This window comes from Physella acuta, unplaced genomic scaffold (genome assembly GCF_028476545.2).
Source record: "Physella acuta isolate Inbredline_101_S28 unplaced genomic scaffold, ASM2847654v3 ptg000969l, whole genome shotgun sequence".
In the NCBI taxonomy this organism is placed as follows: domain Eukaryota; kingdom Metazoa; phylum Mollusca; class Gastropoda; family Physidae; genus Physella; species Physella acuta.
Window position 1 is genome coordinate 580193 of NW_026732486.1, and position 144179 is coordinate 724371.

The 144179-nt window shown below is 39.8% G+C and overlaps 20 protein-coding genes across 24 annotated transcripts in view; 15 read left to right on the plus strand and 5 right to left on the minus strand.

Moving 5' to 3' along the window:
* The first annotated feature begins 5600 nt into the window (after nt 1-5600).
* Nucleotides 5601-9884, plus strand: LOC131954028 (uncharacterized). The gene is made up of 2 exons (XM_059317510.1): nt 5601-6179; nt 9801-9884. Exons 1-2 carry the CDS (start codon nt 5601-5603, stop codon nt 9882-9884), a joined length of 663 nt encoding a protein of 220 aa, XP_059173493.1.
* Nucleotides 9885-11275: 1391 nt separating this feature from the next.
* Nucleotides 11276-12439, plus strand: LOC131954029 (uncharacterized). The gene is made up of 2 exons (XM_059317511.1): nt 11276-11837; nt 12381-12439. Exons 1-2 carry the CDS (start codon nt 11276-11278, stop codon nt 12437-12439), a joined length of 621 nt encoding a protein of 206 aa, XP_059173494.1.
* Nucleotides 12440-22379: 9940 nt separating this feature from the next.
* On the plus strand, nt 22380-23426 carry LOC131954030 (type-1 angiotensin II receptor A-like). The gene has a single exon (XM_059317512.1). It carries the CDS (start codon nt 22380-22382, stop codon nt 23424-23426), a length of 1047 nt encoding a protein of 348 aa, XP_059173495.1.
* Nucleotides 23427-25806: 2380 nt separating this feature from the next.
* Nucleotides 25807-27313, plus strand: LOC131954031 (uncharacterized). The gene is made up of 2 exons (XM_059317513.1): nt 25807-26446; nt 27291-27313. Exons 1-2 carry the CDS (start codon nt 25807-25809, stop codon nt 27311-27313), a joined length of 663 nt encoding a protein of 220 aa, XP_059173496.1.
* A 3593-nt stretch (nt 27314-30906) lies between these two features.
* LOC131954032 (thyrotropin-releasing hormone receptor-like) lies at nt 30907-31947 on the plus strand. The gene has a single exon (XM_059317514.1). The coding sequence runs from the start codon at nt 30907-30909 to the stop codon at nt 31945-31947; it is 1041 nt and encodes a 346-aa protein (XP_059173497.1).
* Nucleotides 31948-35661: 3714 nt separating this feature from the next.
* On the plus strand, nt 35662-36622 carry LOC131954033 (type-1 angiotensin II receptor-like). Its single transcript, XM_059317515.1, has 2 exons — nt 35662-36313; nt 36615-36622. Exons 1-2 carry the CDS (start codon nt 35662-35664, stop codon nt 36620-36622), a joined length of 660 nt encoding a protein of 219 aa, XP_059173498.1.
* A 6647-nt stretch (nt 36623-43269) lies between these two features.
* LOC131954035 (type-1 angiotensin II receptor-like) lies at nt 43270-44283 on the plus strand. The gene has a single exon (XM_059317516.1). The coding sequence runs from the start codon at nt 43270-43272 to the stop codon at nt 44281-44283; it is 1014 nt and encodes a 337-aa protein (XP_059173499.1).
* Nucleotides 44284-46907: 2624 nt separating this feature from the next.
* Nucleotides 46908-47903, plus strand: LOC131954036 (uncharacterized). The gene is made up of 2 exons (XM_059317517.1): nt 46908-47487; nt 47800-47903. Exons 1-2 carry the CDS (start codon nt 46908-46910, stop codon nt 47901-47903), a joined length of 684 nt encoding a protein of 227 aa, XP_059173500.1.
* A 1423-nt stretch (nt 47904-49326) lies between these two features.
* On the plus strand, nt 49327-50349 carry LOC131954037 (uncharacterized). Its single transcript, XM_059317518.1, has one exon. It carries the CDS (start codon nt 49327-49329, stop codon nt 50347-50349), a length of 1023 nt encoding a protein of 340 aa, XP_059173501.1.
* A 4431-nt stretch (nt 50350-54780) lies between these two features.
* Nucleotides 54781-56101, plus strand: LOC131954038 (type-1 angiotensin II receptor-like). Its single transcript, XM_059317520.1, has 2 exons — nt 54781-55396; nt 56082-56101. The coding sequence occupies exons 1-2, from the start codon at nt 54781-54783 to the stop codon at nt 56099-56101; spliced, it is 636 nt and encodes a 211-aa protein (XP_059173503.1).
* A 5461-nt stretch (nt 56102-61562) lies between these two features.
* On the plus strand, nt 61563-62624 carry LOC131954039 (FMRFamide receptor-like). Its single transcript, XM_059317521.1, has one exon. The coding sequence runs from the start codon at nt 61563-61565 to the stop codon at nt 62622-62624; it is 1062 nt and encodes a 353-aa protein (XP_059173504.1).
* Nucleotides 62625-65166: 2542 nt separating this feature from the next.
* On the plus strand, nt 65167-65712 carry LOC131954040 (uncharacterized). Its single transcript, XM_059317522.1, has one exon. The coding sequence runs from the start codon at nt 65167-65169 to the stop codon at nt 65710-65712; it is 546 nt and encodes a 181-aa protein (XP_059173505.1).
* Nucleotides 65713-72564: 6852 nt separating this feature from the next.
* Nucleotides 72565-73665, plus strand: LOC131954041 (lysophosphatidic acid receptor 6-like). The gene has a single exon (XM_059317523.1). It carries the CDS (start codon nt 72565-72567, stop codon nt 73663-73665), a length of 1101 nt encoding a protein of 366 aa, XP_059173506.1.
* Nucleotides 73666-76912: 3247 nt separating this feature from the next.
* LOC131954042 (FMRFamide receptor-like) lies at nt 76913-77947 on the minus strand. The gene has a single exon (XM_059317524.1). It carries the CDS (start codon nt 77945-77947, stop codon nt 76913-76915), a length of 1035 nt encoding a protein of 344 aa, XP_059173507.1.
* Nucleotides 77948-81721: 3774 nt separating this feature from the next.
* LOC131954043 (FMRFamide receptor-like) lies at nt 81722-82816 on the plus strand. Its single transcript, XM_059317525.1, has one exon. It carries the CDS (start codon nt 81722-81724, stop codon nt 82814-82816), a length of 1095 nt encoding a protein of 364 aa, XP_059173508.1.
* A 2129-nt stretch (nt 82817-84945) lies between these two features.
* On the minus strand, nt 84946-86016 carry LOC131954044 (tachykinin-like peptides receptor 86C). Its single transcript, XM_059317527.1, has one exon. It carries the CDS (start codon nt 86014-86016, stop codon nt 84946-84948), a length of 1071 nt encoding a protein of 356 aa, XP_059173510.1.
* A 5830-nt stretch (nt 86017-91846) lies between these two features.
* LOC131954045 (uncharacterized) lies at nt 91847-92935 on the minus strand. The gene has a single exon (XM_059317528.1). The coding sequence runs from the start codon at nt 92933-92935 to the stop codon at nt 91847-91849; it is 1089 nt and encodes a 362-aa protein (XP_059173511.1).
* A 4042-nt stretch (nt 92936-96977) lies between these two features.
* On the minus strand, nt 96978-97490 carry LOC131954046 (uncharacterized). The gene has a single exon (XM_059317529.1). The coding sequence runs from the start codon at nt 97488-97490 to the stop codon at nt 96978-96980; it is 513 nt and encodes a 170-aa protein (XP_059173512.1).
* Nucleotides 97491-122209: 24719 nt separating this feature from the next.
* Nucleotides 122210-141127, plus strand: LOC131954003 (leucine-rich repeat-containing protein 74B). 5 transcript variants are annotated; one of them, XM_059317474.1, is made up of 16 exons: nt 122210-122227; nt 123543-123949; nt 134645-134855; nt 135275-135447; nt 136037-136144; nt 136538-136628; nt 136875-136924; nt 137199-137366; nt 138435-138550; nt 139338-139416; nt 139527-139622; nt 139823-139904; nt 140008-140168; nt 140432-140443; nt 140559-140644; nt 140958-141127. In XM_059317474.1, exons 2-16 carry the CDS (start codon nt 123560-123562, stop codon nt 141037-141039), a joined length of 1905 nt encoding a protein of 634 aa, XP_059173457.1. In that variant the 5' UTR covers nt 122210-122227; nt 123543-123559; the 3' UTR covers nt 141040-141127. The 5 variants fall into 5 exon arrangements, with proteins under 5 accessions (XP_059173457.1, XP_059173456.1, XP_059173458.1 ...); XM_059317473.1 differs by lacking the exon at nt 122210-122227 and adding an exon at nt 122444-122477 and having other exon boundaries at nt 123546-123949; XM_059317475.1 differs by lacking the exon at nt 122210-122227 and adding an exon at nt 122459-122477.
* Nucleotides 141128-141589: 462 nt separating this feature from the next.
* LOC131954004 (cytochrome P450 1A1) overlaps nt 141590-144179 on the minus strand; it is a 6477-nt gene continuing 3887 nt past the window's right edge. The window contains exons 4-7 of the mRNA XM_059317478.1: nt 143197-143353; nt 142395-142818; nt 142035-142134; nt 141590-141902 (exon numbers count right to left, since the gene is read on the minus strand). Coding sequence (XP_059173461.1) covers nt 141671-141902; nt 142035-142134; nt 142395-142818; nt 143197-143353 — 913 coding nt within the window. The 3' untranslated portion in view covers nt 141590-141670. The remainder of the gene's footprint in view (nt 141903-142034; nt 142135-142394; nt 142819-143196; nt 143354-144179) is intronic.

The window sequence follows — 144179 nt, forward strand, 5'->3', positions numbered from 1 at the left end:
CTTTTTAGTTCAATCAGAAAACGTGGGTTTTTTAAAACTTTTTTAATGATTATTATTTTTTACTTTTTAGTCTTTGTTTGTTTGCATTAAAATCTTGCTATCGATTTTATCTTTTCACTTTTTTTTGGGTAAACGAAGACAACTCGTAAAAAGACAACTCGTAAAAAGACAACTCGTAAAAAGACAACTCCTAAAAAACACGTTGTGTTAACACATAGATTTGAACCCGTGTCGAGTGGGATAGCAATCGTGTGCCCAACCACTCGACCATATCGTCTCCCCCAAACTGGCCTACCTCCTGTAACTTTAAACTCGGTTCAAACTAAATTATCTGCCCCTAAGCCTGTGGCGATGTGGGATCGTTCGCTTCACTGCGCGCGAGGTACGCGTCGCTCGTTTTTTTTTCTAATGGCTCGCAGAGGAGAATTATATATATAGATTATATAGCGGTCTAAAATGCTCAATAAAATGTTTCCATTGATCAATTTAGTAATAATAACAATTGAATATTCAATGGTCATCCAAAAGAAAGCTTCCCTGAAAATTTCAGCGCGCTAGCTAACTGGGAAGTGCCAGAAATTTCGATCGCAAGATTTGATTGGAAAGACAAACAAACACAGAAAGACACAGGGAAAGCAAGTTAAAGAAAACGTGGGAAAATATTCAGATTTCAACACAATATTAATTTGTTAGTTGCGACCAAATATAAGGTCGTTATATACCATCTGGCTAATACCAGCTGAAGCCCTAAGCTACGGTCACCTGTTACCAAGTATTCTTTAAATCTAATAAATGTAGATGTAGCCTACACCCCGCAGTTAACTTTGTGTTTGCAAGTAATTTATAATTTTACCCAGGCTGTGTACTGGGGACATTGAGTTGACCAATAATTATCTGACCTGTTTATTTAGTTTACTAGCCGGCTGTACATCCTTGCTAAGACAAGTGGTCATCAGACTTGACTATTTGTATTGTTACCACTTGCTGTTACTAGCTATTACAATTTTGTTACGAGCTTATCCTGTATGTGACTCAGCTGACGTAGCAGTAGATAACTTCTAATGAACTTGTTTGACACTTAGCTGACGTAGCAGTAGATAACTTCTAATTAACTTGTTTGACATTTAGCTGACGTAGCAGTAGATAACTTCTAATGAACTTGTTTAACACTTAGCTGACGTAGCAGTAGATAACTTCTAATGAACTTGTTTGACACTTAGCTGACGTAGCAGTAGATAACTTCTAATGAACTTGTTTGACACTTAGCTGACGTAGCAGTAGATAACTTCTAATTAACTTGTTTGACACTTAGCTGACGTAGCAGTAGATAACTTCTAATGAACTTGTTTGACACTTAGCTGACGTAGCAGTAGATAACTTCTAATTAACTTGTTTGACACTTAGCTGACGTAGCAGTAGATAACTTCTAATTAACTTGTTTGACACTTAGCTGACGTAGCAGTAGATAACTTCTAATGAACTTGTTTGACACTTAGCTGACGTAGCAGTAGATAACTTCTAATTAACTTGTTTGACACTTAGCTGACGTAGCAGTAGATAACTTCTAATTAACTTGTTTGACACTTAGCTGACGTAGCAGTAGATAACTTCTAGTTAACTTGTTTGACACTTAGCTGACGTAGCAGTAGATAACTTCTAATTAACTTGTTTGACACTTAGCTGACGTAGCAGTAGATAACTTCTAATTAACTTGTTTGACACTTAGATGACGTAGCAGTAGATAACTTCTAATTAACTTGTTTGACACTTAGCTGACGTAGCAGTAGATAACTTCTAATTAACTTGTTTGACACTTAGCTGACGTAGCAGTAGATAACTTCTAATTAACTTGTTTGACACTTAGCTGACGTAGCAGTAGATAACTTCTAATTAACTTGTTTGACACTTAGCTGACGTAGCAGTAGATAACTTCTAATTAACTTGTTTGACACTTAGCTGACGTAGCAGTAGATAACTTCTAATTAACTTGTTTGACACTTAGCTGACGTAGCAGTAGATAACTTCTAATTAACTTGTTTGACACTTAGCTGACGTAGCAGTAGATAACTTCTAATTAACTTGTTTGACACTTAGCTGACGTAGCAGTAGATAACTTCTAATTAACTTGTTTGACACTTAGCTGACGTAGCAGTAGATAACTTCTAATTAACTTGTTTGACACTTAGCTGACGTAGCAGTAGATAACTTCTAATTAACTTGTTTGACGCTTAGCTGACGTAGCAGTAGATAACTTCTAATTAACTTGTTTGACACTTAGCTGACGTAGCAGTAGATAACTTCTAATTAACTTGTTTGACACTTAGCTGACGTAGCAGTAGATAACTTCTAATTAACTTGTTTGACGCTTAGCTGACGTAGCAGTAGATAACTTCTAATTAACTTGTTTGACACTTAGCTGACGTAGCAGTAGATAACTTCTAATTAACTTGTTTGACACTTAGCTGACGTAGCAGTAGATAACTTCTAATTAACTTGTTTAACACTTAGCTGACGTAGCAGTAGATAACTTCTAATTAACTTGTTTGACATTTAGCTGACGTAGCAGTAGATAACTTCTAATTAACTTGTTTGACATTTAGCTGACGTAGCAGTAGATAACTTCTAATTAACTTGTTTGACATTTAGCTGACGTAGCAGTAGATAACTTCTAATTAACTTGTTTAACACTTAGCTGACGTAGCAGTAGATAACTTCTAATGAACTTGTTTGACACTTAGCTGACGTAGCAGTAGATAACTTCTAATGAACTTGTTTGACACTTAGCTGACGTAGCAGTAGATAACTTCTAATGAACTTGTTTGACACTTAGCTGACGTAGCAGTAGATAACTTCTAATGAACTTGTTTGACACTTAGCTGACGTAGCAGTAGATAACTTCTAATGAACTTGTTTGACACTTAGCTGACGTAGCAGTAGATAACTTCTAATTAACTTGTTTGACATTTAGCTGACGTAGCAGTAGATAACTTCTAATTAACTTGTTTAACACTTAGCTGACGTAGCAGTAGATAACTTCTAATTAACTTGTTTGACACTTAGCTGACGTAGCAGTAGATAACTTCTAATTAACTTGTTTGACGCTTAGCTGACGTAGCAGTAGATAACTTCTAATTAACTTGTTTGACACTTAGCTGACGTAGCAGTAGATAACTTCTAATTAACTTGTTTGACACTTAGCTGACGTAGCAGTAGATAACTTCTAATTAACTTGTTTAACACTTAGCTGACGTAGCAGTAGATAACTTCTAATTAACTTGTTTGACATTTAGCTGACGTAGCAGTAGATAACTTCTAATTAACTTGTTTGACATTTAGCTGACGTAGCAGTAGATAACTTCTAATTAACTTGTTTAACACTTAGCTGACGTAGCAGTAGATAACTTCTAATTAACTTGTTTAACACTTAGCTGACGTAGCAGTAGATAACTTCTAATTAACTTGTTTGACATTTAGCTGACGTAGCAGTAGATAACTTCTAATTAACTTGTTTAACACTTAGCTGACGTAGCAGTAGATAACTTCTAATTAACTTGTTTGACACTTAGCTGACGTAGCAGTAGATAACTTCTAATTAACTTGTTTGACACTTAGCTGACGTAGCAGTAGATAACTTCTAATTAACTTGTTTGACACTTAGCTGACGTAGCAGTAGATAACTTCTAATTAACTTGTTTGACACTTAGCTGACGTAGCAGTAGATAACTTCTAATTAACTTGTTTGACACTTAGCTGACGTAGCAGTAGATAACTTCTAATTAACTTGTTTGGCACTTAGCTGACGTAGCAGTAGATAACTTCTAATTAACTTGTTTGACACTTAGCTGACGTAGCAGTAGATAACTTCTAATTAACTTGTTTGACACTTAGCTGACGTAGCAGTAGATAACTTCTAATTAACTTGTTTGACACTTAGCTGACGTAGCAGTAGATAACTTCTAATTAACTTGTTTGACACTTAGCTGACGTAGCAGTAGATAACTTCTAATTAACTTGTTTGACACTTAGCTGACGTAGCAGTAGATAACTTCTAATTAACTTGTTTGACGCTTAGCTGACGTAGCAGTAGATAACTTCTAATTAACTTGTTTGACACTTAGCTGACGTAGCAGTAGATAACTTCTAATTAACTTGTTTGACACTTAGCTGACGTAGCAGTAGATAACTTCTAATTAACTTGTTTAACACTTAGCTGACGTAGCAGTAGATAACTTCTAATTAACTTGTTTGACATTTAGCTGACGTAGCAGTAGATAACTTCTAATTAACTTGTTTGACATTTAGCTGACGTAGCAGTAGATAACTTCTAATTAACTTGTTTGACACTTAGCTGACGTAGCAGTAGATAACTTCTAATTAACTTGTTTAACACTTAGCTGACGTAGCAGTAGATAACTTCTAATTAACTTGTTTGACATTTAGCTGACGTAGCAGTAGATAACTTCTAATTAACTTGTTTAACTTACTTTAATTCCTGTAGGAAGTGGCGCTGATCCCCCTACCGGTGAATGCTATTATGGCTATGTTATTATATTCAACGTTATACAATTATGTATGCACCGTTGATAGAGTGGCGTTGTGTGAGGTTTGTGTGTGAGAGGTGTGTGGTGTGTGTGTGAAGTGTGTTTGTGTGAGAGAGAGAGAGGTTTGTGGTGTGTGAGAGAGAAAGATGACATTAACGACCATCGATCCCTTGGCTCCTGCAAATGTCCACACAATGTCCAGCGCCGAGGTCAACAACGTCCAGATTGATATGGTCACTTCTGGTTGTACCCACATGTCACATGACGTTTTGTATTCAGTGTATTGCTTGCTACATCACCTTCTGTCGTTTAAACGTTCACCATTCTGTAGTTGAGATGTTTCGATGCTGTAATAAAAAAAATTCTGGCAGTCAACATACGTCTCTCATATGTTTACACCTGTCTCATAATATGTTTACAGCTGTCTCACATGCTATGTTTACATCTGTCTCATAATATGTTTACAGCTGAAAGTTTTAACAACAACCATCTTTCTATCTCGCGTCACTATGCCAGTAGTGATCATTGATCAGAAAGGGGGTGGGTGGGGTTAATAGCTGATGACGTCACAAGTAATCATCATCACAAATAGTATACATTACATCGACACTATAAAATATATACTGAAACTTATATCCAAATTATACAGTTCGCAAGCGACTATTCTTAGTAATCATCTCAACTTAAATTAAGGTTATTTTAAATAATCAAAAGGTAACAAAGAATTTTGAAATGTCATTTTTAAAATTATACCATATAATTGTTGACTATTTCATTTAAACGTCGAGTGTTTAAAATTCTAAATTCCAAACTCAAGTATGGTACACAAATGATAGACGTTTTATAGATTTAATATCAAAGCTGCAGACTTTTTGCACAAAGCGTTAGGTGGCGGTCTCTTTGCTGTCTGTCGAGTTGACTATATGTCAACGTGTCTATCTTCCAATGTGTCTGTCTGTGAAGTTGACCGTCTGTCAACATGATTGACAGTTGGCCAGAGTACCAAGTACATCTGTAAACAGCTCCAGTTCGACTGGGCCGAGCTACGTCCCGATCAGGATGACGACAGACAGAGCTGCTGGGTTGATGGACGCTGACTCCTACCATCATGTAGCCGTCATCTGTTTTGTCGTCAACATCATCTTATGTCCCCTAGGCATCGTCTTCAACATCATCAACATCGTCGTTTTCTGTAAACTTGGCTTTAAAGAGAGCACCAACATTATCCTGGTCAGTCTGGCTGTGGTGGACACCTACACTCTGCTGACGTATCTAGGTATTTCCGTGACCTTGTATGTGGGCGTCACTTCAGAGCATCTGGATATCCTCGACGCCGTCACTCTCATTGTTCTAGGTTGGCCCAACGTTTTGGCAACCCGAATAGCGGGTTGTCTGACAACCTACCTGACCTTTGAAAGGTTTCTGTGTGTGGTCCTACCACTGAGGGTCAAGACAATCTTACATAAGAAAACGGCCTTGACATTTATCATAGCGCTGTGTATGCTCACGATCGCTTATTCGTTTCCAATTTATCTGGCCAACAGCATCGGTCTGAGGTTCAACCCCATGTCAAACCAAACCTCTGTTGGACTTATCGTGGCGGAGAACAGCGACGTCCTAGAGGGCGTGTCTATTAGTGTAAATGTTATCATCGAGATGACGTCATTTATCCTAGTTATTTGCTTAACTATTGGTCTACTTTCTGCTTATTTAAATGCGATAAAAAGGCGCCAAAATATTTCTGCTGTTGTTAAAACTAGCCAGTTTTCGAGCCGTGACCGGAATGTGGTTAAAATGGTTCTGTTAATTTCCATCGTTTTCATTGGCTGTTCTCTACCTACTGTTATTGTTGATGTCGCCGTTCTATTGGCCAAAGATTATAATGTCAAAGGTCGGGAAAGGTTTCTATTTTTAACAACAGCCGCCATATCTTTTATCTTCATTTGCCTGAACTCCACAGTGAGTTTGTTTATTTACTTTAACATGAGTACTAAATTTAGAAACATTTTCGCGAAAATATTTTCTCGTGTTAACGAACAATGTAGTACGAATGGTAAACAAACAGACAAAAACTTATACTGATGGCATTGGGTAACAACCAGCAAGGTGAACAGCCAGTTCGCGAACTGGCCGAGTCGTGTGGCCAATATCCGTTGAGACAGTGTATTTCTGACTTCGCTAACTGGCTGGGCCAATATACGATGACTATTTCAATGTAATGTTTAACTATCGTGATGTCTTGTCTGCCAAAATTGAAAAATTCTACTATTAAAAATATGATTCGTACAAACGAGAAAATGTATTGCTTAGTTCTATTACATATTCTAGCTTTCGTGTTATCTATTCTAAGTGGTGTTGTTTGTTTTGTTTTTGTTTTTTTTTTGTCTACAAAAATAAACGAAGAAAACAACGTTCTCGAGGGCGTGTCTATGTGTGTGTATGTTTGTTTCTGTGTGTGTTTGTATGTTTGTTTCTGTGTGTGTAACTGTGAAAGGGTTTACTTTAAGGTTGATTGCTTTTTCTTTATTTCGAAAAGAAATTTTGAGACACACGAAGTCTGTATGTAAAAGACAAACATTAATTTTCTATATCTTGAAATCTTGAAAATTATTTTATCTTGGCAAACAATACAATATCTAAGCTATCTATTTCAATCATTGTTATTTTCAAAAGTTCATTAATATCCTTTTTGCAATTAAAAATTGTAAAGTGTTAGCATAATCAACATTTATATTTTAGGTTTTTTAGCTGCTAAAACGAAAATGTACAGCAACAGTAAATAATAATGAAGGTGAATTCGTTGTAAAGCGTGGGTCAAGCCATCTTTTTAAAGTGTGGGTCAAGCCATCTTTTAAAGTGCGGGTCAAGCCATCTTTTAAAGTGTGGGTCAAGCCATCTTTTTAAAGTGTGGGTCAAGCCATCTTTTAAAGTGTGGGTCAAGCCATCTTTTAAAGTGTGGGTCATGCCATCTTTTAAAGTGTGGGTCAAGCCATCTTTTAAAGTGTGGGTCAAGCCATCTTTTAAAGTGTGGGTCAAGCCATCTTTTTAAAGTGTGGGTCAAGCCATCTTTTTAAAGTGTGGGTCATGCCATCTTTTAAAGAGTGGCGTTTATAAAATTAAAAAAAGTTTGGCCTGCACCACTTTTTACTTTCTCGTATAAGAAGTATAGAGAAAGCATTGTAATCGTGCAACAAAAAAAATCGAGATTTTTAACTAATCTCGACGTTTAACACATCCAAGAGTCGGAAAAACATAGTTTTGCAATTTTGTCCGTATGTATGTGTGTGCGTATGTGTGTGTGTATGTATCTGTGTCTGTGAACACGCTAACTTGAGTACCGCTACAGCTAGGTTGATGAAATTTCATATGTAAATATTTCACATTTGTAGATCGGTATCAACTTTTCAGCGATTTCCGGTAACCGGAAGTGGAACTTATTCTACTTTCATTTTTTTTAAAAAGCCTATAACTTGAGTACTATTTGAGATAAATAAATGACATTTCACATGTAAGTAAAAGATTTAATTCTCTGCCTTCTTTCAAATTTTTAGTAATTTCCGTTTACCGGAAGTAGAAATTTACGCTGTTTCTGATTTCTCAAAAAATGCATGTGAATTTATAAAGTACTAATAATATTCCTCACTATTATACACATTTTGTTTGGCATTCACTTGGTGCGCAATTCTTTTTTTTTCTACGAGATTCTTTTCCATTTTAAAAAAGTTTAAGTAATTAAAAATCATGTCTATACCCCGAGTTGCCATAGCCAGTTTTTTTTTATATAAGAATATTCAAGAAAGTTTAGGGGAGATGACTCCCAGTTTATTTTACAAGCTTTAATTTAACTTGCTTCCTATGTCTGTCGACAGTCTGTCTGTCTAGACCAAAACGCCTGAGCGAAATTTCGGGCCCTTCTAACTGATAGATTTCTTCAAAGTTGGCAAGTGGGTCAAGACTTGAAGACAATGCAATCTAACATTAAATTTGACTTAATTGGATGCCTAATTAATTTTTTTATGAATGAAGTAAAATTGTTTCCGAATTAGTAGGCTGTCTTATCCAACTATTCCGCGCTATCATACACGCGTTATCACGTTCATTAGTTTTATTCATGCAACTCTATTGTCAATTTAAAAAAAATTAAAGTACGGAATTTTTTCTTCATAAAAACGTTTTAATAACAAGTTTTTGTGTAATAATGCACTAAAAAGTAGAAGATAAATAATTTTCTTTAAATATTTATAATACAGTACGATTTAAATAACTATAAAGAAAAGCTTGTGTCTCTTCCTAAATATTGTAAAGGTATCCAATAGATTATAAAATGACCCAAGCTTTTCTTTATAGTTATTTAAATAGTTTATATTATTATACATTTACAGAAATGTATTTAGTTTTTACTTTTTAGTGCATTATTACATAAAAGCTTGTTTTAAAAACGTTTTTATGAATTTTTTTCGTAAAATGGTGGCAACATAAAAATTACAGGACAAAATCTCTCAGGACTAAATGTCTCAAGATAAATTATTATGTAAGGAAAAGTTAACCGACCACAAATGACACCAAAACAAATTATCTAGCTACCAAAGCTATCAAAAGTCAATATCTCTAAGACAAAATGTCTTACAACAAAATATCTGAGTGACAAAATGTCAAAATATCTCAAGACTACACCCACTACATCTACTCCCTTATGAAGGTTTGACTTTTCCCACGTGTTCTGGTCACGTGACTTGACTCATTGTTGGTCACTTCCCTTCTGGTCAGGTCATTCAGAGGACTAAAGAGTTATCTGACCTAGATGTAATGTTTTCAACTGTTCTTCATAACACCTACCTAGTCCTAACTACATAGCACTGGAAAATAATTGGACAGATTTCAAACTAAAAACATATTTCAAATGTTTATACTCATCATCGTTTTAACCCATATTGGAGTGTACGGGGCACCACAGTTGACCTTATGATTCTCCGCCACACATCTCGGTCCTCTGTCGCTTTGATTAGGGCAGCCCCGTCAAATCCTTGATGTCATACATCCAGTCTTGTCATTGTCTTCCCCTGGCAATATTTTTTTAGTAGTAATAGGCTGTTTGATCTTGTGACATGCCCATTCCAAATCAATATTCTTGTTTTGACTATGCTCAGTAGATACTCAAAGGGACCAGTCACATTTGGGACCCTTTTTAGACTTCTGCATTAGTTCTGTTATTTCTGTATGAGATTCATAGGAGTCTCCGTAGACATCTCTCATCTCCAGGGCCTGGATTCTTCTCTGGAGGTCTGCGTTGATGTTCCATGCCTCGCATCCATACAGGAGTACAAACACCCAGTGACTGCCTGAGTTTTAGTGCCAATAGAAGTGTTGTTATCGTGCCATATTTTTCTTTATTTACTGAGTGCTGTTGTTGTTTGGGCGCATCTTGATTGCATTTCTTTCTTCTTACCTTCATCGGATCGTATGGCGCCAAGATACTTGAGTGAATGAACTACCTCTTATCTTTGGTCATTTACACGTATGTCTGCCCCTATAGCGTTTGAGTTGTTGGTCATGAACATTGTCTTGTTGGCATTGTATTCCATGCCATATGTTGTTGATGGTCAGTCCAATCTCTTTACAAATTCTATCAACACATCCTCACTACTTGTTTGGCATCTTTGTCATTAGCGAATCGAGGGCTGGTAATAATTCGTCCGCCGTTGCTGACTGAGACGTCCGTCATGATCCTTTCTGGGGAGATATTGTAAAGGATGGGACAGAGCAAGCAGCTTTGCCTGACGCCTATGAGTGTTGTTGAAAACTATTACAATTATTTTAATATCAAATAAACCTTTCCCGTATCTGTTTAACGCACGAATGTCTAGGTATATGAAATTTAACGCAAAAATGTCTAGGTATATGAAGTTTAACGCACGAATGTCTAGGTATATGAAGCCGAGGCCACGACCCCAGTAGCTGGCGTCTAACATGACTCCTGTAGTGTGTACTTCGCTTGACCCGCCCCTGATGTACATAACGCTACAATCTCTGAGCACAATCTGTTGGCTCTTGTTAAAATATTGTACATCAAAACAATGGTTAACACATCCATCATCGGATACAACCAGCTGTTGTTGATTTTCTACAACGTTCTCTTGAACAACATCATCTCTCACAAAGCCGTACATAAAAACGTCTCTCATAAACACCACCATATACGTCTACATACATTATCTGCGACAGTTTTAATGACCAGGGCTATTGTGGTCGTCTGCTGGAGCTTCACTTGTTCACCCATACCCCATCATTTCATTATCGATCAGACCTGGAGTCGATTTGCTGGTGACGTCATAGAATTATTCAGATTCAGGTGAACAAAACTAACGATTGTTTTTCTCCACACAAAAAAAAATCGAATAATTGGTGTTGGTTTGCTGGTGTTAATTGAATTGAACTTTTTAAATAATTGATTAAAATGTAAAAAATGGAACTACGTGTTTAATTTATATATTTTTTTTTAATTCTAGAAAACTAATTGTTAGTTTATTTTTGCCTTTATACTATTTTAATTAAAGTAATTATCTAAAAAATAATGCTTTATAGACATGCGCTTATTATAAATATTTTTGATATCTCTCAAACCTCTCTTTAAAAGCTGGTAGATTTGAGGTGAATATATCAGACCTGTAGCTTACATCAGTGACAGAAGTAAGTAGCCCTCTGTGTAACAAATATATCAACTGCTACAATACAACATGATCCCCACCATAGACGAGGGTCTGATGGACGAGGACACTTACCGTCTGATTGTCCTCGTCTGTCTTGTCATCAGCGTCATCATCAGCCCTCTTGGCATCATCTTCAACATCATCAACATCGTCGTTTTCTGTAAACTTGGCTTTAAAGAGAGCACCAACATTATCCTGGTCAGTTTGGCTGTGACGGACATGTGCATGTTGCTGACCATTCTTGGCATGACCCTCAGCACAGACCTGGTTGTGACGTCAGATCGAGATATTCTCGACGCCATCACTCTCATTATTCTAGGTTGGCCCAACGTTTTAACAACCAAAATAGCGGGTTGTCTGACAACCTACCTGACCTTTGAAAGGTTTCTGTGTGTGGTCCTACCGCTGAGAGTCAAGACAATCTTACAGAAGAAAACGGCCTTGACATTTATCATAGCGCTGTGTCTATTCTCGATGGCCTACTCGGTTCCCATGTATCTGGCCAACAGCATCGGTCTGAGGTTCAACCCCATGTCAAACCAAACCTCTGTTGGACTTATCGTGGCGGAGAACAGCGACGTCCTGGAGGGTGTGTCTATTAGTGTAAATGTTATCATCGAGTTGACGTCATTCGGCCTTGTGATTGTCTTCACTATTGGCTTGACGTCTGCTTATTTAAACACAACAAAATGGCGCCGTCAGATATCTGGTGTTACTAAAAATAGTCCCTTTTCAAACCGTGACCGGAAGCTGATAAAAATGGTTCTATTAATATCAGTTGTTTTCATTGGTTGTTCGCTACCTACCGTGACAGCAGATGTCGCGATGCTATTGGTCAAAGATTACAGCATCAAAGGGCGGGAACGGGTTCTATTTATAGCAACATGCTCTATTTTTTATCGACTCATCTCTATGAATTCGTTTATCACCATTTTCATTTACTTCAACATGAGTTCTAAATTTAGAAGAGTTTTCTGTGAAATGTTTTCTTTCTTGAAGAAAACAACCACACCAGCTGCAAACGGCTAGACTTTATCTAACCGTCAAGTTTGTCAGCTGGAGGGGGGGGGGGTGACATTTTTCGTCCTATAGACCACGTCAGTCATCTTATGAAAGTTTCCCAACTTTGCAGGGTTCGAGCTCATGGTAAGCCGTTGTGCTAGCAACATTGTACCGGTGCTCATTGTGTAACCTCACTAGGTCTCTACTAGGTCGCCCTACAGTCACAGAGATTTTTTTATCTTTTAAACACTTGCTTGATGAAACAATCGCCAATCGTACAATCACAGTTAACTCAACATGTCGTGATGTGTTTAATGTGTCATGATGTTTTCAGTTTGTCATGATGCGTTCAACGTTTCATGTAATAATGCAACGTTTTTAAAACTGACAAATGTTCAAATTTTCATATCAACTTCTGATATAAATCTCTGAAATTTTATAGATAAAAGCACTGCTGCGTAATTTTAATCAATTACCATTTTTGTCTCTGTAAGAATAAGATGTAATGAACGAATGCATAGCTATGGTGTTGTTTCGTGGATTTTTTTCTTTTCATTTACAGTAACATTTGATCTGGAATGTGTTCAGTTATACGTAGATGTCTCTGTCAATAGACGATCTAACTAAATTAGCACACCCTTATCTTCATCCTACAGCTTTTAACTGTGTTGTCCCTATAGCATTTCCCTATATTATTTCAACATCCGAATTTTGGTTGCTGTCGAATCAGATTGGCTGAAGATCTCTCGCCTTGGTTCGCTTGGGTACGATTGAAATATCTCCAAAGACTCAACTTCAGTTTATGAAAATAAGCAGAAAATAAATTCAACCAATAACACCATCTCCATTTCTTACAGCCAAGACACCTGCGACAAGCATGACCTTTATCGGTTTTCTTGTAAACTTCGGTCATACATTCAGCTGTTCTCAAAATTGGCATCCCAGATGGTATACGTTGAAAACGGTCAAATGTCCATTATTTCAGTTGCAGAATGCCTACCGTTACGCCAAAAGAGGAATAAATCCGCTTTTTTTTTTTTTTACAAAACAAAAACGTGTCCTGTTCCGCCATCCCGTTTTTTGACAAAGTTTGTCCCGCTTTTTTAATAAAAAAAAACTGAATAAATAAATTAAATTGAAACAATGAGCTGGGAAAAGATTATCTCCCTTTGGCACACTTTTCCGTTTTCCTCGTTACTTACTATATTTACAAGTATCGTCTAATACTAGAGTTAGATCTACTAATATAGATAATGTGGACAATCTAGCTTCTGAACGTTCTTTTTAGTATTTGCAATTGAACTGTAGATTTAAAGTATGCCTAATATTAACATATGGGGAGTAAAATACAATAAAATCATAACTAACACTAGATCTAGATCTAGATAGTACTAGATACGACGTAACAGACTCAATAGATCTATTGTGTAAGTTGTAACTAACTACTAAGAGTTGGTAAAAAGTAACAAGGACTTATACTTGGTAGATCTAGGTCGTAAGTTATCCTAATATATAAAAGCCCATGTGCGCACTTCTCTCTCTCTCTCTCCCTCTCTCTCTCTCTCTCTCTCTCTCTGTCCGCAAAATATTTTACAAGGGTATCACATCAGAATCTTCAGCGATATATGGAGAACTTGATACGGACTTTTGTTGAAAATAATATGGTAGTTGTTTTAAATGTATAACCAACATTTTATATAAAAAAGAAAAATTAAAAATAAAGGCATATTCGAATGTAGAAAAACAGTTTTAATTATGCAACAGGAAAAGTGTTTATAGTTGTGAAAAAGAACCCACGAAACAATCATTACAATGACGTCACTAATGTTTATACACTAACTAATAACGTCATCTGCCGAGTTTAGAATAAAAAGAAATGAACTATTTCATTCAAATTTGATTTAGATCTAGATCTACGTACGCTATGAAATGTATACTATACAATTTTTCCGACCTAAACTTATAAAATGTATTTTATCTAGGCCTATTTGGAGTCAAGATCTAGAGATTCTAGATCTTGACTAGATCTATTCTCAATCTACGCAAAAACTAGACGTAGACGCTAGATTTAGACTCTATCTACTCCTGAATCTATTCCAAAAATATATTTCTATATTAAACTATTTCAGGCCTTAATTATTTTATAGAAATCTTTGTTTGTTTAGCTATGGAACTGGCTAATTTGGGATAAAAAAGTTAATTTGAAAGAATAGGCATATTCGCGTAAGTTAAGTTTTTAATACGTCTTTCATTCTCCATGTTTTATGAGGTGCCTAAATAGCTGAGATGATAGTGTACTTAATACCAAGCAGGTGGTGCGAGATCGAGACACACCAAGTCAAACTTATTTTTTTTTTTTTTGCATATGTGAATCTTCTGATTCAGTCTAAAGAAAGGAACTACTTCATTCAAATTTGATTTAGATCTAGATCTATAGATCTACTCATCAAGACGTACGCTATGAAATATATACAGTTTTATCGGTCAAACTAATACGAATTACTTAAAAACAACATAATGACCATCGAATAGCCAGATTTTTAACAGAATCATTCAAGTCACTTAATCAGTGTGTGCCTGTGTTATGTTAAATGTGTCGGATTTTTAGCTAATTAGTTATTTCTTTGCTTTGTCACTAATATCGTTCAGCGTGTAGTAAAGCATATTGCGTTTTGACCAATAACTATTTCATAAATTATTTTTCTCAAACAAGTACAACATTTTAAAATATATAGGCCTATAATTCACGTGAAAAGGGTACCGATGGCTAGTAGTTTATATTAGGCATACTGCCTAGCTTTGCTTAGGTTTTAAAATAAAGAAATTGAGAATTCTAATAATTAATTAATTGGTGATTGGCTATAATATGGAGTGCTTAGGGCCTAAGTTTAAAGAGTCTTGAGTAATTTCATGTCATGCAAACATGGGTGGAGTATTAGCAAACTGATTACCTGCAAGGTAAATTTATTATAATTTTTGTTTTATTCTATTTAGGAAGCCTTTTGTAGTTCAATTAACCTTGCGGGTAATGTTTCGCGATTAATTTTTCACAATTTCACTACAATTCATAACTTAATTGATAACGAAATATTTACTTAAACAATGCTATACTTTTTATTATTTGTTTTAGTTTAAAATATTATGAAAATTTTATTAAAATATTACTTTAATACTTCCACTGTTCAAAGACCAAATGACATAGTTTTTGTTTACGTTTTCACAAACAATTGTTTATATAAGAAATCACCACATCTGGACAAATCTAACGACCGTAAAAGGTTTTTATTTCCGACGGGAATAAAGTTTTTTGTTACCCTCAAGGGTCGGTCTACGTCCTCACAAAATATTAGGGGGATCGTTCTTCAATTTATATATATATATATATATATATATATATATATATATATATATATATATATATATATATATATAACTGATATAAGGAGAATTTCACTGGCTGTCATTTTTTAGCCCTCGTCGAGGGCTTTGAGTCTGACCAACAGTTTTCCATATGGCCTAGTCAACTATAGAGGTGCATACAAAAAATTAGCCAGATATACAGAGGTTAAGTGCCCTTAAATTTGTGTTGAAATTACCCGGTTTTTCACATAAAATACAAAATTATATAGGGAAATACGACTGGTCAGTTTTGACCGCTTTACGAAGTTTTTCCAGATATGCCGAGTTTTTTATGACACTCCTAGGCGTTCTTCTACCCCCTCACAAAATATCAAGGGGGGTCTTTCGACAGAGATTTTTTCGTTATATAGTTCAAATAAGGAGAATTTCATTCACGGTCACTTTTTAGCCCTCATCGAGGGCTTTGAGTCAAACCGACAGTTTTCCCAAACGGCCAAGCCATTTATCTATGTGCTTGCAAAAAATTAGCATGATGTACAGAGGGTAAGTACCCTTAAATCTGTGTTGAAATTACCCTCTGTTTTTCCAATAAAATACAAAGATTATATAGGGAAATACGACTGGTCAGTTTTGACCACTTTACGAAGTTTTCTCAGATATGCCGAGTTTTTTATGACACCCCTAGGCGTTCTCCTACCACCTCACAAAATATCAAGGGGGGTCGTTCGGCAAAAGTTTTTTTCCGTAATATAGCCCATATAAGGCGACAGTCAGTCGAGGTCAGTTTTGACCCCCTCTTCGTGGACTTTTCGGCCAGCCGGCACCGGCCTTCGTGTTCTGTCGCCTCAAGGCATGATCCTGCCAAATTTGAAGCGCCTGCGGTGCCGGGAAGTGCCCTATCGTGCACCCGACCACTTTGCTTTATATATATATATTACATACAAAGCCTTCAGCATTTGCTGTTCATATAGCCTATAACATAGCAAGACAGGAATAATCAAATCAATAATGTTATGTCAAAGCTATGGTTTTTTATTTGGGGGAGGGGGGGGGGTCTTAGGTTACTGGTTTACTTTTTATTTTTAAATGTAAGCTGACATTAAGCAGTATTTATAGGTAGCCTAGAGACTAGTTATATATAACTAGAAGCCTACTAATGTCATTGGCTAATTTTATTTTTTATTTTTGACTTAGTAAAGTAGCGTCCTCGCGTATGTTCCTCTATTTGGCTTCTAATTCCTCTTTTTAAGGGATCCGGACAAAAGGCCGAGATGGACAAAAGGCCGACAAGACAAAAGGCCGACTGCTGAAAGGCCGACATCCAAAAGACCGACAACTTTTATAAAACAACAAACTGCAATTACAGACATGTTTAAGTTTTATTGAAAACCAGTTACATAATGAAAAAGTAATATTACTTTCTTACATTTTGTCTTATGTCATGTGTCATCTTGCCCTACTGTGATGACGCAATGTTGCGTCGAAGCCAGGTAGATAGCAGAAATAGGCTTTAGCGTGTTAGTCAGAGGTAGACCAATGAAAATTCAGAGACTGACCGGTCACGTGGTATGGTCAGCTGACCACTGAGGCGTGGGTCAGTAGAGCGATAGGCCAGGAGTTGTTAGGTAGCGGCAGAGACGGCCGAGAATGTAGATAGTTAGGAGATCATGATTAGCTAGCGAGGTAGAAGGTGTTAGATTGAAGAATGTAGAGAACAGTTAGTGTTAGGATTGGTCATGGGAGTGCGTAGTTAGTAGTATAGTGAACAGTGCGTAGTAGTAGGTAGCATGTGGTATGAACAGTCAGTAGTAGAAGTAAATAGTACAGTGTAGATCAGTTAGGTAGAACTTGAACATATATATCATTTTAATAAAGAACAATTATAGTTGAACTTGAACTGTGTGTTATTGGATTCATTCGTTCCGCCTTCGTAAAACCCCCACCCTCACATCTGGTGGAGCGCGGGTCGAGGACAGGAAAGACAGTATATTGGTTACTCATGACGGAGTGTACTGGTGTACAGCTTTCTTAACTCAACACAACAGAGGGTTTCTTCAACCGGAACGAGTGTGGATTACCAACACAAGGGAAAAGTCAACATGTCCAAAAAGATAAGTACCTTCCAAAAAATTTTTAAACGTTTGGGTTTATACCCGTGCTGGATAGTTTGTGCCAGCGGTTTTTCTGCCTTACACATTCTATTGTTACGCACTGTTGCCTTAGTTATTTTGACTTCCTCAACACACACACATACACATACACAACCATGGAGGCAGAGTTTCAATGCTATAAACAGGGCATACCATTAGACAAAACAGGAGAAGAAGTTGAAACATTTGTAGAGAATAAGCTAGAAAACAAGATAGTCAAGATAGTAAGACATGTCAAGAACAAAAGCATAGTTAGCGATAGAATTAGTGAAACGGAAAGTACAACACATAGATAACACGCAACTGCCCTAGAACATCAACCCCATGACCAAGAATGTGACCCGGACCGTCCCCATACATGATTTTGAACAACGGACATAATACATAATAGTGAAGTCAAGTCGAGTAGTTTTGTGTTGATCTAAGTAGTCGAGAAAATCGGCGTGAAGTCGATACAGTTGAAGTCAGAAGTCAGTGTAGTCAATCTGAAGTCAATAGTGTTATTGAAGTCAGTGAAGTATAAGTCAGAACTGAAGTCAAAGAAGTTATTTGAAGTCAGTCAATGTTGTTAAAGTCGTAGTTGAGGTCATAGTGACTTAGTTGAAGTCATGTTGCAGTCATAGAAAAGTCTTTGAAGTTATATTAAAGTCGTTGAGGTCATAGTGAAGAAGTGAAATCGTCGAAGTTATAGTGAAGTCTTTGAAGTCAAAGTGAAGTATTTGAAGTCATATTGAAGTCGTTGAAGTCAAAGTGAATTATTTGAAGTCATATTGAAGTAGTTGAAGTCAAAATGAAGTCTTTGAAGTCATATTGAAGTAGTTGAAGTCAAGGAAAAGTCTTTGAAGTCAAAGTGAAGACGTTTAAGTCGTCGAAGTTCAAGTCAGTCAGTGAAGTCCTTAAAGTTGAATTGAAGTCGAAGTCAGTCAGAGGTCTATGAAGTCAGTCGATTTAGTTGTCGCAGTGAAGTTAGTCGTCAAGGTGAAATTAGTCGTCATAGTGAAGTCAGTCGAGTTACTGAAGTCAAAGTGAAATAAGCCAAGTTACTGAAGTCAGTCAATTTACTGAAGTCATGAGTGAAGTCAGTCATTAAGTCAAGCCAGCCAGTTTTTTTTTTGTCAGAAGTCAGATAGTGAGAGCTGCTCCACTATATGATTACGCATTCAAATGTTATTTGAAACGGCACGATTATTTGTATACACTTACATGTCTATTCTTTTTGTGAAGCTATTTCTAAGCTCTAGTAGTGTTTACGTCTATTGAGTTTATTAGGCTTTACAGATTGTTGTTAGATTAGAGTGTACTGATTTTTTATTTGGTTATGTTGTAATGTTTATTTTTTAATGTTTGTTGTACCGCCAGACAAATGTTCAGCACGTTTAATGGGATTGAGGTTTTTTTTTAATGGAAGGTACCTCTGTCTGAATACTTGTCTGCGCGGGCACTAAGATGGTCACGTAAAACCATTGCTCATGGTCTCGTAATACAATTTCAGACCCACCAGCGCTATTCAGAATGAGACGAGATGAAGCCGACACTTCAAAGAGTGCCGCCACCTGAAACCCTGATTACGTTGAATTACCTGGACAGCGAACAGCCCTGCCGAACGGAGAATTGCCCTGGTCAAGACAACGGACGCATCGCCACCGCTTCGCTCCCGCACTGGGGTTGAATAACAGACCGCCAGCTACGTACACCTACGTCGGCACATACAAAGGGTAGACGACCCATCGTCCAAGTTCCCAGCGTCGGAACGTTACGTCATTGTTCGCCACCGCATCGGACAGCTCCAGTTCATCGTATAACCACTCTACGTGGACGTCTCAACCAGCGTTGAGTTTGTTGCGTCATCACATTGACCAACGAAAGTTACGCCTACACCCGCCTCACGGGAATTTACATCAAAACTCGCCACAACCCACCCACCACAGAGGAACGCCAGCAATTACATAACACTTACACATACACTTACACTGCTCGCAGAGCCCGTTCAACCAGTTACACATTCTACTAAGATTAGCTCAAGGCCAGTACACGACAACCTAACCAGAACTGAGTTACACATGATTAGATTCAATCAAACCATAACATAGACATACATTATCAAGCAGAGACACCACAGACGTCAGGATACCTACACAAAAACTAGAACAATGACATTTTTTTTTTCAGGAACACAGACACAAGATTTTATGTTTTTGTAAACTGTGCTGTCCCATTTTGTATTTGATTTATATGATTGATGTTAGGGATAGAATAGAGTAGTAAGACAGATAGTTGTTGATGTATTAGATTAGTAGCAGACGCTGAAAAATATAATTTGTCAGCTACAGAAAGGGAGGGAGATATGTGATGACGCAATGTTGCGTCGAAGCCAGGTAGATAGCAGAAATAGGCTTTAGCGTGTTAGTCAGAGGTAGACCAATGAAAATTCAGAGACTGACCGGTCACGTGGTATGGTCAGCTGACCACTGAGGCGTGGGTCAGTAGAGCGATAGGCCAGGAGTTGTTAGGTAGCGGCAGAGACGGCCGAGAATGTAGATAGTTAGGAGATCATGATTAGCTAGCGAGGTAGAAGGTGTTAGATTGAAGAATGTAGAGAACAGTTAGTGTTAGGATTGGTCATGGGAGTGCGTAGTTAGTAGTATAGTGAACAGTGCGTAGTAGTAGGTAGCATGTGGTATGAACAGTCAGTAGTAGAAGTAAATAGTACAGTGTAGATCAGTTAGGTAGAACTTGAACATATATATCATTTTAATAAAGAACAATTATAGTTGAACTTGAACTGTGTGTTATTGGATTCATTCGTTCCCGCATTCGTAAAAATCCCCACCCTCACACCTACCTACCCCGACTCACCTTCAACGATTTAGACGGCATATTTTAGCGTTGTGGGTGGGTTGAATATGATCTTTTTGTGTTTGTACAATATGTAGGCAAAATTGTATTTTGTTTACTAATATTTAACAAGAAACAAAAAATTACTTACCAATTTTGGCACACTTGTATCACAATCACAACAGAATTAATCCAACAAATGTAGTATAAAATTTGTTTTATGCAAAAAAAAAAAAACGCAATGAACGAAACTTAAATATAATTCAAAGTTTGTCGGTATTTAACATGTAGTCCAGTCAAGGCACGCGATTGTTCTACTTCATTCGATTTCTTTGAATTCTTTGCGAAATATGATGGCAACACCACCTTTCTGGTTATCCTTTGTACACTCCCGTCATCTCCAGTCGCATGGACCCCATTGTTCACCTTATAGGGCTGGTAAGTAGGTCATCAACCAGTTCTACGGCTCAATAAAACCTGAGCCATAGAACTGGTTGCTGACCTACTTACCAGCACCAGGATAGCAACTAGAATTGTCTCTTGTCATTCCACTTTATTTCATGTGGGCGATGATGTCAGCGACTTTAGACTTTGTTCTTTGATGGTTGTCTCTCCACGTTGACATAGAGGGAGCTATGAAAACAGTAGTGACCGTATTTCGCAATATTAAGTTGTTGATCCTGAGTGTTTAAGACACTCCATTAATCTTCAGTCGCTTAGACCCGATGGTTCACCTTATAAGTATAGTAACTAGCATCGTCTCTTCTTTTGAACGTTTCGCCTTATTGTATGCCCTTTTTCAATGGTTGTCTAAATATGAGCTATGCAGTAACACATATTTTGCGATATTAGTATTTTTATGCTTGTCGGCTTTATGGTTTGTCGGCCTTATGGTCTGTCGGCCTTTCGGCTGTCGGCCTTATGTCCATGTCAGCCTTTTATCTTGTCGGCCTTTTGGATGCCGGCCTTTTGTCCTACACCCTCTTTTTAGGCATGACTGTTCCTACTTTTGTCTGACAGGGGTAGGCATGTCTGCAGTTGGTATACTCCTCAAATACTGGACGTGTCCAGTAGACACGCGGCTAGAACTTGTGGGCTTTAAACAAGGGTCACACCGTGCACAGGTGTAGCCATACTCAGCCCATCTCATCGTCTAAACATTCTAAACTATCCAGTCCCCCTCCCCCAACACACACACACACACACACACACACAGAGACTCCTAGTTCCCTGTAGAACGTTGACATTTTGCTACATTGACCAAGTTATAATAGGGGAGACCTATAATTATCGAAATGTAATTATCAAATTCTCGACTGAACACAATGAAATGCCTACCGGTGAAATGATAATTGCTCCACTTTCTGATTATTAATACATTCAAGCTAACCATCATCGTTAGAGTAGCGCTATTATAATTGCTCATTTACCACCTAATTATGAGATTCACAACAAACGAATTCTTACTTTTGTAACTAGGATAATGGTTAATTGTTATTAGATTGATTTATTAATATTCTACCCTGAAACTAACTAAATAATTAGTTCTTAAAATAGAAACAAAGTTTACTTATTTTACATCTAGGGAGTCATTCAGCGGTAAATTAGTGTTGTGTTTTTTGTTCGGTTTTTCTGATCCAAGTTCGATCTCTTGCGAGTCCAAACACAGAATAAAAGTCCCGCACCACACACCACACACCATCGATAAAAGCCAGGTAAGAGAAAGTGTTTACACCGACACACCACACCACACCATCGCCAGACAACAACCACAGGTAAAACAAATGGCTGGAACTGAGAACACCAGTAGCACGTCATCAGATCTTTGGCCAGAAGATCTGTACACCGCTTTGGTTAGCGCCTCGACGTATCAGATGATAGTTCTCGTCAATATAATTCTCTCTAGCATCGTCAGCCCGTTTGGTATCGTCTTTAACATCGTCAGTATCATCGTCTTCATCAAACTTGGCTTTAACGAGAGCACCAACATCTCCCTCGTCAGTCTCGCTGTGTCCGACATCGCCATTCTCCTGACGTTGGTTGGTCTAACGGTCAACAGCAACCCAATGGTTGAACAAGCAGCCGCGAGCCACGATACACTCAATGCAGTTGGCTACATTGCTCTGGGTTGGCCAAATGTTCTGGCAACCCGGATAACGGGTTGTCTGACAACCTTCTTGGCTTTTGAAAGGTTTGTGTGCGTGGCCTGGCCCCTGAAGGTGAAGACACTACTCACCAGGAAAACAGCCATCAAGTTTTCTGTCGGGTTGTACCTTCTGACAATGGCCTACGCCATCCCTGTGTTTGTAGGCAACAGCATCGGTCTGAGGTTCAACCCCATGTCAAACCAAACCTCTGTTGGACTTATCGTATCAGAGAAAAGCGACGTCCTGGAGGGCGTATCCCGAAGTATAAATATAATCATCGAGTTCACGTCCTTCACCCTTGTCACTGGGTTCACTTCCGCTCTGATATATTCCTTTAAAATCACGACAAAATGGCGAAGTCTGTTTTCTTCTGCTGCTAGAAACAACCAGCTATCACATCGTGACCGGAAGTTGGTCAAAATGGTTCTAATAATATCCATCGTTTTCATTGGTTGCTCTGTTCCTAACGTCACAGCCGATGTGGTCATACTGTTGGTCAAAGATTACAATATGGAAGGTCGTGAACGGAATCTATTTTTAGCTACCAGCGCCATGTTTTTCAATATGGTTGCCATCAACTCTAGCATGAACATTTTCATCTACCTGAAGATGAGCTCCAAGTTTAGACAGGCCTTCTTGGCCATGTTCTCTGGTAGAAAATCACCAACACAGAACACGCTGTGACCAGTACACGTCATCTTTGTTTACTGTCTTACTGTCTACAGCGATGTTTTAGAGTCACGTGACTTGTGTGGTGTAGTCATGTGCCACTTTACAAACAAACAGACGGCAGATAGATGGTCACAACTTTGTCCTGACTGGACTGTCCTTGCCATGTCTCCACCCTCACCCCGTCTTTATCACTAACTCTCTCTTAAGCTCATCTGTAGTTTGTCCGCCCCTCTACTGCACCAGCAATATATCAGTCTCGTCCAAACTCCATGTCAAACACAATAATTCAGCCACTTATACTTACGTTTTTTCTGTGCGACGCATCTCACAATGTGTGAGTATTAACTGTTTATACTAATTGTTAGTTAACCTCACAAGCTTTCTACTAGAGCGGAACTTTGGTCAATTATCCTCTATTTTAAGCCCCGTGTACAACTAACTGCAATACTTTCAATGACACGGACTAGACATTGGGTTAAAAGATCATAGAGTGGACATATTGCTTGGTGTGATGGCCTTACATTCACCATGTCCAGTGAGATTTTTTTTCCCTTTTTCCTTGAGAAATTTTTCCTTGAGATCTTTTTTCCCTGAGATATTTTGTCCCTGAGATCTTTTTTCCCTGAGATATTTTGTCCCTGAGATCTTTTTTCCCTGAGATATTTTGTCCCTGAGATGTTTTGTCCCTGATATCTTTGTCCCTGAGATGTTTTAAAATAAAACAACACAGGTACTACTCTACACTGGTGAAGCTAATTTAAAAAAAAACATATCAGGGAAAATCACGAAATTTAACTTATTTTAGTGTAAAAGTCTTGGTTTTGTGGGTGTGCAGTTGATGGTCGCTAGCCTAGATGTAGCCATACTTGTGGCTGGTCAGTAATAGAAATGTGGCCACATGTGTGGCTGGTCAGTAATTGAAAATGACCACCATCTACCACAGCCCGCGAGGGTATAAGTCAAATACAAGTTAAATATTTGTGAACACTGGTATCGATACAAAGTAATCGTGTTTTACGACCGAGGTTTATAAAGACACATTGCCTTAAGAAACGTTGACAAAGATTTGAGTCAACCAATAATTGTACTGTTCACCCTGTCATTTGGCAATTATGTGGCGACTGAGATGGTATTGTACAGATAATAGGTAGAACTTCTTGTGTCTATTCACACTACCATTAGAGCCAAGATTGATGACCAAAGACCTACTTAAGTCACGTGATAATCTTCGACTTATATCAATTTTTTTTAAAAGAGACAAAAATGAGGGTAATTAGATTTTAAAAAATGAGAGCCAGCAATTAGTTCTCCGCTTGACTGTATCAAATTAATTCCAATAATTATTTTAAATGTTTGGACCCATGGATAACTTTAATAAACATTTAAATTCAGCGTGAACATTATCAAAAACTAAAGCAATATTCATTGTAGTTTATTCTGGTTTGAAACATTTAAATTCAGCGTAAACATGATCAAAAACTAAAGCAATATTCATTGTAGTTTATTTTGGTTTGAAACATTTAAATTCAGTGTAAACATGATCAAAAACTAAATCAACATTTATTGTAGTTTATTCTGTTTTCAATCCGCCACAAGTTTCTGGAAAATGTCGGTCGATCCATCAGCTAGGAAAAAATGTATGTAGGCCAACATATCTGTGGCTAACTGTTCGTCATCATCACTACTCACTCGAACAGATGCAGTTTACTTGCTAGACTCCTCCGGTGGTGCTCTAGCCACTGGCCGTTGTGCCAATCTAGACAAAAAAAGTTTATCATTGCCGTCATTTTTAACGTCTTCCTCACTATCAAGAAACTGTAAAGCTATTTTAACTTTTTTGAGACTCCGCCATTTAACTCCAATTAGCTGTGAAGCAAGAAGAATTATTCACTGCGGTTCACACACAATTAAAAGTAGGATAGAAAAACATGAGCTATTATTTGACAGTGGAGCTATGCGAGAGAAGTCGTGGATCTTGCAAGTTTTATTTTTCCGTGATGAACACAATCTTACATCAGTTCTCAAGCAGAAATTTCTTATAATTAACGTCCTGTAATAACCAAATAATAATTGTATTTCTTAATTACCAGTCAATTTTTCTTATCTTACAGCGAGAATTGAATGCATCATCAACAACCGATTGACTGATAAAAAAACTAGCTCTAGTTCACGCAAGTTTTTATTATCAATAAACTAAATCAAACGGCACTCACAGATTGATATCAAGTCAAACGTTTAGAAAACCAAGACTTCTGAAATTTTATGAACTTTCTAAAGACACAGTTTAACAAATAAACCAACGCGTACCGAAGTAGACACCCATAGAGAGTGTAGACTGGTACAGTTGGACACTGAACTATTTGACCAAGCTGACCACACCTCTCATGCTGTCATGGCTGGTCCAGTTGTGTCATCATTTGACCAAACTGTCAGCAGTACAGAAATCAGCACGGATTCGAACCCTAGACCCTCACACACTGATGGGGGATTGATGACAGCAGACACGTACAGACAAATCGTTTCTTTCTGCCTGTTTGTCAATAGCGTCATCAGCCCTCTAGGCATCATCTTCAACATCATCAACATCGTCGTTTTCTGTAAACTTGGCTTTAAAGAGAGCACCAACATTATCCTGGTCAGTTTGGCTGTGACGGACATTTGTATTTTGATGACGTTACTGGGACTGACCGTCAACGCGAATCTGATGGCGATGGGCGGGGCCAACTTTGACTTTCTCGCTGCTGTCGCCTATTTAGTTCTGGGTTGGCCTAACGTTTTGACAACCCGAATATCAGGTTGTCTGACAACCTACCTGACCTTTGAAAGGTTTCTGTGTGTGGTCCTGCCACTGAGGGTAAAGACAATCTTACAGAAGAAAACGGCCTTGACATTTATCATAGCGCTGTGTGTGTTCACGATCGCGTACTCATTTCCCATTTTTATGACCTACAGCATCGGTCTGAGGTTCAACCCCATGTCAAACCAAACCTCTGTTGGACTTATCGTGGCGGAGAACAGTGACTTTGTCGAGGGTGTGTCTGTTAGTTTTAATTTAATCCTCGAAATTACGTCATTCATACTTGTCATAAGTTTCACTTCCGGTTTAATCTTCTCATATAAAATCACGGCAAAATGGCGAAACAAAGCCTCTGTCTCTGTCGAAAATAGCCAATTTTCAAAACGTGACAGGAAGTTGATGAAAATGGTTCTATTTATATCCATCGTTTTCATTAGCTGCTCCCTTCCTTTTGTTAGTGTGGATGTCGTCATGCTATTGGTCAAAGAATTCAACACTAAAGGGCGCGAGAGTTTTCTATTTATAGCAACATGCTCCATGTTTACTAATCTTACCTCCATTAATTCAACCGTCAACATTTTTATTTATATGAAAATTAGTTCTAAATTTAGAAACGCATTTAAGGAAAAGTTTCATTTTTACAAGCTTATATGTAACTTGCTTCCTATGTTGTGATGTCATCATAGATTTAAACGTGCGCGAAGAATTTTGAGCACTTTAAACAGATCGATTCGTTTCAAACTTGGCACGTGGACTAACATGATGACAATGCAATCTGACATAAAACTTTAGTTAATTGGATGCCTAATTAATTGTTTATGGATTAATTTTAATTTTCGAAATAATGTAGGGTTCTTACTTTTATTCCGCACTATTATACCCGCATTTTCATGTTTATTGGATGCGCAATAGTTGTTAGTGATGCACCTCTATTATATTTAAAAAAATTAAAGTGCTGAAAAAAAATCCAATTTTTTTTATTGTCACTCTTTATCTATCTATATGCTATTAAAACTCTAGTTTGTTTACATGTTTGTATATTTATTTTTTTGTTTTGTTTTTAGTTTGTTTTGTTACAGGAGAGAATCTGCACTACGTATAGAGCTGTGAAATACGTATTTAGGTTGAGGATTACTTTCTTTTTGACCAAACTGTTAATCACAAGTTTATTTAAAGACGTTAATTAATTTATTGTTATATTCATTGGTAGATATACCACTTTAATTATAAAAGTTCAGAACAATTACTTTACTTATAGTGACGTCACATGATTTATTTACTTTTTATAACAATAATGGCGGCTTCCATCGAAGCTTTTTTCGCCCATTAAAAAATTTAACGCATTATAAAGCTAATTTCCTGTCGGCTACAGCTTTAACGATATGTCCGTTTGCTATTTTTATTAGGTTCCAGCACTATTATTAATTTTCAACAGTTCTTCTGATTTGAGTATACAGTACATTTCTCTAGATCTACAGATCTGCTGTCGAAGGAAGGAAAAGTTATAGATCTAGAATCTAGGTCAAACCAAAGTTAATTAGTTAAAAATAAAAACAATTATAAAAACACGATACATTATTCAGTTTCTTTATTAAAATATTTAAGTCCTTAAATATTTGATATAAATCTTTGCTTTTTAGCTTCAACTAGACTACCGGTTATCTAGTTAGATAACTGTGGGTTTCGGGGGGTCATCCATAAAAGACATTACGTCTGCCAGCACTTTTCATCCCAAAAATAACCAGACCCCACATTCAAAAAGACGTTTTTTATATTTTAAAAACTCTACTAAACTCTACTTCACCTGCCCAGTGCCCCGCCAGTATTTAAAAAAAACGATTCCGGCCGAGCATGGCTCTGACCACACTATCACTTCATATGCTGAGAACATAGAAACAGGTGAACTCTACTTCACCTGCCCTGTGCCCCGCGAGGTCCTGATAGTCAACCTTATCATTCACATATAGGCCTTAAGAAAAAATAATTGAAAACATTGTTAATATTACTTACTATCTATCTAGATTCTAGATCTACGGAAAAACTAGAATTAAGAATAAGATAGAACTAGAGATCTAGATATTTAGCTCTATCTAGATCTAGAATCTATGTTTCTATACTAAACTATTTCAGACCTTAATTGTTTTATGTAAATCTTTGTTTAGCTACGGAATAGGCTAATTTGGGATAAAATATAATTTGAAATTATACTAGGACCTTTTCGCGTAAATAAAGTTTCTTACGCAGAATCAAAGTACAATGTAGACAAAGTACAATATAAACTATCTTTCTTGGCATGAAGAGCCTAGATAGCTAAGGTGGTGGTGTAATAGGTTATCATGCGGGTGGCACGGGTTCGAGACACATCATCTCAAAGTTTAAAAAAAATTTCAATTTTTTTTTAGATGTGAATAATAAATTTGCCTTTGGAACCTGGCGGAATACAGGGCAGGTGAAGTAGAGTTCACCTGTTTCTTTGTCCTCAGCATATAAAGGGATTGTGTGGTCAGAGCCATGCTCGGCCGAAATATTTTTTTAAACGATAAAAACATGTTGTCTAAGATTTGACGGGACACTGGGCAGGTGAAGTAGAGTTGGGTAGGTGTGTAGTTCACTTGTGCCGTCAGCATATAAAGGATAGTGTGGTCAGACCCATGCTCAGCCGAAATCTGTGTTTTAAAAGACAAAAACATGTCTGAGGCGTGACGTCTTTTTAAATGTGGGGTCTGGTTTTTTGTGATAGTAAGTAACAGTCGGGAGGGGAGGGAAAGGTTAAAAAATAATTTTAAAAAACATGACGTCATTTATGGATGTCCCTTGAAACACACGGTTATTCCAGAAAAACTGGGTAGTCTAGTAGTTATTAAAATATTAGTCTAATGTTGTATATTCAAGAAAATAATTTATTTCCTCCTTTTTAGTGCTTATTACATAAAAGCTTGTCATTAAAACGTTTTTATGCATTTTTTTGTAGGTATGTAAAATAAAACAGTTTTTTATCTATCTGTCTGTCTGTCTGTCTGTCTGTCTATCTGTCTATCTGTATATCTGTCTGTCTGTCTGTCTGTCTGTCTGTCTGTCTGTCTGTCTGTCTGTCTGTCGTCTGTCGTCTGTCTGTCTCTCTCACTATATATATATATATATATATATATATATATATATATATATATATATCAGGGTGGGGTAGTGGGTAGGTTTTCTTCACTGTTTTCTAGTGGGCACTGAAAGTTGAGTCCATACTGTGGTCTGCCTGCGGTGTCATAAGTTGATTTGAGCGTGTACTTGAATGTTACAGCCAGCAGGAGATGATCTCAAGCTGTCTACCCCTCGTTTTACTCTCATACTCACGAGACTTTAGTACCCCTCGTTTTACTCTCATACTCACAAGACTTTAGTACCCCTCGTTTTACTAAAATACTCACGAGACTTTAGTACCCCTCGTTTTACTCTCATACTCACGAGACTTTATTACCCCTCGTTTTACTCTCATACTCACGAGACTTTAGTACCCTCGTTTTCCTCTCATACTCACGAGACTTTAGTACCCCTCGTTTTACTCTCATACTCACAAGACTTTAGTACCCCTCGTTTTACTCCCATACACACGAGACTTTAGTACCCCTCGTTTTACTCTCATACTCACGAGACTTTAGTACCCCTCGTTTTACTCTCATACTCACAAGACTTTATCTTACTGTAACGTGATCAGTCTGAGTTTTAGTGTCCAATGATAGAAGATCCTGGAAGTCTGGCATTGTGTGCGAATATTGTCCCGCCAATGACAATATTTATTGAGAGCAAAGAGACATGCAAAAGGTTTAAAGTAGTGCCATGTCTTCCCATGATGAGCCCCTCTGTGTTGACCTCTCCTACCTCTGTAGTTAAGTCTCCAGTAACGGTCTAACATCTCTCTTGTGGGTGCGGTCGATAAGGACTGCAAGACTTTCAAGAATTTTTTGCTTTTCTCCTTTTACAGCATTGGTTGAATACAGGTCGTCTTCGCGAAGCTTGTATCGAATATGAATCAACCGCCAAATAAATATGTGTAAATATAACTAGAGTATGGGAGTGACATAAATGTTCGTGTTTTACTTTTAACATCAACATTTGGACAAAGCTTTGTGTAACCACATAATGAACAAGTGTATCTACTTTTTGAAATGATTGTCATGCTCCAATTACAGATGTCCCGGTAAAAATCAATTACCAGCGACTGTACGTTATTTGTTTTGATGACGACAAGACTTCGTTGTTTTTTTTCTCCCGCCCACAAATTAGAGCAACAATCAATAAATAACCATAGACCTCGTGATGTCACGTGATAGTCATTGACCTTTGACCGCTTATTTAAAAAGCACAAAGAAACAGAAGTAGGGTAGTCTTGATAAAAAAAATTAAAGCAGGCAATTAGTTCTTCGTTGACTGTGTCACATTAATTCCGTTTTTTTTTAATTTGATAAAGCCATAGATAATTTGGATAAAATTTTTAATTAAGCCAGAAAATTATAGAAAACTAGACTAACATCATTATCGTTTATGAAGTGTATTTAAATGACTAGAATATGTTGTTTTTTTTTACTTATCAAATCCTGCAACCTGTCATAAGCTTCTGAGAGATTTAAATACAACCGTCAGATAAACAGCTTTGTGTAAATGTCTGAGGCTAACCCGCCCCTCATCCACTCTACTGAGCCGAACATGACATCTAACACGACGACCACTGGTCAAGTGGGGGGACTGCTGGAAGCAGACGTCAATCAGGGTCTGATGGACGAGGGCACTTATCGTCTGATTGTCCTCGTCTGCTTCGTCATCACCGTCATCATCAGCCCTCTTGGCATCATCTTCAACATCATCAACATCGTCGTTTTCTGTAAACTTGGCTTTAAAGAGAGCACCAACATTATCCTGGTCAGTTTGGCTGTGACGGACATCTTCATCTTGCTGACCGTTATCGGCACGGCCTTCAGCTCTGACGTTATCTTCCCGTCGTTAGCTCAAAGTCTGGACATTCTTGACGCTGTTGCCTACATAGTTCTAGGCTGGCCCAACGTTGTAACAACCCGAGTAACGGGTTGTCTGACAACCTTCTTAGCTCTTGAAAGGTTTCTCTGTGTGGTACTGCCTCTGAGGGTAAAAGTAATTATGCAGAAAAACATTTCAGTTAGATTTACTATAGCGCTGTGTCTATTCTCGGTGGCCTACTCGGTTCCCATGTATCTGGCCAACAGCATCGGTCTGAGGTTCAACCCCATGTCAAACCAAACCTCTGTTGGACTTATTGTGGCGGAGAACAGCGACGTTCTGGAGGGCGTGTCTATTAGCGTCGACGTTTTCATCGAAATCACGTCATTTATTCTAGTCACAGCTTTCACTGTCGGTCTCATCTCCTCCTATTTTAGAACAACAAAATGGCGGTATCAGGCCACGGGCGCTGCTAAAGACGGTCAGATGACCAATCGTGACCGGAAGTTGGTCAAAATGGTTATTTTAGTATCCATTGTTTTCATTGGCTGTTCCTTGCCGACAGTTACTGCAGATGTTGCCATGGTGATGGTCAAAGATTTTAATGTCAAAGGTCGTGAGAGATATCTATTTTTAGCCGCGTGTGCCATATTTTATAACATCATTTCTCTGAACTCTGTCGTCAACATGTTTATCTACCTGAACATGAGTTCCAGGTTTAGGAAAACTTTTCTAGTAATCTTTTCTTTTCTAAACGAAACCCAAGAACATTGATGTCAACAAAACACTGAAAGATTGCAACAGGCAACTCTTAACTTAGTTTTATTCGTAGGTTGGGAGATATTGAGAACGTCTAATTTATACAAAAGTATTAGAACTGTTTTTTGAAGCCTCCCTTCACCCACTGGCCGAGTACATGAGAACAAGTAAGGCTATTTTCGTTGTGTTCAAGTGTGAGGGTAGTGCGGGTGGGGGTTAACGTTGGGCGGGGTCTAGTGAGTCCAGTTGGTTGTAGTTTGATCGGGTTAATAAACCTCTGTCGGTCATTAGGTTAGTCCTTAAGAGAAAAAAACGGATCTTACATGACTAAACTGACAAGCCATTGACTTTATGCGCTGTCTGTGGGCCATGGACTTTAGCCAGCATCCGGTGGGCCATGGACGTTGGTCAGCTGTCTGTGGTATCAGATTTGATTTTGTCACCAAAAATCTACCAGTCCACCAAACGAAATGATTGTGTATTGCTGGAAGCCACAGAATATTGCAAATAATTGAAGAATGTGTTTATTCGTGTGTAGTACATTCTATGATCAATTCATAAAGTGTACTTGTCTTCATGTTCTGATAAATGTCTTGAGTTAAATTATTTTCTCGTTATTTTTAATGAACTGCAACAATTGCGTTAATTGTGTGATGTAGGCTATGTCTGGGATTCTGCTTGTACCTGCAGCAGACAAGAGAGAGAGGTTAGAGCTGACATGTCATGTCGTGACATTCTAGTGACTTGACATTCAGTTAACATGGTATTCAGTGGACGTGACATTCTAGTAACTTGACATTCTAGTAACGTGACATTCTAGTAACGTGACATTCTAGTAACGTGACATTCTAGTAACGTGACATTCTAGTAACGTGACATTCTAGTAACGTGACATTCTAGTAACGTGACATTCTAGTAACGTGACATTCTAGTAACGTGACATTCTAGTAACGTGACATTCTAGTAACGTGACATTCTAGTAACGTGACATTCTAGTAACGTGACATTCTAGTAACGTGACATGTCGTGGACAGTCAGTGAATCTGACAGCTGCAAGGCTTGATATAATAAATCAGTACACTGAGATGTCTTCAAATACAAACTTACACTTTTCCCACAATGGATGTTGCACTGGACAACATTTTAACTGTTTTCTCATTTCTGCTGCAAAGAAAATTCTAAACATTGGAAACTCTTTAACCTTATTAAAGAAGAAGGAAGACGATAGCCACATGAACTATCCTAGACGTGAACACATCAACTATCCAAGACGTGAACACATCAACTATCCAAGACGTGAACACATCAACTATCCAAGACGTGAACACATCAACTATCCAAGACGTGAACACATCAGCTATCCTAGACTGGGAGCAGTCGAGACAATGAGGTTTTTGTGTTCCTGCGCTCATGTCTGAGACCTTTGTAGCGACTGCTTGTAATCAAAACATGAAGTTAACCGTGGATAATACCATCCGATTATGCAGATATATAACATGTAAGATATGTGTGGGAAACACTTCTACTAAAGACAACAGGTTTTCTGTCAGTGCGTTTAAAAGCTTCTTGTTATTTGTTTTTGATTCATGTAGCCTTAAAAACATATGAATAGAAATAGATGCTCTACAACCTCATCGGTAGCGTGTGATTTTATCAAAGTCCGAGTACATATATAGGATACTTCAATTATTTTCTAAACATTGATTAGACATCTAATTAATTGAAACTTTATATCACATTGTCATCTGGTGTGGTAAAAGTGGTCAAAATTTAGCTCGTAAATTTTGACCCTTAGATGAGATAAGTAATATAAAAAAGAGGAAAAAACACATTAAAAATCCAAAATAAAAACACAAGGAATCAAGTTTTAAAAAAGTTGAATTACACCACATTAATATTAAAGACATATAGACCTACCATGTTTTTTAAAAAAAACTAATGGAGTCGTCATCACCATACATTAAAAGAATTACAAAATCATCAACACAACGAAAATTATTCACTTATTTGCATGTTATTGTCTAGCGTCCACCTGACCTCTCCCAAGTCCAGACTGATGTAGCTGAATGTATTCACGCTACAGTCCTGCTCTAGTGGGGCTGTAAACACTGGACGTCCCAACCTCCTACAGCACATCAGCTTCTCGGCACTTCGCTTTGTGACACGACTGTACATTCCTATTTTATTCTCAGGCTATGTTATTTATCCTAGTGGAAACAACCGGACTGTACAACATCTGGTTTTACTTAACTGCCTTAACACAATGTCAGACACAAGAAGGTTCGCTGGCGTCGCAACCTGAAATTTGCAATTAACGCTATTTCTATTGCATTTAAGCTACGAACATTTTTTCTCCTGAGTTGTCAGTGTCCTTTAAATCAAAATGTGTACCTTGGTCAGTAAATGAACTGTCCACGATTGAAGACATTGCTGGCTCTTATTATATTTTGTCTGAGATTTTTTTCTGAGATATTTTGTACTTTATATTGAACTGAAATTTTTTTATTTTTTCAACCTCCAGAAAACAATTATCTCAAACTAATGAATGATATTATTTTTTTTAATTATTTCGCCTTTAGAGGTGTCAATGATTGAACTCGGAGTTGTCTCATTGTTTCAAGGTGTAGAGCATCGTACACGAATTCTGTAACTATTATCTGTAATTAAATTCATTATATTCAAATAATTACAACATGGATGCAATTATTTTAATTAGCTGATCCACCATTTTTGTGCTAGGGTAAGGCTCAGCCTGGAAACCAATACATTTTAATACGTTTTTTTTTCTTCATGGGTCGAACATTGTAATTAACACACCCTAGATAGTAGACTGCTAATTGGGCTAGTTGATTAAACAAGTATAAAATATCTAACAACACCCTATCTGGGATAATTAGATAACGATCGAGACTGGTCTCACACAAGCCGGGCTGGTATATTTTAGCAGCGCTGTATGGCGTGTCATCTTTCTCACTAACACGTGAGAAAATACTGCTCATTAATATAAAACAAAATCTGCGCCATCTCACATGTTCCTGAAGCTAGAAGAATAATTTACTTCGGTTCACACAGACAAAAGATATTTTGCAATAATGTTACAATGTTTGAGTTATGGAAGAGAAGTTCTGGATTCTGCAAGTTTTAGTTTCAATCATAAACACGATCTTGTGCCAGTGGTCAACATTTGTCTTGTAACACTTCTCATATTGCTCAGATTTAATCGGCGATAATAAGCAAATAGTTATTTAATTACCAGTTTCTAATAGCAAAAAAAAAAACTGAAGACATCACCAATAGCAGATTGATTGATAAAAAAAACTAGTTCTAGTTCACGCAAGTTTTTATTATCAATAAACTAAATCAAACGGCACTCACAGATTGATATCAAGTCAAACGTTTAGAAAACCAAGACTTCTGAAATAATATGAACTTTCTAAAGACAAAGTTTAACAAATAAACCAACGCGTACCGAAGTAGACACCCATAGAGAGTGTAGACTGGTACAGTTAGAGACTGACATAGAGAGTGTAGACTGGTACAGTTAGAGACTGACATAGAGAGTGTAGACTGGTACAGTTAGAGACTGACATAGAGAGTGTAGACTGGTACAGTTAGAGACTGACATAGAGAGTGTAGACTGGTACAGTTAGAGACAGACATAGAGAGTGTAGATTGGTACAGTTGGAGACTGAACTATTTAATCAAGTTCGCCACACCTCTCATGCTGTCATGGCTGGTCCAGTTATGTCATCATTTGACCAAACTGTCAGCAGTACGGAAATCAGCACGGATTCGAACCCAAGACCCTCACACGCTGATGTGGGATTGATGACAGCAGACACGTACAGACAAATCGTTTCTTTCTGCCTGTTTGTCAATAGCGTCATCAGCCCTCTAGGCATCATCTTCAACATCATCAACATCGTCGTCTTCTGTAAACTTGGCTTTAAAGAGAGCACCAACATTATCCTGGTCAGTTTGGCTGTGGCGGACATTTGTATTTTGATGACGTTACTGGGACTGACCGTCAACGCGAATCTGATGGCGATGGGCGGGGCCAACTTTGACATTCTCGCTGCTGTCGCCTACATAGTTCTGGGTTGGCCCAACGTTTTGACAACCCGAATATCAGGTTGTCTGACAACCTACCTAACCTTTGAAAGGTTTCTGTGTGTGGTCCTGCCACTGAGGGTCAAGACAATCTTACAGAAGAAAACAGCCTTGACATTTATCATAGCGCTGTGTCTATTCTCGGTGGCCTACTCGGTTCCCATGTATCTGGCCAACAGCATCGGTCTGAGGTTCAACCCCATGTCAAACCAAACCTCTGTTGGACTTATCGTGGCGGAGAACAGCGACGTCCTGGAGGGCGTGTCTAGAAGTATAAATATAACTGTTGAGTTGACGTCATTCATACTTGTCATAATTTTCACTTCAGGTTTAATTTATTCCTATAACATCACGGCAAGATGGCGGAACAAAGCTTCTAACATTGCCGAAAATGTATCAAAACGTGACAGAAAGCTGGTGAAAATGGTTCTGTGTATATCCATCGTTTTCATTGGTTGTTCCCTTCCTTTTGTTAGTGTGGATGTTGTCATGCTATTCGTCAAAGAATTCCACACCAATGGTCAAGAGAGTTATCTATTTATAGCAACATGCTCCATATTTTCCAATCTCAGCTCGGTGAACTCTGCCGTCAACATCTTCATCTATCTCAAAATGAGTTCTAAATTCAGAAACACGTTTAAAGAAACGTTTCATTTTTGTAAATATCGAGACGACCCCAGCGATGTGAAACACAATCACGTGACCTGTTTATTGTTTACCAAGAGCCAGTGAGGGGGAGGTGGTCGTAAGAAATAAATGAAACACGTTTTGAAGATTTGTGTGTGTCCCACTGTTTACGTAAATGTCCCCAGGTGCCCATCCACTAACACCATTTTATCAGTCAGTCTATGCCCCCTCTCGCCCATACACTGTAACCATTTTATTACTTTTGGCTGTTGGCTGTACGGTGCTGTCACGAAGTTGGCTGTGTTTTACCAACAGCAACTTACAGATCATTTCGTCCAACCTATTACTTTTGATCATTTCGTCCAACCTGTTTCTTTTGATCATTTCGTCCAACCTATTACTTTTGATCATTTCGTCCAACCTATTACTTTTGATCATTTCGTCCAACCTATTACTTTTGATCATTTCGTCCAACCTATTACTTTTGATCATTTCGTCCAACCTATTACTTTTGATCATTTCGTCCAACCTATTACTTTTGATCATTTCGTCCAACCTGTTTCTTTTGATCATTTCGTCCAACCTATTACTTTTGATCATTTCGTCCAACCTATTACTTTTGATCATTTCGTCCAACCTATTTCTTTTGATCATTTCGTCCAACCTATTACTTTTGATCATTTCGTCCAACCTATTACTTTTGATCATTTCGTCCAACCTATTTCTTTTGATCATTTCGTCCAACCTATTACTTTTGATCATTTCGTCCAACCTATTTCTTTTGATCATTTCGTCCAACCTATTACTTTTGATCATTTCGTCCAACCTGTTTCTTTTGATCATTTCGTCCAACCTATTTCTTTTGATCATTTCGTCCAACCTATTTCTTTTGATCATTTCGTCCAACCTATTTCTTTTGATCATTTCGTCCAACCTGTTTATTTTTATTATTTCTTTAGCCCGCTACCAATCTAAAAGATACTGGGAAGTTATGAAAGCTTAAAACAAATCACTCCCAATGACACTTAAATAATTAACTTAATTAAAACGGTGTATTTACATTGGGCTATAAGTAGACAGGTGCAAAATGCAGATACATGTCAATAGATCAACGAAGGAGATACAACAAGAAAGTTTAAATATCTGAAGTCTATTCTATAAACACTCAAGTAATTCAGTCTAAGTACAGTATTGAATTTATTAGAAACGTTTTTTGTGGGCAGGAATGAAGGTAAGGAGTGGCCCACCGTGAATCCTCGTGTGGATTAGAGTTTGAACAAAACATGAACAAACAAAATCCCCACACCTTAAGCAATACTAGATCTAGTTCTACAATAAGATAAAACTTGATAAAACAAAATCCCCACACCTTAAGCAATACTAGATATAGTTCTACAATAAGATAACACTTGATAAAACAAAATCCCCACACCTTAAGCAATATTAGATACTAGGCATGCTGCCCAGCTTCGCTAAGGCTTTCGAAAACATTGAGAATTTGAATGCTTAATTAATTCGCCGGTCAGTCCAGGTCAGTTTTGACCCCCTCATCGTAGACTTTTCGGCCAACCGGCCCCCGTGTCGCCCCAAGGCAAGATCCTGCCAAATTTGAAGCGCCTGCGGCGCCGGGAAGTTCCCTATCGGGCACCCGACAACTTAGCTTTATATATTATAGAGATTAGCAAATTGCATAGATAAACAAAGATTTCAATAAAGTAATTAAGGCCTGAAATACTTTAGTATAGAAATATATTATTTGAATAGATACTAGATCTAGGTAGGGTCTACATCTGTGTAAGTCTAGTTTTTCCGTAGATCTATATCATCTAGATCTAGATCTATTATCTCTAGATAGAATCCAAATAGATAAAATATTTTTTTTTAAGTTTAGGCCGAGAAAATCGTATTGTATACATTTCATAGCGTACATAGCTCTAAATCATATTTGAATGAAATAGTTCATTTCTTTTTATTCTAAACTCGGAAGATGACGTCATCAGTTTCGTGCTCTTTTTTTTAGTGTAAACAATAAGCGACGTCATTGTTAAATGCATTCTTGTCCCAAGTTTAAACACTTTTCCGGTTGCATAATTAAAATTGTTTTTTATACATTCGAATACGCTTTCATTTTTTATTTTTCTTCTTTAAATAAAATTGTGGTTATACATTTAAAACATCTAACATATTATTTTCAACAAAAGTCCGTATAAACTTCTTCATATATGGCTGCAGTTTCTGGTGTGATGTCCGGCGAAAATATTTTGCGGACAGAGAGAGAGAGAGAGAGAGAGAGAGAGAGAGAGAAGTGCGCACGGGAGCTGTTATATATTAGGATAGTTCTACAATTAAGATAACACTTGATAAAACAAAATCCCCACACCTTAAGCAATACTAGATCTAGTTCTACAATTAAGATAACACTTGATAAAACAAAATCCCCACACCTTAAGCAATACTAGATCTAGTTCTACAATTAAAATAAAACTTGATTAAACACAGTGCAACACATTTACTTGACCTACACGTCAATGTTTTGCAATAATAAGTTATTTATAACTGTTCTCAATCAACCCTCCACACTTTACAACTTTAAACAATGATCAGTCAGTCATAAGGTGACAGGATAGCATCCCGCCAACGTGAACATCACATCAACTCATAGGGAACATCACAACAAGCCGACGGGAACATCACAACAGGCCAACGGGAACATTAATCAGGGCAACGGGAACAGCGCATTTTGCCAATGGGAACAGTACATCATGTCAACGGGAACAGCGTATAAGTCCGACAAGAACAGACTGCCATGCCGGTAGAAACCAACATTCTTCGGACAACCTGTGCACCTTATCAAACGTGTCTACAACCTGTACACCTTATCAAACGTGTCTACAACCTGTACACCTTATCAAACGTGTCTACAACCTGTGCACCTTATCAAACGTGTCTACAACCTGTCATAAGAAATAAAATAAAAATGTGCCACTAATTCACACATTATGTGTACACACAATTGACCTTGGGAAACAAATTCTCAACAACACATGGTAAACTGACCAACTCCGCAGACCTGTGATTGTAAGTTATCAAATTAAAAACAACAAGCCGACCCGCGGCGTAGCATACGACGCTATTTAGTTGTTTTATTCCCACGTTTTCTTTAACTTGCTTTCGCGTCTTTCCAATCAAATCTTGCGATCGAAATTTCGGGCACTTCCCAGTTAGCTAGCGCGCTGAAATTTTCAGGGAAGCTTTGTTTCCGATGACAATAGAATATTCAATTGTTATTATTACTAAATTGATCCATGGAAACATTTTATTGATCATTTTAGACCGCTATATAATTGTATAAAAAACCTGGGGGGAAAGGGACATAACCCAGTAATTGTAATTTGATGAAAACAAGGTTCGGTACTCTCCCTCTTTTTGCTTACTGAGTAGTTGTCACGCGGTGTTTGTGTACAAACAACCAGAACGTAACAACTGGTGGCCAGTATGGGGGAGACGATATGGTCAAGTGGTTGGGCACACGATTGCTAACCCACTCGACACGGGTTCAAGGCACGTGTTTTTTACGAGTTGTCTTCGTTTACCCAAAAAAACAGTGAATGCGAAAAGATAAAATCGATAGCAAGATTTTAAAGCAAACAAACAGACAAAGACTAAAAAGTAGAAAATAATTATCATTAAAAAATGTTTTAAAAAACCCACGTTTTCTGATTGAACTAAAAAGTAGAAAATAAATGCTATACATCACAATAATGCAAGCGATCACTCTACTATTTTAGTTCAATCAGAAAACGTGGGTTTTTTTAAACTTTTTTAATGATAATTATTTTCTACTTTAATTCAAAATTTGAGAATTGGACACTACCAATGCTGAGACTAAAAATATTTTGCTTTAAAACACTATCAGTAGCTCGTGAAGGACGATTATCCTCACCCTCCCTTCCACCGCCCTTGATAAGCAGCCGTCCGTGACGACAGTTTACAGACGACAATGAAAAGATCAAGCAAAACTTGTAACTTCCCCTTAGTTCCTAATAGTTTAAAAACTAAATTATCTGCCTCTAATAGCCGTCACTAATTCGACTCGGCTCTACGATTGTAAACATTTGTCGTGAACCACAGCTCACCAGACAAGTGGGGGTGATAGCGATATGGTCTGTTGCGCATGCCTGGGGAGTGAGGGAGGGGGCGGGTCGGCGTGGGTACATGGTGGTGGTGTCCCGCATGGTTCCATGTAGAGAATTATATATAGATATAGATATAGATATAGATATAGATATAGATATAGATATAGATATAGATATAGATATAGATATAGATATAGATATAGATATAGATATAGATATAGATATAGATATAGATATAGATATAGATATAGATATAGATATAGATATAGATATAGATATAGATATAGATATAGATATAGATATAGATGCAACCACCCGCCATACAAGAAGTGGTTGCGAACTTTAAACGTTGACAAAACCAACAAACAAAACACATGCAAAATCACAAGACACTACTTCACACAGAAACTGAAAACTTCGCTCGACACACACACACAGACACTAAAGACATCCCTCAACACACAGAGACTGAAGACATCGCTCGACACAAGGACACAATAGACACTATTGGCCAAGATACCAGTCGTCACTTTTTATTTCGGGCTCTAGTACCTCTCGGTGGTCTACGGTCATGCCATGTATATAACCAACGTCATTCTTCCAACACATCCGTCTGTCAACTGGCACAGCTCTGTATCCAACACATCCGTCTGTCAACTGGCACAGCTCTGTATCCAACACGACCGTCTGTCAACTGGCACAGCACTGTATCCAATACATCCGTCTGTCAACTGGCACAGCACTGTATCCAATACATCCGTCTGTCAACTGGCACAGCACTGTATCCAACACATCCGTCTGTCAACTGGCACAGCTCTGTATTCAACACATCCGTCTGTCAACTGGCACAGCACTGTATCCAACACATCCGTCGGTCAACTGGCACAGCTCTGTATCCAACACGTCCGTCTGTCAACACCATGTTTATCATGCATGTTGGATGCAGCAGCTGTTTTCGTGTAGTTCGCCAGGTTCCAGATCCGTTGGCAGGAATGGACACCACCCTACATATGAGATCTAGAACTGGCCACAGTACAACTTCTAAACCAAACCACCTTGTTTCGGGTGGACCAACTAGAATAACTAAAGCAATACACATTCCCGTAGCCATGGTACTCTAGCTACTCTATCTGGGCGGCGTTACTTTATCAATCTGGTCTTTAAAAGATTGTGCACATTTATCAATGTCGAGAGTTAGATCTAATGTCCGAGTGTCCTTAAATCCACATCTTGATCTGCCCACCCTGAGGTTGACATAGGTCAGCTGTCCCTGTAGTTAACAATGGCCAATATCTCCAACAATAGATTTCTCAAGTCCAAATACACGTCCAAACGTTGGAGATAATGTTTATATTGATAATATAAAATAGGTTGACCTGTGAAGTGATTAAAACAAATACATAGGTCGCAATTTTTGTCTAATTATTAAATAATAAAATTACATTTGTCATTAAAATATAAAAATGAACTACCTCCTTTTTAATTTGAACATTTTTAAGTAAGAGTAAGTGAAGTATTTAGTCAAGAAATTACAAACTAATTAATCTCTATACGTCGTTATGGACTTTTCTAGCCACGATTACAGACCTAATACTATCCGACCAACAGACCTAACTAAAGGAACATACTGTATTGTGGCTCACACTTACAGTCAATGTACTGCCATCCTATTTAACTAGTCGGCTGTCACTAAAATAAAATCATCACTCAATCTTTTGTACAAGATCCAAATATATCTGCAAGATCCCAACATCTAAAGAACAAATCATGCAACTAGCTTATATAACCTTTTTACGTTGCAAACATCAAAATTTCTTGTCTGTGAACTAATAGATATTGATTTAAACTAAACTGTCGTTCAATGGCAAACGTTGCTGTAAGTTTCAAGGGGTCACTCAAATAATTTCTCTGACAATCACAAGACTGAGAGCACTTACTGTGATCAATCAATATCTTTGATGACACCGAGTGTTTAATTCTCTGATTCTGGTCGTGATGCCCCGCGTTTAGCAGCAGTCAGTGCACACAGATGGTGAGTAATTAGTGAGTACTTCTGGCACGTGCATGTCATTAGCCGTGTGGATTAGTTGGTGCACTTTACAAAACAAACATTTTTTAAATGTCTCTTTCATCTTTACTGGTACTTTAATTTTGGTTCTATTAAAATCATGACGGGATCATTCGGTAAGTTTATACAGTTATTAAAGACGAAGGAAAGATCTAGATGATCTAATTAAAATAACTGTCGGGTACATTAATGAAAAGATTTCTATAACAGCACTTCGCCGTCTAAAGTACGATCTTTGACTTTGTCGAGTTAGAGTTGTGTTTAAAATATAGTTCATGAAACAATCGAACAGTTTGGTGTATTGACTTTATGACCGTCAGAAGAACATAAGATGGACATCATGGGATATTAAGTGGACTTCAGCGGGACGTTCAACCAGCTCAAAGATCTACCGCCATGGCTGAGGCTAAAGACGAGGGTCTGATGGACGAGGGCACTTACCGTCTGATTGTCATCGTCTGTCTTGTCATCACCCTCATCATCAGCCCCCTAGGCATCATCTTCAACATCATCAACATCGTCGTTTTCTGTAAACTTGGCTTTAAAGAGAGCACCAACATTATCCTGGTCAGTTTGGCTGTGACGGACATTTGTATTTTGATGACGTTACTGGGACTGACCGTCAACGCGAATCTGATGGCGATGGGCGGGGCCAACTTTGACATTCTCGCTGCTGTCGCCTACATAGTTCTGGGTTGGCCCAACGTTTTGACAACCCGAATATCAGGTTGTCTGACAACCTACCTAACCTTTGAAAGGTTTCTGTGTGTGGTCCTACCGCTGAGGGTCAAGACAATCTTACAGAAGAAAACGGCCTTGACATTTATCATAGCGCTGTGTCTATTCTCGATGGCCTACTCGGTTCCCATGTATCTGGCCAACAGCATCGGTCTGAGGTTCAACCCCATGTCAAACCAAACCTCTGTTGGACTTATCGTGGCGGAGAACAGCGACGTCCTTGAGGAGTTTTCTATAAGTGTCAACACAATCATCGAGTTCACGTCCTTCACCCTTGTCACAGTGTTCACTCTCGGCTTGCTTTCCTCTTATGTCAGTTCAGCCAAATGGCGGAAAGAAATTTCAGGTGTTGCTAAAAATAGCCAGTTTACAAACCGTGACCGGAAGTTGTTAAAAATGGTTCTATTAATATCCATTGTTTTCATTGGCTGTTCCCTACCTACCGTTATCGGCGATGTCGTCATGCTATTGGTCAAAGACTTCAACATCAAAGGTCGTGAAAGGTTTCTATTTATAGCATCGTGTGCCATCTTTTACAACTTTCTTGCTCTCAACTCACTCGCCAGTTTCTTTATTTACCTGAACATGAGTTCTAAATTTAGAAAATGTTTTGTTGAAATGCTTTCTGTTTTGAAGGAAACAAAAACTCTAGATACCAACCAAAAACTTTGAGCTTCAAATTATGGTGTGGATGTCATTGATGTAGGTCATCTTGTTTCAGTCAAATCAAATCTTCCTGGGGTCAGAAACTTTTTCATTCAATAAACTGGGCATTGATCAGTGATTTAGCCTGTCTGGAAGCTGATATTAACTTCAAGGAAGACATTTCATAAAATCTTGAAAAAAGAAAGGCCTCTTTCAAGCGTACAATTTTGGGGTGACAGGAACATATAATTTCAGACAAAATTATCTCAGACAAAATACTTTGGTCTTGTATAGAACGGACTCTAGAACCAGGTGTTGTTGTCGCCGAGTGTCTCGCCAGGTTAGATGTGGATGTCACACAGGTACGCTGTAGCTATCTTCACACGCTCCTCCCTTGTTGAGTTGAATGTCTGGGACTGTAGCGGAGTTTACAATCACCATGCAGCCACCAGACACCCCTCACAGCAGCTGTTGCTCAAGAGAGATTCTAAAGTTTGTTTAACTTTTTACAAACGTCCAGTGAACACAGGTTTGTCAACATTGGTCACAAAAACCGTTACAAATATTCATCACGTGGTTGACGAATTGTTTGGGATGGTATTAGTTCCAAAGCTTCAATCACAGGTTATATTGTATGACATCAGCCAACGTAAAAAAACACAGCCCATTTATGAAAAATCTCGCCCCTAATTGCAGATCTAAGATTTTTTTTATTACAAGCTATGTTTTGTGTCACAGCGTCATTCAGTTAGTATTTGTTCAAATCTTGTAACTATTTAAGCCACAATATTAGGTAATATGTTTTCAAATCTTGTAACTTTATTTTGACCAGTTTTCTATGGAGCGATTTCTTTCAAACTTTGAAGATACATACTCTATCCGTTAACAATGCAAGAATATTTAATTTTCACAGGAAAATAAATCAATTGTTATAAAAGTCTTAACCGTCAATATTTTCTGATGTGAATCCGTTGATAAGTAAAGATGTGCCAGTAATCGAGCACAGGTGGTCGACGTTCACGTGACCACAACCACGCAGGTGTCAAACTAAGTACCTGGCACTGGTTGACGACTCGCAGGTTGTCGACTTGCAGGTTGTCGACTTGCAGGTTGTCCTCAGTTACTGCCCACTGGCCGATCTGACCAAAGAGATGTAGCTACCTCTTCAGCTGGTCAGTGTCTTAATTAGGTTAGGCCTTGCTTTGTTGTAAGCAGACTTTCTAAGTTTTGTCTGATCAGACCAAATCAGACTTTCTTGTGTAACGCTAAGACTAGAGCAAATCAAACTTTCTTATGTAACGCTAACACTAGAGCAAATCCAACTTTCTTATGTAACGCTAAGACTAGAGCAAATCAAACTTTCTTATGTAACGCTAAGACTAGAGCAAATCAAACTTTCTTATGTAACGCTAAGACTAGAGCAAATCCAACTTTCTTATGTAACGCTAAGACTAGAGCAAATCAAACTTTCTTATGTAACGCTAAGACTAGAGCAAATCAAACTTTCTTATGTAACGCTAAGACTAGAGCAAATCAAACTTTCTTATGTAACGCTAAGACTAGAGCAAATCAGACTTTCTTATGTAATGCTAAGACTAGAGCAAATCAAACTTTCTTATGTAACGCTAAGACTAGAGAAAATCCAACTTTCTTATGTAACGCTAAGACTAGAGCAAATCAAACTTTCTTGTGTAACGCTAAGACTAGAGCAAATCAAACTTTCTTATGTAATGCTAAGACTAGAGCAAATCAAACTTTCTTGTGTAACGCTAAGACTAGAGCAAATCAAACTTTCTTGTGTAACGCTAAGACTAGAGCAAATCAAACTTTCTTGTGTAACGCTAAGACTAGAGCAAATCAAACTTTCTTGTGTAACGCCAAGACTAGAGCAAATCAAACAGACCTATTTGCATGACGAAGCTCCGTCAAACTGTAAACAAAAGCTTCAAAGCATGCCAGAAGCAACAGCGTGTGATTTGTCCTTTCCATTATGTCATTTTTTCCACTCATTAATGAATCATCTTAACGCCTTTCCCACCGTCAACTTTGATCTAAAGTTTTGTCGAAAATAAAAACTCGTCAACTCCACGATAACACAACGTCAGATGTTGAGAAAAAAATTTACCCGCTCAAAGACTTGTCACAAATCAAAAAATTTACCCGCTCAAAGACTTGTCACAAATCAATGAGTTAATCAGCTGTAGCTAGAGTTAAATGGGGACAACTTCAAACAAAAGCTCGGTAAAAAAAATATTGCACCACTAAATCACCTGCAAATCTGTCTGGCTTTTACTCGATAGTAATTTATTTTCTTTCATTAAAATTCTATTTTGTCCAAGTCTATCATTTTGAATAGATTTTTTTTTAGTTAAGAGAAAACAAATTTGAAAGCTTGTGAAGATTTTTTGTGAAAGTTTTACCATTGTAAGCATCAGTTTAATCGAGATCACTGTAACGGTTTGAAAATTTTTGTCAGGTTTATGAACGTTCAAAAATTCAATGTCTGGATTCGCTCCTACAAACCTGCCCTCGGCAGGTCGGCCTGTAACAGTGCAAACCTCTGTGAGACTCGGACATGAATACCTTGTTTTATGGTGTGATTTGAATTCGGATACTTCAGCTGTATTTGGGTGAGAGGAAAATTTCAGACGATGACCACTGGTCAGGTGCATGGCGTGATGGACGAAGACACTTATCGTCTGATAGTCCTGGTCTATTTCGTCATCACCCTCATCATCAGCCCTCTAGGCATCATCTTAAACATCATCAACATCGTCGTTTTCTGTAAACTTGGCTTTAAAGAGAGCACCAACATTATCCTGGTCAGTCTGGCTGTGGTGGACACCTTCATCTTGCTGACGTTACTGGGGCTGTCCGTAACTTCAACCCTCACTACCTTGGGTGTGGTGACCTGTGACGTTATGGCCTCCGTGACCTACATAATTCTGGGTTGGCCAAACGTTACAACACTTCGAATATCGGGTTGTCTGACAACCTACCTGACCTTTGAAAGGTTTCTGTGTGTGGTCCTACCACTGAGGGTCAAGACAATCTTACAGAAGAAAACGGCCTTGACATTTATCATAGCGCTGTGTGTGTTCACGATCGCGTACTCATTTCCCATTTTTATGACCAACAGCATCGGTCTGAGGTTCAACCCCATGTCAAACCAAACCTCTGTTGGACTTATCGTGGCGGAGAACAGCGACGTTCTCGAGGGTGTGGCGAGAAGTATAAATATAACTGTTGAGTTGACGTCCTTCATACTTGTCATAATTTTTACTTCCGGTTTAATTTATTCCTATAACATCATGGCACGATGGCGGAACAAGGCCACTGCCATTGTCGGAAACAAACATTTTCACAAACGTGACAGAAAGTTGATGAAAATGGTTCTTTTTATATCCATCGCTTTCATTGGCTGTTGCCTTCCTTTTGTTATTTTGGATGTCGTCATGCTATTGGTCAGAGAATTCAATGCTACAGGTCAAGAAAAGTTTCTATTTATAGTAACATGCTCCATATTTTCTAATCTTATTTCAGTCAGCTCAACAGCTAACATTTTCGTTTATCTGAAGATGAGTTCTAAATTTAGAAACGCTTTCATGGAAATATTTCCTTTTGGTAATCACGGAATCTGTAATTAACACTAGACACTGTACGCTATGCTACGTACTGAAGATGTATATGTATACATATACTCAGGCATATAGACTATTCCAATAAGCTTTTAGTGCGTCTTTTTTATTAATATTACACATTGTTATGTGATGAAAAATGTATTTTCTCGATTTTAGTGAGCATATTAAAGTTTGTTTGGAAAGACGTTTTAAATGTAGATAGTTCTTATCTTTTAACAAACCTCAACTTTTTTACTCCTGCCTGAGTAGGAAGACCCAGTTACGAAATCTTGTATGCACGTTTGTTTGTTTGTGTGTCTGTATGGGTGTATTTTTGAGTAGCGTTTCGGTTAGACGGAAAAAAATACGATCATACACGTACTTATCTTACAGCGATTTCCGGTAACTAAAAGATGTAATTTACTCTTATTTCCAGTTTTCTAAAACCGATATCTTTAGTACCTTTCAGTTAGGTGGATGAAATTTTAAAAGAACATATTAGATCCTAAACATAGTTTCTTTCAATTATTTGCAGTTTTCCAGAGAGCGGAAATGATACTTTAATCTTTCTGGTTTCCTCAGAGTCGCTACAAATTATAGTTTTATATCTTATTCGAATAACAACATTTTCAAAGAACACTTCATCTCTATAATTTTTCAATAATTGTGTATTATACCTGTGTATTTGTTGAACATAGGTACTTGTCTAACTTGTGTAAACGACCATCAAGACTTGAGGACGTTTCTTACCATAGTCTATCATGGGACCTGCCTTTAACTTGTATATTGGTTGTCTATGTCTAATTAAATATTTCAAATTAATTATCTGAGAGAAACCTGAAATACTCATTGACCGCGGTAATTGACGTCTGTAAATACAACAGCTCGATATGCCCATTTTTTTTAATTAACTAAATCACTGTATTTAATTCAATGAGTATACAAAGTAATTAGATAATTTTTACAATTATCTAATTTCATTACATAGAAGATCAGTCGACAGTATTTTAATTAGGTCAATTATGAATAGATGCAGTAATTTGAGTGATTAACAATCCTAGTTGATATTGTCACGGCACAGCCCTGGGGGTGGGGTTGGGTTGGGGGTAACGATGTCTTGTCAAAATAAATGTGTTAATTAATCTCTCGGTGTTGCCTAGTGCATCGATACTTACGCAGTAAAGCGGTATCGATTCCACATTTCTGCATGAGCCCGTCTCAGAGAACTGGTGACGTCACAGCTGTTAAAGGCGAGTACAAGAGTCGTCTGCTCAATTCTAGCAGACGCCAGGGGGGGGCTGTTGATTCGATATCACAGGCCCGATCGTTTACTGCGATATCAAAGGTTAACATTTGAGAATTGGATTCGTTCTTAAATAGAAGATACTCGAATGGTTACCACATTATTTATCGACATTTATATTTTGTCGTGCTAGACGGACATTGTAAAATGGCGTCCAATCAATCGACGGATTTAGACGACGAGCCAGATGTCGAAGTCATGGGGTCCATGTCAGACGACACTTTCTTCCAGTTTATCTTCGTCAGCCTCGTTCTTGTCCCCTCTGTTGTTAGCTCCCTTGGAATTATCTTCAACATCATTAACATCGTCGTCTTTGTTAAAATGGGATTTTCCGAAACTATAAATATCTCTCTTCTCGGCCTGGCTGTAGCAGACGTGGGGGTTCTGCTGACGATGGTTGGGTTCAGCGTCATCTACAACCCCGTGCTGCTGACGTCAGTGGCCAACATGGACGTCATCAATGCCGTCAACTACGTGGCCCTGGGCTGGCCGCACGTCCTGTTTAGCCGGATCGTCGCCTGTCTGACCACCTACATCACGTTTGAAAGGTTCCTGTGTGTCGTCATGCCTCTCAAGGTCAAGGCTATCATCACGCCCACCAAAACCGTCGCTGTCGTCACGGGAATCTACAGCTTCATAATCCTAAGCTTAATCCCTGCCTTCGTCGCTAACCAAATAGGGCTGAGGTTTAACCCGCAGTTAAACCAGACGAGCATTGGGTTAATCACGGCGCCTAACGCGAACCTCCTGGAGGACGTGAGTTTAACCATCACGAACATTGTAGAAATCTCCTCCTTTGTTTTGATCGTCATTTTCACGGCTGGTCTTATCCAAACTTTTGCCCGGACCTCGGCATGGAGAAACAAATCGTCATCCGCGTCTAAAAGTAAATCTTCATCACGCGACAAAGTTTTAATCAAAATGGTTCTATTTATATCTCTGGTCTATATCGTCTGCTCCTTCCCGGATGTGGCTGGGACGGTGGCCATGTTGTTCGTCAAGGACTTCAGCGTCAAGGGGAGAGAACGAAATGTTTTCGTCTCGGCTTTTGCCGTTTTCTTCAACATCAGCTCCCTGCACTCGACGGCAAGTTTGTTTATCTACATCAAGATGAGTTCCAGGTTTCAGCAGAACTTTGCCGCGCTCTGTGGGAAGGTAAAACTGCGATGATCTAATGATCTACTTCGTCTCAAGCCAGACTGTTGGTCGCGTTAACATGACGTCATGATGGTCAGACGGTCATCTCCAGCGTATTAGGACAAGCTGGCACCGTGTTAAAGATCCACTTCAACATAGTCAACATCTGCGTCTTCAACATTTTCATCGTTTTACAAACACTGGACCGGCTGCTTCGTTTAGAGGACATACAATCATGTTTCTAATTGTTTTACCTTGAAGTTTTTATACGGAATACCAGATCACTGTCAAAAAAGTATTCAGGGATAGCAAAGATTTTCAAAGATGTATATTGTGGACAAACATAGAGTCCACACCTGTTGGACAGCCCTAGATCCTACACTTGGAGAATCTTTGGCTTGTTCACGTCAAACGTTACCTGGAGGGGGGGGGGTTAGTGTGTCGGCCCTCCAGAGACGGATACTCTCCACAAGAGCTTTCCAGACGTCTCTGTCCTGGGCTAGTCTCTCCATCTGTCCCCAGGTGTATCCAATCTTATTAGTGTCTTCTTCTGGGTCACGTCTCTGGGTCTTTCTTGGTCTGTCTCTCCTCCTCCTGCCCTGTAGATTCTAGATGAGGGCCTGTCTTGTTATGCTGGATACAGGCTTCCTGAGTGTGTGGCCAATCCATTTCCATTTTCTCTGATCTCTACTTCAACTGGCAGTTGATTTGTCCGTTGCTATAGAACATCATTTCTGATGGTTTTAGGCCAGCGAATTCGCAGGATCTTTCTGAAGTCAGAGTTTATAAATAATTATATTTTCTTCTTCTTTGTGACAGTTATTCTCCATGTCTCAGCTCCATAGAGTAAAATAGTTTTACTCGTGTGTTGAAGATCCGGATTTTTATCCCAGAGCCCCAAACATTTTTTGTTGGTTGAAACCTTCCCCTGCCCTGCCAGTCCTTATTTTTATGTCTGCTTCTGTCCACCCTGCTTATCAACAATACTTCCAAGATAGGTGAATCAATCCACTCCTTCTAGGACTTCTTCTCTCAATGTTATAGCATGGGCCTGACCCCACTTAAAAAAAACAAGACTTAACCAAGGCAGCCGTATTCTACATCTAGATCTAGTTCTATCTTATATAATTCTATATAAATCCTTGTTTGTTTAGTTATGGCATTGGCTAATTTGGGATAAAACTTAATTTGAAATAATACTAGGGCCTATTCGCCTAAATCAAGTTTCTTACGGAGACTCAAAGTAACATATAGAACTAAATATGTCACTGATATGAAGAGACTAGATAGCTAAGATGGTATTGTAATAGGTTACCATGCGGGTGGCACGGGTTCGAGACAATGTTAAATTTTTTTAAGATGTGAATGATAAAGTTGCCTATCGGAACTTGGCGGTACACAGGGCAGGTGAAGTAGAGTTCACCTGTTTCTGTGTTCTCGTCATAAGAAGGGATTGTGTGGTCAGAGCAATAATCGACCGAAATCTTTTTTTAAACGGTAAGAACTCTGAGGTGTGTCGTCTTTTTAAATGTGGGGTCTGGTTTTTTGTGACGATAAGTGACAGACATGATGTCATTTATGGATGACCCCCGAGACCCACAGTTATCCAAAGGATGACGGGTGGTCTAGTAAAGTACTTATTTTCCACTCAATTATGCACAAAATGTTTACTTTCATTTTCTACTCGATTTTATTCAACTTTACAGGAATGTACTTTGTATAGCCAGGCACGAGTCAGACACTGGCCCCAGCCCACCCCACTCAGGGAAAAATTATATGGGGCGCCTGACAAACTGGAAACCACAGTCCGGTTTGTTCACGAAGTTGGACTTGTTGTCTGAATCCTCCATCATATTCACAATTAAGAACGAAGAAGAAGATTCAACTTTAAAAAATGCATTAAAACGTTTTTAAAACAAGCATTTATGTAATAACTAGCCATTGGTAAGGGCGTACCCGTTACACGTGAATTATAGGTCTATATATTTTAATGTTATACTTGTTTGAGATAAATATTTTATAAAAAAGTTATTGGTCTAAACGCTATGTTCTTTACCACACGTTGAACGATATTAGTGACAAAGCAAAGAAATAACTAAATAGCTAAAAAAAAATCCGACACATTTAAAATAACATAGACTACGAATACCTATTATAACAATTACAACCAAATTATATACATTATTAGTCAACACAACACCATATTAAATGCACAAGCTGATTAAGAGACTTAAAACTAAGAAGCGAATTAATTAATGCTTAATTGAGTGGAAAATAAGTACTTTACTAGACCACCCGTCATCCTTTGGATAACTGTGGGTCTCGGGGGTCATCCATATTATTTCAGATTAAATTTTATCCCAAATTAGCATTATTTCTATTTAAATTTTATCCCAAATTAGCCAATTCCATAGCTAAACAAACACAGATTTATATATTATAATTAAGGCATAAAATAGTTTAATTTAGCAACTCATTATTGGCATAGATTCTAGATCTAGAGTCTAGATCTAGAATCTACGGCTTAAATCTAGTTTTTCCGTAGCTCTAGATCTAGATCTAGAATCTAAATAGATAAAGTAAATTGTAAAAGTTTAGGCCGAGAAAATTTTATACATTTCATAGCGTACGTCTTGATAAATAGATCTATTTCAAATTTGAATGAAATAGCTTATTTCTTTATATTCTAAAATTGGAAGATGACGCCATTAGTTTTGTGTTCTTTCCTTAGTTTAAACATGTGTCACGTGACGTCATTGTTTATTGCGTTCTTGTCACGACAATAAACGCTATAGTTAGAAATCTGTTTTTACATTCGAATATGCCTTTATTTTTATGTTCCTTCTTTAAACAAAATTTAGTTTATGCATTTATAACATCCACCATATTATTTTCAACAAGTCTGTACTTTTAAATTCTCCATTAATCACTGAACATACTGATGACGTTGCCAAAAAATAGTGCGGACAGACAAAGAGAAAGAGAGAGAGTAAAGTGCGCACATGGGCTTTTATATATTAGGATGCATGATTTTCTTTACTTAAGTAATAATATACTATTGTTTCAATAACTATAAAGAAAATTCTCGAAAATCTCGAGTTCGAATCCGGGCTTAAGTTCACCTGAGTCACTCAGCTCTGATGGATACCTAACTCACGTTAGAGCTAAAAGACGGCTGGGCATAGTGCTGACCATACCATTCCCTTCATCTGCCCCGTTTGTATAAAAATATACGATAAAGTTTAGGGGAAATCACTCCTGCTTTATTTTTAACGTTTTTCGTAAATCTGAATTAAAAAATACCTATGCTAATTTTCTGAAGAACGTACGCAACTTTCAGTACATTTCTAAAAAATTTAAGGATTCTATAGTACGTGACTACACTAGCAATCTTTGATAATTAACGAGCCATTTGTTTTTTAATATTTCTTCTGGGCGCCACGTTTTATCCGCAGGTTTTAGATTGTAGAAAATCGTATCGTTCTTACATGATCGCCAATATTTACCAAACATTTTTTCTAGCTCGTGAGTACAACCGCATGATTGGATGTAGTTGATTATCTCTCGTCTGACTGGCGAATCAGCTACAGCTATATTATGTTTGGTTAGCCAGGTATGGAGCTGTAACTGTGTTGACCTAGCCAGCGATATAGCTGTCGCCAATTTTTGCTAGCCAGCGATGTAGCCGTCGTTGTGTCAGGAAAGAGTGACAATGGTTAACGAAATCTAAGGTTCTAATTTAGCAGATTAATTTGTGTGACGTCGACATGTTTTTTTTTAAAGAAAAACCAATTAGGAGATAAAATCTTTTTTCTGTGATTCCAATTTGTATTTCAAATTCTTTTAAATTTGAAAATTAATACTTGTACTACTAATTATCTTAAAATCAATGTTGTTGTTTCAAAGAATGTAATTTGAGGTTAGGTTGTTTTGTTTTTTTGCAAACTAACCTACGTAATAGTCAAAGCACATAGACAGTGAGTAATTAGTGCGTCTTTGCGTTGTCATTCATTAATTTAGGTGATCAAAGAACGGCACATGAGAGGGGGGGGTAAATTTTAAAATGTGTCTTGAATCAGTGGCATTTATTTAGATCAAAATTAGTGTGTTGTTGTTATTAAGTAGCTTTGTAACTGCTCAGTAATTTTACATCAATAAGTTGTAGCACAGTGCTGAATGGTCTGGATATTCTGATTAAAGCTTCGAGTGAATGCATACGGGTAATTAACAAATGGTTCTGTAAAGACGTACTCAATGAAAGAAAAACGTTGTACATATAATAACATTTGGAAAATCTCATATGAACTAAACGTTTAAAAATAAACAACCAGATTATACAAACATTGTATTTTTATGCTATAATCGTGAATGAAATGAGATAAGCTTATTGAAACTAGATCTTAAACACAATTTTCATTTTAAAGAATCAGCCTCAACAGAAAATATAATAAAGACGAAGGTCTGATGGACGAGGGCACTTATCGTCTGATTGTCCTCGTCTGTCTTGTCATCACCGTCATCATCAGCCCTCTAGGCATCATCTTCAACATCATCAACATCGTCGTTTTCTGTAAACTTGGCTTTAAAGAGAGCACCAACATTATCCTGGTCAGTTTGGCTGTGACGGACATTTGTATTTTGATGACGTTACTGGGACTGACCGTCAACGCGAATCTGATGGCGATGGGCGGGGCCAACTTTGACATTCTCGCTGCTGTCGCCTATTTAGTTCTGGGTTGGCCCAACGTTTTGGCAACCCGAATATCAGGTTGTCTGACAACCTACCTAACCTTTGAAAGGTTTCTGTGTGTGGTCCTACCACTGAGGGTCAAGACAATCTTACAGAAGAAAACGGCCTTGACATTTATCATAGCGCTGTGTCTATTCTCGGTGGCCTACTCGGTTCCCATGTATCTGGCCAACAGCATCGGTCTGAGGTTCAACCCCATGTCAAACCAAACCTCTGTTGGACTTATCGTGGCGGAGAACAGCGACGTCCTGGAGGAGTTTTCTATTAGTGTCAACACAATCATCGAGTTCACGTCCTTCACCCTCGTCATAAGTTTCACCGTTGGACTCAGTACATCATATTTAACCGCAACAAAACGTCGAGATCAAATGTCAACAGTTGCTAAAAATAGCCAGTTTACAAACCGTGACCGGAAGTTGTTAAAAATGGTTTTATTAATATCTATTGTTTTCATTGGCTGTTCCCTACCTACCGTTATAGGCGATGTCGTCATGCTATTGGTCAAAGACTTCAACATCAAAGGTCGTGAAAGGTTTCTATTTATAGCATCGTGTGCGATCTTTTACAACTTTCTTTCTCTCAACTCATTCGCCACTTTCTTTATTTATTTGAACATGAGTTCTAAATTTAGAAAAGGTTTTGTTGACATTTTGTTGTTCATAAGGAAACACCAGACGTAAACAAATAGTCGTATCCCTATAGCACAAGTATCTTACATTATAGCACATGTATATTACATTGTATCACACGTTTCTGACATGACAACACATGTATCTTACATCATAAGAGACCCGTCCTATGTTGTACTAAATGTTTGTTTAATGTGGAGACCATTCAGAAGTGTTGTAGTAAATGTTCCTAGCCTTAACTACATCGACTGGCTCTACGATTGTAAACATTTTCGTGAACACAGCTCACCAGACTGGTCAGGTGATAGGTTCTGGCTAGTTATCTCCCCTTCTGTTATTCAATATAGTAATCTTTCAAGTGATTTAATTTTGTTATCTCTCCTTAGTTTCGAAACCATTTAATTAACTTTTAATAAAAAATTAAATTAAAAAATAGCTACTTTTGTATTTTATTAAAGATTGACGTATCTGGAAAGTTTGAACGAAATCACTGCATTAGAAGTGGGTCAAAATTGAGTTACAACAGTTTCCAAAAACCCACAAACAAACAGACGTTGCGAACTAAGTGAAAGCTTGTAAAAAAAATTCTAATAGCAAGTTTTTAAATATTATATTCTAATATAACACTACGGAGGATGGCAACTCGGGACATAGACACTATTTTTAATCCATTTTTAATTACTTAAACTTTTTATAATAGAATAGAATCTCGAAAAAAAAAAGAATTGCACACCAAGTGAACGCCAAATAAAATGTCCACAATAGTGCGGGATATTATTAGTACATTATAAATTCACATACGTTTTTTTTTAGAGAGAAATCGGAAATAGCGTAAATCACCACTTCAGGTCGACGGAAATACTCAAAATTTAATAGAAGGCAGAGAATTAAAACTTTTACTTACATGTGAAATTTCATTTATCTATCTATCTGAAATAGTACTCAAGTTATAGGCTTTTGAAAAACTCAATGTGAAAAAGTTCCACTTCCGGTTATCGGAAATCGCTCAAAAGTTGATACGGATCTACGATTTTGATAAAATACTTATATATGAAATGTTATCAACCTAGCTGTAACGGTACTCAAGTTATCGTGTTTACACACATACACACACAGACACACAAACACACAGACATACGGACAAGATTGCAAAATTATGTTTTTCCGACTCATGGAGCCCTAAAACGTCGAGATTTGCAAAAAAATCTCGATTTTTACAAGCTTTTATTTAACTCACTTCCTCTGTCTGTCAGTCGTCAGTCTAGATGGAAACGCAGGAGTGAAAATTCGGAAACTTCTACTTGACCGACACGATTCACAGTTGGCACGTGGGTCAAGACATGAAGACAATGCAATCTGAAACTAAATTTGACTTAATTGGATGCCTAATTAATTTTTTATTAATTAATTAAAATTTGGACCGAATTAGTAGGCATGTCTAGCCAACCACACCACACGCGTCATCACCTTCAATAGCTGCGCCATCACGTAATGGCTGCGTTCAAAAACCATTGCGCGCCTACTGAACGTGATGTTCAGTAGGCGCGCAATGGTTTTTAGTCATGTAACTCTATTGTAAATAAAACATGTAAAGTACTGAAAAAAAAATTCATAAAAAACGTTTTAATAACAAGCTTTTATGTAACAATGCACTAAAAAGTAGAAAATAAATTATAGACTACTATTTAAATAACTATAAAGAAAAGCGTGGGTGTCTTCCTTAACATTATTAAAGGTATCCAATAGATACTAAAGTGACCCACGCTTTTCTTTATAGTTATTTAAATAGTAGTCTATAATTTATTTTCTACTTTTTAGTGCATTGTTACATAAAAGCTTGTTATTAAAACGTTTTTTATAATTTTTTTTTTACTTTCTTTTATAAACGTGGTATAGAGAAAGTCTTGTAATCGTGAAAAAAAAATCGAGGTTTTTACAAATCTCGACGTTTTACACCTCACTGATACGGAAAAACATAATTTTGCAATCTTGTCCGTATGTCTGTGTGTCTGTCTGTCTGTGTGTGTGTGTGTGTGTCTGTCTGTGTGTAAACACGATAACTTGAGTACCGTTATAGCTAGGTTGATGAAATTTCATATATAAGTATTTTATCAAAATCGTAGATCCGTATCAACTTTTGAGCGATTTTCGATAACTGGAAGTGGTACTTTTTCTATTTTGAATTTTTAAAAAGCCTATAACTTGAGTACTATTTCAGATAGATAAATGAAATTTCACATGTTAGTAAAATATCTAATTCTCTACCTTCTTTCAAATTTTGAGTAATTTCCGTTGAAGGGAAGTACTAATTTACGCTATTTCCGATTTCTCAAAAAACGCATGTAAATTTAAAAAGTACTAATAATATTGCTCACTATTATGCACATTTTGTTTTGGCGTTCGCTTGGTGCGCAATTCTTTTTTCTTCGGGATTCTATTCTATTTTTAAAATTTTAAGTAATTAAAAATCATGTTTATATTCCAAGTTATATAAGAATATTCGAGAAAGTTTAGGGGAGATCACTCCCGGTTTATTTTTTCACGATTTCAAGACATGCTCTATACTTCGTATATACGAGAAAGTAAAAAGTTAACTGGTGGGGTTGCTGCACCTGAATGCTACACCTAGTTACTGTGACATTTGGGAGAGATATTTACAGCCGTCCTTTGTCTAACTCTAGATCATACAGACTTTAAAACAGGGAAACAAAGAAATTATGTAGATAGTTATGTGTGCGTGTTGAATGTCAAAAGTTAAAGTGTGTTCCCTTGTAGATGCTTTCTATTGTGACGTCAGATTGTGACTCAAATTTATGTCATTCGACCCCATATGTAAAAGCCTAATGAAATCTAAATTCTGAAAATAAATTGTGAATTAATTCTGTATCTGGTGTCGTTGTTCTAAGTTTTAACCTAGTTCTATGCCTCATTCTGAACACACGACTGAATGAGTGAAACATCTGAGATTCTAGCAACATCATCAAGTCGAGCGCCTGACAAAAAGCCCTTGAGAAAAACAAACTCCACCACATAGCATTACCTAACAGCACTCAACTGGTTGTAACGGTACCACCATGTTTAATTACCACTGCAAACACATACCTGATCTTTTTTCTTAACACCTCCCCCCTTCCACCCCCTTCGTGAACGTTATTTTAGCACATTGACCTCTGGTCATCTGCTTTAGCAGCTAATCACGAGACGGTATGGCGCAAATGTGTGGTGCAGGTCAGCTGACCACTCAGAGCGATTAGACTGGACACGTGATACACATACAACAGGTGCTTATCTAAAAGGGGAGGGTCAGGGATGCGCTCCCTCTTATTAATTTTGTCCGTTTGTGGGTTCCTCTGTATATATATATATATATATATATATATATATATATATATATATATATATATATATATATATATATATATATATATATAACGAAGGTTTTAGATCCTACTGTCCATCACTACAACTGATTAGAAAGACAAAATCCTGTCCTTCCAAAGCCTGATGGTAACTTGAACAGCGAGATAAAACACACTATCAATAACATACGAATAAAACAACACTACAAACAAAACACACTATCAATAACATACGAATAAAACAACACTACAAAAACAAAACACACTAGCAATAACATACGAATAAAACAACACTACAAAAACAAAACACACTATCAATAACATACGAATAAAACAACACTACAAAAACAAAACACACTATCAATAACTTACGAATAAAACAACACTACAAACAAAACACACTATCAATAACATACGAATAAAACAACACTACAAAAACAAAACACACTAGCAATAACATACGAATAAAACAACACTACAAAAACAAAACACACTATCAATAACTTACGAATAAAACAACACTACAAACAAAACACACTATCAATAACATACGAATAAAACAACACTACAAAAACAAACCACACTATCAATAACATACGAATAAAACAACACTACAAAAACAAAACACACTATCAATAACTTACGAATAAAACAACACTACAAACAAAACACACTATCAATAACATACGAATAAAACAACACTACAAAAACAAAACACACTATCAATAACATACGAGTAAAACAACACTACAAAACAAACCACACTATCAATAACATACGAATAAAACAACACTACAAAAACAAAACACACTATCAATAACTTACGAATAAAACAACACTACAAACAAAACACACTATCAATAACATACGAATAAAACAACACTACAAAAACAAAACACACTATCAATAACATACGAGTAAAACAACACTACAAAAACAAAACACACTAGCAATAACATACGAATAAAATAACATGAATCAAGTTACCATAACTTTGTGTATGAATTGTTCATAAAACCAGATTTACATTATCAACCATTGTGTGTTGAATGAAACACTAGTTCTTCATAATGGTGCGACAATAATGTCTCGAGAATATAAGAACACACAGAAGATAAACTGACCAGAATATTCTTTGTTTGAATACAGACGTAAACATAGTTAATGTTTCAATCAAATACTTTATAATTAAGTTAATTTATCTTTGTATCCATGCCGATCAGTCTTTCCTCTGTGATTGAAGCTGTTCTATTCACCCCTGTTTGTGAAATATGTGATCTCAAATGTACTTGCGACGTTTTATTAATTCCGTAGGTCATTGACACACTTTTTAATTAATTCTAACAATGACAAATATTTACCTACACCTCATTAAACGCAGAAATTAAATCAACGACGTCGAGCAATCGTATTGACTAATGTTTGTGTGTTTTTGTTTGGAATTTTTTAAAAACTGTCTTTCACAAGAAACTAAACCCAAATGTCACCTCTCTTTGGACGAGTTAATTGGTGGATAATTATTAGTTGGTTCGCTTTCTTTTTTTACACGCAGACATTTTAATTATGTTTGAAGTAGATTGTGCCAAATTAAAAATTGAGCTTTCTTACGTGTAAAAGGGAGGTGATCCAATTAAAGCTAATTATAATTAGATGAGAATCACTGAATAAACATGTCTGCCGGCCAGGTATAACGAGGTCTTTAGGATCCAGAGTTTAAAATTGTTTCGTTTCATCGTTACTCAGTACGCAACCATTCATTGATTTTAACAAACATTTAAAACTATCGGTTTTGAGACACATTTGAAACTGTCAACTTGAAGACACATTTCAAGACTGTCTCCAGTATAAACCTGCCCTTGGGTTACCGTCTGCCGGTTACAAATCTTAAAACAGTGAGTGCAGTGAGTGACTTGATGGACTATCGCAGACGAGAGAGGAAGTGGCCAGAGTATTGTTGAACTTTCTGGGTTGCCAGACATCATAGATTCTATTGTTTAGTTTTAATCAAAATCTCGTACACATACAGTGTTCATTCGGTGATACATTTTTGTCTAACTTTTGTACACATAAGGATATATTCGGTGATACAGTTTTTTGTCTAACTCTAGTACACATAACGCAGCTTCAAGTATATGATTTAGTTGTAAGTTCCTCCTTCCCCCCCCCCTACCCCTACACTTACATTTAACAATAAAGACCGAACACTACCAACACAATGAGTGATTTAGATAACCGCATTTAAACTGCTGCAAAAATAAAAATCAACTGACACAAGAACAGCAATTGTGTATTTAGTTTACCTGTAGGTGACGTCATCACAGTTTAGTCTACCTGAAGGTGACGTCATCACAGTCTAATCTACATGTAAGTGACGTCATTACAGTCTAGTCTACCTGTAGGTGACGTCATCACAGTCTAATCTACATGTAAGTGACGTCATTACAGTCTAGTCTACCTGTAGGTGACGTCATCAGTCTAGTTTAGCTGTTGTTGTGGCTCAAGATCGAAATGAACCACAGCTACTGTGAGGTTGGGAGTCATCCCGACCCCCAGACGGGGGAGACGGGACTGATGGGCGTCACGACGTACCAGAACATTGTGCTGGTCAGTTTGGTCATCTCCAGCTTCCTCAGTCCGCTGGGCATCGTCTTCAACATCATCAACATCATCGTCTACGTCAAGCTGGGCTTTAACGAGAGCACCAACATCATCCTGGCCAGCCTGGCTGTGGCCGACACGTGCATCCTGCTCACCCTGTTGGGCTACACGGTCAACTCCAACCCGCTGGTCGTCTTGTCCGCACCCAGCTTTGACATCCTCGCGGCGGTTGGCTACCTCGTGCTGGGCTGGCCCAACGTTCTGGCAACCCGAATAGCGGGTTGTCTCACAACCTTTCTGACCTTTGAAAGGTTCGTGTGTGTGGCCTGGCCTCTGAAGGTCAAGGCTCTGGTTACCAAGGCAACGGCTGTCAGATTTACTCTCGGGCTGTTTGTCTTCTCGGTGGCCTACTCGGTTCCCATGTATCTGGCCAACAGCATCGGTCTGAGGTTCAACCCCATGTCAAACCAAACCTCTGTTGGACTTATCGTGGCGGAGAACAGCGACGTCCTGGAGGGCGTGTCCCGCAGCATCAACATCAGCATCGAGTTCCTGTCCTTCTCGCTCGTCATTCTCTTCACGGGAGGCCTCATTCAAGCCTTCTTCCGGTCAACCCAATGGAGGAACCAAACTGCTTCCGTTACTAAAAATAGCAACTTTTCAAACCGGGACCGGATGCTGTTGAGGATGGTTCTATTAATATCCTTTGTTTTCATTGGCTGTTCTCTCCCCCTGGTTGTTGCTGACGTCGTGATGCTATTGGTCAAAGATTACAATGTCAAGGGCAAAGAGCAGAATCTATTTATAGCAACCATCTACATCTGCTTCAACCTCAGCTCCATCAACTCCACCGTCAACATGTTCATCTACCTGAAGATGAGTTCTAAATTTAGAAACGTTTTCTACCAGTTGTTTCATCGTGCTAAGAAAGGTTTACCCAAGGGACGGACTGTGAAAATAGTTGTCTCTTAAATGTTGGCTCCAAGCCGAAATGTCGGAAACTTTTTTCGGAAACTTTAGTGTCGGAATCTGTGTCGGAACTTCTTTAATGTCGGAAACTTCTATGTCGGAACTTTATTGTCAGACTTTATTGTCGGAATGTTACTATAAAAATAACGCAACACTTTCGACTATGAAATTACCTATAAAAAAACTTTCTTGAAGGACTTGAGAAAACTGTCAATAAATATCACACAGGTCAATGGACTGAATGTTGGTGTAGTTAGGTCAATGCTAACTTCAACCCAACCCCACTATAAAAAGTGGTTTTTAACCTCAGTACAGATGTAAAGATATTGTAATAAAGAAAAATAAAATTGATGACTACATGTGTACTATCACTTTACATACAGCTTCGATTGATTGATTTTTTGCGAGTTTATATCTTTCGTTAGTTCGCTGTGTCTTGTATCGTGATGGAGACAAATTATCCCCAGTTAATTAACACCATAACAAACGTGATGAATCTACTCTGCTAGAACAACGTGAGGTGTTCTATAAATGTGAAGCGAGTGGTTAAAAGTTGGTTCTCTTTAACACACGCCTCTGTCATACAGTGAATGAAACATTATTTCGGCTGATGGAATCGATAAAGTTGTGTTCGAAAACTTGTTAAAATAGAAAGAAACATTTTCAAACTTCGATAACAAAACATAACTTTCAGAATGGCCTTCTAAACAGGAGTAGAAGAAAACTAAAAATGTTCGATTCATTAGTTCGGTCACTTCCAGTGTTGAGATGAAGAAAGTCAACTTGTTCAAAACATTTTCAAGAAAATGTCTTTAAATATTTGTTTCTTCTCAATTAAACTTTTGTCGTATAAAACCAAATGTGGAACAGTAAAGTGGAACTAAACAAGACATGGTACTGACATCCGAGCTTTAAAGTTTGGATCACAGGACACACAGGTGCCACAGACAGGTGTCACACACAGGTGCCATAGACAGGACTAGGAACTGTTTCACGTCTTCTTCTAATATCTTAGCTAGATCAGTAGACATTGTACTAATCCTTTAATTAAACAATCGAATAATTTTTTTTTTAATTCTAGTTGCTCATTATTCTAACTGGTGTAATACTGAAATGTTTAGCATAGTTATTAGACAGACAATTACGTGTAATGGGTTAAGTGTAATGATACGATGTGAGTGACCTCTAAAGATGTAATTACAGCACAATGGAATCATTACACCTCATTAAAACTAGTTTTTTAATGATACCGTTGTGATGGGACCAATAGGCTTCTATGTTTAAAGAGCAATAATTGTTGTGTTTTTAATTATTTTTCCAATTGATGTTCTATGTGATGTTCTATGTGATGTTAATAGCTGATGTCTGAAAGTTAACAAGAAACACAACTCGTAATTACAGCCATACAGTCCCCCCCCCCCCCATACACAAGCGCAGTAATTACAGCCAGTTCTCCCCCCCCCCACGCTGTGGTCTGCACCAGCCATCTTGTTTTCCCATTGTCCGGAAACTTACAAAGCCTCACACCATCGACCCCCATGGTTCATGTATTTCAGTATCTTTAGATGTGCGATCTCTGGATCTGTAGTTTTGAAACCCATCAAACAAGTAACAGACTGGAAGACTGGCTAAGTCTGGCTGGATGACGTGGTGCGTCTGACGGTCCACGTGACATGTGGGTACCTTGTGGGGGTCATTCGCACAGGTGTGTTCGTGTGCGTCACACCTTTTCTGTACTAAAGGTGTTCTAAAGAATTGCTATAGACACAGGTATGTTCCGATAGTGTTGAAGGTGTGCACACCACCGTTGTACTCACCTATCTAAAAATAGAACTGTTTTATTCTCAGATTAAAAAAAAAGTATTTATTTTACTCTGGTCATAATGGAGATATACCCATAGGTGGTTTCAATCACTTCAAAACTCTACTGCCCCTGTACGGCAAAGTTTCCTGTTACACGAATGCCCGTGTGGCATGAAGACATTTAACCTTCATCTTGACCTTCACAAACACAGACCCGCTGTCTTAATGGAGACAGTCAGCTGTAACTCAAGTTCAAGGACAGGCGAGAATGACGACCTGGTGAGTGACGTCACTTTGTACATCTTCACCTACGTCAACTACGTCATCCTGGGCGGAAGTATCGGGGTGGTGGGCGTGGCCCTAAACGTCATCAACATGGTGGTCTTCGCACGTCTGGGCTACAGCGAGACCACCAACATCACGCTGTCTGCCATCTCAGCCGCCGACACGGGGGTGCTGCTGATGATGCTGGGCTACGCCACTGTCTACAACCCCGGGGGTGCTGCTGATGATGCTGGGCTACGCCACTGTCTACAACCCCGCCGTCCTAGCCAGTATTGATGACGTCGGCCTGATCAACGCCATCAACTACGTCATACTCGGCTGGCCGCACGTGCTCTTCGGCCGGATATCCGGCTGTCTCACGGCATTCATCACGGTCGAGAGGTTCATCGCCGTGGCGCACCCTCTGCAGGTGAGACGGTTGGTGACGCCGGCACGCACGGCTGTCGTCTGCCTCGTCATGGTCCTGGTGCCTCTGCTCGCCACCACCCCGGCGTTCGTCGGGTTCAGGATCGGGTTGACCTTTGACCCCAGCAGCAACTCGAGCATGCTGGGACTGGTGGCGGAGACGTCCAGCGGTCTCCTGGAGACAATCTCCCTGCTGACCAACGTCTTCATACAGTTCCTGACCTACTTCCTCGTCATGGGCTTCGCTTCCGGTTTGATCAAAGTCTTTTTGAAAAACTCAGAGTGGAGAAAATCAACGTCAACGGCTTCCCAAAATTCGTCCTTGACCTCTAGAGACACGAGGCTGGTCAAGGTCATAGCCCTGATCTCCGCGGTGTTTGTCGTCTGCTCCACGCCTGCTGTTCTGGGGTCGGTGGCCATGATGTTGGTCCGTGAGTTCAGCGTCACGGGGCGCTACAAGAATCTCTTCGTGGCCTCGTTTTCAACTTTCTTCTTGCTGGAGTCCGTCAACGCCACGGTCAACTTTTTTATCTACCTCAACACAAGTTCAAAGTTCAAGGTCGAGCTGGGCTCAATGATCGGCCTCAAGTTGAAATAGGTCACAGGTTATGTCGTCACACCCTGATCACGTGGCTTTCAAACGACCATTTCCGGTCGAAAGTGAACATCGTCGCTACACGTCGTGCTGGGTATAAAAACATCCCCCCGCCTCTCACCAGACCTAATAGAAAAAAACGGATATAGCTTATATAGAAAAATACTTTCAGTGTCTGCAACCCCACCCTCACTCCCCACCCCGAAAGTTTCAAGTGCTTACAGTATGAGCGTAGAATGTAAACATCGGATATATACAAACTAGTCAGGCTGAATAAGTTTTCCATACCAATATCGGCCACCTATTAGCGATCGACTCCCCCCCCCCCCCCACAGGGTGGTTCAAATTACTTTTTAATGATTAATTTAATTTCTAATTAGGTTTAAAAATTAGATCTTCTTGCATTGTCTGGAAAAGCATGGATATTGTTGCATTAGAAGTGGGTCGAAACTGAGTTACAAGATTCAACCACAAACCAACACACAAACCTACAGACAGACAGACAGACAATGGTACCTCTGTAAAAGGTTTTTATTTGCCTTAGAACGTTTGCCTTGCATTGTTCGCCTTAGTATCACAGTTTTTATCATCGACTTGGGAGGCCTGATACAGATTTACAATTGTAATACTTCTTTCTAACATGTACTTTTATTCATTTAAAATGATTTATTTTTACATATTACAAAACGTCAATTTCATATTTTAATTAGTCCAGAATATTTAAATATTTAATTAAATGATTCTTTAAAGTTCTATTGAGAGTTAGGAGAGGTCTGGCGGAGTATGAAGAACAAACGACTTGAATAAAAAAACTAACATAAGTTTATTTAATTTGGGTGGGAAGGGGTGGCTAATCAGGTTTAGCGATTAATTGTTTTTTTAAATAAGCGAACACTTAAAAGGTAGGCTTCCAATAGTCGTTTAAAATAAACATGTTTCTTGTCTTTAAAAACAGGTTACAAACTCACTAATGTTTTGCTAATTTAAAAGACAATAAATTTATAAATTTAAAATTTGATGATTTTAAGTATTCATTAATTTGTTATAGAAACTTAAAATGAAAAACACAAATTTCGAAGTTAAAAATAACCGCCTTGATTGCAACTCTGTGTAGACTTACATTTTCACATTTATAGAAATTTTCGGCAATCTGTTATCTGTTGTCTCCCTTATTTTGTTTTAAGTTAGGTGTAATGGAATAAATCCCGCAAGCAAGTAGCTGTAGCAAACATCGTCCACACATTTAATACAGTGAGTTGTCTGCCCAGTCACGTGATGGCCGGCACTTGATGAGTCTGACAGTAGATGATGGTAGTGTCGTTTGTGATGGTAGTGTCGTTTGTGGTGGTAGTGTCGTTTGGGATGGTAGTGTCGTTTGGGATGGTAGTGTCGTTTGTGATGGTGGTGTCGTTTGGGATGGTAGTGTCGTTTGGGATGGTAGTGTCGTTTGGGATGGTAGTGTCGTTTGTGATGGTGGTGTCGTTTGTGATGGTGGTGTCATTTGTGATGGTGGTGTCGTTTGTGGTGGTAGTGTCGTTTGGGATGGTAGTGTCGTTTGGGATGGTAGTGTCGTTTGGGATGGTAGTGTCGTTTGTGATGGAAAGTTCAGCAATGCATTTTAGACCAATTACAGACAGTCAGACATGTTTTCGTTACTTTTCTTTAGCACGTAGAAAAAAAAGTATTTGACGTGTTTTAAACATGAGTGTGAAACATCAGTGTGAAACATCAGTGTGAAACATCAATGTGAAACATCAATGTGAAACATCAGTGTGAAACATCAGTGTGGCTGATAAGTGAGACAGAGAAAGGAATGTGGTTGCCCCACACTTAATCAGCCACACAAAAGTTCAATTTGCTGCGACACACGCTAGATTTTAGGTTGTCACAGATTTTATATCTTCAACTTACATCAAGCACAAATAATTAGCACCTAGTTATAAAGTACGTAAACTATTCCTGTACAATTGAATTTGGTTCAATTTTAAAACTCAAGGGAGGTAACTGAAATTAATATAAAAAAATATTCTTTTGGTGGTTTCCCCTATCAGTATTTTTAATGAACATTTTTTATTTTGGACCGACCTGATCACGTGTTTCCATCAGAACGTCTGAACCAGCCTGACGTTGTTTCCTCAATTCTTTCACACAGTAGCGGTGCTACCAGCGTGCTATAGTATTTCTCTATTCACTCCATTGTTTTACTGATTCTAAGTTTTTTTTTGTGGTACATCTGGGTCACTACATAGACTTAGTGGCCATTTTTGTTGTAGTATTTTCATGGGGGGGGGGGGGGGGTAGTTTGTATCATTAAGAAATTTGATTTTGTGAAAGCGCTCTCAAACGTCCATTCTTTCACACTGCGGAAAACAAAGTATATTACGTTGTTCTTTAATAAATACATCATTCATTACAGTTTATTGCAAAGTTTATATGGGGATCGAATTAATTAAACGGGATCGTCTAGGAAAAATAAATATATTTGTCTAGGTCTAGTTGTTTTTAAAACTTGACGACATGACTCCTCTTATACACACTAGTGAAATATTTTAACTGTAGAAATTCTAAACAATTTTAAGAAACACCTTAAATACGAATTTACCAAAGGAAGTTAATGTTTCAAACGAACATATTTCCTGAGCGACATGGGTAAACGCTTTCATCCTTGACGGCTTAATTATCGCGTCACTAGAGAAATTATTTGATCAGCCTTGAACTTTTGACTTCCTGCTATAGCTAGAACTGACGAACACCTTAACACCCTGACCTACCACCTTCACCTACACCTTCCAGAATGACCTACCACCATGACCTACTACCCTGACCCACCAGAATGACCTACACTGTACCAAAAGACTCTGCGCTAAATTAAAACATGTTGTTCATAACAAAACCAAAGAAACAAACCCAACACAACCCAACACAACCCAACGCAACCCAACGCAACCCAACACAACCCAACACAACGCAACCCAACACAACGCAACACAACGCAACCCAACACAACGCAACCCAACACAACGCAACCCAACACAACGCAACCCAACACAACCCAACACAACGCAACCCAACGCAACCCAACGCAACCCAACACAACGCAACACAACGCAACCCAACACAACGCAACCCAACACAACGCAACCCAACCCAACGCAACCCAACACAACCCAACACAACGCAACCCAACACAACGCAACACAACGCAACCCAACACAACGCAACCCAACACAACGCAACCCAACACAACGCAACACAACGCAACCCAACGCAACCCAACACAACGCAACACAACGCAACCCAACACAACGCAACACAACGCAACCCAACACAACGCAACCCAACACAACGCAACCCAACACAACGCAACACAACGCAACCCAACGCAACCCAACACAACGCAACACAACGCAACCCAACACAACGCAACCCAACGCAACCCAACACAACCCAACACAACCCAACACAACGCAACCCAACCCAACACAACGCAACCCAACCCAACACAACCCAACACAACCCAACACAACCCAACACAACCCAACACAACCCAACACAACCCAACACAACCCAACACAACCCAACACAACCCAACCCAACACAACCCAACACAACCCAACACAACCCAACACAACCCAACCCAACACAACGCAACCCAACACAACGCAACACAACGCAACGCAACCCAACACAACGCAACCCAACACAACGCAACACAACGCAACCCAACGCAACCCAACACAACGCAACACAACGCAACCCAACACAACGCAACACAACGCAACCCAACACAACGCAACCCAACACAACGCAACCCAACACAACCCAACACAACGCAACCCAACGCAACCCAACACAACCCAACACAACCCAACACAACCCAACACAACCCAACACAACCCAACACAACACAACACAACCCAACCCAACACAACCCAACACAACCCAACACAACCCAACACAACCCAACCCAACACAACGCAACCCAACGCAACCCAACACAACCCAACACAACCCAACCCAAGCTGTACTCACACCAAATCTTTTACACCAAATCTTCTATAGCTGTACTCACACCAAATGCTGTATAGCTGTATGTACACCAAATGTTGCACACAAAATGTTGTATAGAAATCTAGAGCTAACCATAGCTTAAACTGGAGCTCAAGCTTAAAACATATATTTGTGTTAAATACAAGGTTGAGGCTAAAGTGTAAGGTCAAAGATACTTTCCAAAGGTCATACAGATCGTTTAATATGAGTGAATTAATGATCGTTGAACCAAGGTCTGCCTCAAAAGATGAGAAACTTTGATACCAAAATAAGAGTGGACTAGCGGGGGCGACCAGTACACGATACATCTGTTTGGGGGAGCCACTGACCGGCTCTAGACAGGACATGGCTAGAGCTGTGACGTCATCCACTGACAGACTGACCAGTGACGTGCTGCACGTGTCATAGAACAGCTTGGTCAAGACCAGGATGTTGATGACGTACAATATTACGACAACTGGGCCAATGACGTCAGCCATGACGGTGTAGATGATCATACTGAATCAGTGAGACTAGCTGTATGTAATTCAAACCTCATTAGCTCACCAAATACCAAATCCACGGAAAGTCTGGATTTTATTGTCCACAGAAAGTATAAAGTTTAGTGTCCACGGAAAGTCTGAAGTTTAGTGGGGTGCAACCAAAAAGGACCGTTGCTACGGACATCACGTGATATTATTCAGCTGCCCCAGCCGAATCCCAGGACTGTGAGAATCTCGCTGATACTTGAGGGAATAAAAAACTCAGGTTGGGTTTTGTTTTCTCCATTCTCTAATGTTGGTGTTGTCTCCATTCTCTGTTGTTGGTGTTGTCTCCATGACTTCAGATACCAACAACTTGCAACAGCTTGTAGTGTCGCAGGCACCTATCTCAGACAGGTAACTGTGACAGGTAACTGCCAGTTACCTGTCCAGTCAATACAAGGGCTGGTATAAAAACACACTTGTAAAATCTTTTGTCTCACGAAGACATCCCAGGAGTCGGACAAAACATTGTTGTTGAAGCGCTATAGAATAAAAAAATTGTAACCAGATGTGTTGCTCCCCATGATACACAGAAACATCAACACGAAAAACTTCGACCAGGAGAGATGTCAACCAGTGATACACAGAAACATCAACACGAAAAACTTCGACTAGGAGAGATGTCAAACTTTAAAGACATTTGAAAAACCACCTTAGTCGATAACTTAAGACCCGACAGAAATTCGAATTACTGGCGGAACAAGCTAAAGAACAGATGTTTTTTACTTTCTCGTATGCAGAGTATAGAGAAAGTATTGAAATCGTGCACAAAAATCACATGAAATTTTGACAGTTTTCACCGTTTTACTCCTCAGTCCTTCATCACATCCGGAGTATAGAGGACTTATTTTAATCGGGCAAAAATTATAAATCCAGTTTTATCAAAATGTTTACGTTTTATGCGTAATCGAGTCTGAAAAACTGGGCTTTGCAATTATGTCCGTGTGTGTGTGTTTGTGTATGTGTGTCTGTGAACACGATAACTTCAGTACCGTTACAGCCAGAGTTTCTTCCAGGCATCTCTTCGGGGGGGGGGGGGGCAAAAAAGTCTGGAAGAAACACTGGTTACAGCTAGGATGATGAAATTTCATATATAAGTATTATATTAAATTTGTAGTTTTGTATAAACTTGTCAGCGATTTCCGATAACCGGAAGTGGAATTTATTCTACTTTCAATTTTTCAAAAGCCCATAACTTGAGTATAGTCAAATTTTGAGTAATTTCCGTTGACCGGAAGTAGTAATTTACGCTATTTCCGATTTCTCAAAAAATAACGCATGTGAATTTATAAAGTACCAATAATATTCCGCATTATTATTCACATTTCGTTTGGCGTTTACTTGGTGCTCAATTCTTTTTTCTACGAGATTCTATTCTATTTTTAAAAGTTTAATTACTTAAAAATGGATTTAAAAAATCATGTCTATAGCCCGAGTTGCCATCCGCCGTGTTGTTATATAAGAATATTGGAGAAAGTTTAGGGGAGATCACTACCGGTTTATTTAAATAAAAAATATTAAAAGATCCACACACGTACACACACCCAGACACACAATTCAAAAATTATAAATTTAAGTTATAAAAAAAATCCGAAAATATTTTGCAATTAAAACACAAAGGGAAATATTCCCGAAAGAAAAAAAAATTGTATACAATACATCTATCATTGAGAAGATAAATAGTAGGTTTATCCAACAAAAATTGTATACGGTACATCTGTCATTAAAAAGATAAATAGTTGGTATATCAAACAAAAATTGTATACGGTACATCTGTCATTAACCTGATTATACAGACCTTCAAGGTCGACTCAAAAAATTATCAGTTACAGGAATGTAATAGTTGGTGGAGACTACTGCCACACTAGTTGTAAATATATCTTTCTTTCTGTTTCTCAAAATTAACATTTACAAAACTAAATGTAAATTATATGTAATTATTTACGATGTTCTAAACTTTAAATTATATTCAATGTAAATCAGATTTAAATATGCGTTTACTTTTTCATAACATCTAATTATATTTTTGTCTAAAAACTAACAAAAGATCTATAGACAGACCATGGCTAGGATTGAAGTTTCACAAGTCATAAGGAATGTTCTTAAATTTAAGAATAGTTTGTTTTGTTTATTTTTCATCGGGTGGTTAGTAGTTAATATTTTGAAAAAGTAGTGTCGAAATACAAAGCCTAGTGAGGAAATCTTCGCTTCAACCATATCCGTCAAAGCAATTCTGGCTACTGGCAACACGTCCTTGACCCAGGTGACCCAGGTCAACAACATGACCCAGGACTACGGTGTGGACGTGGTACTGTTGGCTGCTAGCTACAACACGTCACTGACCCATGTGACCCATACAACCCAAGTGACCCAGGTGACCCAGGCCTACACTGTTGATGGGTTGCTGTTGAGTGACGAGGCGTTGCGCCTGTTTAACTTGATCAATTACGTCATCCTGGGCGGGTGTGTCAGCGTTGTTGGTCTTGTGTTGAACCTGATCAACGTGGCGGTGTACACCAGGCTGGGCTACAGAGACACCTCCAACATGACGCTGTCGGCCCTGTCCCTCTCAGACACGGGGCTGCTGCTGATGATGCTGGCCTACAGCCTCGTGTACAACCCCCTGCTGCCCGCCGACAACCCCGAGCTGATCTACGCCGTCAGAAACCTCGGCATCGGCTGGCCTCACGTCATCATCAGCCGGGTCTCGGGGTGTATAAAAGCCTTCATCGCCCTCGAGAGGTTTATCGCCATCGCTCACCCCCTCAAGGTCAAGGCCATCCTAACCCAGTCCCGTACGCTGATCGTCTGCTTTCTCCTGTTTGCTGTTCCATTCGCCGGCTCCACTCCCGTCTTTGTGTGTCTTGGTATCAACTTGCAATACAACGCCGTCCTTAATACATCAACGCTAGCACTAGTAGCCTGTAGTAATCGCTACACGGTAGAGGTCAACGCTCGCTACTTCAACATGTTCCTCCAGCTCTCCTCCTTCCTCCTCATCTCTGTGCTGACCGTCGGGCTGGTCCACGCCGTGCTCAAGACGTCCAGGTGGAGGAAGACCTCTGTGACGTCAGGACGTACGACACGTGACCAGAGGCTGACTCGAACCGTCCTGGTCGTCTGCCTGTCCCACATCGCCTGCGTCACGCCCAACATCGTCGGCACGGTCGTTACGCTCGTGCTCAAAGATTACCTGGCCAACGTCAGGTACAAAAACCTGCTGGACGCCATCTACTCCAGCCTGTTTCTACTCGGTGCTATCAACAGCTCTATAAACATTTTTATTTACATCAAGACTAGCTCAAAGTTTGTGAAGGTTCTGAAATCTATGTTGATTCAACAAGAAAACAAAAAGAATATTTTTATTTTAAACAAGCTGTAGGTGGTAGTGATGGTAGTGCTGGTAGTGATGGTAGTGATGGTAGTGCTGGTAGTGCTGGTAGTGCTGTTGATTCTTGCAGTCAGCAGCAGGTTGTATCAGATTGTGGCGGGCATCCAATGTATTTCATCTGGATCACGTTAGATCTAGGTTCTACTTTGACTTTCCCTTCCTCCGACAGCTTATCTATAGATCTAGAGAAATTTATTGTGTACTCAAAATAGAAAAACTGTTGAAATTTGATAATAGTGTTAGAACCTAATACAAATAACAAACGGACGCATTGTTAAAGCTATAGCCGACAGAAAATTTAGCTTTCTAATGCGATAAACTTTTGAATGGGCAACATGATCTTCCATGGAAGCCGCCATGTTTGTTGTAAAAAGAAAATGAATCACGTGATGTCACTATAAGTAAAGTCATTGCTCTGAATTTTTATAATTAAAGTGGTGTTCCACAAACGAATATATCAATAAATTAATTAACGTCTTTAAATGAATTTGTGATTAACCGTTTGGTAAATAAGAACATTATTCTCTACCTTAATACGTATTTTACAGCTCTACACATAGTGCACATTCTCCCCTGTAACCAAACAGACAAAAAATAAATAAATAAATATACAAACTTGTAAACAAAAGTTGAGTTTTAGTAGTGTATAGATATATAGATAGATCCTCGAACCAGAAAGTGCATAGGGTAGAGCAAGCAGAGTGGACCACCGTGATAATGATGCCCTGATATCGTAATGTTATCCCATTGGATTACAACAACTATTTAATTGCAGGATGTGACCTACTTAGGTCCTGTCTTTTTAGTTGTACATTTATTAATCAACCATGGGTGACCTGTGGTGTAATCAACGGTATTTTTCCATAGTTTCAAGAAAGATATATACCCAGTACTTTTCCATCACGATATGTGGTGCAATCCTTCTATAATTACGATTGGTTAATTCGGACATCGGCGATGGCCTAAACCAATAGTCTTATGACTTGAAGGTGACCTCCCATGTTTCCCAAGTAGTTCAAATAGCCTGCGCACACGTCTCTCGCGGCAGTCCAGACCAGACGTCCTGAGAGAGAAAGCCGTGTGTGCCGCCATTTTGTATTCTGTAGTTCAAAGCAGCATTTTCCCTGATTACTTGTGGTTTAAGTAATATTCTGTGCTTTAAGTAGTTTCGTATAAGCTGTGGTGATTTTCCTAAGTGCCATTTCCTGTGATAGTGTAACATAGTTTTTTTTCTTCAACTTGTGAGTTGGGTTTTGTTTATTCTGCTCATTCATTATATTTTGTATAAAGCTAGAGTCTTACTTTGAACTTGTACACATTTTAAAGGTTATATATAGATTAAAAATGTTGTTGGTATCAAGAGTTCTTCGAATTTATCCCCTAGACGTTATATACGAGTCCTCAGTGAAGTTTTGTACCTGCTACCCTTTTAAGGCTATGTGCCATCTGTGTTTAACCCTCTAAACGAACCCGGTACGTTCGCCAGCTCTGCGACTGTTAGAGTGGTGATCGTAATAGGGCCATCAAAAACTACCATCTAGGTAAACCAAAAAATTGCCCCGTTTCATGTAGAACTACTGACCCTATCATTTCTCAACTCACAGTAAATAATGTGTTGATATTTCTTGAACCTCGGATATTTAAAAACATGCAACGTTTCTTTAAAAGTATTGGAAATAAAGACGAAAATTATATCGTCGTGACGAACTTCAATTTTTTTGTGTTTCCTGACGTTAATTTGATCACCAAACCTGCAACTCACTCTACCTCATTCCCACCTCATCCGCTCTTCACCCCTCCCCCCCCCCCCACACACACACACACACCTCATTCCTACTAATGAACAAGATCATTACACATCAGCTGTTTCCAAGTACAAACTAATCTATTAAGAAATTTAAGATAAGCTTTTAATGACGTCAACACACGATACAGAGATTAACATCTTCGCTATCAAGATGTTAGCTTCCATACATCACAAAAACAACTAGCTATTTCGGGTCCTAGGACCTTTGACCACAGGTGCTTTGACCATAGGGGGTTTGACCATAGGGGGTTTGACCACAGCGGAGCTTTGACCATAGGGGGTTTGACCACAGCGGGGCTTTGACCATAGCGGTGCTTTGATCATAAGGGGTTTGATCATAGGGGGTTTGACCATAGGGGGTTTGACCACAGGTGTTTTCTCAGCAGAGGGTCTTTGATCACAGGTGGTCTATCAACTGGTGTTTGATCACAAGCGCTGTGTCCGGCTTTGATCATAGGTGTTTTGTCCACATAGGGTCTTTGATCTCAGGTGGTTTGTCCAATGCTGTCCATATATGGTAAGGATTTATTTTAAAAGTTGCTAAATTATATTTTAAATTTCAACATGATGTAATAATATGTTAAATCATCATGTATAAATACAAGTCATCTAAACTACTCTATGTCAAAACCATGGAGAATCTTGCACACGATTGGCGATGGTGTAGCACGAACAAATAACATTTGTAAAGGATGGCATTACAGTCTTCAGTCTCTCCCCCAATGTAGTCACCCAACAATGTGGCGTTTCCTCGAAGGTCTACAGATGGACTGCACACGGCAAAAGACAACTTTCTTGCAAGGTGTCGCAAGGCAAGCTACCCAGCTGAGAAGCGATACAAGATGCTGCACGAAAAAGTACAACGTGCTGTCCAGACATATGTATTTTCAAGTACATCTACATTATTTTTTTGTGAAACTTGTTATATGTCGCATTATTTGTGTTTCATTTATATTTAAAATAAATCTATGAGGCCTAGCACCAGCCTTTATGTGGTGACTAAAATATAGTTCTTGGCTTTTTTTTAAATACATGTTAATTTCTATTAACGTACTCTCAGGAAACATGTATAAAATCGTGTTAATTGTATCACACCTATGATCAAAGCCGGACACAGCGCTTGTGATCAAACACCCGTTGATAGACCACCTGTGATCAAAGTCCCTCTGCGTAGAAAACACATGTGGTCAAACCCCCTATGGTCAAACCCCCTATGGTCAAAGCCCCTATGGTCAAAGCTCCGCTGTGGTCAAACCCCCTATGGTCAAACCCCCTATGGTCAAAGCACCTGTGGTCAAAGGTCCACGCACCCTATTTCGTCGTTTAAACCGACATGTTTTCTCAATGTTCTGGCTGTGTGTTGAAGCAACGCATTTTATTTCGCCAACCCTACATGGACAAAATACGTCTAAACAAGTTTACTTTAAAATATTACTTGGTTTCTTTTTGTAGACTTAACATACTGATGAGAACTTTTACGAACTTGGAGCTTGTCTTGATGTAAATGAAAGTGTTGGCTGAGCTGTTGACAGCACCGAGTAGAAACAGGCTGGAGTAGATGGCGTCTAGCAGGTTGGTGTACATTCCACTCACCAAGTACTCTCTGAGCACGAGAATGACGACCGTGCCGACGATGTTGGGCGTGACGCAGGCGATGTGGGACAGGCAGACGACCAGGACGGTTCTAGTCAGCCTCTGGTCACGTGTCGTACGTCCTGACGTCACAGAGGTCTTCCTCCACCTGGACGTCTTGAGCACGGCGTGGACCAGCCCGACGGTCAGCACAGAGATGAGGAGGAAGGAGGAGAGTTGGAGGAACATGTTGAAGTATATGGCTACACTCTCCAGCTGGTAGCGATTGCTACAGGCTACTAGTGCCAGAGTTGAGATGTTCAGGGCAGAGTTGAAGTGGGAGGTGATACCAAGACACACAAAGACGGGAGTGGAGCCGGCGAATGGAACAGCAAACAGGAGAAAGCAGACGATCAGCGTACGGGACTGGGTTAGGATGGCCTTGACCTTGAGGGGGTGAGCGATGGCGATAAACCTCTCGAGGGCGATGAAGGCTTTTATACACCCCGAGACCCGGCTGATGATGACGTGAGGCCAGCCGATGCCGAGGTTTCTGACGGCGTAGATCAGCTCGGGGTTGTCGGCGGGCAGCAGGGGGTTGTACACGAGGCTGTAGGCCAGCATCATCAGCAGCAGCCCCGTGTCTGAGAGGGACAGGGCCGACAGCGTCATGTTGGAGGTGTCTCTGTAGCCCAGCCTGGTGTACACCGCCACGTTGACCAGGTTCAACACAACACCAACAACGCTGACACACCCGCCCAGGATGACGTAATTGATCAAGTTAAACAGGCGCAACGCCTCGTCACTCAACAGCAACCCATCAACAGTGTAGGCCTGGGTCACCTGGGTTGTATTGGTCACGGTCAACGAGAAGTTGTCACTGACAGCCAACATCATCTGACAATAACTTTCAGACGTTCTGTTCGTACTATGGGTATTCTATTTCCTTTCACTGTAAACAATACGTGGTAACTAACCTTTAAATTTAAACTCGAAATCTTATAAGTTATTATGTATAGATCCATCTGGTTTTTTACTGCGGTATTGTAGTGAAAGTCACGTTTTAAGAAGCAAGATAATGAATTTTATCTTGGACTTAATTATTTGGTAGACAAATTAAAATAATTACAAGTAATTTTAAAATTTGTTTGTTGATAATTACTGCGCCAGTGAGGCCGACCCACAATAAGATACAAACAACAGATTCCGTCAAAGATGTTTCTACATTTAGCCAACTAATTGGAATGTTGTTTTTCATGAAATTGATTCAGTCATTGACCTTTCCTGTCCTGTTTATTTTGTGCGCGTGTGAGACAATAACCTCGGTCTTGTGCGTCACGTTATCAAGGCTGTCATTAAAACAATTATCATGTCTTTCTTTAACCGTGAAATTAGTTTCATTGTTTTTAATCTTTGTTTTGAAAACTCACTTACATTTTTTGTAGGGTATTATCTACTTCTTAATTCACACTTACACACTTACACACACACACACACACACATCGAGCTATCTAGAGCTGTCGACGGGTTTAGTTTGTAAGAGATTCCTGTGTTGAGATCAGCTTGATGGATGGCACATAGAACTTGTACATATCAGATGTCAGTAACTGATGTCAGATGATGGTGTTGTATGTATGTCACTGACATCATTGTCAGTGACCAACGTGCCACGTTTGAAATGAACCAGTCAGTTAGAAGTGCTCGAAATTTTGCTTGGCAGTTTCGATCTATGACGACAGATAGGCAAAAAGCATGCTAAATAAAAGCTTGTAAAAATAGAATAAAAAATCGAATGTCGAAAACGATATACAATACTAAAGATGTCATTGATCATGGAGACACTAAAGTAAACGTCTTAATTATTAAACACCTAAATTACTTGTCTAAAACTTGAAGTGTATGTAGATATACAAAATAATACCGCTCATGGTTGCTAAACCGAAAAGTCTCGAGTTCGAACCCTCGGGCAGATGAGGCTCGTCAGCTGGGGACAGCCACTCTTCTAGGAGAGACAACTCCAAAATCAAACAACTGCTGCCTTGTAGTTTGTTCTTGGTAGGACAAAGGCTTTGGAAGCAAATCCAAAAAGAAAAGCAGGCTGAAATCGTACTCAATGGCGCATACCAGTGGACACGTATACTTAATTGTGTTGGAGGCGTGGTCGAGTCGGCAAAGCTCATGGTTGTTAAACTTCGGAAAAAAAAGTCACGAGTTCGAACACTCTGGCATATAAGGGGGTAGTCCATGAATGACATCACACTTTTGTGACGGTGTGTGTGTGGGGGGGGGGGGGGGGGGGGGTTCAGTTGGTGCGACGTCACATTTTTGCATTATAAAAAAGCAATGTTAGAAAACGAATTTTAGACGTTATATTGCGTTTTAGAAAACTGTTTTAATAAATTGTAATAGGAATTTATTAAAATACTCTATTTTGACAGAGTTCAGGCAAGATTTTGGAAAAATATCGATGTTGTAAAAACAATTCAATTTCAATTTGGGGTGGGGGGGGGGGTTGTAGGCTAAGGTGTGACATCATTTTAGGGGGGGGTCTGGCTTTTTGTGACGGAGGGGAGGGGGAGGTAAAAATCGTCAAAAAAGCGTGACGTCATTTATGGATGACCCCTAGGGCTCGATCCCTTCCAACACAAAAAGTTAAGAGCGAAGAAGAAAGAAGAAGTTTGAGTAAGGTTTAGGTTTAGGGTTATTATTAGGGTTTTATTTCCGGTTAACTTTGCTGGTGAGATAAAATGCCGATTCTGAAGTTCCGTGGCCTGTTAAATTTCATTTCCGGTAAAATTTCCATTTCAATACAAAAATTCCGTTTACGGATAAATTTCAGTGTACGGATAAATATCGGTTTCGTATTCGAATGCCATATTCAGTTAAAACTTCCTTCCCTGCTCAGTTTTTATTTCATTTTAAAATTTCCGGTACAGGTTAAAAATGGAAGTTTAAGATATCGGTTCCGGATAAAGTTCCGTTTCCGGTAAAACTTCGATTCCAGTTAAAATTTAATTTCTGGTTTAATTTCCAGAGTTGGTTAAAATGGCGGTTCCGTGTTAGAGCTGCATTTTGTTGCATTTTGGTTCCCGTTTCATTTTGGTTCAAGTTATCGATTTTTGTTTAAAGAAAAATAGATTAATTAGAAACGTAGTCAGAACACATTGATTTTTTATTATTTACTGTTTTCTTTGCTTTGTCACAATTTATATCAACGTGTATTAAAGCACATATATTTCTCAAAAAGTACAAAGTTTTGTAAAAATAATATTATCTTTTTCCGTTTGTGTCCAAGAAATATGAGGCAGGTAGAGTTGGTGTATGTTTCAACGATCATGGCATAAATGGGATAAAGTGGTCAGTGCCAAGCCGACTGGTTTCTCTAACATAAGTAAGGTACCTATTAGAGCTTTTTTTATTTAACCGAAAGTGCAAAGATCAAAATAAAAATAAATCTCTTTTCCTTCCAAAAAATTATAACTTTGTCTTAAAAATTATACAAATCACACAACTTTACGTTATAAATAATAAATACGAATTAAAATGGCATAGAAAAAATTTCAAAATGTGTGATTGTGTTTATGTTTGTGTTTATGTTCCTGGTATGTTGAGAGTAAGGATTTATGTTGACGTTTGTGTGTACGTTGATGTTTTTTTGTTGTTGAAGTTTGGTTAGGTTTAAGGTTATATATATTTTTCTCAAAATATTTGCATACAGACATTAAATATATATATATATATATATATATATATATATATATATATATATATATATATATATATATATATATATAGAAAACCCGTGCAGCGTCCTGTATTTCACACCACACTGTCCTTTACTGATACGTTTATCACAAGGGCCGGTGCAGGGCCTGGCCGGGACGGCTAGTTTAGTTTAAAAAACAATGACACGGTAAAATAAACAAAATTTCTAGATATTTTAAAAATTAAGAAACAATATTTATTTCAATTACAAATATGAACAACGAAACAAAGCTATTTTAATATGTGATCTATTGGTTCACATACAACAAGAAAACTAGAAACTAGTCTTGAGAATATTTATGTCAACATTTTCGCTAGTTTTCTTGTCATTAGACGACAAAATGCTGGTTTACAAAAATTGTTGACGCTAGATCTGTATTTAGTTTTGATGGACGCTAGATCTGTCATTAATTTTGATGAAAGCTAGATCTGTCATTACCTTTGAAGGTACCACGAGGCCTTAATGATTATCACTAAATTATGAGTTACTAGAATCCTATGGTTGTTGCTTGTTTACGATACAGCATTAAACTTACATCTTCACCGTTCTGATAATAACATTTTACCAAGAAATGATACTTCAAATAACATACAATTACTTTATAATTTTATATTGTAAACGTTTTGAACATACAAGACGATAAATGTCTTTAAATATCCTTGAATGGACGTTAATGTTTCTACATTTAAATCCTGTTTCTGACCTAAAATAAATTCGACATTTATTTACTGGTAGTTGCAAGTGACGCTTAAAGATTTTCATCATCAGCTGGTGAATAGTGGAATGGTCTGCAGCTAGGCTGCAGATGGTGAATAGTCTGCGGCTAGTCACTTGTAAAAAAATTATAAATTCGACACCAACTGAAGTCGTAGGAACTCAACTGTGAGCGGCATCATAGGGTCATGTTGGCTGTTAGCTACAACACATCGCTGACTCATGTGACCCATACAACCCAGGTGACCCAGGTGACCCAGGCCCACACTGTTGATGGGTTGCTGTTGAGTGACGAGGCGTTGCGCCTGTTTAACTTGATCAATTACGTCATCCTGGGCGGGTGTGTCAGCGTTGTTGGTGTTGTGTTGAACCTGGTCAACGTGGCGGTGTACACCAGGCTGGGCTACAGAGACACCTCCAACATGACGCTGTCGGCCCTGTCCCTCTCAGACACGGGGCTGCTGCTGATGATGCTGGCCTACAGCCTCGTGTACAACCCCCTGCTGCCCGCCGACAACCCCGAGCTGATCTACGCCGTCAGAAACCTCGGCATCGGCTGGCCTCACGTCATCATCAGCCGGGTCTCGGGGTGTATAAAAGCCTTCATCGCCCTCGAGAGGTTTATCGCCATCGCTCACCCCCTCAAGGTCAAGGCCATCCTAACCCAGTCCCGTACGCTGATCGTCTGCTTTCTCCTGTTTGCTGTTCCATTCGCCGGCTCCACCCCCGTCTTTGTGTGCCTCAGTATCACCTCCCACTTCAACTCGGCCCTGAACATGTCAACTCTGGCCCTAGTAGCCTGTAGCAATCGCTACCAGCTGGAGAGTGTAGCCATATACTTCAACATGTTCCTCCAACTCTCCTCCTTCCTCCTCATCTCTGTGCTGACCGTCGGGCTGGTCCACGCCGTGCTCAAGACGTCCAGGTGGAGGAAGACCTCTGTGACGTCAGGACGGTCGACACGTGACCAGAGGCTGACTCGAACCGTCCTGGTCGTCTGCCTGTCCCACATCGCCTGCGTCACGCCCAACATCGTCGGCACGGTCGTCATGCTCATCTACCGAGACAACTTGACGAGCCTGCGATACAAAAACCTGCTGGACGCCATCTTCTCCAGCCTGTTTCTACTCGGTGCTGTCAACAGCTCTATAAATATTTTTATTTACATCAAGACTAGCTCAAAGTTTTTCAAAGTTCTCAAAAGTTTCGTCTGTCGACAGACTGACAAGAAATATTTGACAGAAACTACAGGTGATATCAAACAATCGGCCACGTTTTTCTGATGGTCAGGTCTGATGAAAGCAAACGACAAAACATGATGATAAAATGTTGGGTACTTTTTAATGTAACGTCTGCTTTAACGTCTGTGTTATAACTGGGTTTTATGTGTCCCACAGCTATGCAGTGAGAGGGTTGAACTACTTGATCTAATAGAATATCCAGATACCCTACCATTTCATTATGTCTAGCCATGTTATCTAGCATCTTGAGACACGACGACATCAACGCATACAAATGATTTGACAGAATGACATTGTTTACTACTTCTATTTATTACACTATAAGAAATAGACATCGGACGACTTGAACAAACGACTGGACAACCTAACCCTAACACAACAACAACAAGACTACTTGAAGCTTCTTACCCGGCAACAACGAACCTACACTAAAACGTCACTTTCTTGCGAATGGTGTGTAGCAGTCACGGCAGGAACTAGTGTTGTTTATACGTTTAAAGAACTCTCCTTCATCAATAGTCTTTCTTAAATTTATGGGTGGATTGATAAATTGTCTTTCTCAATGTGGATTGTTTGATAAATTGTCTTACTCAATGTAGATTGATAAATTATCGTACTCAATGTGGATTGATAGAACCTTTGAATTAGAAACTGTCATGTTTTATTGTATTACATAAACGTAGTTAATCACAAACCCAAGGTGTACGTTAAAGGTGAAAGGACTCACTGGTCATTCTATCTAAATCTCTCACGTGAGGGCCCCAGACGCCTTAATCTCTCACGTGAGGGCCCCAGACGCCTTAATCTCTCACGTGAGGGCCCCAGACGCCTTAATCTCTCACGTGATGGCCCCAGACGCCTTAATCTCTCACGTGAGGGCCCCAGACGCCTTAATCTCTCACGTGAGGGCCCCAGACGCCTTAATCTCTCACGTGAGGGCCCCAGACGCCTAAATCTCTCACGTGAGGGCCCCAGACGCCTTAATCTCTCACGTGAGGGCCCCAGGCGCCTAAATCTCTCACGTGAGGGCCCCAGGCGCCTAAATCTCTCACGTGAGGGCCCCAGGCGCCTTAATCTCTCACGTGAGGGCCCCAGGCGCCTTAATCTCTCACGTGAGGGCCCCAGACGCCTAAATCTCTCACGTGAGGGCCCCAGACGCCTTAATCTCTCACGTGAGGGCCCCAGGCGCCTAAATCTCTCACGTGATGGCCCCAGGCGCCTTAATCTCTCACGTGATGGCCCCAGGCGCCTTAATCTCTCACGTGAGGGCCCCAGGCGCCTTAATCTCTCACGTGAGGGCCCCAGGCGCCTTAATCTCTCACGTGAGGGCCCCAGGCGCCTAAATCTCTCACGTGATGGCCCCAGACGCCTTAATCTCTCACGTGAGGGCCCCAGACGCCTTAATCTCTCACGTGAGGGCCCCAGACGCCTTAATCTCTCACGTGAGGGCCCCAGACGCCTAAATCTAACCGTCAAAAACATGTCCACTGAGCCTACAGGTTTTGGTGTTGTGGACGATGTGTCCTCTGGGCAAAACGTTCATGAAAGTTGACCTGCAACTTGTTCATGTTTTAGTACAACAGTTTTTGGCTAAATGTCGACCTAAATAGCGACATGGACTTTAGTACAACAGTTTTTGGCTAAATGTCGACCTAAATAGCGACATGGACTTTAGTACAACAGTTTTTGGCTAAATGTCGACCTAAATAGCGACATGGACTTTAGTACAACAGCTTTTGGCCAAATGTCGACCTAAATAGCGACATGGACTTTAGTACAACAGTTTTTGGCTAAATGTCGACCTAAATAGCGACATGGACTTTAGTACAACAGCTTTTGGCCAAATGTCGACCTAAATAGCGACATGGACTTTAGTACAACAGTTTTTGGCTAAATGTCGACCTAAATAGCGACATGGACTTTAGTACAACAGCTTTTGGCTAAATGTCGACCTAAATAGCGACATGGACTTTAGTACAACAGCTTTTGGCTAAATGTCGACCTAAATAGCGACATGGACTTTAGTACAACAGCTTTTGGCTAAATGTCGACCTAAATAGCGACATGGACTTTAGTACAACAGCTTTTGGCTAAATGTCGACCTAAATAGCGACATGGACTTTAGTACAACAGCTTTTGGCTAAATGTCGACCTAAATAGCGACATGGACTTTAGTACAACAGCTTTTGGCTAAATGTTGACCTAAACAGCGACATGAACGTGAGCTTAAACTTGGAGCTCATGTTGAGGTAGATGAAAATGTTGACGGTGGAGTTGATGGAGCCCAGTGCGAAGAAGATGGCGTAGCTGGCGATGAAGGTGTTCCTGTAGAGCCCCGTGACGTTGTAGTCCTTGACGACCAGCATGACGACGATCCCCACCACCCCGGGCAGCGAGCAGACGATGAAGATGGCGGCGATGAGGATGATGAGCTTGACCAGACGCTTGTCACGTGATGCTGTGGACGAGCTCTTGACCGACGCGGTTTGTCGCCACTCCGAGATTTGTAGAAACTTCTGGCTCAGACAGACGGTGAACACGGTGACCACGCTGAAGGAGGTCAAGTGAACGATGAAGTTAAAGGTCAAGGACACGTTCTCCAGCTGTGAACTTTGGTCTGACGTCACCAGTCTCAGAATGGTCTGGTTTAAGTTGGGATCGAGCGACACCTCGATTTGAAAGCCGAAGAAAACGGGCACCGTGCAGGCGATAGTGAGAGAGTAGATGAAGATGTTGACGACCAGTGTCCGCCTCTGGGTGATCAGACGTTTGACCTTCAAGGGAAATGCCACACAGACAAACCGCTCGAGCGTCAGGAAAGCCGTGAGACAACCGGATATCCGGCTAAAGCACACAAACGGCCAGCCAATGGGGAGGTAATCCAGCGCCCCTACCGACTCGAGACCGTGGACGGCCCTCACAAAGAGGGGGTTGTAGATGACCCCGAACCCCACGAGCATGAGTAGGACCCCTAGGTCGGCCGCCGACAGACTGAGGAGCGTGATGTTCGTCGTGTCGGTGAAGCCCATCTTGATGAAGACCACGATGTTCACCACGTTCAGCGCCACGCCCACCACGCTGATGACGCCAGCGATGACGCCGTAGGTGATGAAAGTTATGACGTAAGCTTGCTCGTCACTGATTAAGTCAGAGGCTAATGGTTGACCGGAAATTTCCGGCAAAGTTTCACCGGTTTGTTTGTCGTTACACTGGCTGATGTTACAGACATTTGATGAACTCATTGTGGTGAATTCGTGATGGTAAAGGTGTCACGGTCTGGTGGCACAGATGTCACTGGCTGATGTCACAGATATCAGCGGTTGATGTCACCACCTAATGCCATGGATCCAACCAGCCTCTTCCGTGTACAACAAGGCGTCATATCCCAGAGCCGTGAGAAAATTGTTTCACTTGAGCTTAAAGTTCTTCCAAAATTCTTCCTTAAGACGTCCAGTAGATCAAAGTTCCGCCACAAACACAACTGACCAGCAGTGACCTGAAGATTTCATCCCTGAAAGGTGATCACAAGAGTTCATCAAAATCAAAACTTTACATTGAAATATTTTTTTTACTATTTAAAGTGATTGTTTTCTAATATTATTTTTTTACAGTGTAATTTTTTTTCCTCACAATATAAAAATTTTTAAAAAAGTAACAATCCTTTTTTATGACTCAAGAAAAAGCCAATACTGTTTTATAAAATTTAAAAAAAAAACAGTCAAGAATTTTAACTTGTCTATTTCCATCTCTACCACCAACTCTTTTCATGTCTGTACACTGATGTACTTCTCTTGAGCCTTTAGAACTCTAGCCGTAATTGCATGACAAACACTGACTAATTAACTAATTAATTGTAGTGTTGGACTAGTGCGAGATACGGATCAGAAGTTTGTTTTGATGTTTAACCTTCAAATTATTTTTGACACAAATATTGTCTGATGGTTTTTTTACAACACAGGGTTCCTCCCCTTGATTGTTTTAATTAGAAGTTTACTGACGCTATCATGCTGGCACTAATTAAACTTGTCTCGTTCTTCGCGATAATTACTTGCCCCTGTGTGTTGAATTGTAGACTAGCAACGTTATAATCGCAGAGACTGATCTATTAATTACAGTAATTTGAGAGCAAAGTTTAGATCCTAATTAGGCTACTAATGATCATTTGTTTGGATACGTATACCGTGCACCTGGTTGGATAAAGTGACTGCATGTCTAGTTCTAGACGTTTCTAGCAGGTGCTGGTACAGGTGAGGGGTCGAGTCACGTGACTCCCGTCGCAACGTGTGTCCAGTCGAACCGGCAGTGTGACGTCAAGCTCGTGCCACGGACCTACCAGCTGGTCAGACGTCTGGGTCTTACAACATACCGGCAGATCAGCAGACGACACTTCCAGCACTGATTCTGGTGACGTGACGTCATTCACGGGGGGATTACTTCTTCTGGTGCTTTACATTTGTATGGACATCTTATTCGCCGCCTGCTCAATGTTCGGCTCCCAGTACGATGACGGTTATCACGTGACTATCCCAAACATCTAATGATGGCTTGCCGAATTTTTCAAACAAAAATAAATCTACCCTGCGATTTCGTCTAATATTTTTTTGTTAATTTCGTTACCATGGAAACTTCGATGTGAGGGGGAGGGCAACTATAAATAAAACGCAGCTACTTGCATACCTTTTCATCGCTCTAGGTGATCGATCAGTGTGATTGGTTATCTTCACGTGACGTAAACTATCGAACACTAAACGTCATCGTCGTCTGACTATATTTTCAATTATCAACAGTAATTATAGGATAGGCAATTATCTTCAAAACGAGTTGCATGTAGGTCAATGTAACTCAGTTTAATTATTTGCTTACAAATAAATATTTTTTTTTCTAAAATCATCGCCTTTTTCGTCAAGCTGATTCTTATTTATGAATATTGACTGTAAAAAATGTTGCAGTAAAGTGGCATTACGGTAAAACATTCAAACCCTTTAGCCGTAAGTGTAAAGCTGTTTGTATCCAACTTTCCAACATTCAACTGTTGTAGCGGTTACATCTCTGACAGTCGTTCTGATCCCATCAACGTTTGCACTCTACACGTCAATGTACCTGGTTTCTTGTATTTCATCATATCCGGGTATTGTGACTGGTGCTATAAACTTGTCTCAACTACCAGTTACCTACCGTTCTATTGTCTCCCTTTGACAGCCTTAAATGTCTCCAGTTAGCCTTATGTCCTAAACTACTAAACTCTACTCTATAGTCTATGTATCGTGATTTCGATCTAGTTATTTGCCAGCCGTACAGAGAACATTTGTAGCCCGCCTTGATCCGGTCCTTTCGTCCAATTAAAACAACCTCGCCTCAATAGTTTATTTTCTCTTAACCGTTTTATAATTGTTATTGAATTTCAATTTCCAACCAACGATTTTTTAATCATCGTTTCTCCAGTTGACTGGATGTTTGGTCTGTGGCGGGTTGGGGAGTAAAGTAGGTCACTTCTGCTGCGTCGTCTGCTACCCCCATCACAGGACTTAATTAGTTTAATTGTCCAGCCAATCAAGCGATACCCTGGACCAAAGCGTTTCCCTCTGTCATAGTCACTCGTGCGGAAAATGTTTTGAATGATTGTAGCGAGCACAGGCGGAGATAACAACAGGTCACGGTGGTAGTTAAGTTAATTGGATAATTACAGCTTCAGGTCAATGTGACCTCACGGCCAGGACACACTTAGACCTGTGGCAGAAAGGTATGTTAACATGACTTCACGACATTTAGATATCGAGACATTTATACCTCACATTTAGACCTCACGACATTTAGATCTCACGACACTTAGACCTCGTGACTTCTAGATTCCACGATAATTAAACCTCACGACATTTAGACCTCACGACATTTAGACCTCACGACAATTACACCTCACGACATTAAGACATCACGACATTAAGACCTCACGACAATTAAACCTCACGACATTAAGACATCACGACATTTACAAAGCTATTCTCCTTCCTTTTGACGTCGTGTCGCCTAACTCTTCTTGTAATTATTTCTGTGAGTTCACAGAACTAAAGCACATACATTTTCTTATGGACACCTGACTTTAAAATGTATGTATGTAAGTTTCTATTCATATCTTACTGTTATAGCTTTATAATGTCGAATTAAGAATGTGGATGTATATACAAATAAAAAGTTTCTAAAATAATGTAACTGCTTGATTTATTATTAAAAGAATTTATTCTCAATCAACCAAACATTGATACAAGGATTTTAATTAATTTTTATTGCTTTCTCGTATACGAAGTATAGAGGAAATATTGTAATCGTGCAAAAAAAAATCGAGATTTTTTAAAAATCTCGACGTTTTACACCTTCCTGAGTCGGAAAAAATAGTTTTGCTGTTATGTCCGTATGTCTGTGTGTGTGTATGTATTTGTGTATGTGAACACGATAACTTGGGTAGGTTGATGAAATTTCATATATAAGTATTATATAAAATGTGTAAACCTGTATAAACTTTTCAGCGATTTCCGTTAACCAGAAGTGGAAATTCCGATTAATTTTTCAATTTTTCAAAATCCTATAACTTAAGTACTCTGTTAGATAGTTGAATGAAATTTCACGTGTAATTAAAAGATCTGATTCTCTGCCTTCTGTCAAATTTTTGCAAATCTCGACATTTTACACCTCCCTGAGTCGGAAAAACATAGTTTTGCAATCTTGGCCGTAAGTCTGTGTGTGTGTCTGTAAACACGATAGCTTGAGTACCGTTACAGTTAGGTTGAGGACATTTTATATATAAGTATTATATTAAATTTGTAAATCTGTATCAACTTTTCAGCGATTTCCGATAACCGTATGTGGAACTTTTTCTACTTTCAATTTTTCATAAGCCTATAACTTGAGTAGGCCTACTATTTCAGATAGATAAATGAAATTATACAAATAAGTAAAAGATCTAATTTTCTGCCTTCGGTCAAATTTTAAGTAATTTCCGTTGACCGGAAGTAGTAATTTACGCTATTTTCGATTTCTCAAAAAACGCTTATGAATTTATGAAGTACTAATAATATTCCGTACTATTATAAACATATTGTTTGGCGTTCACTTGGTGAGCAATTCTTTTTTCTATTCTATTTAAAAAAGTTTAAGTAATTAAAAATGGTTTCAAATAGTGTCTATATCCCGATTTGCCATCCCCCGTAGTGTTATATAAGAATATTCGAGAAAGTTTAGAGGAGATCACTCCCGGTTTATATGTATGAAAAGTATTTCAAATATGGATGTCTGTAGTAAAGTTGCAGCTTTATAAGAGGGCGTAGAACCACCCAGTGTTTCTTCCTGACTTTATTCTCCAGGAGGGGGGAGGGTGCTCTTGATATTGGGGGGGTGGACACTGGTAAAAGTATATGTTTTCTATATCAATTCCATTTTTTGGGGGGGGGGGGCGGTAGACTTTCTTCGCTCTTCCCTCCCACTGGAAGAAACAGTGGCGCCACCTTATGTTCAAGACTTCTGGAAATTGTTTTATTGAACATTTCGACACACAATTTATGAATTTGAATTTTAAAATATTTCTTTTCCTGCTCAGCATAACATTTGCAATCTAAGTGTTCAGGTATTAGATGTTAAATTTGATCCTCTAACTCGATTGGTCTGTTTCGCCCCCCCCCCCTCCTTTCTTTCCCTGTCCGTGTGTACGTCACAAGCCGTTCACCCCTATATTGTATGCATGATACACAGCACACATTTTCCTGGAGTTTTACAATACTGGCATCAAACTGGTTGACTCTTTAAATCTAGCTAGAAGTGTGAAAAACTGGCGCTGAGATAGTGTGAGTGTGTGTGTTGGGCTGAGATAGTGTGAGTGTGTGTGTTGGGCTGAGATAGTGTGAGTGTGTGTGTTGGGCTGAGATAGTGTGAGTGTGTGTGTTGGGCTGAGATAGTATGAGTGTGTGTGTGTGTGTTGGGCTGAGATAGTATGAGTGTGTGTGTGTGTGTGTGTTGGGCTGAGATAGTGAGTGAGTCTGTGAGTGACGGCAGAGAGGAGTAGAGAGAAGAGAGGAGGAGACTAAGCGTGAGTACACAGACGAGTTGTGTCAGAGTGTAGACAGAAATTACTCGGAGAGATTAGCGGATTAACGATATCATTTTTTTTTTGAGCTTTTGGATTTTATTTCCTCTATTTAATTCAGTGGTATAGTCGTAATTAGTTGATAATTGTGTAAATAAATTGTCGTTGTTCTAACGAATGCCCACTCTAATCTAGCAGTTGCTTGGGGAGTGGCCTGCATGTGTTAAAGATTCTCGTCGTCTTAATTTTTCTTGGTGTTTTCTTAATCAGCTTTTAGGTTCAATGTCCGTTGTCTTTTGTGGATGTTGTATTTTGTTGTTGTCACATTCAGACTTAGGTTCCTTAAGTTTTGTGTCACATTTTGATTATTGTCACGACCAACATACCGATGTGTGACCACTAGTCTTGACCAGTGAGCAGCCTACAGTTGTACCAAATGCTGTCAGTTGTACTGAGTCCCTGCCGCCCCGGCCAGGCTCTGCACTAGTCGCCTGTCCATCTCTCGTCCTACTGAAGCTACTCCATTAAAACACGCGCCAACACGCGACATTCCACACGTACCAAAACATCAGACGACAAATGACGTCTGCTAGGCATCACCTGACATCATCACACCGCTGAGTTTCAGATTTAATGCGGGTTTGTTTTTTTATCAACATTCCATCTCAGTTAAAGTTACAAACGTCCGACCACACAACCGACGGGTGAAAACAAAAATTCACATTTCAAATGTTTGATTCACAGCTTGGGGGATATGGGTACACTGAAGTCACTAATTTATTAGCATAAAACATAAAGTAGGCCCATATCTAAATATTTAGTTATCAAATGTTTTAATTATTTATCTGAAACATCAAAATTTGTTTGAAATCTTTACAAATCTAGCTCCCAACATGTGACCAGTCATAATTTTCTGCAAGAATTGGCTCTGATTGAATGTGAAGTCTTTGGTCACATAATTAAGTCTGTGGTCTCACTTAAGTTTCTATGTCTGTGGTCTTTTACTTCAGCCTGGGACTGCCGCTCCAAACGTCCTTGACCATGAGCTGTAGGGTCAGCCTGAACCTGGAGCTCATGTTGATGTAGATGAAAATGTTGGCCGTGGCGTTGATAGAGTCCAGCACGAAGAAGACGGAGAACATGACCAGGATGACGTCATTGAAGAGAGCCGAGTCTTCGGCCAGCAACATGGCGACGGCGCCGACAAAACTGGGGAAGGAGCACGTGACAAACACGCTGGACACCAGGATGACCAGCTTGACCATCTTGTCGTCACGGCTGGACGCTGAAGAGTTCCTGCCCGCTGATGACGTAGAATGACGCCACTGGGATTTCCGGTGGAATATTTTTAGCAGACCAATGGTGAATGTTGTAACTAGCACGAACGACGTCATGTGTACAAACATATTTGTCGTCATGGTGACGTTCTGTAACTGCGGCGCGTCTGGCGATGTAACCAAACCGGCGGTTGTAGCGTTGGTCAAAGTGTCAAAGGTCAAACCTATACTGAAACACGCGTAAATCGGGACGACGGCAAGAATGTTCAGAGCGTAGATGGCAGTGATCGAAACGCAGGTCGTTGTGTGGGTTATAATGGCCTTGACCTTGAGTGGACGGGAGATACAGAGAAATCTCTCGAACGCCAAGAAAGCTGTCAGACATTTGGAGATGTGTTTAAACACAACACGGGGCCAGAAGAAGGCGAGGTAGCCAAAGGCTTCGAGATAGTCGTGATGTGAGAACCGCTGGGCGAGCAGGGGGTTGTGCACCAGGCTGTATCCCACCATCAACAGCAGCACCATCGTGTCAGTCACCGACAGCCACAACAGCGTCACGTTGACGGAGTCGGTGAAACCCAGCTTGGTGAAGACGATGACGTTGATGATGTTGAAGACGATACCCACGGCGCTAATGGTGCCGGACAAGATGACGTAGTTGACCATGGTGAACACCTGCAGGCTGGCAGGTGTGTCGTCTGCTACATGCAGGCTGGCAGGTGTGTCGTCTGCTACATGCAGGCTGGCAGGTGTGTCGTCTGCCGCGCTAGACCAACTCGTGTTGACCCTGGGGTCAGCCACGTCTATCGCCATTTTACTGGACCGGTGAGTCCGTGAAAAAATAAATGTTTGCGACTATTTGAAACTATGTATTACGTAACTGTAGAGAGAGAATAGGGGGGGGGGGTGTATAAGCAACTAGAATCTAGATGCAGTCGTATTCAACGAAAATTGATGGCGTAATTATATTATGGAGCATCGATCTTAAACATTTGATGAGAACAATTGGTGAGATGTGTTCACAAAGAGGACATTTCGGCAAACATCCTATAACTAGCGTCAACCAACAGACGGAGAGATGAAGCAGCTCACTATCAAATAGATATTTGTTTGTCCCAGATATATCTCAAACACTTTGTCCCGCCCTATATCACGTGACTTGGTTTTAATTCCCGCCATTGATCTGTATGCTAATGACCTTAATGGTTGTATAATAATCGTCGAGATAACGTGTATTTAGGGCGAGCTATAAACATTAGTTACAAGCAAACAACAACCCCACTAATTAGTCGTTTATTACAGTAATTTGAGGGGAGACCTTGGATGTAAAACATCATTTTGTGCTAGTGAAGCATCAGATTTGCTGCATCGATCTTCTGATGGTTAAACTAGCCAACAATTACAGAAACTTGACTCAAGTATTTAATTTAGTTTTGTGCTAATCATCTCCTACAAATTTCATCTGTAATTGTCTGACTACAATAATTAGCATCTTCATCATTTTCATCTCAAAATGTCAGACGGTCATAAGTCACGTAAAAGTGACTGTCAGTTTCAGAATTAAGCTAGAGAGTGTCACAACTACAGTTAGGGTTTGTTTTTTGTTTTTTTCAAACTTTATTCTACGTTGTCGAGCCGGTAAGCGGAAAAAAGACACAAGAAAAAGTCACAAATGTGTGTTTAGAAATATTTTGATTTACTTGTTCAGATATTTTTGGTGTTGTTCTTTTAGTAAGATACTAGACTACCCGTTATCCTTGGACAACTGTAAGTTTCGAGATCATTCATAATTGACGTCACACTTGTTTGGCAATTTTTATCTTCCCCCACCCAGTCCCCACAATCACACACAGTCACAAAAAGCTAAAATAAAATCGTAAAAGATGTCACACCTCAGTCAGCATGCATCTAAAATAGTTTAGTCAAGAAACTCAACACAAAAGAATGTGAATGCATCGGTTTCGACTCTGACAGGCCAACAGATACATGTTTATAGAAAATATATTATTCAACTTAGTCTCCGTAAGAAAGTAAAATCAAGCCAAATATTATTTAGAATTAAATTATATCCTAATTTAAACACCTTCAATTGCTAAGGAACAAAGATTGATATCAAATATTTAAAGACCAAATAGTTTATTTAAAAAACTCAATTCTTTTTCCCCCTTTTAATACTTGTCTAATTTTTTTTAACAAATTTAATTTGGTGTGTGTATAACATTTTGGGGAAAAAGAACATTGTTCTCTACATAAATACGTATTTTACAGTTCTACACATAGTGCAGATGCTCTGATCTAGCGGAAGAGACTAACACATTTTTTTTAAATATACAAACTTTTAAACATAGCAGCGTTTTAGTAGTATACTAGACTACCCGTTATCATTAGATAACTGTGGGTTTTGGGGTCATCCATAAATGACATCACGTCTGTCACTTATCATCACAAAATAACCAGACCCCACATTCAAAAAGGCTTCACACCTCAGACGTTTTTGTCTTTTAAAAACACCGATTTCGGCTGAGCATGGGCCTGACTACACTATCACTTCATATGCTGACGTCACTTACCCAACTCTACTTCACCTGCCAAGTGTCCCGCCAAGTCTCAGACAACTTGTTTCTAGCCGATCATGGCTCTGACCACAATATCCCTTCATATGCTGAGGACACAGAAACAGGTGATGTCTACTTCACCTGCCTTGTATCCCGCCAAGTTCTGATAGGCAACTGTTTTATTCACATCTAAAAAAAAAGAAATTGGGAAAAACATTAACATTGACATGATGTGTCTCGAACCCATGCCACCCGCATGGGAACCTAATTCACTATCATCTTAGCCTGCTAGGCTTGTAGAATTAGGGACGTAACTACTGATATATTTTACTTTTATTCTAGATCCATAACTTTTCCTTCCTTTGACAGCTGATTTTGTAGATTCTAGATCTAGAGAAATTTATTGTATACTAAAATAAAAAGAACTGTTAAAAATTGTAAATAGTTTGGAACCTAATAAAAATAGCAAACGGACGTATCGTTAAAGCTATAGCCGACAGAAAATTAGCTTTATAACGCGTTAAACTTTTGAATGGTTACCAAAATATTCGATGGAAGCCGCCACTATTGTTATGAAAAGTAAATAAATCATGTGACGTAACTATAAGTAAAGTCATTGTTCTGAAATTTTATAATTAAAGTGGTAAATCTACCAATGAATATATCAATAAATTAACCTACGTCTTTAAATTAATTTGTGATTAATAGTTTGTTTAAAAAAGAAAATTGTTCTTTACCTAAATACGTATTTTACAGCACTACACATAGTGCAGATTCACTCCTGTAACCAAACGGACAAACAAAAAAAAGAAAAACAAATAAATTTTCAAACATGTAAACAAACTTGAGTTTTAGTAGTATATAGATAGATAGTTGTATAAACTATTAAAGCATTATGGTTTTTAATAATAATACGACTCTTATCTTCTTAAGTAAAAATTCAACAAGATAATTTACACTGCAACCTCAAATGTTGGTATATATTTGTTTGAATTTCCAGTAGAAAAACTAATTATAAAAGACATGTTGACACATCGTTGTGTTTGTGTGTTTTTGCTGTAGGTCTTCTCTCGTTTGGCCTTACCCGTCCACATTGTGTGGTGTTGAGTAATGCGTCAATGACAGACTAATGCCGTCTCGACTTTTTGTCTTAATCTTTGCTTTGCCATGTAATCAGTGTGATAAATGTCGGCAGTATAGGTGGTTGAACTATTGTTACGATGAGTTGAGGAGAGGCGTAGCTAGGGGAGGGCGGGGAGGGCGGCCGCCCCGGGCGCCGACCCTAAGGGGGCGCCAAAAGGGTTAGAAAAAAAAATTTACAAGCTCATTTTAAGCTGCAGTTTTGAATTATAAACAGTCAAAGTAAAGAAATTTAACGGCTGAGAGCCGTTTGCATACTGATTTAACTGTTTTCTACCTTGATTGAGTAACTGTAAAAGGTATATCCCGCCATATATATATATATATATATATATATATATATATATATATATATATATATATATATATATATATATATATATATATATATATATATATATATATATATATATGGCGGGGCGCCACACTGAATGTTCGCCCCGGGCGCCGGGAGGGGTCGCTACGCCTCTGGAGTTGAGGAGAGCAAATCAAAGCTATAACTTCTTCCTATTTCATGCTAATTTAAAGTTTGAAGTAAGTTTTTTTTTAAACATGATTAAACTGAGTAGATTGGAACCTTCTACTATATTGCACTTAATTCTACTAAATGTTATATGTAGAATAGAATTAAAACCATCATACTTCAAACTAAACACAAATACAGCCTACACACATATATCTAAAATGTTTACATTTCATTTAACTAACCGTATGTTTATTTGCAATTTCTGAATACTTAATACATACAAATATTAACAAATTCCATGCAAATACACATTCGTACGGTTTTTCCTGTGTCTTTCTTTCTGTGACTTTTTTCCTGTGACTTTCTTTCTGTAACTTTTTCCTACAATCGTCGAGCCAGGATCTTGTAAGCAGTCGAACCATTCTGGAGGTAACTTTACTAAGACACCAACGATTGTAATTTTTACACAATTCCCACCGAGGATAGTAAACAACAAAAGTCAACACAAAAACATTGTCCAGTTTTTTTTGTGTGGGATAATTGTCTTTCAGAGATCACAAGTTGTTGTGTGATATTTATTTCCCTTTTAATGGCTTCAAACTATGAAGTTTGTTTACACTTGCCTTGGAAAAGTTCTTGTTGGTCTAGTTTTCAAACAGGGAGTGATTTCTTTGGTCTTGTCGTAGGGTCGTCACTAAGGTGGTAACCTCTTGCCCTGGAGTGTCGACCTGCCAGCAGACACTCCACGGTGTGTCGACTCGCTGCACCCTATCATCTCTCTCAGAGTGCGCCTGAACTTTGAACTGACGTGCAGGTAGATGAAGAAGCTGACGGCCGAGTTGATGGAGCCGAGGGCGAAGAAGACGGAGAAGGTGGCGACAAACAAGTTCCTGAGCCGTCCGGACACGCCGTAGTCCCTGTCGACCAGCATGACGATGGCGCCCAGAATGCCGGGCGTGGAGCAGACGATGGCGCCCAGAATGCCGGGCGTGGAGCAGACGATAAACACACAGGACAGGAACATGATCATCTTGACCAGCTTCCGGTCTCGTGACGTCAGAGCCGTGTTCTGACCGGAAGTTGATGCGCTCATCCTCCACTGGACCTTCCTGAGGAAGATCTGAATGAGGCAGGCCGTGAAGACGGCCACCACAACAAACGAGGAGAACTGCGCCATGATGTTGGTTGTCATGGAGACGTTAAGCATCGTCTGCGAGTCTGCTGTGGACGTGAGAGCGAGTGTCGTGTTGTTGAGACTCGGGTGAAATTGTTTAACCCTATCTCGTCCACATCTAACTGTGGTCTAGTGACGTACTGTTATTGACAAAGTATTTAACGATAATTTAAGAAAATTAATTAATCATTTATGCGATTAGCTCGTGTAATTAAAGAGTTGGAATTTTTATGTTAATTAGATTTTATAAGGTTGCTGAACTTTTAGTATATACTTATAATTACAATTTTTAACTACCTCTGAACGTTAAATGTTTTTAAAATATTGATATTTTAATAACTTTTGAAGAATTAATAATAGGAGCAGATGGTGTAATTAGGCCTTCAGATGTTGTTATTCAAGAAGGCAAATATAATTACTAAGGGCATGAGGGTTAGTCGAAACAACAAAATGGCGCCTCTGTGTCAGGGAGACGCCCACATTTCCTGTAGGAATTGATTTTTAATCGATATTTATAATTGAACAGGTCCAGGTTTCTGTGGCTCGTGGTGGGTGGCGGTGGGCCGTGGTGGGCCGAGTCATCGGAGGCCCGTTTCACTTTCTGCTGGTCGGTGTCAGACTCAGGGGTCGGATTGTGAGTTCTGGGATTTGCGGGGTCGGATTGTGAGTTCTGGGATTTGTGGGGTCGGGTTGTGAGTTCTGTGATTTGTGGGGTCGGAAGCGGTGTACAGTTGTCTGTGGGATTAGATCCTGTGGGATCTATAGTTGATGGGTTCTGTGCCTGATGATGTTAACCATTTGTTGCCTTGGTCTCCGTGATTTTAGAGTTTTTGATTCGTTTGATTTTAAAATTTAGATTCAAGAGTGTGTACAGTAAGTGAGGAAGATTCTAGAATTTTGACGAGTAGACGCTAAGGTACAGTCGGTAAAATTTAAAACAAAATTTGAACATAATTTCTTACACTTCACATTTTTACATTGAAATTAGGTTTGAACCTAACAATATTTTCACACATCTTTTGTCTCACCATATGCTGTAGCTCCAAACATGCCATATCTCTAGGACAGACTTGCCGTACACATTCTGATCAAAAGTAGGGCTCATTTTTATCATGGCACACTCTAGCAACAAATCTATCGTGAAGACTTGGGATCAGCGGATATTGTCCAGATATCCAGAACACGTTCGTTTGAGAATCCTTGTAGATGGTTTATATATTTAATGTGGGGGGGGGGAGATGTATCGATAAGTTTAGGATATAAAATGAAAATTTATAAACGTTTGAATGTCGCTTATTCAGTTATCCATACACACAACATCTATCCAACATCTAGTCCAACATCGTCCAACATGTCGTCCAACATGTTGTCCAACATCTGACGACATGAAACACATGCCGCAGTGAATGATTGAAATCGATTAAGCGACCACACAAACAAGTAAAACGGGTGATCTATAAATAGCACCTAGGCAGGTTGATTAAATCTGATCGATTACATTTCACACAGGGCGTGTTCTCATGTATTGATCTTTATCTGATCGGGTAATCAATCACAGGGCAGGTTAATCAATTCACGGCTTTAATTGCTAATTATCATTAACTGTACGCCTGGTTGATTGCTATAAGTTTTGTGTGCAAGTCTTACATGTGCCCAAGATTTACATGAAGAAATTAAAAATCTTAACGCTACTTAAATGTATGCCAAACTTTTTCTCTTGCTCAAGAGAAAGTATGTCGGCTGACTTGTGTCGGTAATTAGCGGAGTGGATTAGTGGAAACATTTCGATAATTAGCGGGGTAGATTTGTTGAAACATTCGATAATTAGCTGAGGTGATTAGTTGAAACATTCGATAATTAGCGGAGTGGATTAGTTGAAACATGTCGGTAATTAGCGGAGTGGATTAGTTGAAACATGTCGATAATTAGTGGATTGGATTAGTTGAAACATTTCAATCTTTCGATAAACATCTAACTTTTGAACCTGCTGTCTAGGAAAATTTCCTTACGGCCGCTAAGCCGTGTCCCACTTCTGCTAGCGGTGTTGGTTTACACCGTCCACACGCCCACGACAATATCTCCAGGCTTAGCTTCAAGTGTTAATGAACTGAGTGAATCCGTTAGGTAGAGTTTGGTTTTTTTAACACCCCCCCCCCCTCCACCTGTATGGCCTGTAATCATTTCAATGACCTGGTTAGACAAGCATACACCTGGCCGCCTGCCGTCCTATTCAGGTGGTGATTTGGTACCACAGCAGCAACGTTTGACGGGGGAGATAGTAGCGGGCTGTTGCTGGTGTGTTGAGTCTAGGTGTTTACATGTGTAGTGATTACACACACTCTCTCACACACGGGTCGCGGGTTATCTCACACACACCCACACACACGAGCCTCTGGTTGTGAGGGGCCACCATGTTGAGCCACACAGTGGGCTGGCTGGCAGACGGCTACAGGCCCAGGCTCATTAGGGCCCAGGCTTGGCTGGATGACGTGGATACATTCAGTGCTGGATTAGTGCTTCGTGGATACTCCGCCGGAGGATTATCTAGTGGAATTTCGAACGGATTATCTGCCGGGTTAAGACATGACCTTGACCGAGGATCAGCGAGCAGTGCACGGCCCCAGCGAGCAAGTTCAGCACCCACTGGTACACGATCGAATCCCGGCCAGCCTGCAGCCAGCTGCTCACTCAGGTCAAGGCCATTCAGCGCTAGAGTCTACCGGCGTGACAGCTGTCTACGTGACGTCACACGTGACAGACCACGTGACAACAGTTCCGTCGTAAACCAGGTTAGCAGCAGTGTCACGCCGGTCAACAGAAAATTATTGCCCCGCCCACCCCACCCACCCCGCCCAGCCTCTGGGTCCAGGAGCAGGCCGTTGGGGGTCCCCAGGACGGTCTGGGAGCAGGCGAGCGAGGTTTGGCGCCCTCTGGACATTCTCTCAGCCCAACCAGGGGCTGACAACCCTGCCACGTCCAGCCCTGAACCACCAACCAGCTGTGGGGATGACAACCAAACAAGCCAACCATCAAGACATGCAACCCGCCTGGCTGCTGACAACCATCCTGGCCAACCACCGAGTTCTCCACCACCGTCAACCACAGACACAGAACTTGACAACCCGCCAACCGAGAAAGACGACGCCCCAGCTGTACACCACGGTCCAAGAATCGTCTGGACAGTCCACCCAGACGGCCCGGCAGACGAGACTCTGGCACCAGACGATCCCAGACTCGGCCTGTCCATCGGGTACCAGACCAGGCCGGAGCTGCTGGACACTGGCCGTCACGCGCGTTGTTTCCTGGCTGACCACAGCTCACAGGGAGCGGGTTCGAGACCCGCCGAGCTGACGGTTAATGGGACAAACGTGACGTCATCCACTGCCTCTCGTCTGCTCTCCCCGGGCCCCCTGAGGCCGTACAGCGGTAGCTCCGACCCAGGGAGAAGCAACTCTCCCACCCAGCGGTATGTCGACTGTCACAGACCTCGGTCTGCGCCATCTTTGGTAAGCCACGCCCCCCCCCCCCCCATATCTTTTAGTCTTAGCTGCAGTCTTATGATAACTACTAGCCGTCGGTACCCGTTACACGTGAATTATAGGCCTGTATATCTTAATGTTATACTTGTTTGAGAAAACTATTTTATAAAAAAGTAATTGGTCAAAACGTAATGTACTTTGCTACTTCATATGCTGAGAAGACAGAAACAGGTGAACTCTACTTCACCTGTCCCGAGTCCCGCCAAGTCCCGATAGGCAACTTTATCATTCACATCTTAACAAAATATTGAAAAAAAATATTTAAGATTGACTTGGTGTGTCTCGAACCCCGTACCACCCGCATGGTAACTATTACACTATCATCTCAGCTATTTAGGCACTTTAGCTTAGTTGCTGAATAAATAGGGTGTTTAAGAAACATAAGTTACGCTAATAGGCCCTATTATTTCAAATTAGCCAATCCCATAGCTAAGCAAACAAAGATTTATTTAAAATTATCAAGGCCTGAAATCGTTTAGTATAGAAACTCAATATTGGCGTACGTCCTGATAAATAGATCTAAATCAAATTTGAATGAAATTTTTCATTTCTTTATATTCTAAAATTGGAAGATTGCGCCATTAGTTTTGTGTTCTTTTCCTAGTTTAAACATGTGCCATGTGATGTCATTATTTATTTCGTTCTAGTCACGACAGTAAAAGCTTTATTTAGAAATCTGTTTCTACATTCGAATATGCCTTTATTTTTATTTTCCTTCTATAAATAAAATTTAGTTTATACATTTATACCATCCACCATATTATTTTCAACATGCTGACGACGTTGCCAAAAAATATTGAGGACAGAGAGAAGTGCGCACATGGGCTTTTATAAATTAGGATTTGACCGATGGTTTGACCGATGCTAAATATAAAATGATGAGGTTTACACATCCATAGCGTCATACACATAATTCACTACAGTATCTGCTCTTTCTAATCCTACTATTTCTCTATTTGTTTTTTTTTCTAATGTTTGTTTCTGTAGGTTTTTTTTTTTACCTATCTGTAATCACGTTTGTCGTGCTAAATGTTTTTGACTAACCTTATATAAATTGTGATCGTGTTGTGTTTCAGAGCAAAGAAATCAAGAAAGTCGGCACAACTCGACAGGTAGGTGATGTTTTATTTGGTTACGTCCCTTTGATAATTGTAGGCCAAATAGACAACTCTGGCGTACAGTAAAGTAGATTCGTCAGGTGATGGGTGGACTGGTCAAGGGATTGGTCGAATAGTGGGGGGAGTGGTCAAGAAATTGGTCGAATAGTGGGGGGAATGGTCAAGGGATTGGTCGAATAGTGGGGTGGACTGGTCAAAGGATTGGTCGAATAGTGGGGGGACTGGTCAAGAAATTGGTCGAATAGTGGGGGGAATGGTCAAGGGATTGGTCGAATAGTGGGGGGACTGGTCAAGGGATTGGTCGAATAGTGGGGGGACTGGTCAAGGGATTAGTCGAATAGTGGGGGGACTGGTCAAGGGATTGGTTGAATAGTGGGGGGACTGGTCAAGGGATTGGTCGAATAGTGGGGGGACTGGTCAAGGGATAAGTCGAATAGTGGGGGGACTGGTCAAGGGATTGGTCGAATAGTGGGGGGACTGGTCAAGGGATTAGTCGAATAGTGGGGGGACTGGTCAAGGGATTAGTCGAATAGTGGGTGGACTGGTCAAGGGATTAGTCGAATAGTGGGGGGACTGGTCAAAGGAATTAGTCGAATAGTGGAGGGACTGGTCAAGGGATTGGTCGAATAGTGGGCGGACTGGTCAAGGGATTAGTCGAATAGTGGGGGGACTGGTCAAGGGATTGGTCGAATAGTGGGGGGACTGGTCAAGGGATTAGACGAATAGTGGGGGGACTGGTCAAGGGATTAGTCGAATAGTGGGGGGACTGGTCAAGGGATTAGTCGAATAGTGGGGGACTGGTCAAGGGATTGGTCGAATAGTGGGGGGACTGGTCAAGGGATTAGTCGAATAGTGGGGGGACTGGTCAAGGGATTAGTCGAATAGTGGGGGGACTGGTCAAGGAATTGGTCGAATAGTGGGGGGACTGGTCAAGGAATCGGTCGAATAGTGGGGGGACTGGTCAAGGGATTAGTCGAATAGTGGGGGGATTGGTCAATGGATTAGTCGAATAGTGGGGGGACTGGTCAAGGGATTGGTCGAATAGTGGGGGGACTGGTCAAGGGATTAGTCGAATAGTGGGGGGACTGGTCAATGGATTAGTCGAATAGTGGGGGGACTGGTCAATGGGGATTGGTCGAATAGTGGGGGGATTGGTCAATGGATTAGTCGAATAGTGGGGGGACTGGTCAAGGGATTGGTCGAATAGTGGGGGGACTGGTCAAGGGATTAGTCGAATAGTGGGGGGACTGGTCAATGGATTAGTCGAATAGTGGGGGGACTGGTCAATGGGGATTGGTCGAATAGTGGGGGGACTGGTCATGGGATTAGTCGAATAGTTGGGGGACTGGTCAAGGGATTGGTCGAATAATAGTGTGGACTGGTCAAGGGATTAGTCGAATAGTGGGGGGACTGGTCAAGGGATTGGTCGAATAGTGGGCGGACTGGTCAAGGGATTAGTCGAATAGTGGGGGGACTGGTCAAGGGATTGGTCGAATAGTGGGGGGACTGGTCAAAGGATTGGTCGAATAGTGGGGTGGACTTATGTGTTTAAGACTAAATGTTCTATTCAAAACTTGCAACAAATCCAATGTTTTAGACTAAATGTTCTATTTAAAACTTGCAACAAATCCAATGTTTTAGACTAAATGTTCTATTTAAAACCTGCAACAAATCCAATGTTTTAGACTAAATGTTCTGTTTAAAACCTGCAACAAATTCAATGTTTTAAACTAAATGTTCTATTTAAAACCTGCAACAAATGGAATGCTTACAGCACCAGTACCTGCCCCACTACTGCAACTTTGTACGGGGTCTCAACCTGCGGGGCCGGCAGGGGGACAAGGATGACGTAGACGATGGTGACGTCACGGGGCGGGCAGCGACGTCACAGTATGACGTCAGAGGGTAAGTCCAGGCTCACAAACCTGCAGAATGTCAAGGACACACATGTTGATGGGGTCAAGGGCAATCTAGGACATTACACACTGTCAGCTTGCACTATCAACAAACAAACAACTGCAGTGTTTTATTAGTCGGAATAAATGTGGGGGGGGGGAGGGGCTATGTCCTACTTATTCTTTGTGCGTGTGGTACTTGACATTGAAATATTTATCTTGCTAATTCAAGTCTACCAAATCCTGGACGCTAAAGTGTCCAGCACTAATGAGTGATAAGCGCACTTTGAATCCTCCTACATAGGTTTGTTTTGGTTGTGTCCCCTTCTGAAAGGGAAATCACTCAATCAATATTTGTAAATCAATAGCTGTTATAAAATAGAATAAAATCCAATTGGGGAGGGGATGGGGCAAGGGAAGGCTAATACAACACGACATTTGAAGTCAAGTCTGAATCGTAGTGAGAATGTTTGCAAATGATGGAAGCTGCTTAAATGAGGTTAGCTTAGGCTGGGGACAGAGATTAAGATTAGCTTGTTGTAGCTGACCAGACGATGTCCGGTCTGGTGGGTGTCTACAGTTGACCTCTGACCTGCACATCACGTGACATCGCCCAACGTGATGCGTCTCTCAGCAGCCGTCATGAATATTTGAACTCTAGCACCGCGCGCTCACATCAATACCGTAAATCTTCTGAACTTAAGCTCACATCTATATCGTAAATCTTCTAAACTTAAGCTCACATCTATATCGTAAATCTTCAAAACTTAAGCTCACATCTATATCGTAAATCTTCAAAACTTAAGCTCACATCTATATCGTAAATCTTCTAAACTTAAGCTCACATCAATACCGTAAACCTTCTAAACTTAAGCTCACATCAATACCGTAAATCTTCTAATCTTAAGGTCATCGTTTGAAATGATCGAGAGTTAGACAATTAGATCGTAAGTCTGTAGTGGGTCTGGTAGTAGATGACGTCACGTGTCGGATAATATTCCAGGAAACGTGTCCCGTAGAACTGAAGCAAAATTTAAAATCAAGTCAACATAGTCGGTAAACATCCGACAAAAGCCGACACGTCCCCGCTGAATGGTAACAAAAAAAATTGATTTAGCCTGGGTAAACTTAGAACCCGATCCTGGTTCACTATGGTCTGGTGGGCGGGGTCTATTGATTTTACGCTGGTCAAACTATAGACAGCTACAGTAATGGTGAGAGCTATGGTGGGTGATGGCGTGACCTGACACAGGCACCTGTCAACAACTGTGTGTCCGCGGCAGGTTAGACTCGCAGGTTAGACATCAACTGTCAGGATCAAGCTTAAGTTAACTTCCATTTTTTTAATGTCAACTTAAAGTGTTAGTTAACATCAGCTTTTACCGATGTTAACTCCATGTTGCCTGTAACTGTCAACATTTGTAGACAGCCATGAGTAAGTTAACTTTCTCCATTGTCTTCGCCCCTGAAAGACGCAGGAACAGGCTGGCCTCGAAGTTTCTAGAGAACATCTCGTCCAGTCGACCCAACTCACCTACAGCCAGTGGTCAGCAGGGACATTACGGTAGGTCAAGCTGCTTGAAGGTCACTGTGTCTGTGTTTATATCAGGGTCATGTCTTGAACACCATCATCTTGTCTGACCATCTGTTTGGACTATTTCTACTTTCTAACCAGGGACAACGTATTCTTTAAAACCTGTCTGTCTGACAGTTTGTCTTGTCTGTCTGTCTATTTATCTGTCTGTCTAGTCTGTCAGTATGTCTGTCTGCCTGACAGCCTGTCTATCTATCTGTCTGTCTGTCTGTCTGTTTGTCTTTCTCTCTATGTCTGCCAGTTTGTCTGTTTGTTTTTCTTTTTACGTGCCTGTCTGTCTGTCTGTCTGTAATGTTGAGCTGTACACAATCACGTGACCTGAACTCTACACGACCTTTGACCTGGCTCTACCATCGTGTCCTGTATCCACCCTTATTGAACACCCCTCGATGTTTTCTATGTCCGTGTTTTAACTTTCTATATTAAAAACATGTTGAGCACATACGATCTAGCCTTATGTTGATCGCATACACTGTCGCCATACATCTGACCCAGAAACAGATTTGACAGACCTTGACCTCTCGCCTGCACGTGACCCTCACATTGAACCGGAAGTTGAAGACCAAATTAGGTCACCACCTGAAGACGTCACGATGTCGTCAGTTGATGAAGACCAGGTGTCTTCATCAGGTAAACTGTATCAGGTCCCAGCACCAGAGACTAACATTAGATCTATAGACTTGTAACATTGAATTTTTTATTTTTCTATTTCAGAAATAATCGTTTTTATCAGCCGGCTTTGTTCACTTTTCAAATATTTTTATTTTACCTCCATAAAAAAAAAAATTTAACCAATGTAACTCTCTTCCTGTTGACATTTGTTGAAATGTTGTCACAATCTTTGCTTAACATTATTTGCTGACGTCATACAATATATATTTCTTTTGGCTGTAGACGTTTCTTTTTAAATTTCTTATTATTTTAACTAATACTGTTTATATATATATATATATATATATATATATATATATATATATATATATATATATATATATATATATATATATATATATATATATATATATATATATATATATATATATATATATATATATATATAATTTATATATTTTATTATTTAAATATTTAATTAATTTATTTTTTATTAATTAAATTTCATCCTTCTACTCTTGTTAATATTTCCCTAAACTCTAACCCCTTTAACATAGATTATTAATATCTTTTTTTGTAGGTTTTATTTAAAAGATTTGTTTTTATTTTTTGTTTTTCTTTTTTTAACAATCATTCAGTAACTTATCACGTGACGTCTTTAATCAAATTTGACCTCTCTCGTACCATTTATAAAAAAATAAAAATAATTTTAAAACAAATGACTTCAGGAACAAAAGTTTTTCTGCCCAATATTTTCCAAATGACGTCATGAAAGGTTGTCATGGCAACCCAACAGGTCACCACAGACCACGTTAAAAGTGGCAAAAAGGGAGAAACAACTTTGGGAGCGATTCAAACAGTCATATGAACTTTTACATAAAAGTTGCTAAGCAATCAAACAATATGGCTGACGAGGGGAAAAAAATGTTTCATCTATCTACAGATATGTTTCATGCCTATTGATTTTTTTCTGCAGCAAGTTCCAACATTAAGCATCGACATATTTTCATTTGCTGGATACATGAGCATCCAGTCCTGCTCTTTATTCCAAGTTCCGTTTGGTTTTTTTATTTATTTTCTGGGGCCGGGGACCTTTGTCTTCAGCCTCCTTCATGCGCTGTTCCACTCCACTGCACTCGTAAGAAAAGCGTCACGCTTCACTGAATGATTCTGGAAGCGTGTATTGTTCTAGAAATATCTATTGTCTTCCACACTGGTCTAACGATTGTGTTTTTTCTCCAGGCTCACGTCTGCCCATTCAGATTCCTGCAGCCGACCAGGAACATGACGTCATCGATCCTACAAAAGCCAAGAATGACGTAAGTTCAACCACATTTTTTCCGTTTCATTATGCCAGGGTTATTGTTCTAGAACTTAAAACAAAAGTTGCCGCCATCTTTAGTCATCTTAGTTGCTATTCCATCGCTAAACTTGAAGGAGGCAACACAGGAGAGGTAGCCAGCAGTGAGGTAAACGTTTTACATTGATCATTGCAGTGAGATAAACTTGTGAGATAGATGATGGCAGTGAGATAAACATGTGAGATAGATGATGGCAGTGAGATAATCGTGTGAGATAGATGATGTCAGTGAGATAAACGTGTGAGATAGATGATGGCAGTGAGATAAAAGTGTGAGATAGATGATGGCAGTGAGATAAACGTGTGAGATAGATGATGGCAGTGAGATAAATGTGTGAGATAGATGATGGCAGTGAGATAAACGTGTGAGATAGATGATGGCAGTGAGATAAACGTGTGAGATAGATGATGGCAGTGAGATAAATGTGTGAGATAGATGATGGCAGTGAGATAAATGTGTGAGATAGATGATGGCAGTGAGATAAATGTGTGAGATAGATGATGTCAGTGAGATAATCGTGTGAGATAGATGATGGTAGTGAGATAAACGTGTGAGATAGATGATAGCAGTGAGATAAATGTGTGAGATAGATGATGGCAGTGAGATAAACTTGTGAGATAGATGATGGTAGGGTCCATGTACGTGTACAGTACCAACTAGTGTATTTGTATTCAACGTCACAAACGGGTGAGATAGTTACCTAAGTTAATTCAGACATTACCTATCGTAGTCAATAGGTCACGTATTGCCCAGCGTTGTGTGGTATGTGTAAATAAACATACAGGTGTGTAGTTTTTATGTGTGTAGCACCAACTTGGAGACCAAAACGCCATGAACCACCCTACTGTACCGATGTTTACCAACAATCTGTTCTATATTTAGAATATCACACCGGATTGTTCCAGATTGTGCACTCAACCTTCACTACTGACTAGATTCTTGATACAGTACAGTCATGTATGACAGTCCAACATCGATGTCCATCATGTATGACAGTCCAACATTGATGTCCATCATGTATGACAGTCCAACATTGATGTCCGTCATGTATGACAGTCCGACATGTCCGTCATGTATGACAGTCCAACATGTCCGTCATGTATGACAGTCCAACATGTCCGTCATGTATGACAGTCCAACATTGATGTCCATCATGTATGACAGTCCAACATTGATGTCCGTCATGTATGACAGTCCAACATGTCCGTCATGTATGACAGTCCGACGAGTCCGTCATGTATGACAGTCCAACATGTCCGTCATGTATGACAGTCCAACATTAATATCCGTCATGTATGACAGTCCAACATTGATGTCCGTCATGTATGACAGTCCGACATGTCCTTCATGTATTACAGTCCAACATGTCCGTCATGTATGACAGTCCGGCATGTTCGTTATGTATGACAGTCCAACATGTCCGTCATGTATGAGAGTCCAACATTTCCGTCATGTATGACAGTCCAACATGTCCGTCATGTATGACAGTCCAACATGTCCGTCATGTATGACAGTCCAACATTGATGTCCGTCATGTATGACAGTCCAACATTGATGTCCGTCATGTATGACAGTCCAACATGTCCGTCATGTATGACAGTCCAACATGTCCGTCATGTATGACAGTCCAACATGTCCGTCATGTATGACAGTCCAACATTGATGTCCGTCATGTATGACAGTCCAACATTGATGTCCGTCATGTATGAGAGTCCAACATGTCCGTCATGTATGACAGTCCAACATGTCCGTCATGTATGACAGTCCAACATGTCCGTCATGTATGACAGTCCAACATGTCCGTCATGTATGACAGTCCAACATTGATGTCCGTCATGTATGACAGTCCAACTTTAATATCCTTCATGTATGACAGTCCAACATGTCCGTCATGTATGACAGTCCAACATGTCCGTCATGTATGACAGTCCAACATGTCCGTCATGTATGACAGTCCGACATGTCCGCCATGTATGACAGTCCGACATGTCCGTCATGTATGACAGTCCAACTTTAATATCCTTCATGTATGACAGTCCAACATGTCCGTCATCTATGACAGTCCGACATTGATGTCCGTCATGTATGACAATCCAACATGTCCGTCATGTATGACAGTCCAACATGTCCGTCATGTATGACAGTCCAACATTGATGTCCGTCATGTATGACAGTCCAACATTGATGTCCGTCATGTATGACAGTCCGACATTGATGTCCGTCATGTATGACAGTCCAACATGTCCGTCATGTATGACAGTCCAACATGTCCGTCATGTATGACAGTCCAACATTGATGTCCGTCATGTATGACAATCCAACATGTCCGTCATGTATGACAGTCCAACATTGATGTCCGTCATTATGACAGTCCAACATTGATGTCCGTCATGTATGACAGTCCAACATGTCCGTCATGTATGAGAGTCCAACATGTCCGTCATGTATGACAGTCCAACATGTCCGTCATGTATGACAGTCCAACATGTCCGTCATGTATGACAGTCCAACATGTCCGTCATGTATGACAGTCCAACATGTCCGTCATGTATGACAGTCCAACATGTCCGTCATGTATGACAGTCCGACATGTCCGTCATGTATGACAGTCCAACTTTAATATCCTTCATGTATGACAGTCCAACATGTCCGTCATCTATGACAGTCCGACATTGATGTCCGTCATGTATGACAGTCCAACATGTCCGTCATGTATGAGAGTCCAACATGTCCGTCATGTATGACAGTCCAACATTGATGTCCGTCATGTATGACAGTCCAACATGTCCGTCATGTATGACAGTCCAACATGTTCGTCATCTATGACAGTCCGACATTGATGTCCGTCATGTATGACAGTCCAACATGTCCGTCATGTATGAGAGTCCAACATGTCCGTCATGTATGACAGTCCAACATTGATGTCCGTCATGTATGACAGTCCAACATGTCCGTCATGTATGACAGTCCAACATTGATGTCCGTCATGTATGACAGTCCAACATGTCCGTCATGTATGACAGTCCAACATGTCCGTCATGTATGACAGTCCAACATTGATGTCCGTCATGTATGACAGTCCAACATGTCCGTCATGTATGACAGTCCAACATTGATGTCCGTCATGTATGACAGTCCAACATTGATGTCCGTCATGTATGACAGTCCAACATCCATCAAACGAGCTCTCGCTTGACTGACTACCACATCGATTTAGCCCAGCGATCAGCATTTATCGATCTGTATCGATCTCTAACGATTGGGAAAACATTCCTGGCGTCTGCTTGTTTATTCGCTCACGTCTGCTGGTGTTTGGTGGCTCACGTGGCTGGAACTCTGCTCATTAATTAATTATACTCCAGCTTGATTAATGAGTTCTATCAATACCAGCCTACCCAAGGCTAGCAGTGGTGTATGTTTTCTACGGCTGTAGAAAAAAATCAACTTTTATTTCACAATGAAGTTTGTTTGTGGGCGAACGTTAAAGATGGTCTGTACTAGACCAAATTTTGTTAACATGGACTAGACCAGATCCCCCGGGGGGGGGGGGGGGGGGCTCTATACTGGCCGTCAACCCACCCACAATGTTAAACCCTTCAGCGATGTTTAACCCTAGATTAGGGGTCTCCAAACTTTTCAGCCCGAGGGCCGCATTAACTATCAAATATCAGTTCGGGGGCCAGAGTTTATTTAAGGCATCTCTTCGGGGTGGTGGCGCCTCCCCTCCCCCCTCAACAAAATATAGTTTATATACAAATATATACACATTTTAAGTGTCCACCACCATCTGCCCGTCCCCCCCCCCTCCCAAAGTAAAAAGTCTGGAAGAAACGCCTTGGGGAGGGGGGGGTCGACAACACACTCGATGTCCAAGTTTGCTTTGTTCTCAAATTATTCTTAACGTATTTCATTCTCGAAAATGTTTGTTCACACAGGTATGTTGTTCCAAAAATTAAAAGGTACTTTGATGCAGAAGTTTTAATATTAGGAAGGTCCTCCTTGTGCAAAAACTTATGAAAACCCATCCGCTCTTCTTTGAACGTGTCTCTAAGGAAGTCATTTTCTTGCAATTCAATGACCTCCCGCTGCAGTTCATCTTTGCAACTGGCCACATTTGTTTAAAATGGGTTTTGAAACCGTCTCACTTCTTCTGCCTTTGAATCCACGTATGAGAACCGCTAATGAAACTGCAGCTGGAGGTCTTTAATGATCTCGTATGTAAATGACGTGGGGAAATCAGTGGTTTTGCTTCAGCCTAAAGACCTTGCACTGCTGAAAGTGTGTCAAGTTGTTGGCCTGTACTTATTCCAAATCCATGACAAGTTTGTATCTAAAGGCCTTTAGGTGGGTTTATAGATCAGAAACTAGATTTCCCTCTCTTGCCGTTTTAGGTTCAGAAAATTTAAATGACTAGTTATGTCTGCAGCAGAAGCCCATTTCTATTCTCACTCTTCACAGACAATAATGGCTGTGGCTTGCCTTTACATTCAGGAGGTCACCTATTTTTTTCTGAACTTAAATATTCTGCTCAAAACTTTCTTGCAAAATGAGCCATCTTACTGATGTGAAATATGATAAATCTTGTGATTTTGTGTTTGTCTCTGAACTATCTATGGTTAGATATCCTCTCCGGTAACAGTGCCATACATTCTATGTAGGGAAGCCAGCTCTTGTGTTATGTTCATGTCTTCATCCACACCTCTAATGAACACAAGCAGTTGAGAGGTGGAACAGCTGTTAAGCGACTCATCCATTGCAAATGAAAAATGGCAAAGGTTGCTTGCATTTTTCGCTATTTGAGTCACGATGTTTTCACCAATGTCTGCAACACGGCGGGCAATGGTATTTGCACACTAAGCTACATTTTCAAATTGTTTTGAATTTTCTGTGTAAAGTTCCTCAGCCAGCTCCTACAAACATTTATTCAGTGTACAAAAAGATCGTCGCGGGCCGGATAAAATGACCTCGCGGGCGCATCAGGCCCGCGGGCCGTAGTTTGGAGACCCCTGCCCTAGAGTATTTGTTTCCAAAAGAAAATGTAACTTCGAACGTTTGAAGTGAATCAAAAAGCTGTATCACCGTAGCAAATAAAGGTTTGTTTCAGTGGGGGGGGGGGGGGGGGGGGGGGTCCAATTTTTACCCGGGGACAAACTTTCGATTTGCACCCCCCCCCCTCAAACTTTCGATTTGCACGCACCCCCCTCAAACTTTCGATTTGCACCCCCCTCATACTTTTTATATATATACCGAGGGGTCTATGGGGGGGGGGGTTATGACCCCCCCTAACCCCCCCCCTGCCTACGCCACTGGTTTGTTTAATTCCAGGTGAAGTAGAGTTTAGCTCTTTTGGTAGGCACAATGTATTTTGCTTCGTTTGTCAATAAACATAGCGTCAGACAACTCTAAATGTCCCCAGCCAAATCTAGCTGATTTCAGCTAACTAGTTGGCAGCTATCTAATCTCAGCTTATTCTAGATGGCTGCAGGTAGGTCTAACTCTCCCCAGCTAACTCTAGCTGACCCCAGCTAACTCTAGCTGAGCCCAGCTAACGAGTTTGGCCTTGACCTCCAGGAGACGTTCCACCTGGTCAACCTGCTCACGGCCGGCACCACCAAGAACGTCAAGGACCTGTCCAGGAAACCCCTGTCTCAGCCGGTGCCCAAGAAAAGATCCGCCTGCCCCAAGAAGGGCAGGATGCCCGGCAAGGGCAGGAGGAGGAAGGGCAAGAAGAAGCAGAAGGAGGAAGTCACTCTGGTGGAACAAGGGGAGGCGAACAAGGAACCCGAGCAGGGAGATAACACTAGCAGGTTAGATGGTTGTGGGGTGTGGTTTTTAGACAGCGATTATTTTTATGTGTGTTTTAACAACTCAATTTTGATTTTTGACTCGCTAGTATTAGTGCAGACATTACAGACTAAACCATCAGGACATTACAGACTAAAACATCCGGACATTACAGACTAAAACATCCGGACATTACAGACTAAAACATCCGGACATTACAGACTAAAACATCCGGACATTACAGACTAAAACATCCGGACATTACAGACTAAACCATCCGGACATTACAGACTAAAACATCCGGACATTACAGACTAAAACAGACTAAACCATCCGGACATTACAGACTAAAACATCCGGACATTACAGACTAAAACATCCGGACATTACAGACTAAACCATCCGGACATTACAGACTAAAACATCCGGACATTACAGACTAAACCATCCGGACATTACAGACTAAAACATCCGGACATTACAGACTAAACCATCCGGACATTACAGACTAAAACATCCGGACATTACAGACTAAAACATCCGGACATTACAGACTAAACCATCCGGACATTACAGACTAAAACATCCGGACATTACAGACTAAACCATCCGGACATTACAGACTAAAACATCCGGACATTACAGACTAAAACATCCGGACATTACAGACTAAACCATCCGGACATTACAGACTAAACCATCCGGACATTACAGACTAAAACATCCGGACATTACAGACTAAACCATCCGGACATTACAGACTAAACCATCCGGACATTACAGACTAAACCATCCGGACATTACAGACTAAAACAGACTAAACCATCCGGACATTACAGACTAAAACATCCGGACATTACAGACTAAACCATCCGGACATTACAGACTAAACCATCCGGACATTACAGACTAAAACATCCGGACATTACAGACTAAAACAGACTAAACCATCCGGACATTACAGACTAAAACATCCGGACATTACAGACTAAACCATCCGGACATTACAGACTAAAACATCCGGACATTACAGACTAAAACATTCGGACATTACAGACTAAACCATCCGGACATTACAGACTAAAACATCCGGACATTACAGACTAAAACATCCGGACATTACAGACTAAACCATCCGGACATTACAGACTAAACCATCGGGACATTACAGACTAAAACATCCGGACATTACAGACTAAACCATCCGGACATTACAGACTAAACCATCCGGACATTACAGACTAAAACAGACTAAACCATCCGGACATTACAGACTAAAACATCCGGACATTACAGACTAAACCATCCGGACATTACAGACTAAAACATCCGGACATTACAGACTAAAACATCCGGACATTACAGACTAAAACATCCGGACATTACAGACTAAAACATCCGGACATTACAGACTAAACCATCCGGACATTACAGACTAAACCATCCGGACATTACAGACTAAACCATCCGGACATTACAGACTAAAACATCCGGACATTACAGACTAAAACATCCGGACATTACAGACTAAAACATCCGGACATTACAGACTAAAACATCCGGACATTACAGACTAAACCATCAGGACATTACAAACTAAACCATGTTCTCTCGAACCTTCCAGCCTGACGTCTGCGGATGGTCCGGACGACAAGACCGGCGGGAAAGTTCCGGGACTTCCCAATGTTTCAGCAGACGACAGCAAAAAGCTGCGCCGGAAAGGCAGCAGACAACTAATTGCCGCCCCTGCTTCAGGGGAGAAAACTCCAAACCAAGTACGTCATTATTATCTCTCTTAGAATTCCTTGAAAGTAGTCCGCGGTGTGATGATTGGTCTTGACAAATTATTTTGATCAATTAAGATTCGACAAAAGTGTGATTTAGTCAGCCGGAAACGTTTGAGTGTAACATTAGCTGGGTTGGCATCACATAACTGTCGCTGGTCTTGCTGAGGTCGGATGTCACAGAGTTATTCAAGCATGCTAGTCCTCTATCACAAACTCCAGTCAACTTGTTTTATTTGACCCCCCCCCCACCCCACCCCCAGGTGGCGACAGACGAGGTGACACCAGCCCATTATTTCGACACGGGTGATCTGACTGCCGTGGAGGAGCAGCGTACAGCAACAGGGGCCAAAACTCCGTCATATCTCAACGACAGGATGGCGCTTTCTCTCCAGTCTAGTCGCTTCAGGCTGCCCATGGACATGAGGGCTCTAGAGAGTTGGTCCATTGATTGATTGATTGATTTGTTGATTCGTTTGTTGATTGGATGATTGAGTGATTGGTTTGTTAGGCCATATATCTCAACTTTAGTCTTATTCGCTGTGCCCACCACTTACTCGACATAAATGCCCCCTCTCTGCCCTAGATCTGACTTAAATGCCCCCTCTCTCCCCCTAGATCTGGCATAAATGCCCCCCTCTGCCCCTAGATCTGACATAAATCCCCCCTCTCTGCCCCAAGATCTGACATAAATGTCACGCCTCTGTCCCTAGATCTGACATAAATGCCCCCTCTCTGCCCCTAGATCTGACAAATATCCCCTCTCTGCCCCTAGATCTGCCCTAAATGTCCCCCTCTGCCCCTAGATCTGGCATAAATGCCCACCTCTTCGCCTAGATCTGACATAAATGCCCCTAGATCTGCCCTTAATGCCCCCTCTGCCCCTAGATCTGACATAAATGCCCCATCTCTGCTCCTAGATCTGCCCTAAATGCCCCATCTCTGCCCCTAGATCTGCCCTAAATGCCCCTAGATCTGCCCTAAATGCCCCTAGATCTGCCCTAAATGCCCCCCCCCCCCTCTGCCCCTAGATCTGCCCTAAATGCCCCCCTTTGCCCCTAGATCTGATATAAATGCCCCTAGATCTGCCCTAAATGCCCCTCTCTGTCCCTAGATCTGACATGAATGCCCCCACTCTGCCCCTAGATCTGCCCTAAATGCCCCTCTCTGCCCCTAGATCTGCCCTAAATGCCCCCTCTCTGCCCCTAGATCTGCCCTAAATGCCCCCTCTCTGCCCCTAGATCTGCCCTAAATGCCCCTCTCTGTCCCTAGATCTGACATGAATGCCCCCTCTCTCCCCCTAGATCTTCCCTAAACGCCCCCTCTCTGCCCCTAGATCTGACATAAATGCCCCCTCTCTGCCCCTAGATCTGCCCTAAATGCCCCCTCTCTGCCCCTAGATCTGCCCTAAATGCCCCCTCTCTGCCCCTAGATCTGCCCTAAATGCCCCCTCTCTGCCCCTAGATCTGCCCTAAATGCCCCCTCTCTGCCCCTAGATCTGCCCTAAATGCCCCCTCTCTGCCCCTAGATCTGACATAAATGCCCCCTCTCTGCCCCTAGATCTGCCCTAAATGCCCCCCTCTCTGCCCCTAGATCTGCCCTAAATGCCCCTAGATCTGCCCCTAGATCTGCCCTAAATGCCCCTAGATCTGCCCTAAATGCCCCTCTCTGCCCCTAGATCTGCCCTAAATGCCCCCTCTCTGCCCCTAGATCTGACGCCCCAGGACTACCTGAGGAAGTACTGTGTCGTGTCCCCCAGACGGAAGTTGCTCTACCAAAAAATGTTCCACAAGTACAGGGAGAAGGGCGGGGACATTCTGGGAAAGGTGAGAGGTCAAAGGATCATCTCGGGTCATGTCTACATGCTATCCTAACCACCTTCATTCATTATATGCTAATTAATAACTCGCTAATTAATTTCATCACCATCCACCAGTCTACCTCCCTGCTCGTCATTATCCATGATCCGTATAATCAATAAGTGTGTAACGTTATTGTCATAATCCACAATAATCCACCACTTCACCATAATCCACCTCAATCCACTTCATTTTAACACAGCCCACCAAAATCCACCATTATCCACCACGACCCACACATGTTCACCTCGATCTAACAATTCATCCATATCCACCACAACCCACCATGCTCCACCAGACGGTGCTGTGTACTGCCCTCCATGACGTCCTCATCAACACCATGTCCAGTGAAAAGGCCGCTGAACTCTGTGACCTTCTAGAGGTCGATGACACCACCAGAGTTGACCTTGACCTATTTTGTGGCATCTCCGCCCTGGCTGAAAGGATCCTGTACCCAGAGTTTCTGTAAGTCTTCACGTTCATGCAGCTGTCCACAGTTAAGTGTTTCTGTTGTTGTCGTGTGGATCTATTGTTGTCGTGTGGATCTATTGTTGTCGTGTCCAACATTTGTTGATTTGGTCAAGTTGGGTGGTTGACTGTGTTTGTATTATTCATTCATTATGAAACAGACATAATATAAAACATCGAGCAACAATCATTATGATATTCTCTAGGTTGATTGGGGTACACTATTTAAGTTACAATCTCTAAAATTACATCGGTACACAGTGAATTAGATCACAACATGATAAGGCTATCCTGATACAATCATTATGATGCATTCATGATGATACAATCATGATACATCCATTAAATTATAGATATCATGATACAACCATGATATAGCTACCATGATACAACCATGATATACCCATAATGATACAACCATGATATAGCCACCATGATACAACCATGATATAGATATCATGATACAACCATGCTATAATCCACAGGACCGAGGACACGGCTGACTTGATGGAGTTCCAGAGAGAGAAAATTGAATGTGCTGACTTCTGCTCACTCGAGTGGAAACTTCGTGGTGTGCAGGTCAACACGCAGGTCAGGAAGATTCTCACCTCGCTGGGGTAGATGGTGACACATGGGCTGGTGGTGACATGCGGACTGGTGGTGACATGCGGACTGGTGGTGACACATGGACTGGTGGTGACACATGGACTGGTGGTGAGACATGGACTGGTGGTGACACATGGACTGGTGGTGACACATGGACTGGTGGTGACACATGGACTGGTGGTGACACACGGACTGTTGGTGACCCGGGAAGATTCTCACCTCGCTGGGGTAGATGGTGACACATGGACTGGTGGTGACACATGGACTGGTGGTGACACACGGACTGTTGGTGACCCGGGAAGATTCTCACCTCGCTGGGGTAGATGGTGACACATGAACAGTTGGTGACACATGGACTGGTGGTGACACATGGACTGTTGGTGACCCGAGAAGACTTGTGAGAGCAGACGACTGGTGAGCAAGGGTGACCCAACAGCCGAGTGTCACCTTTATCTGTGGCCTACAAGTAAAGTTGATTTGTTTCTTTATTTTATTGAAAGCACTCCTGTTTTTTAATTAACTTTTTTTCGTCACGATGTTAGTAACTTTTTTTTCACTTTGTATATTATTGTTTTTGTTTCTAATTGATTTGTTGGGATGATTTAGAAAATGATTGTTACATATAATGTAATTAATTAAAACCTGTGATACAAACTGTGATACAATACATGATACAATTTGTGATACAATATGTGATCACGAAGTTAGCAGCAATGAACGTTAAACAAGTGATTCAGATTTGACAGACACCACCCTAGAACTAGAAAATATTTTTGTACCTGTTCTCTATTAAATTAGCAGCTTGACTTACATACATATAAATTCTCCAGTTGTACACAATAATTTAATGGTTTCATCAAGCATCAAAACGCCCATACATTTTAAATTTATACTATTCTTTCATTTTTGTTAATTTTGGATTGAAAATCCTCATCATTTGTTTCATTTGAATAGTCGGTTTGTTTGTTTTTTTTATTACTTCCCTTGTTGATTACTTTGCTTTGATGAACAATGTATAAGTAGCCTATCTATAGGCTCTGTTAATTTTTTTAATAATAAAACATATAAATACGTACGTAGTATTGATTCTACATTTTAACATGTAAGCTATATTTTCCATTAATTTTTAAACTGTGTGTGGGTATTTAAATATGAATCAGGTCTATTTTTATTTATTTATTTAGATATAATCTGACATTTGTATATCTAAAAATAAATTGTGCTTCAATTATTAAAACTCCATTTGAATGACACTTTCTTAAAGTATTTAACCATTTCAATCAGTGGGTTTCATGTGCTATTTTACTTGAATAATTTTGTTTTCCTTATTTTGCTCTGCATATTTAGATCTCTATATTTACACTTTTTTTTTTACTTTTATATTGATGTTTGTGCAATCTAATTGTTTATCAATGTAAATAAATATACTATTTTAATTTTTTACAATGTTTAAACAAATTTAATGTTGCCTTAAAACATCTGCTGAAATAAAAACAATTCACTTTAAAAAAAATTGTTGACGTGTGTATAAGGTGGGTGTGTGGTGACATCACAACAACACATCTGTCTGACCTAGTTTATACAACACAACAACACATCTGACCTAGTTCATACACACAACAACACATCTGACCTAGTTCATACACACAACAACACATCTGACCTAGTTCATACACACAACAACACATCTGACCTAGTTCATACACACAACGATACATCTATCTGACCTAGTTCATACGACACATCTGTCTGACCTAGTTCATACGACACATCTGTCTGACCTAGTTCATACACACGACACATCTGACCTAGTTCATACAACACAACGACACATCTGACTGACCTAGTTCATACAACACAACAACACATCTGACTGACCTAGTTCATACAACACAACAACACATCTGTCTGACCTAGTTCATACAACACATCTGTCTGACCTAGTTCATACAACACAACAACACATCTATCTGACCTAGTTCATACAACACATCTATCTGACCTAGTTCATACAACACATCTATCTGACCTAGTTCATACAACACAACGACACATCTGTCTGACCTAGTTCATACAACACATCTATCTGACCTAGTTCATACAACACAACGACACATCTGTCTGACCTAGTTCATACAACACAACGACACATTTATCTGACCTAGTTCATACAACACAACAACACATCTGTCTGACCTAGTTCTTGGTTGGGCGTGTTGAGATTTTATAGTTGTATTCCAGCAATATCGTCAGCAAATGAGTTTGACGTGTGTACTGTAAGTCTACAAAATGTTAGCATCAAACTAGGTAAGGTAGGGATAAATTATATTTGGTCTGTGGACAATTTAGGCCTGTAAGAGTTTGAAGTAGGCCTGTACTAGAGCTCACCTCTGAGACACAGCCCCTATAAAGACAATATCTCTAATCGACAGCTCTCTATCAAAGTCCAACAAAAAAAATGTGCTGCCACACTCTGAAGGTAGGATATCCCATACGACTTTGTTGGTTAAGTTGGTGACATACTCTCCAGCTACTGGACACATGTCTGATACCCAGCAGCACAGTTCTCATATTGGCACATATGACAACGTGCAGATCAAAGCATACACGCTAGACATAATGATTGGATAAAGACCTACCCAGTACATAGGGCCACTTGATGAAAACTTTAACGACAACTTAATGTGTGTGTGTGTGTGTAGATTGAGCGGGTGTGTCACGTGTCACCTTCAGGCGATATCGAGTGTGTGAGCTGTGTTTAGTCCTGTGTTGATGTGTTGTTTTTTCCTGGGGTAGTGAGCGAGTATTAGAGGCGTGTGAACGATGGTTGGAAGAGAGGTTGTTGGCTGGTTGTTGGGTTGTGACCGAGTGCTTGACAGAACGTTGACGGGTTGTTAGGGCAGGTTGAACAGAGAAGGTTGTCATTTGATGTCAAGGCTGCGAGAAACGCTTGGGACGACGAAGTTTTGATGTGTTCATCTTGACGCTGGTAACTGCTGGTTAGTGGAGGACGACAGTATGTGTGTGTGTTGGTGTGAACTACGTGTGTTGGTTGTACTACGTGTGTTGGTGTGTACTACATGTGTTGGTGTGTAGATAGGAAGTGTTGTGTTGTAGGGTGGCTGAGTTGTGTAGTGTTAATGTGTCGTATGTGATAGGTTACAACACTACAAGAAAAGGTAACCTTACCTCACCTAGAGAGGTTAACCTTACCTCACCTAGAAAGTTTAACCTTACATCACCTAGAGAGGTTAACCATACCTCACCTAGAGAGGTTAACCATACCTCACCTAGAGAGGTTAACCTTATCTCACCTAGAAAAGACGTATACACCGTGCCTCAACTACATACTGCAGTGAAACCTTACAGCCCTTCAATGATAGTCAACCTAAAAGAATACCGTCCAAATATGACGTCAAACTTCAATTTTCTGGTACCTATCCACATTTTTTCATTTCATAAATTGTACATATTTCTCTTTATACCTTGAGTTGTTTCCCTTTAACAAAGGGATATAACCAAATAAATACTGAACTACTGTACATTGCTAACTAGTGGATTGACTTTGTCGGGGGGGGGGGACGCTTCTTTTTATTTGATCCTGAATTTGTAATCAAATCCAGATCAAAATTATGCAATCTGATCAATTTTAATAAAATGATTCGACTGTCTTTGAAATATTTGAATAAAAACTGCGAAAATTCAGTTGTAAAAATTTTAAAACTCAATCAAACTTATGTTAACACAATCACAACGCCAAATCTTTCCCTATAGATCTAGCTAGGATGATTTCATATATGGACGACCCTTAACCTTAGGAGTTTACTTGAAGTGTAGTTGACAACACCGCGTCATGATTGTGGGTAACTAGTTTTATAATTGTTACAAGGTGTAGGCCTATTTAAAATGTTAATTTTAATACACTACTAGCACTGTTCAACCAATTTAAATAAGGTGTATTTAAAATATTACTAGCACTGTTTAATCTTATTATGCGGTTGTTGTTTTGTTGTTGTTTTTTTTTTTTGAATAAAAAAATTAAGTACACCGTACGAATCGGTTTTCACACAAAAAAATGCGGAACAATTTTCGTAGAGATAGATTTCCTCTACACCGCCCTAGCAAGGCAGGTGAAAGGTAAAACTAAAAAGTGCGAAATATTTTTATTTTGAATAAGAATCACAAACAACTTTACACATTGCTTTCCAATGGATCACCATTTTTAAAAATTGTGTTTTTTTTTCTAGATAATTTTTGTCAGTAGGTAGTTTAAGCCTTAATTCATAGTCTATAGATTTAGTGTACTAAACGTATTGCTTAGAAATTGTATTTTATGTTTTATTAATAAAAATATACTGGGGGAAAATAAACGAAAGGGAAAATTCTCCCTAGCAACGAATGTAAACTATACAATTTTGTTGTTCTAACTCATTAAATATTTACTATTTAGAATCCTGATCTACTTTATTTAGCTTCTTAGCATCTAGTATTAAATCTATAATGTATCCGTCCTTTCTTTAGATTAAATTGTGTTTAATATTAAAAGAGGCCTAATTTTAATAAAAAATACTGTAAAAGTATAGTTTAGTATAGGCTAGGATAGACCCTAGGAGGAGTCTTTTACTGTTACTCTTGACCTTGTTGTACTCCCACAGTAGCAGATCTAGATCTAGTTACTAGTAGATTTCTAGTAGTTAAGCCGAAAAGTTAATATTTGTTAATATAATTATATAGGGCCTAGGCCTAATAATAATAATTAGGAGGCTTAGGAACTAAGGCTTAGGGCCTTTTTAATAATAATTATATTTAGCCTAACTTAGTAACTAGAGATCATATGATACTACTACTAGATATCGACTATCTAGTAATTATTTGCTTGATTCTGTAAGTTACAGCCATTTTTTTATTTCTTTGATATTTCACTTAGATTTATTGGTAAATTATTAGGCCTAGTCTATAGCTATAGAAGTTAGGCCTATAGGCCTATTAAATTTTAATTTATTTTAAATCAGTTCATATATTCTATATCAGCAATCTTAGTTCAACTAATTGTAGAGCTTAGCTAGACGCATATAATCTTGAGAAGACAAGCATCAAACAGACCTGGTCTCTATTGTCTTATTCTAAAAGTTCTCTACTAGATAACTAGGTTCTTGTTAGGCTACTGTCTTACATATATTACATAACATTAAGTTGTTGGTCTTGTATAGAACTACATAATTACTGTAGCCAGAGCTAGGTCTAGTAGAGGGCTGGGGTTATGGCCAGTTAATTAACTTTGATTAAGGCTATTAGGGCTTATGCCAGAATTGTGGTGTTATGACTAGTAAAAAAAAACTTAAACTGAAAAAGTCTTTCAAAAGTATACCTTCATTTACATCAATCATATTTAAATTAATTTAAAAATAGACTGATAAAGAGACAAAGTTTGGCAAAATTTATTTGATTTTTTTTCTAAATTAAAGAAGCTTGAGGTCAACAAATGGATGAAGGAACCCCTCACAGTGGGCCCCCTGTTGAACATCATGGGCCCCCTGTTGAACATCATGGGCCCCCAGTCAGGAACATCAGCACGGCCCCAGCCTACACGACATCACTAGGCCTTGAGGCAGTGCAGGAGGAGGATGAGAACACCGACCCCACCCCTCGGCCAGACCACAAGGCCAACAGTGCCACAGAGCCAGACCACAAGGTCCACAGCCCCACAGAGGACAGTGGCATAGAGGCAGATGATGAGGCGGATCATGATCAGAGGTCAAGGCTACCAGGCTCTGCTGGAAAGTCACGCCATGGTCATTCATCCGTTATACGGGATAGTTCTCCATCACAATCTGATACATCCCCCAGCAACAGAGGGCATTCTGATCATAAGGTACCATGTTATTTATTCATTTTCTACCCTGCTCTACATATACAGATAGATATATAGATAGATATGTATATAGGTATATATGTGTGTATAATGTATACATATATATTATGCATATATGTAGATATGCATATATATATATATATATATCTAAATATAAATCTAAGTCCTTTGTCTTTTAAGAATTTTAAAACATTCTTTTTATTTTTCAAATTATTTTTAAAATCTTAATCAAATCACTTCAAAAGGTGACTGACCTCAGAAACTGTGTGTTGCGAGCATATTTAGAATCATATGCGAGGGACCTCATGTAAATATTTGACTGAAGTGCTGGCATTTATTGGCTTAACCTGTAGACTAAATGTGTACTGGCATTTATTGGCTTAACCTGTAGACTAAATGGGCCTGCAATACCATCCACAATTGACTGTAGTTTTTAGTAAAGTTACATTCAAATTTCATTCTTGAAATCTATGTAAAAGAATGTAACATAATGAAATTGAATTAACTAATTAGCTACAAACTGAACAGATAATTTATAGTTTATAATTATGTATTATATCTGCAAGAAAACCAAAATATTTTTCTCATTTGTCCCTAACAGAAACAAGAATTAGAATCAAAATAAATTTGTATGTAACTAAAATTTGTATGACAACCAATCTAAAGAAAGCTACTTGCATGTCAGATATTGGCTTGTCCTTTCAGTGTAAGCTGTGGTTGTTAAGTTTATCCCAGCGACAACACTGAATCCATTAACTCTAACATTAGTCCACATTTGTCAGACAACAGATTTAAGCTGGCTATTCAACAGAGACAAAAGACTGAGCTATTGACACATGTGAAGCACATTGAATTATTGATTCGTTCATTATTGATTTTTTTTTAAACAATAGTATACAAAAGACAATCGCTTTTTTTAATAAACCTAATTTTATAAATAAAAGATTAATTTAAAATTATTGTTAAAACTGTTTTAAATCAAATTAACTCAACTCAGTGTTGTTGTTTGTTGTTTGTTTTTTTGGCAAACGTGTAGGCGTAGTGCAATTGATTTAAAATTGTTTTCTGAATTATTCTTTTTTTTTTTTTAGATATTTAACATTTAAAATTTATTTGGCCTATATATTTAATATTTAAAGTATTTTCAGAGTTTCTTCTAGGTATCTCTTGGGGGGGGGGGGGACACAGCGGTATGGTCTATTCTGGACTGAAACCTCGGCGTATCACACAACTCTCCCTCCCCCCCCCCCCCCCCCCATTACAAGGTGAATGTAATTAACCGTTTGTTTGGTGGGCGTGGACCGGTTAATAAACATCCGGTCACATCCGGTCTGTTAGCGATTCCGGTGTCCAGTTTCCACAACACCCGTGATAGCCGACACCTGTTGTGCCGAAATGGCTTAAAAAGACACGTTCGTGGATCGATGCTGTTGATTTAGTCTGAGCCGGTCGAAGGTTTCGTCGTGGTAGCGGCTTTCTAATGACACGGTATGACGTCATCACGACTTGGGTGGCGCCAAACATCGTCCAGCTTCTGGCACCGTTCCTATCGTCTGGAAACATTTGCAGCCGTATAGAGATGCTGAAAATATATATAACAGACATGGCTGTTATACGTAATACATTACAAGCTGTTATAGTATAAGCAAACATGGCTACTTGTATGAAATGGGTTATCAAAACTAAACAAATACGACTGGGGCAATTTTTGGTCCAAAAGTTGCATCATGGCCATTCACTAGTGGCCCAAAAGTTGTATCATGGCCATACACTAGTGGCCCAAAAGTTGTATCATGGCCATACACTAGTGGCCCAAAAGTTGTATCATGGCCATACACTAGTGGCCCAAAAGTTGTATCATGGCCATACACTAGTGGCCCAAAAGTTGTATCATGGCCATACACTAGTGGCCCAAAAGTTGTATCATGGCCATACACTAGTGGCCCAAAAGTTGTATCATGGCCATACACTAGTGGCCCAAAAGTTGTATCATGGCCAAACACTAGTGGCTTAAAAGTTGTATCATGGCCAAACACTTGTGGCCCAAATTGTGCCGTGGCCAGACATCAGAAGACAACAAATTGTACCTTGCCATGAAACAAACCACGTCATTAAAACTTTTCCTGTGGCATAGCTGTGGCGACTCCGCACACAATGTGTTAGCCAGTCTTTTCACTTTTGATCTGTAGGTCATCTCACGAGCTTTAAATTGTTGGTCATCTCACGAGCTTTAAATTGTTGGTCATCTCACGAGCTTTAAATTGTTGGTCATCTCACGAGCTTTAAATTGTTGGTCATCTCACGAGCTTTAAATTGTTGGTCATCTCACGAGCTTTAAACTGTTCAAATGTCACGTTTTTAATTCGCGAATTATGACTTATAAAATCTGAATTGACTACATCTAAATGTTGAATGAGAACCCAGGTGTCGGGGTATCTGAGTCAAGGAGACCCAAGTGTCGGTGTAAAATGGGCGTCAGGGTCGTGTAGTGCAGAACTTTGAGCTGCCCGTCTGGCGGTGAGGTGAAGAGCTCTTCAGTTAATTGGTTGAGAGAAGTTTGTGGGGAAAAGTGGGGCCACACGGGGACAAATGTCCCTGGTTCTGTTCACATCGGGAAATCTTCAGTTCATAATGAACAAATAAGTGCTAGAGGGTAGGGGCGCTAGATATGTCTATAGGGTAGGGGCGCTAGATGTGTCTATAGGGTAGGGGCGCTAGATGTTGTCTATCTGGTAGGGGCGCTAGATGTGTCTATAGGGTAGGGGCGGTAGAGGCCTCTATAGGACAGGGGCGTTAGATGTTGTATATAGGGTAGGGGCGCTAGATGTGTCTATAAGGTAGGGGCGCTAGATGTGTCTATAGGGTAGGGGGGGCTAGATGTGTCTATATGGTAGGGGCGCTGGATGTTGTCTATATGGTAGGGGCGCTAGGTGTGTCTATAGGTTAGGGGCGCTAGGTGTGTCTATAGGGTAGGGGCGCTAGATGTGTCTTTAGGGTAGGGGCGCTAGGTGTGTCTATAGGGTAGGGGCGCTAGATGTGTCTATAGGGTAGGGGCGCTAGGTGTGTCTATAGGGTAGGGGCGCTAGATGTGTCTATAGGGTAGGGGCGCTAGATGTGTCAATAGGGTAGGGGCGCTAGGTGTGTCTATAGGGTAGGGGCGCTAGGTGTTGTCTTTATGGTTGGGGCGCTAGATGTTGTCTATAGGGTAGGGGCGCTAGATGTTGTCTATAGGGTAGGGGCGCTAGATGTGTCAATAGGGTAGGGGCGCTAGGTGTGTCTATAGGGTAGGGGCGCTAGGTGTGTCTATAGGGTAGGGGCGCTAGGTGTTGTCTTTATGGTTGGGGCGCTAGATGTTGTCTATAGGGTAGGGGCTCTCCCACCTCCCACATAATCACCTCGTTCTTATGACAAAAAAAAATCCAATACGTATCGCCATTAATCACACTTGTGCATCGATCTCTTCACCGTGAGGGCCAAGGAAAGAATTCAATAGATTTTTAGTTGTCTTTTTTTTTTCTAGAGCTGCCAATGTTTTTTGTTTTTATTTTTAGTATACTTTTTCTTTGGCCCAGAATGTGGTCCTTGTAAATTTCGAACCACAGCAATTGTATGCCACAACTAACAGGTAGACATGAAGTACACCAAGCAAGACAACACCACTTTTGTCAATCGTCTGCTCCATTTTGACGACGCCCCCTTCCTGTGTACACCCTTTACCCCTGGCTCGCTGCCCCAACTTTTGGTAGATGATTTCTATTGATCGATTGATTGGCTCATTGATCTGCCATTTACCGTATTGGGTTTAATGAAATCGTGCCGGGCACATACCCCCCTCCCCTCCCCCCCCCCCCCCCCTGGCAGTCACGTGACAAGAGCCCCAGCAGACGTCAAGGCGCGGTCCTGTTGATTACGCCCGTCTAAGACTGCTGTGTGGATAATTAATGCGACTAATTTGCCTGTGAACTAACACGCTTGTGAATTTCTTGATTGGGACACGCAAACTTTTGACCAGATTTTTAGACTGGCAGCAGCTAAAAATGTCATTCATTTGGCATTATTGGATTGATGGGTATTCTCCAGTGAACAGTAGAAAAAATTAATTAATTAAAATTTGAAAGTAAAAAAAATTAAAGCACTGACGTCATAAGAAATGTTTGGTTGTTGTCATGTGACCAAGCAATGTGTATGTGTTCGTTGATGAAGGAAATTTCTCACGTGAGAGTTGGGATGCTGGTGTCAACTAGAATACTCTCCTACACTACTGAAACAACTACATACGCTTTAAACCTGACTTGGTTTTTCTACGCATTATTTGTGTTTCAAAGTTTTCGTTACTGTGACAAAATTTCATAGCTCGACAGATCATCAGCTTTGATGTTTGGGATTGTCAAAACGTTGGTGTCCAAGTTGGATTTGAACTCAGGTCAACACCTGTGTGTTGGAAGCAGAAGACGACGATATAACACGTCATTCGTTTTCAGATTTTTAAGTTTTTTTTTTCAAAGGGCCTGTGATTATGTCATGATCTTTCTTGTGTCATGTGAAATGTGTTTTATAAAGTATGGCCATTTGGAATAGCCATACCAACACCAGTATGTCTTTCTTCTTCGTTCTTGTAAAGCTTGTAAAGGCTCCGCTGATACAAGTTGAGATATCAATTCGTCTATTGTGTCTATTATTAGGATTAGTGTTTGGATTAGGGTTCGGTTTAGGATTAGTGTTTGGATTAGGATTTGGCTTAGGGTTAGTGTCTGCTGTTCGGCTTAGGATTAGTGTTTGCTGCTTGGATTAGGATTATCAGTTGCGGTTCGATGTTCAAGTGGTTATCTGTTTTGTTACCTGTACAGGTGTGTGGTTACGGCGAGTGGACTCGTCTTTTTTTCTCCTCCAACAGTTCGGCTGTTTTCTCCATCATCGTCGTCACCGTGTTCTAATCATGCCTGTCTGTCTTTGATTCTGTCGTGGCTGTCTTTGATTGATTCTGTCGTGCCTGTCTTTGATTGATTCTGTCGTGCCTGTCTTTGATTGATTCTGTCGTGGCTGTCTTTGATTGATTCTGTCGTGCCTGTCTTTGATTGATTCTGTCGTGCCTGTCTTTGATTGATTCTGTCGTGCCTGTCTTTGATTGATTCTGTCGTGGCTGTCTTTGATTGATTCTGTCGTGCCTGTCTTTGATTGATTCTGTCGTGCCTGTCTTTGATTGATTCTGTCGTGGCTGTCTTTGATTGATTCTGTCGTGCCTGTCTTTGATTGATTCTGTCGTGCCTGTCTTTGATTGATTCTGTCGTGCCTGTCTTTGATTGATTCGATCGTTGCCCCCACACCTGTGTACCCGCTATGTCATTGACACACCTGGATATTGTAATCTGGTGGCGTCAAGCTTGACTAGACACCGCGTGTTAGAATACACCTTGTTCTACCTGAGACAAGGGGGGGGGGGGGGATTTGACTTTGTTTATATCATGTTCATGAACTCGACGGTCTTGCACTGTAGGCTGCTTGTGACGTTGGACATTGTGAACATGAACTGTCTTCAACATGGCTCATGTGTGTTAGAAATTCTGACCAAGAAAATTATCCGAAACAAAATACTAGTTGCTGTCCTGACTAGATGAAATAAAACAAGTATAAAAACCTTTCTAATAACAAGATCTTAAACGCTGGAAAGAAAAACTGTTTTCTGTAAAAAATAAAAATGTTTGGTCGCTCATGAGATCTCTTACATATCTTAGCGACCAATCTACATTTAAAAGCTTGTTATCACATAGGGTTTTATTTTTTATTTTTTTGTGTCCCCCCCCCCCCACCCCCGCGTTCCCCTTTTAAGTATTTCTTTCGAAATAAAGTTGACACTTCGTATGCTACAACTAAAATTATTTGCGTTCAAACCCGACCAGTAGCTTGTCATCAGTTACTCAGTTATCTGCCCCTAGCTCTGGTCGACGATTGGGCGAGAAATCAGCCAATCAGGACCAAGAATTCACCCACCACGGTCCTCTGATCATGTGATCGCTAGCTCGTAGTTTATCTCCCTTTTATTGTTGAATGTAGTAATCCTCAAATTAAAATCACTCTAATCAGGTTTAAAAAAAAAAAAAAAAAAAGATATTCTAGCATTGTCATCGAAAATGAAGGTATTTGGAAAGTTTGAAAGAAATCGCTGCATTAGAAGTGGGTCAAAATTGAGTTACAAGATTTACCACAAATCCACAAACATGGTGATCTAACTTAGTAAAAGCTTGTAAAAACAATTACATCCGGTTAGATTTTTAAAATCTCTTGGTCGTTTAGGTAAAAATAAAACATGAGATCAGAAAGTTGAAAAGTTGACGTCAGATTGTAAATTGATTTCAAGTCGAGAGTTTAATTAAATCCGCCCCGTGAAGTGCTGAGCTTTAATCACGTGACTTGCTTGGTGCAGGTCGACAGAACACGAGAGATAAGTTTGTTGGTGGAAACTTTCAGTACAACTCTTGGATGGTGTGTTGACAAAGTCAGTTGACTGCTGGACCGTGTGTTGACAAAGTCAGTTGACTGCTGGACAGTGTGTTGACAAAGTCAGAAGACTGACTTTTGTTGCGGTTGATGGTGAGTGGAGCAAATGTGGAGACATGTAGGTACACATTTCTATTCTGTACACGTTTTGTGCAGTTCTACACACCTCGCTATGTTCTAATATCTCCTGATGTACGCACCAAATGTACACATTGATGGTGTACAATTCTCCTGATACTGTAAATATGATGTATTCGTTTGTTTTGAAAGGTTTGTAATGTACACATCTGTTGGTGTACATACACATCTGTTGATGTACACACACACACACAGCTGTTGGTGTACACAGCTGTTGGTGTACACAGCTGTTGGTGTAGCTGTTGGTGTACACAGCTGTTGGTGTACACATCTGTTGGTGTACACAGCTGTTGGTGTACACAGCTGTTGGTGTACACAGCTGTTGGTGTACACAGCTGTTGGTGTACACATCTGTTGGTGTATACATCTGTTGGTGTACACATCTGTTGGTGTAGCTGTTGGTGTACACAGCTGTTGGTGTACACAGCTGTTGGTGTACACAGCTGTTGGTGTACACAGCTGTTGGTGTACACAGCTGTTGGTGTACACAGCTGTTGGTGTAGCTGTTGGTGTACACAGCTGTTGGTGTACACAGCTGTTGGTGTACACATCTGTTGGTGTACACAGCTGTTGGTGTACACAGCTGTTGGTGTACACAGCTGTTGGTGTATACATCTGTTGGTGTATACATCTGTTGGTGTAGCTGTTGGTGTACACAGCTGTTGGTGTACACAGCTGTTGGTGTACACAGCTGTTGGTGTACACAGCTGTTGGTGTACACAGCTGTTGGTGTACACAGCTGTTGGTGTATACATCTGTTGGTGTATACATCTGTTGGTGTAGCTGTTGGTGTACACAGCTGTTGGTGTACACAGCTGTTGGTGTACACAGCTGTTGGTGTACACAGCTGTTGGTGTACACAGCTGTTGGTGTACACAGCTGTTGGTGTACACATCTGTTGGTGTACACAGCTGTTGGTGTACACAGCTGTTGGTGTACACAGCTGTTGGTGTATACATCTGTTGGTGTATACATCTGTTGGTGTAGCTGTTGGTGTACACAGCTGTTGGTGTACACAGCTGTTGGTGTATACATCTGTTGGTGTATACATCTGTTGGTGTAGCTGTTGGTGTACACAGCTGTTGGTGTACACAGCTGTTGGTGTACACAGCTGTTGGTGTACACAGCTGTTGGTGTACACATCTGTTGGTGTACACAGCTGTTGGTGTACACAGCTGTTGGTGTATACATCTGTTGGTGTAGCTGTTGGTGTACACAGCTGTTGGTGTACACAGCTGTTGGTGTACACACACATCTGTTGATGTACACATCTGTTGTACACATCACATTGTGAGTGTCCGATAGCTGTTGAATCTCATCCATCAAACAACATGACAGACAGCCTGCCCCAGCTGGAGGCAGCCAAACAACACTTTTGCTAGTCAGTCAAATTGTCGTTGGTGGTTGTTGTTTGTATTTATTTGTTTCAAGCCTTGTTGAATGTTTGAAGGTTCAATAAATGAGTCAATTGTATATTAGCCAAAGGCTAATGTTATTTAACTGGCAATTAAAGTCTTTTAACCTGATGTATGTAGACCGCAACAGCTCAAACTGTGGCATTGACCTACCACTGTCAGAACGAGGCGATATGGCTCTGTGTGTCAGAACGAGGCGATATGGCTCTGTGTGTCAGAACGAGGCAATATAATCCCGTTGTTTTAAGATCCCCGCATGTAGTGACATTAAAATCAATTTTTAAAAGCCTGTTTATCAGAGCCACCTCTTGTAGCAGTAAACAGGTTCAACAGACAGTGCGATTGGCTGGCTCATCACGTGATCAATACTACACGTGCTAAACTAGCTGTGAATATTTATGCCTGATCTCATCAAGTTAATGGTTGCAGGAAATATTTGAAAGCACGTGGTCTAACGTTCCTCCTTGTTTTGGTTACCTTATGGTAACGCTAATCAAATCAATCGTCGCAACTTTTTCCCTTTAGAGTTGAGCTGCCTCGTCTTTTGTTACCATTAAAATAATCTGTAATCAATGTTAGCACTTGGGCACTTTAGGTCTCAGTGAGAACTAGGGGTGGAGAGGGCGGCCTAAACCAAAGATGTATGTTGGATGTTTGTAGAAAGATGTATCTTGGATGTGTGTACAAAGATGTATCTTGGATGTGTGTACAAAGATGTATGTTGGATGTTTGTAGAAAGATGTATCTTGGATGTGTGTACAAAGATGTATGTTGGATGTTCGTACAAAGATGTATGTTGGATGTGTGTACAAAGATGTATGTTGGATGTTCGTACAAAGATGTATGTTGGATGTTCGTACAAAGATGTATGTTGGATGTTCGTACAAAGATGTATGTTGGATGTGTGTACAAAGATGTATGTTGGATGTGTGTACAAAGATGTATGTTGGATGTGTGTACAAAGATGTATGTTGGATGTGTGTACAAAGATGTATGTTGGATGTGTGTACAAAGATGTATCTTGGATGTGTGTACAAAGATGTATCTTGGATGTATGTACACAGATGTATCTTGTATGTTCGTACAAAGATGTATGTTGGATGTGTGTACAAAGATGTATGTTGGATGTGTGTACAAAGATGTATGTTGGATGTGTGTACAAAGATGTATGTTGGATGTGTGTACAAAGATGTATGTTGGATGTGTGTACAAAGATGTATCTTGGATGTGTGTACAAAGATGTATCTTGGATGTATGTACACAGATGTATCTTGTATGTTCGTACAAAGATGTATGTTGGATGTTTGTACAAAGATGTATAGTGTACGTTATTTCAAATATGTATCTTGTATGTTGTTGTTCATACAAAGATTTATCTTGGATGTTGTTCTTTTCACATAAACCGTCAATGTATTGTTTCACTGGTCACATAAAAGAGTTGTCCATAAAATAGCTTTGGTCAAGAACTAACCCTAACCTAACCATCATATTCCTAACCTTTGGACCGCCGTAGTTTAAAAAATATTTTTAAACGAGTTGTCATAATGTTGCGATATGTTTTTCAACATTTATTGTCGTCTGTTGCTAATCGCATCACGTGTTCTATTTACGTTGGATGGATTGGTTGAAAGACTTGCCATAATTACCATCAGCAGGCGTATCTCGAACCTTCTCAACTAACCGCTGATTTGATTTTCAGATTGGCGTCTTTCTTTTTCTCTGAAACCTGTGCTACGGGCTAGGGTTTGAGAAACAAAAACTGGCTTTACAAATTGACCTGTGTCTATAGTTTATGTGTGTTTGTGGATCTTTGGGCTGAGAACTGAAACAAAACTTTGTGCAAGATGTGCCAGTAAATGTTTGAAGTTTCAGAACGTCTAACACACACACATACACACACACAACCACTCAACTTTGTTGACGCTGTTGAAGACTCCACCGTGTTTGTAATCTCTAAGATGTGAGAAACTGTTTCCTCTCAAATGTGTGAAAACTTGTTCAACCAAACTCCGCCCTCACGATGACAAAACACAACCTCACGTAGTGTGTAGTTGTCGCGTGCTTCCGGTGTTGTTTGCGTGTTGTGGTTGCCATGACAACGATTGACGAATGCCGCAAACAATACGAGGAGCTGCAAGCCTCCACCCCTGTCCCCGTAGAGAGGATCATCAAGGTCAACCCCAGGCTCAAGGTCAGCAAAGAAAAGAGAAAGGTACATGTCGCACGTGTCTGTTGCGGTTGTACAGTTGGTGGGGGGGGGGCAGTGTTTCTTCCAGACTGTTTTCTTGAGGGGGAGGGCACTGTTAAAAGTATGCTTTCTATATAAATTCTATTTCGTTCGGAGGGGGGGCAGTAGACTTTCTTCGGGGCGCCCCGCCCCCCCCTCCGAAGAGATTCCTAGTAGAAAACCAAGATTTCTCACGGCAAACTAAATATGGATGTCTCACCAGCTTACAGTAGTCTGTCTCCAGGCTGTAGATCATCAGTCTGGCACCGCTGTGCTGGTCTCTCCCAGGCTAGGACCAGCTAAAATATTTTTTTTTGTGTCATGACGAGCGAGCAGCTGTCCCCACACGCCCCACCCCACGGGCCCAGACTGAATCTCTTTAAACCCATTTAATAATATATTTTTTTCCAACCTCCACAGACCATCAGCAGAACTGGGAGCCACAAGTCACGTGGCTCTACGGGCGGGGGGTCTAAGAAACAAAGAGAGCAGGGGGATCATGGGGGTCATCCTTCGGACAGCGAGAGTGACCTTGAGGAGAACCGGATTCGGGACAACAAGTCTGACCTTGACATGATTGGCGTGGACATTTCCAACGAAAACGATTGGGACACGGATCTGGAGAACGAAGGTTGGTGTGGTTGAAGGGTTGTCATTCTACCAAGGTTGGAGGGTTGTCATTATACCAAGGTAGGAGGGTTGTCTTTCTACCTAGGTTGTAGTGTCATTCTACCAAGGTAGGAGGGTTGTTATTCTTCCTAGGTTGGAGGGTTGTTGGTCTCGTTCTGGAATTTCTAGGGGGAGAGGGGCACTGGTTAAAGTATATATTTTCTATATGAATTATGTATAGCTTTCTATTCCATCAGATGGGGGAGGGGTGCACATGCTCGGGGGGGGGCAGAGAGATGCCTGCAAGAAACTGGTTACCCATTGATTGGCCCCTGCCCACCTTTTGCCTACCTTTTGCCTAGCGTGTCCAGCCTCTAAACTCCCCCTATGTCTTCATTGACTGAGTGCAGTACATGATAGAACTATCCCATAATTCCTCAGATCCCCAGCCTGTGTATGACCACAGTGGGCGGAGCTTGTACCTTGACGCGTGTAAAAACTTTGGCGTGGTGCCCATCTCCTACTTCCTGCGACACATGAACGACAGCCATCTTTCCATGAAACATCACGGGCTCGCTGGGGAAGGCATGAGACCCATCGCTATTTCGTTAGTGGTAGGTTTTGTTTTTTACTGCTGGTGGTGTTATGGTAGGTTTTGTTTTTTACTGCTGGTAGAGTCATGGTAGGTTTTGTTTTTTACTGCTAGTGTGTCATGGTAGGTTTTGTTTTTTACTGCTGGTGGAGTCATGGTAGGTTTTGTTTTTTTACTGCTGGTAGAGTCATGGTAGGTTTTGTTTTTTTACTGCTGGTAGAGTCATGGTAGGTTTTGTTTTTTACTGCTGGTGGAGCATTGGTGGATTTTTTACTGCTTGTGTTAATTTTGTAACTGCCAACTCATTCCATTAGTCTTCTTTTTTTCGGGGGTTTTTTTTTTAATTTTTTTAAAGCTTTGAGACTTTTGTAAAAGGTCTATTTGGCATTTGTTAAATATTAAAATTACAAGAATTATTTCAATAGCAATATTATTTTTTCGGATGGGATCTTTTTGACGCTATTTTAAAAGGTGTTTGATTGTGAGAAAATGGTGGTGGATGTAGCCACTGGACCCTCCCCTAACTGATGGTTGTCTATGTTAAGTTAGAACAATTTGTGATGCTGTCCATATTTGTAGCCCAATTATTTAGAAATGTTTTGTCTCCTCAGTCAAACGCCACCATCAACACACTGGACCTGACGGACAACTGGCTGGGCTATGACGGGGGGATGGCGGTTTGTGAGATGTTGAAGGAGAATTGTTTCATCACAGACCTGGTAAGTCGGGCTGGTTTCTGGGTATATGGGTTGTCACTGGGATTAATATAAGTTGTCCCTGGGATTAATGTGGGTTGTCCCTGGGATTAATGTGGGTTGTCCCTGGGATTAATATAAGTTGTCCCTGGGATTAATATGGTTGTCCCTGGGATTTATGTGTAAATTCAGCACACAAATAGAGAATGTATTGTTTATATATTGTTGTTAGGATTAATTTAGTATGTGAAGATTTTTTTACCTTGATGAAAAAATTAAATATTTCTTAAATGAGGAAGAAAAAAAATTAAATTTCAAACTATTAATCTGTTATTTAAAGGGAAAATGAAAGCAGTGTGTAAAAAAAAAAATTATTTTCATTCAAATTTTCTGATTGATTCATATTGATGTCCTCAGAATTTGTCTGACAATAATTTAAACAAATGTTCCGAGCACCTATGCCAGATAATCCAAAAGAACGACACTCTCCGTAGGGTAACCCTAACAGGTAGACACACTTGCCAGATTGGCTTGGTTTAAGTTTAATCTGGGTAAAGGCTAACACAAGCTTGTTTTAAGTTTATTCCTATCTGCTAAAGGCTAACACAAGCTTGTTTTAAGTTTATTCCTATCTGCTAAAGGCTAACACAAGCTTGTTTTAAGTTAATTCCTATCTGCTAAAGCCTAAAACAAGCTTGTATCAAATACTGTTTAATGTGCTCACAAGTTTATTCATGTCTGCTGTTCTCCACAGGGAATGGTTTTGATGACACAGCTGCTGTTCATCTGGCTAATCTTATCCTGGTGAGTTTGTACAAAATAAAACAACTTGATTTGCAATAAAAAAAATATAAAATTAGCATTTATTTTTACCTGGTACTTAATGATTGTTTTTGACTTAAGCTGTTTATTTTTTACAAAAGTTTGACACAATGTCCTTAACCTCACAGTACCTGAGTGCTAGCTGTTTGACATAAACTATTTGTATGAACCAATCTCATTTTAAAATACTGTGCTAGTTTGGTTGTCCTCTGACCTCTACCTAAACCTGCCTGTATAAACCTCTTGGTTCCCTCAGACCACGTCCAAGCTAGAATATCTGAATCTAAGTCACAACTGTCTGGGGGAGAAGGCGGGACTGCTCCTGGGGCCGGCTATCTCGGAGAATCTCTGCCTGAAGGAACTGGACCTGTCCTGGAACCATCTGAGAAGGAAAGGTGCCATCTCTGTGGCTGCCGGTGTCAAGGTCAGCTTGTTTTGTTTCAGTTCTTTTCAGTTGGTTACCTTTTTTTTAAATACCTAAAACATCATGAATATTCACATAGATAAAAAACACATTTATCTTTTTACTTTCTCGTATATACGAAGTATAGAGAAAGTCTTGTAATCGTGCAAAAAAAAAAAATCGAGATTTTTGCAAATCTCGACGTTTTGCATCTCACTGATACGGAAAAACATAATTTTGCAATCTTGTCCGTATGTCTGTGTGTCTGTGTGTGTGTGTGTCTGTGTGTGTGTGTGTCCGTGTGTAAACACGATAACTTGAGTACCGTTACAGCTAGGTTGATGAAATTTCATATATAAGTATTTTATCAAAATCGTAGATCCGTATCAACTTTTGAGCGATTTCCGACAACCGGAAGTGGTACTTTTTCTACTTTGAATTTTTCAAAAGCCTATAACTTGAGTACTATTTCAGATAGATAAATTAAATTTCATACGTAAGTAAAAGATCTAATTCTCTACCTTCTGTTAAATTTTGAGTAATTTCCATTGACCGGAAGTAGTAATTTACGCTACTTCCGATTTCTCAAAAAACTAATGTAAATTTTTAAAGTACTAATAATATTGCGCACTATTATGCGCTTTTTTATTCGCGTTCACTTGGTGTGCAATTAATTTGTCTACGAGATTTTATTCTATTTTTAAAACTTTAAGTATTTAAAATGGATTAAAAATCATGTCTAGAAGTCTATAGCCCGAGTTCCCATCCCCTGTTATTTTATATAAGAATATTCGAGAAAGTTTAGGGGAGATCACTCCCGGTTTATTTATACTAAATTTACATGCACAAACATCTAGGTAAATTACTCAACATTTGAAAATTTGTTTCCATTTCTCAAAGTTTGTGTTTCTTTTTTTGTGGCTCACAAATGTGTGATCAACAAAGTTAATTATGGGTAGCCTATGTGTGAAATGTTAATTTAATATGTAATGGGTAGCCTACTAGTACTTGTGAAATTTTATAGTTAATATGTAAATCTAATGGATAGCCAACTTGTGAAATTATAACAACTTTTTATGTGTACTACAGAGCAATGTGTTCATGAAAAAAGTGAACCTCTCCTGGAATGGGTTTGGGTTTGATGCATCCAGTGCCTTGATGGATGCCTTAAAGGCCAACAGTGTTCTTGAGGAGTTGGATTTGACGTAAGGCAATATTTGAATATCAAATTATCATGTATGGAGTTGTTGTTCTAGATTCAACCCTAGCACAGTTTGTTCTTCCAGTACAATACCCAGGCTAACTTAGAGGCCTGCTATATTTTAAAGAATAATCTGTGCTAACAAAATATTTTCCCAGTACAATACCCAGGCTAACTTAGAGGCCTGCTATATTTTAAAGAATAATCTGTGCTAACAAAATATTTTCCCAGTACAATACCCAGGCTAACTTAGAGGCCTGCTATATTTTAAAGAATAATCTGTGCTAACAAAATATTTCCCAGTACAATACCCAGGCTAACTTAGAGGCCTGCTATATTTTAAAGAATAATCTGTGCTAACAAAATATTTTCCCAGTACAATACCCAGGCTAACTTAGAGGCCTGCTATATTTTAAAGAATAATCTGTGCTAACAAAATATTTTCCCAGTACAATACCCAGGCTAACTTAGAGGCCTGCTATATTTTAAAGAATAATCTGTGCTAACAAAATATTTTCCCAGTACAATACCCAGGCTAACTTAGAGGACTACTATATTTTAAAGAATAATCTGTGATAACAATATTTTCCCAGTACAATACTCAGGCTAACTTAGAGGACTACTATATTTTAAAGAATAATCTGTGATAACAATATTTTCCCAGTACAATACTCAGGCTAACTTAGAGGACTACTATATTTTAAAGAATAATCTGTGATAACAATATTTTCCCAGTACAATAACCCAGGCTAACTTAGAAAATAATCTGTGCTAACAAAATATATTTCCAGCAACAATAGAATAGCCACAGAGGGAGCAGTGCTGATTGGCAAGGGCATCACAGTCAATGAGTCTCTGAAAGTGATCAGGGTTTGTTTCACTTCTTATTGACAACTTTTTATGTAGCCCTTTATTATTTGTTAAAATAAAAATCTAAAAAAAATTGTAGAATTTTTTTTATGGCAAGTTTGTTTTTTCAGATTGGTAAAAACCCAATGCAAAGTGCTGGCTGCTGGGCCATAGCTGCAGCCATCTTAAAAAATCCAAACTGTATTTTGGAGGCGGTCGACTTTTCTGTGAGTGAACTTGTTGGAAGAATTTTTTAAAACTTTTGTTTTAGGGAAACTAGAAAATAGTTTTTAATTTATATTGAGTAGGTCTACAATTGTCATCCTTTTAAAGAGATTTTTTTTAACATAATACTATTAAAATAAATATTAAAACAAATATGATTAAATCAATAAAGATTTTAATTAATTAATTGCTCCAACTATAGGACATCACTGTCAACAAAGATTTTGTGACTCTATGGAAACAGGTGGAAGAGAAGTTTCCACAGCTAAAGATGAGTCATGGAGGTGACTAAATAAAAAAAATTATAAATATAATTTACTTTGTTTATTGCTAGCTTGGTAGAATTATATCTTTTTCATACAATTTGTTCTGATTATACTCATTTAGGTACTGAAATGCCTCTCAAACCCAAACAAAGAGTCCACCCACTCATCAAATTAAACGCCTTCATTAACTCCAGAAATATTCGATTGGTTGAATTTTTCAATCAGTTTGATAAAGATGGCACAATGAATGTCAGCAAAGCAGAATTTAGACAAGGATTGGAGGTGAGATCTTGTATTAGTTGTCAGCTTGAAAAACTCCAAGTATAGACTACATTTTCTTTTAGACTTTCAACTGTAACTCATATAAATGTTATAGAATTATGTATACTGTGTGGTGGAGGCAGGAGAAGGCGCCACTGAGGTTTAACCTTGGTGGTAAAATCAAGCTGATAGAGGACTTAGTACATTAGCTGTTTAAACAGGTAAAACAATTTTTGTTGACACAAATGAGATAATTAACGAATCTTTAATTGTATCTCTTTCAGCTGCTCATCAAGGTAAAAAAAAGTCTTTAATTACTCGTTATTTAGCATTTACTTTTCCCAAAATTTAGAAGTTGAAATAAAAAAAAGTTGAAGTAGCCACCAAACTTGTGTCTGACCTTGTCCCCAGCAAACTGGTATTGGCCTGACACCTGATGAGGTGGACATGTTGGTGGCAGAGCTGGACACAGCAGGTACAGGGACCATCAACTACAGGTCAGTTTGCAGCATAGGTCACATACACATTTGTAGGGCATCATAGATCACAAACACATTTGCGTGGCAGCATAGATCACAAACACATTTGTAGGGCATCATAGATCACAAACACATTTGTGTGGCAGCATAGATCACAAACACATTTGTATGGCTTCATAGGGTGAAATCACAAACACATGCAGTCATAGATAATGAAATGGTTTAATGCTTTATACTACACATGCAGTCATAGCTATTGGTTTCTCTCATGTCATGAAATGGTTTAGTGCTGGATACCCAAGTGATCTGATCTCATGATTTTTTCTACCAGTGAACTTGTCCGAGGCCATAAAGACAGTGACAAGACCAAGAGATTCAGTACATACAAAACTCTGAGACCAATGACATCATAAACCAGGAAAAGTTTTTTTTAATGGCGGACCAAAATCATCTGAGATATTATGCCAGTATTTTCTGTCAGTATTTCTAGTACATTAATTCCTGTAATCTATCTATATATATATATAATTCTCTTCTTCGAGCCGTTAGAAAACAAGCTGCAAACGCTCTCCCTACCTCCCCACCCCTACATGGTTTTAGTGAGCTGTGTTCACTCTAAATGTTTACAAGCAGAGCCAACGATTTTAAACGTGGGGGGGGGGGGGGGGGTTATGGTCCTTAACGAGCTACTTAGTGTTTTAAAGAAATATTTTCAGTGTCAGCGTTGGTACTGTCGAATTCACAAATTATGAATTATTGAAAATTAGAAACAACTAAATAGCGGCGTATGTTATGCCGCGGGCCGGCTCGTATATATTAAACAAATTCTTTGTGTTTGAGAAATATGTTCAGCACCCATATTTTTGTAATGTAATTATTGATCAAAAAGTGCCTCCTAATGTAAGAATGTGACATCTATATTTTTAATTGTGCCATGTAGAAGTAATAAAATTTACAGTGCATTGATGGTTTTTCATGATTTTACAATTTGATCACAATCAATCTTACTTTTTCATTTGAGAATGCCAATTTTTTAAATTATGCCTATTCTCGCTCCGAGACTGTCAGTGTGAAAGATTTAGGTTTTAAGACAATATCCTGGTCACAGAGCAGAGGAAAGCCTTGGTCAGGTTTGATGGACAGTTGCTGCATAATGGTGGCAAAAAATAGGAAGAGCATGACGTCAGCCAGCCCCTCCCCTGGACACTGTCGTCTGCCCGCTCCATATGGGATGAAGTGGTCAGGGATCTCTAGGGCTCGGGATTTATTCAGAAACCTGACAGCGATTGGAGAAAATGAGTTTTTTGCAATATTTTATAGGTGAGCATGTATACTTAATATACTATATAAAAAAATTGCCTCATTTGAAATACAGGGGAAGCAACTAGTATAAAATGAGAGCACTCACCTGTGTGGATTGTACTGGTAGGGGTTCTTCCACAGCTTGGCATCGTGGTGAATCTTCCAGACATTAAACAGTAGGATGCTGCCAGTTTGAATTGGGTAGTCTGAAACAAGAAAAATATTTTTAAATATTAAACGAGTCATCCATAAATGACACTATACTTTTGTATTTTTAAAAAGATAGGTTTTGTAAACTAATCAAAAATTTACCAATACTTATTGTTGATCAAGCTTAGTAGTATTTTAAAAAGCATAACAGTTTGTAGATCATTATGGTCTAAACAAAAATTGGTCTTATTGAATGACCTAGAATGCTATTGTAATTGTTAATAATAAAAGCAAGCCCAACTATAACCAAACATACCCTGTAGAGTTGTATCTTTTGTGGCTGAATGGGGAATTAAAAAAGGATGAATGGACGCAAGTCTGAGCGCCTCGTAGATGCAAGCAGTGGTCAGGGGGAGGTAAGGCTGGTCTTCAACTCCGGGCAGCCTGCTGTGGTCAATGACAGAGTCCAGCTCCCTCTGGACCTGCCGCTGGATGTCCGCATGGCTGGCCATGTACCCCAGCAGCCACGTCAGCACCACCGCCGTGTCGTTGTAGCCGAAGTTGAGGGCGTCCAGCAGGAGGTAGTCCAGATCTTCCTTACCCAGCAGCCCCACGTCCTCCCCGTTGTCCACGTACAGCAGCAGGTGGTCGGCCATGTCACGTATGTGGCCGTGGTCATACGTGTCTTTGTGCAGGTTCAGGTACTTGTGGATGATGGACAGCTGGACAGTTGAGCTTTCCTGGGACATGGGTCAACATTTTGGGTCAACATTCTGAGTCAGCATTTTGGGTCAACATTTTAGGTCAACATTTTGGGTCAACATTTTAGGTCAACAATGAGCTAACCTGTTAGACTTGTAAATATGATATCAATTGCAGACAAAATTCCAGGCTAAACATTTCAATCCAATTCTATAAACTAAAGTAGGATCTACATACTATCTAGAGAGTAAGGCGGTTTCCTCTAGCATCATTGTAATAATGGTTTGAGGTAGTTAACTTACACTGTCTATGGGTAATATCAAATATACCCACTACATAGTTAAAAATGGTATGTGTGTATAAATTACCTTAGTTAAAAATGGTATTGTAAAAATATACTTTAGTCTTAGACAAACCTGGATGTAGTTGCCAAAATCATCAGATGAGAAGATCTTGAGTAGCGGACAAAAATCCAGCGGATTAAGTCGGAAAGCTTCTCTCCTGCTGTCCATGAGGGCCAAAGTTTCTCTCATGCGCTGGCACTGTGGGTCCAGCCTCTGGTCAAACACTAGCCTGGGGAGACATGACATCTAGAGACATGACATCTAGAGACATGACATCTAGAGACATGAGATCTACACTAGCCTGGGGAGACATGACATCTAGAGACATGACATCTAGAGACATGACATCTAGAGACATGAGATCTACACTAGCCTGGGGAGACATGAGATCTACACTAGCCTGGGGAGACATGACATCTACACTAGCCTGGGGAGACATGAGATCTACACTAGCCTGGGGAGACATGACATCTACACTAGCCTGGGGAGACATGACATCTACACTAGCCTGGGGAGACATGACATCTACACTAGCCTGGGGAGACATGAGGTCTACACTAGCCTGGGGAGACATGAGATCTACACTAGCATCAGCAGTAGAAAATATTTCTAATACAACAGAAAAACATAATTCTCACTACCATCTAAAATATTCTAAAATTTTCAGGAGATATTTTTACTTTCTCGTATATACGTAGTATAGAGAAAGTATTGTAATCGTGCAAAAAAAAAAAATCGAGATTTTTACAAATCTCGACGTTTTACACCTCACTGATACGGAAAAACATAATTTTGCAATCTTGTCTGTATGTGTGTGTGTGTCTGTGTGTGTCTGTGTCTGTGTGTGTGTCCGTGTGTAAACACGATAACTTGAGTACCGTTACAGCTAGGTTGATGAAATTTCATATATAAGTATTATATCAAAATCGTAGATCCGTATCAACTTTTGAGCGATTTCCGACAACCGGAAGTGGTACTTTTTCTACTTTGAATTTTTCAAAAGCCTATAACTTGAGTACTATTTCAGATAGATAAATTAAATTTCACATGTAAGT

Bases quoted from the DNA above. Each gene is read 5' to 3' on its own strand.
- LOC131954028 (XM_059317510.1), top strand. From the start codon at position 5,601: ATGACGACAGACAGAGCTGCTGGGTTGATGGACGCTGACTCCTACCAT. The intron at 6,180-9,800 runs GTAAATGTTATC...TCTCATCTCCAG, and splicing joins TAGAGGGCGTGTCTATTAGT to GGCCTGGATTCTTCTCTGGA.
- LOC131954029 (XM_059317511.1), top strand. From the start codon at position 11,276: ATGATCCCCACCATAGACGAGGGTCTGATGGACGAGGACACTTACCGT. The intron at 11,838-12,380 runs GTGTGTCTATTA...CCAACTTTGCAG, and splicing joins GAACAGCGACGTCCTGGAGG to GGTTCGAGCTCATGGTAAGC.
- LOC131954030 (XM_059317512.1), top strand. From the start codon at position 22,380: ATGGCTGGAACTGAGAACACCAGTAGCACGTCATCAGATCTTTGGCCA.
- LOC131954031 (XM_059317513.1), top strand. From the start codon at position 25,807: ATGGCTGGTCCAGTTGTGTCATCATTTGACCAAACTGTCAGCAGTACA. The intron at 26,447-27,290 runs GTGTGTCTGTTA...GTTTTGTTACAG, and splicing joins GAACAGTGACTTTGTCGAGG to GAGAGAATCTGCACTACGTA.
- LOC131954032 (XM_059317514.1), top strand. From the start codon at position 30,907: ATGACATCTAACACGACGACCACTGGTCAAGTGGGGGGACTGCTGGAA.
- LOC131954033 (XM_059317515.1), top strand. From the start codon at position 35,662: ATGGCTGGTCCAGTTATGTCATCATTTGACCAAACTGTCAGCAGTACG.
- LOC131954035 (XM_059317516.1), top strand. From the start codon at position 43,270: ATGGCTGAGGCTAAAGACGAGGGTCTGATGGACGAGGGCACTTACCGT.
- LOC131954036 (XM_059317517.1), top strand. From the start codon at position 46,908: ATGACCACTGGTCAGGTGCATGGCGTGATGGACGAAGACACTTATCGT. The intron at 47,488-47,799 runs GTATAAATATAA...ATCTTATTTCAG, and splicing joins TCTCGAGGGTGTGGCGAGAA to TCAGCTCAACAGCTAACATT.
- LOC131954037 (XM_059317518.1), top strand. From the start codon at position 49,327: ATGGCGTCCAATCAATCGACGGATTTAGACGACGAGCCAGATGTCGAA.
- LOC131954038 (XM_059317520.1), top strand. From the start codon at position 54,781: ATGGACGAGGGCACTTATCGTCTGATTGTCCTCGTCTGTCTTGTCATC. The intron at 55,397-56,081 runs GTACATCATATT...ATCTCTCCTTAG, and splicing joins AAGTTTCACCGTTGGACTCA to TTTCGAAACCATTTAATTAA.
- LOC131954039 (XM_059317521.1), top strand. From the start codon at position 61,563: ATGAACCACAGCTACTGTGAGGTTGGGAGTCATCCCGACCCCCAGACG.
- LOC131954040 (XM_059317522.1), top strand. From the start codon at position 65,167: ATGGTCCTGGTGCCTCTGCTCGCCACCACCCCGGCGTTCGTCGGGTTC.
- LOC131954041 (XM_059317523.1), top strand. From the start codon at position 72,565: ATGACCCAGGACTACGGTGTGGACGTGGTACTGTTGGCTGCTAGCTAC.
- LOC131954042 (XM_059317524.1), bottom strand. From the start codon at position 77,947: ATGTTGGCTGTCAGTGACAACTTCTCGTTGACCGTGACCAATACAACC.
- LOC131954043 (XM_059317525.1), top strand. From the start codon at position 81,722: ATGTTGGCTGTTAGCTACAACACATCGCTGACTCATGTGACCCATACA.
- LOC131954044 (XM_059317527.1), bottom strand. From the start codon at position 86,016: ATGAGTTCATCAAATGTCTGTAACATCAGCCAGTGTAACGACAAACAA.
- LOC131954045 (XM_059317528.1), bottom strand. From the start codon at position 92,935: ATGGCGATAGACGTGGCTGACCCCAGGGTCAACACGAGTTGGTCTAGC.
- LOC131954046 (XM_059317529.1), bottom strand. From the start codon at position 97,490: ATGCTTAACGTCTCCATGACAACCAACATCATGGCGCAGTTCTCCTCG.
- LOC131954003 (XM_059317474.1), top strand. From the start codon at position 123,560: ATGGATGAAGGAACCCCTCACAGTGGGCCCCCTGTTGAACATCATGGG. The intron at 136,629-136,874 runs GTAGACACACTT...TGTTCTCCACAG, and splicing joins CCGTAGGGTAACCCTAACAG to GGAATGGTTTTGATGACACA. The intron at 136,925-137,198 runs GTGAGTTTGTAC...TGGTTCCCTCAG, and splicing joins ATCTGGCTAATCTTATCCTG to ACCACGTCCAAGCTAGAATA.